The following is a 123689-nucleotide window of genomic DNA, read 5'->3' on the forward strand; positions in this document are numbered from 1 at the left end:
GGCCTTAGTCAGCATAAAAAAAACCTCCCGACAAGACTGGGCAAAGGCTGAGCCATGCCGCTCTTAAATTGAAACTCTCGGTCCTTGCCTCCAAGGTGCTCTCCAGCCAGGCTCAGTTGTCCACATCTGCCTAAGGCAATGATGCCAGGCTTGCAGAAGGACCACAAAACACACTGCACTCTAAGTGGGCAGTGGAGTTCCATTCCTTTCTCCGTGCTTCAACCCAGTGCATACATCTCATCATTTGGGAGGCTCCTGGGACTCACACAACACTCATAAAACCCATAAAACCAGGGGATAAGCTTTCTCCCCAGTGTACTAAAGTGTTGAAAGTTATGAACCAAGCTATGGCCAGCTAAAGGAAGTGCTGGGAAGGAAGGCCAAGCTGAAGGCAAAAGGATGCTAGAAAATGCACATAAGGACATACACCAGAAGTAGACCTTGGTTTCTATTGACTTGCAGCAACTGGGGAAGAGAGAGAGAACATGGAAATAAGAACAGAGGAAATAACACATATTTGTCTATAGAGATTGATATATGTATTTTAGGAACACAGCAAAGGTTTGGGGAAGTGAAGTATGATCCGATCACAGGGGTATATATGTAAAGACCTGTTGCCTCAATAGTCACTTTCAGTTGCTTTCAGCCAGATGTGCAGTTTACCTTCCTGAGAAAAATTGTTGCTCCTGATTGCAAACTACTGAATCTTATTCTGGCAATCTGTAAGCATAAATTAACAGCCAGTGATGCTGCAAAAACACTCCAAAAGTGTGCAAACCCCTACAGTGGGCACATCACAAACATGAAAAGCAATGTTTGCACCTATATACCATCCATAGGCAACCTGCTTAGGTAAATCACCCAAGCTCATACCAGAACCTTGTCACGAAGGTAGAAGTAAAGTACACCTATAAGGGCCAGAGAAGCAAATTGAACCAGTGGCTATTTCTCTTGGCTTTTACAATACAGATTACTATAACAACATAGAAATGTTGAATTTCTACTGAAAGACTGTAATTGCTTGAAATGTTAAATGCTCGCAAGGTGAAATCAAAGGAAAGGACAATTAAAGGTGAATGAAAGCCTGCTTTCTGAAAAAGTGTAAAACAATTCTGATTCTACCTCTGCTAACTCATAACATTTCTACACACCACCAGACACTTACCCTGTAGACTTCCCTAAGCACACCTTTTGGGTGTGGCTAGCCTAGATCTGTCATGAGCGAAGACTGCAGCATGTCATGCGTGTATCCAACCGGGCCCCTCTCTATTGGAAGGAAAACCGCAGCACACCACTCCTCCCCCTCTCTGTCCCATGCTGACCCCGGTACAGCCTGGGCTCTGGGACTCTGCTCTTGGGTGCTGAGCAGAGGATGGGACAGGATTCGGCTCAAGAGCACAGCTGCTGGCCGGTGACTTTCTCCTGTGCCTGCCCTTCTCCATCCCACGCCATCCCTCCAGGAGTCACCCCAACTCCTGCACAGCCAAGCACTCAGGGACAGCAGGAGCTCCAGGTCTTCACTTGGCACAGGACTTCTATTCAGACCCTCCACAAGGAGGATACAGCCCTTTCATGAATGCTGGCTCCCAGGAAAATCCTCCTGTCCTCACTCTGCACCAGCTTTGGCTAAACCTCCCAGATTTTACTCTCTCCATGTTGGCCAAGAATAAACACCTGCCTTTGTATCAGTCTTATTAACAGACCCATCATCAATTTGTTACATCAAAGTTTAATCCACGGCAACTCATCTGACGATTTCTATTGGAGAAATCTGCATTTCCCTTGTTGCTAGCACCATAATACAAGATACAAAAAAAAATTTATAAAAATCTGGGAAGTGGCTCTCCCTTCACAACTGCTGCTCACATTCAGAGAAGACAGGCAAAGGCAAAGCATCCATTCCTCAATCACCAACTACAACTCTTAGCATCTCAAAGATCATGCCCTCAGCTGCAAAGATTGCTGTGTCAAAGGTTTCTTTATTCATAAAGCCAAAGACACCATACAAGATTCAATCATGTAATAAGAATGGGCGAAGTTGTTGAGAAGAGGAGAAAATCCCAGGCACTCGGCGTTCAGGTAGAAGCACAGCATAATGGCTGGGGAGCAGTCCAGCTAAAAGCTTCCACTCATGAACCATGGGCATTAATTACAACTCTGCTGACTGACAGCAAGGCTCTAGTGTGCCTCCTGTGATACTGAAATTTGAAAGGTGGTCTCTGAGAAGTGTGAAGCAAGGCAGGTGTGCTGCTAATGCCACATGCAACCTGGTCTGAAAACTCTGAACATCCCACTCTGTAAGCCATGTGAACAACCAGGTGCTTTTGCATTTCACCCCCGAAAAACATTAGTGTTGCCTCGAGTCAATATATTTCTTTCAAACTCAAAAGAAACATTTCCTATTTCAGGATTTTTTATTTAAACTGAACTGAAAAAAGTTCTAAAAGAAATCTAATTCTGAATGTGAACAAAGTATCAGAGGTGGCAACAATCCACGTTTTCACTTTTTTGCAGTTTAGCTTTTTTGTTTCGCCAAAATTAAGCTGGATTAGAGCAACATTTGCTTCTTCATTTGCATTTCTCATAATAACAAAGATGTTCTCTTTTGTAAAAATTTGTAGCAGTGGCAATCCTGGCCTCCAAGGTAAAGCCTAAGAGGGAGTGATGATCTGTCTGCCTAAAAAGCTCTTCTGCAGTTTCACCTGAATACCATGCAAGTTTTGTTGCATCCTGATCTGAACACAATGGCTAAGGCCACTGTGCACCAGCACAGAGGTAGCAAGGCCATTTGCAAATGAAGCATGTAACTCTCCTATATTATTTTATTCGTATTATTTATAGTTCCATAACATTGAACATCTAAGGTGCTGCGGAAACAACACCAGTCAGTGTAAACTTGATTTAAATTAGCTTTGAGTGTGCCTACCTGAAGTTTCACTGTATTTACCAAATCACTGCAAAAGCAGGCCTTTTAAACTACTGCAGCTCTTCTGTGCTATGCAGACAAATAAACTGTCATGGTTCACCTGGTGAACTGCAGATCTGGGAGAGCATAGGATACCTCCTACTGGCCAAGCATCTCTTCCCTGGAGGGAAGTAGATCACACATACACAAGGAGCAGGGAGAAGTTGTGCCCACCTCCCTGTGAGCCCATGCCCTTGAAAGAAAAATAGGAGTTGCTGATGCTCTGTGTTGGAGGAAGAACAGAATAGTCAGACATTAACCGTCTGAGCCTGTACATTATGAGACCTAGTCATCTAAATTTCTGCTCTGAAGAGCCTCCTGTAAGCATGTAAATTAACTTCTTGGGAATAACATTTTTTACAAGGTGTACATCCATTCCTTCAGAGTAAAACCAAGTTTAAAGCACCACTCCTACTGAGAAACCACATAACCACACCATTATGTGTTATTTCATAGAATCATAGACTGGTTTGGGTTGGAAAGGACCTTTAAAGGTCATCTAGTCCAACCCACCTGCAGTGAGCAGGGACATTTCCACTGGACTGCTTGGCGTTGTCCCACAACATCTAGGAATATTTTATGCCAGGGAGCAGAACTCAATGTGGTTAAATCACCCAGAGTGCTTCTGGATTTGGCCTTGAAGAAAACCAGAAAAGAACTTGCTCTGTACCCTGGTCACTGTACCATGCATGTGAGACTCACCTTGCCCAATGTCTGTCAAACTAAGCATCTGAGGTCCCTCCACAGCTGCTAGAAAGATACAAAGAACGGCAAAGGACCATCAACTTGTCCCAGAGCATAGCCTGTGAGACGGGCTGGATGAAGCATCTCTAGGAAAGTCACTCCCCTAACAAACAGAAGCCAGGACAAGAGCTCAGCTTTTGTGCCAGCACTGCAAGCTCTCCCGGCTCTGCCTGCAATGGTGCAGCCTTGCTGCACCTCCAGTGTGAAGCGTTCTGGGGGCAGCAGCACTGCACCCAACCCTGATCCTCTGCCAGTAACACACCAGCAACTCTTCACCCCAGAGCAGCGCTCGGGAGCAATGGAGAAAAGCAAGCCTGGAAGCTGTGCTGGTCAGCACAAGCCTGAGCTGGCCCAGAGAACCAAGCTCCCATTCTGGCTGACCTCCAACAGCCTGTATCCACCAGGGTTACAGCAGCTTCAGCCCTTTTTGAGGCTGCCTCTCTCTAAAGGGTTAAGGGGGGATTCGAGCAATCCAGAGAAACAGACAGGTTCCCTTAAGCAGTTCAGAGAAACGGGCAGGCTTTGGGTTCACGCTGCCTCTCTGAAGGCATGTTTCCACTTCATTAAGACCTGACAGAGCCCAGGGCTTTACTGTTGCTCCTCACAGTATTATTTCTGCTGTTTCCATAAAGCCCATGTGCCTGGAGTAACAACAACTGCTAGTCTCTGCAAGTCAGTGATGCCAATGTCATTCCTGCACAGGAGGAGTCTGCAAGTCCCTTCACCTTGAGCAGGAACAAAATTACCAGCTCTCACATTCCTCATGCTCTGCACAGCAAGTCTCACTTGCAAGCCCCAGAGTCAACTGTCCCTCACATCCTGCATCAGCAGTACAAATCAGAGAATTTAAAACTGACTGCCTTGCAGTAGAAAGATAGCAGATCCACCTGGCACTGAATAAGCAGCTCCAGCCCCTCCAGAAGCCTCTGTTCCTATTTCGTCAACGACTCAACTATGGCTATTGGAAACAGCCTTCTTGGGAATAAAGCCGTTTCCAAAACGCTGTTTCTGTAAAGTAACATGCGTTTTTCAAGGTAAGTTTCTTAAACTCAAAAGCAGAGACCTGTGGGTATTTACATTTTAACATCTACTCTATTCTCCTTCTCCCCATCTGGCAAAAACTCCTGTGGAGCAAACTCAACCACAAAAAACAGTGAAGGTTCAGACAAGCTACTTTTGATAGAAATCAGCTGTAACTAAAAAGTACCCAATTAAGAGTTTGCTTTGACTAGTCCAAAACCAGCAAATGTGTCCTTGGCCTCATCAAAATCTGTGGTCTTCTTCCAACCTTTCCTATGCACTGCAGAGGTGTTCCCAGTTTGTCTGTATTCAGATCACTCTGATTTATTAACAGCTCATCGACCACTTTGTTTGAGACTACAAGGAATTTTGCAACTCCCCAGTACTTCATTCCTTTTCCTCATGGTGTCTTTTCTGCTCCACTAAACATGAGGACTTTCAGTGATTAAAGGCAGAACAGATGCTGCATGCAGGGCAGAGCTGTCATGAACCACCCGGGTCCATCACAGGAAGGCCAGAGCCTGGTGGGACGAAGATGCGCCAGAAGCCTTCCCACAGGCAGAAGGATGAAAATCCTGCTTTGAAGGTTGAGTTTTGTCCACGGTGGCTGGAGGGATCTCTGCTCAGAGCGGGCTGGCTCCATGGAGAGGGAAAGTCGCTCCAGACAGTGCTGAAAGCAACAGGTTCAGTAGCAGGACCCACAGGCAGGGCTACCTGAGGAAGCCTGTAACCTGTCTGCCTGCAACAACATCACAACTTTCCTGAGGAACAAAAAGTATGCATCAGCCCATGTCCACTGGCCCCCCTGAAGGACCTGTTCAGCAGGTAAGCAAAAGTCCAAGATCAACCACCAACTATGTTGAGCTACAGAAAAACAAAAGCCATGATCTCTCTTAACATGTAGCACTATCGAATTTATACTACCACTTTTCTACTTTAGCATTACCCATCAGAGGTCTGTGACTCCCTGCAGTTGGCTACAGATGCCACAAATGGTTTTTGGTGTCATGCCAGTTGGTGGAAACCACCTCTTTACCTGTTGTCACATCAACTTGGGAGTGGTTAACCCAGAGTATGGAGTGGTAAGATACATTGGCTGCTACCAGAAGAGGGATTCTTGGAAAATTCAGGCTTGAGTATGCAGTGCTCCCTCCTTGGTAGATCTGAAATACGTAGTACTCACTATGAATGCTGTCGTGGGGCAACTTGCTTTTGTGCTTGCCACAGAGCAAGAGTTAAGTGACAAAGTCTGAATGCAAGTCTGTGGAAGGAGAGGAAACGGAGAGCAGGAATGCTCCTGCCGACCACATTGTTCTCTCTCCCATGCTGAAGCCCTTCTGCTGATGCACAGCATGAACCAAGCTCCTTGCCTATCACTTAGGTTAAAAAAATAAAAAGGGAATGAGCGCTGAGTAGAAGTACCAGAACAGAGGTTGGGAAATGATGAAAGAGGAGAATGGAGAGAGGGATCAATGAGCATAATTGCTTTTCATGCAGGTGGCATTAACAATAACAATAAAACCAAACAGAGCAGCCGAACAGGTGCTCTCTCTCACTTGCTACTCCCTGTCCCTCAAAGGCATCTGAGGCAAAACCAGTGTCTACACTTTTCCTTAGAAACTTCTATCGAGTTTGTCTGGCTTTACACCCACTTTCCCTGCACTGGAGCCTCAGCCTATGCTCCTGTAACATAGTGGCACCCACTACCAGCTCACCCCCTTGTTTTGGCCTGCCTGATGTAATACTTAGATTTCCTCTAAACAACTGACAGCTAAAGAACTAAGTAACTACAATTACTTGCATGCTGCCTCATGGACTTCTAATTGCGAGACGTGGAAAAATACGCCACTACTTTTAGACCCAAGCCTAATTAAATGATAAGCCTGCCAATTTTAAGACCCTGAAGACTTAAAACAGCACAGCGCCCCAAGGAAAAACAACAACAAAAATCCAGAGTTTACCACAGCCTGGTTTGTGCTTCTGGAAGAGGAAAGACAGCGTCTTATCACATACATGGGAAACACAGGCCCAGCAAAGATTTGGCAGTTATGCATATCACATATGACTTTGTCCCAGTGCCAAACATGAAGGCTCCTCATTGCACAGGATACATAGATCTGTGTTTCCTAACACAACCTGCTGCGTTGTTTTGTTTGCCTGTCTGCTGCTCAGTTCTTTAGAAAATATTGGATGCTCTTTTCTAGTTGCCTGCAGTACATCAGTGATCCCCATAATTGGGATGATATCTAAAAAATATCTAACATTAAATCCTGCACGTACACGTCCCACGGGTATGTCAAGGAAAGGAAAGTCTGTGTCTCTGCTCTCTGGCCAGGAAAAGAGGCAGGAGACTTCTGCAGGGTCATGCAAGAAGACAGCAGCACAAGACAGAAGTGAACCTGCATCCCAAACTAATCCAATCTGCCTTACAATAACTTTTGACAGAAGCTGTTCAGGTGGAGGCCTGAAAAGAAAAATCTCTTGGCAAATCCCTCAGTACATCCCAAACTATTCTGTCCTGTCAGTCAGAGGATTCGCAGCCCTGTTAAAGCAAGGAAGTGTTTAGAAAGCCCAGGGACAGCTGGGTAAGGGAATTCTCAAGCCTGAATGCCTATACATATATGTTAAGTATTTAAAGTCTCTGACTGTAAGAGATGGGATGGTATCCATGTTTGCCAAGCACTTAATGTACCACAAAGGCAGTAGCCAAGGTATTTTTTTTTTAATTAATTAATTATTTAAAAAACCAGACCCACAAGCCCCAATAAAGAGTTTACTCACTTCTAATTCGGGACAATCTAGAGTTGAACAGCTTTGTTCCAACTCTTATGGGAGTTTAAAATAATACTACTACCACAGTGTAGAGAGGGTTAATGTTTACCTCCTAACTACCGCATAACATAAAAATCAGGCCCAGAGGGCCAGAACTTGTGTACATTGGCAAGAAGAAGCACCATAAAAGTGGGTGGAAGTTTCCTGCCAGACAGGGAGGCAGGAGAAACTGCACCACACTGCAGAAAAGCTCCCTTTAACAGCTCAAAATATTTCTCAATTTCCTTCACCCCTCCACCAAGCTGCTTGCAGACTCTTGTCTGTGAGACCCTGCTGTAAATCACCCCCTCCGAGCCAATTCCCCCCACATCAAAGCCCTCACCACCAAAGTCACAGCATGTTCGCATCAGCAAGATCACTTCAAGGAGAGCCACAGACCTACCTCCCGGACTTTGCTGTTGTCTCTTCCCCTTGTAGAGCTCTTCAGGATGCTCTGTCCCAGAAGATCGACACGGGCATGGCCAGCTTGGTGGCTGAACAAAGTCCTGGCGCCTGCTCCATCCTGCTGATGCCTGCAGCCTTCACCTTTATCGGTGTTTCAAGCACGTATGAAGGCAGATGTACAGAAATAGCAGGGATGACATTATTGCTTCCACAGATTATGAAGGTGTAAAATTTTAGCTGAAAAATAGAGAGTATGGAGTCTTTGTGTGATAAGCTGTGGAAGCCACTATCTATATAATAAGCATATATTTTTATTTACTTGCACAGCATTTCTAAGTGCCAAGAAGATAGGGGGAAAAAAACACAGTAAAAAGAATAGATCATATCAAAGCAACCTAATTTCCCTAAATGGCAGGGTAAAGAGGACTTGGGCAGAGGCAGGAAAGCATTCAGATGTGTGAGTCTGTCAAAAGCCTTACCAAGTTCAAGACTCACAGTACTTCAGGTACCAAGACTTCAGATCTTGCAGGCCTTACTCCCTCCACAGATAAAACACCTCTGCCACCAAGCCAAGGCCAAAAATTTGGGCTACTGGTACGATCCCCACAGTCCTGGTGATACTTTCTGAAAGTGTTTAGACACAATGATCTGCATTGCACGTTCACCTATACATTAAGTATATCATACAGTATACAATGTGTGTTATATGGCAAGAAATACATTTTTGTGCTATTATGCCTAAGCTTTGTGGGTGCAATGGTTACAAAGAAATTTAAGAAATTAAACATTGTATTATTTACATGCACCACAAACAGATACCACAGTATTTTCTCTCGAGGGAAGAACAGCAGCAGTACTCCTAAGGCACATAATAGCATTCTCCTCCTCTGCATCCACATTTTGACCAAAGTATTGTATACACCAGCCTCCTCTTCATCATCAGGCCTCCAGCTCATACGGATTTATAAACAACACATTTCTGTACTATGGAACTTATTATTCGTGCTCTGCTCTCCAGTGTGGCAGGAACAGGCTGAGTCTCATGAGCTCCAAAGAGAGATCTGGGTGCCGCAGATCCATGGGATCCTGCAGTCCTGCCTTAGCACGATGGGCCCAGCACATTGAATTCATACAGCTGGAACAGTTTCTGAATTCCTCGCTTAATATTTGGCACTCCTTGTATGCATCAGATGCAATGTGGCATGACAGTAGCTGGGTCAACTTCACCCCTTTTCAGTGGGGGGCTGTGTGTGTGTGTGTACACTGGGCAATGGTATCAAATATTATTAATTGATAAAAAAATTAAGGTCATAGAAATATAGAGATTATGGGAATTTCCTGGGAGACAAAAGCTCCCAGCACATACAATATCAGAAAAGGTCTGCAGACAGCTGTGCATCTTTCGCATAAGATTCAGGGTGCCAACCTGTCCTTGCCTGAAATGCAAGCATGCAGAAAGACACCCCACCCCACCCCCCCCATCAAACAACAATGTGCCACAAAACCACACACAGGCCAGCTGCACTCTGCAACGTCAATCCAAAAGGAAAAGGTCTTTGATCAGCACCAGGGAATTCTGCCCGGGCCAGCAGCTCGTTTCCTGATGCACTATGCAAGCCACATTGCAGTTAGACAATACAACAGACCATGATGATGCTTGGTCTCCAACAGGCTGGTGTGTACCCTGTCATCTGCTTAATGACACGTCTGTCTGCACGTGATGCAATTAAAGAACTCCTCTTTCTTCACAGTTGTCCCTCTTGTACTCAAAGCACAGGGATCTGCACGTCACACTTGGTCACATTGCAAATCCCATGAAGCCTTCTTCTTTTTTAAGTTTTTCAGCGAGAGGACTGACGAGGCTTGACTTGTTGACAGAGTTATGCAACACTTATCTCCCTTGCTGGATTCGGTGCCCTGCAGATTATGTTGCAGAAATTAGCGGTTTGTGACTCATCTGCTGTGCCTCTCAGTACCTTTATTGATATTTCCTTGGAGACTTCAAAAGCTGGAGTCACCATAGACTCCTGATGTCTTTCTGTAACTGTAACAGCTACGCAAATGCTATAAGCTCCTGCTAGAGTCCTCTTAAGCATCACCTGTAGTGAGACTGTAACGGGTCTGCATGGCAAGGTTTTGGTAATGGGGGGGTTACAGGAGTGGCTTCTGTATGAAGTTGCTACAAGTTTCCCCTATGTCGGATACAGCCAATGCCAGCCGGCTTTAAGACGGACCTGCCGCTGGCCAAGGCCGAGCCCATCAGCGACAGCGTTTTTCGCCTCTGTGATAACGTATTTAAGAGAGTGAAAAAAACCCTTGTTGTGCAGCAGTAATTGCAGCGAGTGAGAGGAGTGAGAATATGTGAGAGAAACGTCCTGCAGACACCCAGGTCAGTGCAGAAGGAGGGGGAGGAGATGCTCCAGGCGCCGGAGCAGCGATTCCCCTGTGGCCTGTGGTGAAGACCACGGTGAAGCAGGCTGTCCCCCTGCAGCCCATGGGCGGTGGAGCAGATGACTGCCTACACCCCGGGGAGGGCCCCCACGCCGGAGTAGGTGGATGCCTGAAGGAAGCTGTGACCCCATGGGAAGCCTGCACCGGAGCAGGCTCCTGGCAGGAGCTGTGGCCCGTGGAGAGAGAGAAGCCCACACTGGAGCAGGTTTGCTGCCAGAGACCCCGTGAGGGGGGCTCACGCTGGAGCAGTTGGTTCCTGAAGGACTGCACCCCATGGAGGAGACCCACGCTGGAGCAGTTCATGAAGAACTGAACCCGTGGGAAGACTCACGCTGAAGAAGTCATGGAGGACTTTCTCCCGTGAGGGGGACCCCACATTGGAGCAGAGGAAACGTGTGAGGAGTCCTCCCCCTGAGGAGGAAGAAGCGGCAGAAAACAACAGTGTGATGAACTGACTCCAACCCCCGTTCCCTGTTTTCCCCCTTGTGCCACTGGGGGGGAGGAGGGAGGAAAATCGGGATCAAAGTTAAGCCCAGGAAAAGGAGGGAGAGGTGGGGGGAAGGTGTTTTAAGATTTGGTTTTATTTCTCATTACTCCTCTCTGAGTTAATTGGCAATAAATTACCTTTTTCCTTTAATGGAGTCTGTTTTGCCCGTGACGGTAAATGCTGAGTGATCTCCCTGTCCTCATCTCAACCCCCCAAGCTGTTGTTATTTTTTTTTTCTCTCCTCTCTCCTGTCCAGTTAAGGAGGGGGAGTGACAGAGTGGCTTTGGTGGGCACCTGGCATTTCGGCCAGGGTCAACCCACCACAGAGACCAAACTCGCTTCATCAGCACATATCAGGACAGCCCATGCTTCTAACCCACTTGCTACCTGAAGTCACTTTGTCACATAGGTACACAGTAACCACCAAGACTAGTGGCCAAGCAGGTACATCAGCTCTGGTGCTCTTCTAGCTCTGACGAACAGCTAACATGTTTCCAAAATCCCTGCATTGCCCTTTCCTGAAATCTTTCTGCTGAAGCCTGAAAATGCTCTGTTTCTGTCCTGTTAGTGGACATAAAGCTTCTTGAAATCACACTGTACATTGTGGATGCCTGCTGAGGCCCTCAGCAAAATCTGGACAGGCTAAACAGTTGCCAGGCTGACAAGATCCATGCAATCAGCAATCTCTGGACTTACCTATTTGTTCTCAATGTTTCAACATTTTCCAGGCTTCCCTGAATCCCGAACATCAGCACTCACCAGTTTCTTTATACCTAATGATAGCACACAGATTCAACTCTGTGGCTTTTTATTTTTACCTTTGGTTAATTCTTCCCAGCTCACCTGGACTACTTCTGAAGAATTTCAGAGATCAAGTCTCTGCCATTAAGGCATTTTTAAGATGATCAAAGACAGCTTGTTGGCTGACTAGGATTATTTGCATATATTAGGCCAGAAAATAGCATGTACAGTATAGGTTATGATCCACAAACTCTGGAGAACCTGGTACACAAGCAGTTTTGAGTGTCTGGTCCCCTTTCATGCATCCCCAGTGTAATCCCAGCACAAGGGTTGGGCCAACAGAAGCAATTCAATCCTGAATGTATCCCTTATCATCAATACTGCTTTTTAAATAGTTGTAGTCCTTAAAAATTGCTCATTTATATGAATCATCTGTCAAAAAGCATTAGCCAGGGTTGTTAGTGATCTTTAAATGCCTTTACAGCTGGACAGCATATAGAAAGATGCACAAGAACTGGACCAAAACCCATCAGTATGAGATATGCAAGACCAAAAACCACAGGTGCACAAATACAGTAACATTTCACTTCCCTTTCTATGACCACCTCAGAAAAGCTACATGCATGGAAGAATAGGCACATCATATCACATCCATAGGGCCCATCCAGCCCAGGATGTTGTCTCAGAGTAACAAAAGCAGATGCTTGGAAAGAGGATGAAGAGCAGAAGGAGAACAAGTACTCTCCAACATGTTCTCTACGTTCCCTTGGTTTCCGTTCCCTTACAGCTCAGCAGTTTCCAAAGCCAGGGGTTACAACTTTCTGCTTCTCATGAAATTTCCATTTCTTCCATTCAGTTCCTTTTGAACCCACATAAGTTTTCTGACATCCAGTAGGCTGTGGGGGCAGGACATGACAGGGAATGGGACACACAAAACACTCTACAGCTGATCTGAGTATTGTGTAAAAATCCTCTGTGTCTTACTTGTTTTAAATCTTTTGCCTTCTAGTGTCACTCGACTGTTATAGTTCTGGGTCGGAAAGAGAGCAAGCAGCTCTTTCCTGTTCACCGCCTCCACTCCAGTCACAAGTTTAGCTACCATACCTACCCCTCAGCTATTTCTCTCCCAGGCTGTCAAAGACAAAAAAAAAAAAAAATATTATTAAGGAAGTTTATTTACTTTAAAAGGTTACTATTAAGGAAATTTGCCTACCTCAAAATGAAACAGGCTGGTTTATGGACTAGATCTTTTGGCACAAGTCAGAGGATGTTCCATGGAGCAGATCCGCAGGCGGTGAACAAGTTAACCTCAAGGGAAGTTCCCCTTAAAGTCTCCTTCCGCAAGCCTTACTCTGATTCAGTAAGTCTGATCGTTCTGTAAGAAGAGAGAAGCTGCTAGCATTTCTCCTCGAGGAAAAAAAAAAAAAACACCAAAAATTTTTCTGACAGATCCTTGCTGTTCTGTCACTTTTTGCTTCCTTGCAAGCAAAACCAGCATCTTTCTATACTAAGGAAAAGAGTACGTGCACTTGGCAAATTAAACACAGCCACGAACTGACACGTACATTTTCAGCAATTTACTGAGAGACAAAAAAAAAAAAAAAAAAAAAAACAAAACACGAGAGACTTCAGCCAACATCACAACAAGCCCGGTTCCTGTTACCAAACCACTCGTTCAGTCGGTGTAACTGTTGCTCCTCCAACAGCTCATGTGGCCGCAGCAGCTTGGGCACCCCTCCTGCCAGCCGGGCTGCGGGCGGGTGGGCGCCCCGACTTCAAACACCGGCAGCCTGCAACTGCAGCTTCTTGCTGTTGCCGAGGCGCAAAATCCCCCCGCAACAAACTTTTAAGACGCACGGCACCTTCTTACCGGAGCTCCCCGGCAGCCCGCCGGCACCGGCCCTCCGACTCTCTTCCTCCTCCCGCCACCAGCGCCGCGCCCGGCCTGGCCCGGCCCTCCCGCCCCCGCGCAGCGCCGCCCCGCCCCGATGCGCGCCCGCGGAGCCACGCAGCTGCCGCCCCTTCCCCTTCCTCCTCCTCCTCTCCTCCCTACCCGGCAAACTCCGCCGCCGCGCCGAGTCTCCAAGTTTGCGCCTATGGAGGAGCCGCCGGGAGTTGCCGCGGCCCCAGAGCGCCGCTCCGCGCAAAAAGTTAGGGCCCTGCTCCGCGGGCCAGGCCGGGCAGGGCCAAGACGAACCGAGCCGGGCCGGGATCCCCGGCTGCCGCCGTCCCGGGCCATGGCCGCCGGCAGCGCACTCACCGGAGCGGAGCGCGGCCGTTCTGCCCCGGCCGCTGCGGGCGGTGCGCGCTCCCCTGCTCGGAGGGGGGGGTGGGGGGGGTGGCAGGAGGAGGAGGGAGCAGGAGCGGGCGCGGCCGCCCCTTCCCCTCCCAGGAGCCGGCACCTGGGCTCGGCGGGAGCCCGTCGCCTCCCCGCTGCCCCCTGCACAGGCGGCGCGGACCTGCCCCGCCGCTGCCCCCGAGGAGGGGCCGCGGGCGAAGCAGAGGTCTACGCTGCGGCTTCACAAACGCTGCGGCCGGTAGGGAGCCCGCTCGGGGGGAGCGACAAGACGGGGCCGGGACGGGCCCCGGTGCCGCCGGACCGGGTGCGGGCGCGGCCGAGGCGCATCGGCCTGCGGGGCCGGGGTCCCCTGCGCCGGCCGGGGCTCCTCACCCTACCCCTCGGGACGGCGGCGGCCCTCGGTCGGCTGCCTTGGGGAAGCACAGGCCTGCAGCGGCTCCCCCGGGGTGAGCGGCGGTGGGGCAGAGGCTGCTGGTTTGGGCTGACAAGCTGCGGTCTGGCTTTAAACCTCTCGTAGTGAAAAAACCCGCCCTCGCACGGCGACCTTGCAGTTCCCCGATGACCTGCAGGCAAAGGGCGGCGTGTTAAGGTCCAGCCGGGCTGCTCGGCTCTGCCCTCAGAGGGCCTGCGCGCCCGGTGCGCGGGTTCGGTGGGAAATTCGGAAGGCGCCGCCAGAACGGAGGGCGTGTGCCCGCGGCCGCGGCGCAGAGCCCACGGCGGGGACAGCGCGGCTGGGGCCGGCGAATCGCTTAAGCCGCCGTAACGAGTTACCTGTAACCGTGCGGCTGAGCTCCTTCCGCAAGACGGACGCGGCTGCTGGGCGACTCACCTGCGGGCTACCCTGCTGTCACAGTATTGATGTAAGCGGTAAAACGTTCCTCCCAGGGAGGAAGCCAAAGCCTCAGCAACAACAACGCCCCAACAACAAAAAACAAACCCCAACCCAAAAAGCCATATATATGTACATGAAAAACTTCAGAGTTCTTTGAATATTGTTCCATCTTTGAAATGTCTTACTCCCGTCCTGTGTCATGTTTAAGCTATTTTCTTGAAATGGCCAGAAACTTCAAACTCCAGTTCATCTATACGATTTCCTACCTGACTGGTTACTTGACTACTGCTGACCAGAAAAAGGGCCCAGATCTCACATACACAGTTGTTCATTCTCCTGATAACTCGGAACAGGGTGTTTTTCTCTGGTTAACATTAAGGTTTGAAAACTAGAAAAAAGCGCCTTTGCCTCTGTGTCATAATGACAAAACACTTGCCAACCACAACTGCTCCAAAAATTTATCGAAATTCCTATGGCTGGAAACACTGTTCTGGTATCCCCCCCTCCTTAGCTGCATTTCCACCATCAAAACCCCAAGGTGTATTTGTGCCTTGCAGCAAACACCTTTCCGAAGCCGGCCTTCATCCCCACGTTTCTCTTACCTTAACTGCTCTTGCTGGTTATAGTTCAGCTTTGCCTGGCAGGAATGTGCAACGTTTTGTGCTGATCCTCTGCCTAAACTGTATTTAGCTCTAGCCACGTCTTCATTTCTTTTCCCTTTTCCTGTGCCTCCCTCGTTTATATACCTTTTCATAACCTCTGCCTTGTATTATTCAGGAGGTCAGCTTATCACATTGGTCCCTGCTGGCCTTAAAATCTATGAATCTTGTGTTGCATTGTCTGCCTTCCAGCTGCTTATTTTCCTCTCATTCTTTTGTTTTGTGCCTCACTTTCTTCCTCACTGGTATTAAGTCTTCCCATTGATTTTTTTAACTCTACCTTGGCAACAAACAAATAAATAAACCCGTGGAAATACAGATCTGAATTTGTGGCTTTTGTTCACTGCATCATCTCTTCCCCCTCTTATTTCCCATCTGAATATTAACAGCAGGCAGAATGCCATGGGTTTTGTATTCTTTGCATTTTATGTCCTTTTAACTTTAGCCTGCACCACACAAAATATGTGCTAACTCACCACCTAGGAGTGGAGAAGGGGTTTACTAAATGAAAGAACTGAATCATGAAAGGAGCAGCAGGGGCTGGGAGGACTAACCGTTGCTGTGTGCTGCTTCTGAGCGGAAGCTTTATTGCTCTGCTGTCATTAGGATCACTCATAGCTGCCTGTCTTCGAGCTGTGATAGCAGCTTACATTTTTATGCGGAAGTACACTTAGAAAGCATAAACAGAGAAAACAAAACACCCTGTTCTTAACGGTATAACTTTTTGCCATCTCTTAATGCATCTACATATTACCAAAAAGATTCCAGTAGGGATAACAGGGAAAATTCACAGTTGTAAGAGGATTTGGGAAGTGGAATCCTGTATCTGTTAAGTTATATTAGAATGTATGTTGTCAAGCTAATACCTTTCTCACAATGCTTATATACAGTATGAATACTGAAAAAAAACCCTGGTAGCTTATTTTTACATATAGTGTCAGTAAGAGGCACTGGTTTTCATGTAACACTTTGCATTTCTACCTCTTTGCCCAGCTTGAATCAATCAGATTTTTTGTCACTGTACCTTACGATTGCCTTAGGTCATCTAATCATGTTAATACGATGGACTAAAAGCATTACTGTCAAATCCTCCCAGTTTTTATACTTTATTAGACAACTTGTAACAAAGAAAAAATGTCAAATAAACATGTAATTCAGTAGTCATTTTAACAGTCAGAGGTCTTTCACTTTTCAGTGGAACTGTAGTATCTGAATGAACATTTCCTTTAAACCGATATGCCTTCAGGTTTGTTTTGCTGCTGCAGCTGTGAGACCACTCCATGTTCTTTCTGTGTGGAAAGTGACCTTTATGAAATACCTGTCACTCAGTAGCCTTGTAACTTTTTTTGGCTTCCAGGCAGTCTGCATTTCCTTATCCTTACAGCCAATCGGGCTATAATTGCTCATGCATCCTAGGGCACAGTATTAGCTCTCTGCACATCAGACCCACTCTCTCTTCCCTAAACCACCTTCTGTTTAATCAAATCTCTGCAGAACGGCTCTTCGCACTCCAAATAGCTAGCTGAGGTTGTTATGTATTGACAGGAGATATTTCTCATCCCATTCACTGGAGTTAGGAGTAGCAGGTGCTATTATTTCATCTCTTCTTATAATCCAGAGAACGAAAGAGCAAGAATGCCATTTGAATGCAGATAACTCTCATGACAGTCCAATGTGCTATAAATATGCTACCGAGGCAGATTCACACATTGTAAACTTAAAACAAACAGAAATCCTCCAGAGATCGGAGTGAATATCTAAGATGCTGTTAGGTGGGTAAAACTGCGTTCCACAAACAGGCTAACTGCATTTCCTGCCATATGCCACCACATTTTCTGCTTATCAGAAAGACTTGGCTGGAACATGAATGGAATTTCCCTGAGCACTTCCAACAGCCAAGATTCCTCTTTTAACCTCTCCCAGCAACCACCCCCTTCTCCAATGACTGTATATACCCATGCCACGTTAAGCAAAGCTGCTGGTGATTTTCAAAGCCGCTCATCTTGATTTCTCACCTCACCCAACAGCTTGTGTTATTACACAAACGTGGGCAGCCATTTCTGATAGCACATGCTCAGGCAGAGCAGTTCCAGGTTTAGATGTAGGAAGTGACTATTGGTGCTGACACCTATCTGGTTCTGTCCAGCACCATCAAGCGTGGGCAGCCACTGAAATCAGTGGAATTTCGTACAAAGTTATCAACCTGGAATATAATTCACAATGAGTACCAGTGTGTAACAGTCCTCGTCTACTTTGCCACTTCTTAATCTTACAGTGCAAAATTCAGTATTGACAGTTATCCTTACCTGCTACGAAGTACACCCCTGCTCCTTGTTCACCCAAACAAACTTTCAGTCCATTCCAAGTGCTGGGCAAATCATTTATCAAAATGACAGTAACAAAGCACCTAGTTCTAAAAGCTCAAATGTTTACTTTTAAGTGATGATGAAGAAAAAAATGTTAGCACTCAAGAGGTCTTCAGAATCCAAAATCTTTACATCCTTTGTAGAAACTCCAGTGCTTTTCCATTACAGGGCATGGTAGAAACTCCTCTTTACATACCATTACTATCTCACGGAACTGAAGAAACTGTGTCAGACTTTCCACTGAGTTGAACTGGACAGAAGAGCCTGTTGAAAATGAATGCGAATGATCACAGAGTGCACATTACAGCAATGGAAAGCAAATGCTGGCACTAACATCTAAAGAGGTGTTAACAGTTTGTAACAACCACGTAAGGCTGTCTGATCCCTAGGACTCTGTAATATGTCCTAGGAATCCTGTAGTGTAAGACCCCGTCCATCCTACCATTATCTTTCACTTGCACACAGACTTCAGTAAGACAAGGGCCGTACTACACTCTGTGGTGCTTAGGGTGAGAAGTCAACCCTGCTGGCCCTTTCCAGTTAGGTAACATGAACATGCAGTTGTCCTTCAGCATTGCTTGAATTTCACATATTATATCCACAAAGGGTTAAGTTCAGTGTATTTCCCCCAAATTAAGGAATCCTTCTCACAGGGAATGCCCCTCCTACAGTCCTGAAAGGACTACATAAAAAGAAAGGTGTCCACCTGTATACAAGAAATCGCAGGACTGACAACAGGTATTCACAGTATTAAAATATCTGCTGTACCGAAGCAACTATTGCAATGCATAAACTTAAGGCACTTGAATCAGCGCAAGAGAACTTAGAATACGCACTGTTAAAATCAGCAACAAAGTATCACCAGTAAAGATCCAGAAGTAAGAAATGTTACAAGACATTTTCTCCATAACAGCACAGACTCCAAAAGGCACTTGGAACTGTAGTTTTCAGAGCCATTTGCTTTCGTTCATCTTTCATCCACACTTTGTACCTTCAGTACCCTTACACAAAATACCACAGCTGCTGAGCTGCCACAACCAGCCCAACACAGTGAGAAACTGCCAGTGAGGGCAGAACTGCCATATATAGCAGATGTTATCGAGAGAGGGAGGGCTATCATAAAAGTAGGGATGGACTCTGTTTTTTTTTTTTACAAAAAAAAAAACAAAACAAAACAACAACAAAAACCAGTGTTTGGACATCATTCAAGTGTCTCGAGAAGCAAAATAGGATAGGCATTTCAGGATGATTAGATCAGTCAAGATAAATCTTTGTCAAAATGCAGAGAAAAAATGCTTGAAGTGACACCAGTTGGTCATTTAGCTTGTATTGATTTCTGGGCTGCCAAGTGCCATCCCAAGAGTTTGTGTTACCACAGTTCTCCAGTTGTGTCACCTACACTGATTCCAACATGCAGAATATATTCACGGAACCGACAACATCGATAACTCCCAATGCTAAAACAATTGGTGTATCTTGTAGATATTAGACCTTTTAATTCTGTGTCTTGGTGAGGATTTCCCTGTCATTTCCTGATTTCCAGGAGCTCACCACCCAAAGTACTGAAGTGGCAAATTGCTATTAGAAACAAGAGGTCCATGTTCAGAAACACAAATACAGAGTCTTGTGTGTGCGGATGTATGTTGTTCTACAGCCACGACATCCACAGCAAAACTTCCGACTCCAGCGAGAACAGGATTGCATTCGGTGTCTTACACCCTCAGTGCATCTTCAGAATACCACAGCACAGTGCGTAATGGAACAAAAAGCACGGTCTGATGTCTAGGGTATATTTAAGTATCTTGGGCCACGACAAAGGTGGGCAAGCTGAACCTAAGTCCCACCGAGAAGTTCCACACAATGCTCCTCACGCAGTCTTTTATCGCTTATGAAGCGCTGGTCAGTCACACCAGAATTCAACTTACACACTCACCTAGAAGTGATGTTTCGAAAGACATAAACAGGAATGCTTGGATGGGAAGTCACAAAAGAGTTTTAAGGACACCTTCAGGTAAAAATAATTTTAAAAGTAAGTCTGGGAACTTTTTTATAAAATAAACTTGCAGAAACTGAGCTGAAACATTAATACTGGGTCTGCACTGACATGGCAGGCATGACTTCAACCTGGTTTGATTTGTTGAAATAAGCTTTTTGTACTGAAATGTCCACATTTCCTATGTAAGTACAGGAAAATTTCTTGGCAAAGTCTGAAGTTCATTTAACATCCCATTTTAAGAGATCATAGTTGGAGAAAAAACATTCCTTTCTTACTTTGGAAATGCTCCTCTCAGCACTCTCACTGCAATATTCTACCTTATTTTAAAACAATTCTCAACTCAAATTTGAAAGTGTAATAAAGATAGGAATAAATAAATCTATTGAAATAACTTTTTTTCCAGCAGTTGACAGCTTTCTTTGTTGATTCCTTTGGGTCAAATTAATGTTTTATGTATTGGATTAAGATTTTTCAGATTAAATATCAGCATTCAGTAATTTAGATAACAGCCAACAGTTAGCAAAAGCACAGTGATTTATACATCCCAAAGCTGTCCTCCTCAGTTCTGACATCAGTGTTTGATACTAAAGTTCCCATATCCATAGACAACGATTTTTTTCCCCAGTAGGGATGGATCAGTATTTGATTAATTAGTCCCTGTGTTTCTTCCTCCATATTCTGTCCTTCCCGTTTCAATTTTTCTTTCTCAAATATTTTTCCCTTTTCTCTCTTCCTTTGCTTATTATTATTTTTAATCTTTTAATACCCATTTTGATGTTTCCTTTCTCCCTTTTTCTGTCTGTTAACTGTCATCCCCTTACAAAAGACCAGCAGCTTACAGGCGGTAAGCAGTGGAGAAAGGCTACCACACTGCTATCCAAAACTCATCTTAGTGCCTTGGCTGCAGAAGAAAGCTTATTCAGGTAAGACGCACACAGGCAGACTCTTTCTCTGCTTTCCTACCCTGCTGTTCTCTTAGGTGCTCTCAGTTTTCTGTCATCTTCATGAACTACAAGATAAAGCACCATTCAGTATCAATATCAGAATGAGTTTTCTTTCCATAAATCTGGGGAAAACACACTTCATCTCTTGGTACTTTTTCCATCCTGCTTGCTTTTCTGTCTCTGTTGGCATCTATTTTAGCCTTATAGTTTTGAAACCATTCTAAATGTGTTTCAACTCATGTTTCCGTTTTGTTACAGCTTTACAAGACTTTGTCTTTGTGGCTGCTAAGAACCTGAAAATTCTGTTTAAGGAGAATTCCCATTAGTGGTGCAACTATAGTTCTGGTCAGACCAGAATGTCCAGTTGCATAAAGGTTAGTTACCAAGGATTGCTACTTCTGTGCACAGTCACCATTCTGTGATCATTAAATAGCCCCTGAAAGATCAGTTTTAAAAAATGTCTATCCCACCAGTATCCTCCTCGTTTTTACCAAGCAAGGAAGTGCAGTAACTATCCAGAGATTCAGTTAAGAATTTTATAACTATTTTACTTGTGTAAATTATTTGTACAGGGAATTGAAATGCTCTTGCAGTTTAAGCAACATATTTGAGTCAATTTACAGGTATCAGTAAACCCAGTTTCAACACTTCTGTAAAACAAGTAAAGATTACTGATACATCTGGGAAAGACAAACCGATCTGCAGTATCTGTGGCAACGTCAAAGGAGATGTTATTCTTCTGACTCGAATGGATTTGTTTCACTGCAGCTAGTCTAGACGTGGGCTACAGATGTGTAAGCACAGAGAAGATCTAAGAACAACACACTTCAAGGTGAGAGCATTTGATCTAGAGTGCCACAAGGGACTATTTAGAACAAAAATCTGTGTTAAGAGCTTTCAAGTTTCTTGGGCCTTATCCACACTCCTCTCAAGAAATTAAGAGAAGACCAGTCACAATCCAGGAGTCCCAATAGGCATTTTCTGTTCAGCTCGAGTAAGGCCTTGGAAATGACAGCATTCTTGCATCCTCTGACTCTTTAAAAGGCTGCTATTGAATTGAGACACATGAATTCTGCCCATGCTAGTGGTAATTTTGAAAATAACTTTTCTTTCAGCTGATCAAGACCTGGTATCTTAGAAAAAGAGATGTCTGCAGACAGATCGGCATTGTAAGACTAGATCTTACTCTGATGAAATGTAAGGCTTTCCTGGTGATTTATTTTAATTTTTTTTCACCTCAAAATGCCTTTGCTTTTCTCCAGGTCTCTCCACAGCTCTTGATTCACTTCACGTGATAGAGATCTTAATTCTTTTTTCCTTCTGTGAATGCTGGAGTCCAATGTCTCTGCCTTGACAAACCAGTCAGTAAGGAGTGATCTTTTTCAAACAGACATACCATGCCAGTCAGACACCTGAATTTAAGGTGTCCATCTCCTAACAGATATAGGACAACAGGGATTTTTGCTAATTGCTTTGTGATCCTCTGTGTCTACCCCATCCCAACTGTGAAAGTAGTTTTCCCCAAGAATTAATTTATCGAGTAATCCTAAATTATGCATGCTGCCTTTTTTGCATTGGTAGTGAAAAAAAAAAATCAAAGGTTATTTATAACCTCTTATGAAATAAATAAATCATTTCAGTTTGGAAGCTACCTAATGGACAATAATGACCACATACTTCATAGCACAGCTGTAACAGTGCCAGAAGGACTTAGAGCACCTTCTGATAGTCCCTTAGCCTACAGTTCTTCCCTTCACATATCAGACATGACTCACCATGGATGATCTGTAGGTTCAGTTCATCATTTGCCTGTAACTAGAATTTGTATAGCAACAATGTGGAACTTAATTCATACTTTCACAATTCATTATTCTGTTGCTTCTAGACAAAACACTAGATTTGAGAAAGTAACATTTCTTCCTGCACTCAATAAAGAATAGTACTCCTCAGAAGTTCATTCCTTCTTTTTGTCCTCCAGTGAGATTGGCAAAAGCAATATCATAAAGCAGAAAAAATGACTAGGTATCTAGAATTATTCTTCTTTGAAAGTATTTCATAACAGTGGCCTTTCTTCTTACACTCTGTATCTGCATGGAAAAAGGACTTGCAGGTATGATTAAACATCAAGAATTCATGCCTTTTATTCTAAAGCATCAGCTTCAAGGTTTATGCTGATATCTCATTAATTATTTTATGTTTCATGTGGCAAAAAGTATTGTTCCCACAACACAGACCTGAGATGTTATACTTTTTCAAGAGAGAGAGTTAATAGTAAATCTTTCTGTTTCTACATGTCTGAAAAATGTACATTATTAATAATACTTTATAGCTTTCTTGCAAGCACTGCCTAGATAAGTGATACAAATACAATATATTATTCCTCATTAAAACTTTTGCCTACATCATAATCTTATACAGTAACTATTTTTTCACTTCTCCTAGATATGTGTGGATATATGCGTGTTAGCCAGTAACAAATACTTTATATAATATTAAACATTCTGAATTATTATTCTTCAGGGTCCTTAGACTGGCATATTAAGATATTGTAAGGTTTTTATTTAGCAATGTGGGGAACTAAAAACCTCCAATCTATTGCAGAAATCTGTCAATGTTACAATAAACAGGGAAACGAGAACAATTTACATCTCAGTGGCTCTTACCTTCTTTAGTATAGCTGTAACACGATTTTTTCTTCAAAAGTTGAGAGAGATAAGATTGACATACACACAAATACCAATTTGGAAATGTATACAGCCTCCCATAAAAGAATCTACATTCAAGATTGAATGTACAAAGAAATGAAATATAATAAAATAAGTACTTCTAAAATAAAACATAAAGGCTGATTCCATTTTTCTCCCACAAATATTTTTATACAGCTGTCCACATGGCCTTTCAATTTCTCAATAAAGTCAATCACTCTATTTAAATATCAAATTACCGAGCTGGAGTTTATTCTTTATTAAAAAGCACTAAGATTGCTTTAAAGTGGTTCATAGAAGACTATTTCCTGGTATGACTAGCAGGGTGCAGGCTCCCACCATATACTTCTTTATTTTTAAACTTATTATTCTGGGTTATTATTCTATACTTGATTATATAATGATTCAGTTGTACACATATTTGGAAGGAAAATAGATGGTTCTGTAAAATTATTTCTAACCATTTTAGAAAACCTGAATTTAATGTGCCAGGACAGTGGACAAGAAGCAGTTCCAGGGCCAACCTTGGATAATTAAAAACAGAACACTTTAAAATTCTTGCAGTCTATAGCACAGCGAGATGCAGACTGGAAGGAACAGAAGACAAAGTATAAATCAATTTTCAGCTCAGGTCAAAAAATCTATGTGATAGAAAAACCAATAGCTCATGTTTTTCACGCACTGGCAAAATCTACAGGAGCTGTGAGTCACTTGGTGGGTTTTAGGTACAGTCTCAAAACAACTCCTAGAGCCTGCTCACCATTGTCATGTGGTGACTTAAAGACTGAATTCTTTTGTTTAGAAGCTTTGTACCAACTTTCTTAAAAGTCACTCCTTAAAAGAAGTAAGATAGAAGTGTGATACAATCTGAATGCCCACCAAGGTAAGATCATCAGGTAGTCTCCTAAAGGCTTTCATTTGACATTACCAGAGTGCAGCGTCAAAAAAGTCTGTCTTCTCTGTTTCAAGCAAAGCAGTAGCTGAAGTCACTGCCTCTTGAAGCCTGCTGTTTGTCACACTGCCTTTCATTTATTACTTTCATAAATAAGGTAAGAAAAGATAGATGTGTTCTAGGAAGATTATCTACAATGGTTCTGCTTGTCTTAGTCTTTCTCTCAGTTTCCATGGGACCACCAAAGCAGATGACAATGTTATAGTGCAGCTGATGAATTAAGAAGATGGGCCAGTTATAAAAGGATTTCTTTTACAACTTGTTTCACCAAGTAAAAAGGCGAGAAAGCCAGTGTTTAAAGCTCTTGACTAGGAGTCAGTTTACTTTCTTTTTAGCCAGCATTCTTAAGGAAACAAGGTCTCTGTACACAACAAAAAGAGGCAATGGGTTACAAGTTTTAACAAGCCAGATTCCAACTAGATATATGGGGAAAAAAACTCACCATGAGCATGGTTAAGCACATGAATATGTTGTATAGACTCATTGTGGAATGTCCATCCTTGAACATACTCAGAATTTGACTGGACAAGGCACTGAGCAACCTTAGCTAACTTGGAAGCTAGTCCTACCTTGAACAGGAGGTTGGATTAAAGACCAGAGGCCTCACCTAACCTACATTACTCTATGGTTCTGTGCAATTACACTGTCACCAAGTTACTTTTGAAGTCATTTGCCAGTTTCAGAAAAACCTGACTGACAGATAAGAAATACAGACATTAAATTCTTAGAATTGGCTTCCATGGCACACAGTCTTTAAGAGCTGCTCCTTTTTTTTTTTCCTTTTTGACCTCCTAAAAAGTGAATTTTGTTTGGTTCTTGCTGGGCACATAGCTCAGCTCTGACTCAGTCATGCGACATTCTACTTTCTACCTTGTTGATAGTCAAGTAAGAGCAGGCAGACGATTTTGGAAAGGAAGAGCATGCAGATGAAGGAAGCCTACACTTCAGTCATGATATGCAAAGTTACTGGAAAATACAGCTTTGTAAATTCTGCTGACAGAACTATGTTGCACTTCTTTGTGACATAAGTACCTAAAGCAAATGGAAAATTACTGGAAAAGTACTGGAAAATACTTCTAAATATTTTGTCTGCAAGCCATAAAGAAGAGAAAACAGTGTAATAGCTGCACCTTGAGGTACCTCTGAGATGGAAAAAGATTACAGATGGAAGCATTTGTCTACAATCTCAATTTGCTCCCAAAGTACAAAATACAAAGAATATATAGTTCATCTCCCTGTCTTAATGCCACATAAATGGGGACATTGTGTGTTTGATGAACATTCTTCCATAGATAACAAGGAAAACACACATATTAGATGCTAGGGATTTGTTTTTGCGGGGTTTTTGGTTTTGGTTGGGTTTTTTTTTGTGGTTTGTTTGTGTTTGTTTTGGGTTTTTTTAAACACTTCCAAGTGCTTCTCTTCCATACTATTATCACCATTACTGATGGTGATGATAAGCCACTACTTCAGTAACACCCAGTCCAAAAAATTCAGATATACTGAACTAAGGTCCTTTAAGTCATGCCATTTTGTTAAAAAAATAAATAAAATTAAACTTGGGGTTTTCAGTTTACATCTTGACTTTTCAATCACTAAATGACATTCATCATCTTTTTCAGCTTTCCTCTAAAAACATGAAGGTAAGAACAGTAGAGTTTCCCAGCGAAAGTAGTTTCTGACATCATTGTTTGAGTCTAAGCAGAATCTGAGGCTCTGAACTGAAGTACTACACAGCACAAAATACATTGTAAGCTTTCAAGAATGGGTAACATTTCTTTGCATTATAGTTACATGGAGCTTTAAACATATTGCAGGAACAATGCACTACAATGGGGTAAACTTCTTGTTTGGCCTAATACCAAAGTACTATCTTCAACCCACTCAAAGACACATACAAGATCCCTCTTCTGAGGAGTGCACAATTTAAAGTCTTATGGAAAATTCTTGTAAATACACACATGCAGTGTTTACTAGTTGCCCAATTTCACATCTGTCTAGGAGGCACTGAAATACTTAACAGCTTGGTTTCATTCTACTGGAACAATTAATTTGGATTTAAATATTCTCCTGCCAAGTCAGCAGCTTAAGCATCACGACTTTGTACTGGTGCACAAGACAAAAAGAAAAGTTTGCCTAGCAAGAAAACTGAAATTAATTACTCTTCTATCATTTTCCAGGACTAGCAAAGCTCACAAAATAAACTAGTTAAAAGCTAGTTTATACAGCTGAGCTTTACATTCAGAATTTATTTAGCATGAAGTAAAGCAGCAATGGCACTGTGTATCTGACCAGTTCTTTGGAAACAAATGTAGAGGGCAAACAAATACAGCAAATCCATTTATGGGCTTTTCATGGTACTTCCAAAGCTTCACTGAACAGACTCAATGAAATACTCACCCTGAGACACTTGATTTTAAAGGAATTTCTTTCTGAAGTAGCAGTTTGCTTTTCATAGTTTGCTTTCAAAAACATTTTTGGTCAGACTATGAAACCTGAAAAGCTTCTCCTCAGAACTGTATACAAAGCCGTTTGGCTCTATAAGCTAGAGATGTGGAAGCTGGGCTGCTGGTTAAATTTTTCAAAGGTTACACTGCATGTTAAGCAGTTTCCTCCTTCAATTAACAGGGTAATTGAACAAAAATGTATATATGGAACAACATTTATGTAAATTTTCAACTTATTAATTTTTATTGTATTACGAATCTTTAATTTTTCATAATCCTCACTGTCTGTTAGCAGTTACCTTTGCTACAAAACAAGTCTACGCTCTTGCTATAACAGTTTCCACATAGGATTGAGCTCTCAGGTAACAGGGTGAACAAGGACCATACACACTACATGACCATTATCATGGTAAGCAGAACTATAACCAGTAACCATATTGGAGAAAACATGAATGTGGCTGTTCATGTGTTCAGGAGAGAAACATAAGTCTTATGAGCCATAATGTGTGTAACTTCCCAATTTATACCAAAGGACAGTTCAGCCTGAGTTTTTTAATACATAAATGTGAATACAATCTACCATGGAATCTATTTTTTGTAACTGTAAAGATCACTTCCCTCTAAATATTCTGCCCTGGCATTTAAGATATTAAGTCTTTTGACTTCTACTTAAAAAAAAAAAAAAAAAAAAAAAAAAAGAGGAAGTAGGATAACAAAGCATTTTCTGCACAGGATTCTCAGCTCCAGGCTTTACTTCATCCATTGCACTGTAGCTGCAGGGCCTGTATATAGACTTGCAGAAGCATAAAGAATTGCTTTATAATGTGGATACACTTTCAGTTTACAATGACTAACACTGATTAGGTACTTCACCTCTGATTTGCTTCTGCCTCCCACAGCAGATCTGACTCAGCACTATTACCCACTTCAGTGCAAAGCGTTACCTGACACTGGGCTCACTGGGGGTTTGTGCTGACCACTTGGACTTTGCACTATTGTCAATCAGGGTCATCCCTCTGCGGTGTAATCAAAGGTGGTAGAGGCAAAAATACTAGGCCAAAGTGCAGGAAGCACTGTTCAAATTGTATGAATATTACAGATAGGGTTTCATGTCCAATCAACATAAAAACGTAATAGTGAAAACACAAAGTTACAAGCTCAGCCAACTCCACAAAGATCAGAGCATCTTCAGGAACATTTCCACTTTTCCCTTAAAATTAGATTACATGAGATTATTCAGCAATGCTTTTGTATCATATTTCTCCACCTCAATCCAGAAGACATTTGTCTATGCTATTATTTTGTGGACACATTTAACTGAGTACGTAAAATGATACAAAGCTATTCTTTTAACTACATCAAAATATCAAAATGTTTCCAATTTGGACACAGGATAGTCGAACACACTGAGCTCTGAAAAACTTCATTATTGGGTCATTTACATCAATCCAACCCATCAGCAGAGTCATCATTTTTCCCCATCACTCTTTCCCTCTCCCACACAAATCCATTCCATGCCACCTACTTCCTTTTTCCTTTTGTATCTCTTGTATAGCCCTTGCACCCACCATCAGGTTTTTTAGGCAGGTAAAAAAAATCTTACTCTTAAATTCCCTGGTAGCAGTTGCTTCTCTTTCAGCACATAGCAATGTTTTCACAGCTTCTGTTTGTGGCAAGGACGGGGGGTTTGGCTGCATTTTGCTCAGGTCAAAGCTCCCAAGAGGCTGAGCAACGGAGACAGTACCAGGACACTGACGGTGCTTGTTGTGGTTGCTGGGGTCCCTCATGATAAAGTTATTTCCTGAGAGCATAAAGATCAAGACAACTTTGTTCTAAGGACAAACAGAATCATTTAACACTGGTGGTTTAATGAACAGAGCAGTTACACTTTTTATTTTTCTTAAAGATAAATGCTGAAATTTTCACTTAGCCTTACACCACTTAACACATCTAAGGGCAGACGTTCCTCTGCTCCTTTACCAGCCCAGCTGTAGCTGCTGTAAAATGACTGAGGCATTCTCTTTTTTTAAAATATATGTCTTCCTTGGCAATATTACACTAGATGCCACACAAATTTAACTTGAAAAGTAGCCTATTAAGTATGTGTGCTTCACTGCTTGTCTCAAGGAAAACAAAAACATATGACATCATATATAATCACAGCAAAACTACTCTCATTTTCATTTGCTTTCATGCAACTTTATTGAGCTCAGCTGCTCACTTCATGCTAGATACCCAAAGTAACACTAACATAAACCTTTTGAAACAGCTCCCATGGTTCAGCCATGAAGAACTCATCTGGATTCCCTTGAAAACACACTTTATTCCACACAACTTTGGGGTCTTTTATGAACTAAAGGCAAACAAAAGTTGTTCTAATCTTTCCAGGCAGCTAATGGTTATTAAAGGCAGAAATAACTGTGCCAGAGCACAAGACTTGCACTCATCATGCCATTTTCCAAAGACCATCTTCCTGAAACAGGAATCTGCAAAATGAATGTACACACCACGCTTACTGTAACAACTGGATATGCTTTTATTTTAAGCCACTTTGCTGGAATTTCAGTGTGAAATATCTAACACCAACATCTGCTCTGCAACTCACATCTGCTCTTCAGCTAATATCTGCTTCTGAATCCTTGTTATTCTTGGTCATTTTTAGCAAACATTATGTCATCATTACATGTATCAGAAAGCTCACAAGAATAAATTCCAAGCCATATAATCAACTGTTTCTTTTGCTTTCCTACATACAGATAGCCAAAAAGTACTGTTTATTTTCTTAATGTTTAGCTCTTACTCAGACTTGAATACAGTAATTCCTGCTTTCTGCTAGCACGGCCCTATAAGAGACTAAAGCACAAACTCAAAGAAAGGACATAAAGTGAAATTTAGTTAGGATTTAGATGACAAATTCCAAAACTACCATCTTTAAAGCTTCTGTCAAATACCTCCATTGGTCTGGGACTGCTTTACTTCACGTGCTCTTCCATTTTTTTTGCATTAACATTCTTCAGGTACCTAAAACTTTGAGGCTATACAAACCCTGAAGCATGTTAATCTCAACAAAGCTGAAAAGCTGCTGGCAGCCACAGAACAGCAACTCCTTCACCTGTCTTGCCTAGGGATCTGGATTTGGTAGAGGTTCTTAGGACATGCTTCCTAAACTGGCCTCTACACAAAGTTCAGTCGTAGCTGCTCCTTTCCGTTAAAAGATGGCTAGATCCAGCCACTGCCTGTACCATTTTTCCTCCCACTTCCCTATTCTCTTCATACAGTAGTAGCTCAATGAACACTGAGCTAAGATATAGGAAGCTGGAAGGAGTGTGGAGGAGAGGTATTTGAAATAATGGCATTGTCCTCCAAAAATGCTTAAATTATCAGGCCTCAGTCTTCTTTTTTAATGATGCTCTGGGATACACAGCAAAAAATTCAATTCATTAATACAGCAAGAAAAAAAAGAAGGTTGAGTCTTTACAAAAGCAGGATAAACTTCCACTATAAAATACACACAGGCTGTAAGTATATTAGAAAGATAAAAGAGTGCCTGGGAACATCCCCAGGCAAGCAGCACAGAACAGCTCACATCACATCCGAAAGCAAACTTTCCTATGCTTTCGAGCAGGCTGTCTGCAGGCAAAGTGCCCACTGGGAACAGTCCTTGCAACCAGCCAGCTCCTGAACCGGGCCTGGAAATTATTTGGGAGCTGTCCAGTGCCCACAACTCTTCTCACAACAGTGCAGGTTAATCCTTTTCTGGAACAATTTAAGGTACTGTTTAATTTCCTGCTATATGTCTGGCCATATAGTATCTGAAAAGGAACTGAAACCGAGAACACTTTGGCTTTCCCACCCTCAATTTCTCACCCAGGGCTAATGGTTAGGCTTTACCATGATCTTAAATTACACATGACAATAAAACTTTAAACACTCTTTCCCAGCTTACCCTGGGCTATTTGTGAAAAACAGTGGATAAAAACAACTTACTGTCTTTAGGCTGATTTTTGTTTGTTGAGAGTATTTTCTGAATAAATGGATTTCTCTATTATAGAAGTAACAATGTTTATCAAAAATTTTCCATAAGAGGAATAATTCGCTAGAACTAGTGAAATATTCAAAAGCCTATTAAAAAGTTAGGAGACAATCCATTTTTAAGTCACTTACACCTGGTATAAACTTAAGTTACTGAAGCAGGGTGATGTAAACTCATCATCTGGATGCTCTTAGCCTGAAGCAAATACCAGTAGAACGTGGTAGCCTGAATATCAGATTAGTTATTTTAAATTATTATCTTTTCATTTACTTTCAGTATGTTAAGAACAGGCCAAACCTGGTATCCCAGTTCGCATGAGGTGCAGCATCTCATCAAATTAACAGAACCGATCACAAAACCCCAAAAGCTTTTTGGACTCCAAGTGCAACTGGCTGTCAAAGGGACTTGGGTTTCCCTGGGAACCCATTACTTATCAAAATTAGGCTGAATTTCTTAAGTCTACTGGGTAGTTCTGAAAAAATTGTTCTATGTTGCATTTTGTCACATCAATGCACTCTGTTTCTAATGACTGTTTATCGTTAGAGAATAAAACATCCCCCTAGTTATTACTGTTGCTTGGGCAACAATCCCAGCATGGAATTTCTAACAACACAAATTATTTAATGTGATTTTAAGCTGTACGTGAGATTTAAAGTTATGCTAGTGTATCTGAGTTTCCAACAGAATAAAAAAGTATTAAATTAGCTTATTAAAAACTTCACTATGTATTAAATATTGTTAATGTAAAATCTTACATCAGTATTTTTTACATAGTAAACAAGTCATTAGTAATTATTCTCTTCACACAATCAATTTATATAAGAAACACACTTCTTTAGAGATCACGTGTAAGTTCTGGCACTAATCATTTTTCAGGCCCAAGATCTGTGATAAGCATGTAGCCCGGAAGAAAGTCAGAAAGCAATAGAGGAATTTTTTAATTTAAGCTCTTCAGAAATCTCTTTCTGCTGCTTTCACTCATAATTAATATTAGATTTGAAGTGGTACATACCCGAAGGCTCTCTTTCTTGTGATGGTAATTCCAGGTCACTAGAAACTGACTCTTCTTCAACAAGCAATTTTGACAACTGTGTCCCAAGGTATGTAACCTGTACAAACAAATTTAAATGGATAACTGGTCATTTTAATTAGTGTTTTTTTCTGATAGGTGTAAAAATTTCACTTTTCTTATAAAACTGAGTTTATGCACTTAACAGTCTAATCGTCTGTCAAGATCAAGCAGAATTTATGGTAATTTGAATTCTAAATGAAAAAAAGCATAATACAATCCATCTGAAAGGCCCTCTAAACTCTGCCAGCATTTTTGCAACATTTGTCCCTGACACTTCAATAAGCTTGCTCCTTTCCATTGTAACTATCTTTCAGCTCTTTCTGTTAGTCTCTTAATCATCTTTAAAACTACTATTTCAAAGCACTGTTAGCTTACAGAGTAGGCATTCCACATTCTCTCAACAGTTGTGACTAGTTCATCACTGTACAGCTACAGCTATGTAGCTCTTTCTTTGCTGCTTCTTCATTAAGAGTAAGAAGACTTTTTACAGTTTAGGCTTGTACCATCTTTTGCTTTAAGAACAGTAAGGAGATCCGGATTAGTGAAATTTGTTATTGCCATTTATTGTTGCTATTTTGGGGAGTAAAATCAGGCCTACCTTATTCCACACATACTTCCATGACACAGAAATATCACTTCCTAGTAGGTCTTTAACCCACTCAACTGGATTCTGTAGTATTTGTCTCTTACTAGTTCTGATCTTGCCATTGTTTAAGAGTGTGGCTTTATGACTAAATTCCTAAAAAAGAAAAATTAAGAAACAATTTTCAACTCATAAATTAACAAATCTGAATTAACATGCTTAAAACATTAAAAAATGCTAAAGAACAATACAGCTGAAAAGTTGCAGCTAATTCTGTCTTTCAGATTCAATGCCACCTTCATAAGCTGTGGTATGTAAAATAAGAGGATTTATTCCACCAGAGTAAGCTGGTTTGGCCACACAGACACCACTGTCAGAGGACAAATCTCCCTATGGGTGTTTATTGGAACTGTATTTGCATCTTAGTTCCTCTTAGACCAATAATAAGGCTGTGAACAAATTAATTTGCAACAGTGAATCCAGGAAGTCACAGGAGGCAAGTCTGTGCAACAAGACACTGTTACTCAAGTGCAATCTGCCTTACACGTGTGGAACAAATGCATGTCACAGTGAAACTCCAGCAATGATTCAAAGACGAAACGTATTTGCATAGAAACTTCACTTATGTCAAGGGACATCACTTACATGTTTTAGCAGGAATCTGACAGCCTTATTTTATGCAAAATTAAGCATAAAAAAAAATATTTTTACTGCCTCTTTGTTAATGCTAATACGGCCCAGTTCTGCAAACACATGCACCTCCAGAAGCATGGCTTTTAGTTGTTTATAGTTCAGTACATTATGATTTTGTTATATGGGTCTCAGGCTAACACAGCTAAACAATGCAAAAATTAGTTGATAAACTATGTTAGAACTCAGTAAAGTTGCTTAGGACACATAAGGTTAAAAAAAACTACAGCAAAGTTGATCCACCAGCAAATATTAAACCATCTCCTACCACACCCACTGGCTTGGGGTGTCTATAAGAATCTAAATTAAGATGTTTAACCCAAATATTTTGATGAACACTCAATCCAGTTCATGGTTTCATACCTTAGGTCTACAGCATTCAAAAACTGCATTCTGCCTGCCCAAAGCTAACCTTAAGTAAGGACTATGTACAAGCTGTATGTTGTTATTAAGTACATCTCTATAATGAAAAGGAAAGAGACTTTATTATCATCTCCTCTTTGCAACACAAGGGACACTGGCTTCTAAACTTCAGTCTCTATAGCACTATCTTCCAAGACATAAATGAGTGTCACTTTCATTCTAGTAAAAATCACGGACTTCTCTACATCAACATTTCAATACAGGGTTGTAATTCCTTAAGGTCCACATGCATCAAACTGGTATCACAGGTAACAGTCTTGAGAAATGACAGTAAGCATACTGAATTCTTCATCCTTCCATTTAGTCATCTTGAGGTTCAGAGGAATATTACACATCCTTTAAAGAACAGAAGCATGTGTACATATCTATGACATGGCCCAACATAGAGCCTTGTGACTTACTCACACTGCCTTATGTTATAAAACACAAGACGCCATGAAATGGCCGCTCTCAGCAGAAAGGCCTTCCTTAGCAGATTATAGATACGGAAAAAAGAATCTTTTCTACATTAACTACACCTGGTGAGTTGGCTGAAAAGAACCTTTCATGTTTTAATCAATATGTTGCCCTGGAATTAACCAGATCGCAGCTGGGAACTCAGTCAATAATTCCATCATTTGCTCAATACCAGTCCCCTGGCAGCTGCCTTGCAAATCTGCTCTGTATTTGGAGGCACCAGGACATGCTTTTGTATTAAAAGGTTTATTTTTCTTCTTTTCTTTTTTTTTTTTTTCCCAAATACGGTTTACACTAGGATGTCAACTATAGAACCAGCTGGCATGTAAGCAACTAATTTTGCATATATCCATGTCTATCACAGCACTATGAAATATTTGCTATCACATTTCTTTACTTGAGGGACTTGATAGTTGCTTCCAAGGATCACACTAACTCACAGAATCCTTAACGTTCCCTCTTCTTCCAATATGAAAATCAGGTACTACACAACGTAGGCCAACCGACAATTCCACTCTGGTTCTACCAATAGGAAACGTTAACAAACTGATAATGCAATGTGAAGCACAAATTTTACATATGCAACATTCTGGGTGTTAAAATAATGGGCTGACAGTAGACATCACCCATAGCATTTTCCTTTAAAACTCATAAAAGTCTATTTGTAACCAATGAGTAAAAATTTTCAACACCAAGCGCAGAAAACGCAGACTAAACCATGAGAACCGCTGTTTCCCCATTTTAGTTGTTTTTTTTTTCATTATATGCTAATACTAACATTATTATATCTCTAACAATTACCTGCAGTTTGAATTCTAAAACGTTTTCTCCTGGCTTAATCCTTCCCAATTCAAGTAGATCTATCAATTGACGCTTTTTCCTATTTCTTCTTCCATACCTTCTTTGGTTTTGTTCACATTCCTCATAGCTCTGGGAAGACTTCTCACTGAGGTTTACTGGATAATCTGCATTTGAGGTAAGATTTGTAAGCACCGAATTGGCGCTAAATGAGTTCTCGCTATTTTGAAAGATCATTTGCTGCAGAGGGAAGTTCTTTGTAGATGTTGACAAAACTACTTGCTGCTGCTGCTGCTGGAAAGCTTCTTTCTTATTTACATATCTGTGTAGATCTTCATCTGTAATAACCTGCTGGCAGTCACTGCCTGGCTGATGAACATTGTTATTGACAGCAGTGCTTCGGAGTTCTACAATATTTAATACGTTGGTCACTGAAGTGGGATTTAAACACTTGTTTCCTTGTTCCACAATTGCTACACAATCAACGCCTTTTTGCTGTGAGCACTTCGTTTTAGCAGTGGAAACAGCAGGTTCTGAAGGCAGTTCTACAGCGTTTGTCAGCTTTGACCTGCTGTCAAAGGGATAGCCTCTTACTCTGTTTTCAGATGCCAAAGCATGACCAGAAGCCTCTTTGCTTCTAATTGCTTCTTTATTCACTCCTGCGTCATCCAAGCAGATGTGTGGATGTTGGCTGCATTCCCGAGCTGAAAATCTGTTTTCTAAAGAGAGATGTGCTTCTACTCTGTTTCCATTAGGCATGCTGGCACCAAGCCCCATACTAAATGTAACTACCTCAGGACACGTGATTTCATCATCAGTTAAACTTTGTCTTTTATCATTTTCACAGGAAATAAGTAAGTTTGAGATATGCTTCTCTGAATACGATGCACTGCACACTTGCTTTGTTTTTCTGTAATTTTGTATTTTCCGGACTAATTCTTCCTGGTTTTGGGCAACAGTCAACAGACTTTTTTGCCTAGAAGCAAGGTTAACTAATTGTTTCCTCAGTGCTCCTTTTTTAAAAGATTCCACTGAAGCCCTATAGAAAAAAAAAAAAAAAAAATGACACCAGAGCTACTGTAATCACAAAATAAGAGCAGTTTAATAGCCATAACCCACTAAGAACAGGAACATGTTTCAAAGCACTGCCAACACCTAAAATTTGAACAATCTTTTTATCACGTATAAAGTTTATAGTTCAAATCCCAGGCTTATGTACAACAAACTGTAGAATCCTGTCTAGAAGTAGGATGCAAAGCATCAAAACTTCAGTGATAGCCTTGTCCTCCTATACTACCCTTAATCCATAGAATTGAAACTGGGTCTGTATTGTCAATGGCTGCTCTTTTATCACCACAAATCACAATAGTTCATTGAATTTGAATTGCAGCTCTAATTTGGAGCCTTTTAAAATTAGCTCATGATGAGCTACTGAAGGATGATACTATTAGAAATTTTTTGTGGCTGTACACAACAAAACATTTTGTGAAGCCACAAATGTAATAATACCACACGACCATTAAGAAAAGAGGACAGAGCAGTTTAGGATGTTGTGTGTTAGTATGGGACTGTCTCCCCTTTCATCAGACCCTGCTCCCTGAGAGACCACTTCCCTGGGGGACTTTATCTCCTTTCTGCTGGAAGGGTATTCTTTGTTTTGCCCATTTTGGCACAAGAGCCACCAGACCAGCATAATACCCTTTTCCCCTAATTCCCCTTTGTGGGACAATGGATTGCACCACCACTCTGGCACCACACTGGGAAGTCCACAATGTGTGGGAAAAGGAATAGAAGCATGGTTTGCTTTTAACTCCACCCACAGCAGAGGTGCCACGCAAGTAACACCATCCCAGTCTCAGAAGAGAGAGACTGTTGAGGGGATCAGGAAAGAGGTACAGCAAGACTAGTTGGTGCAGAACAAGGACAGCTAAACCACAGTGTGACAGTATTGCTGCCTGTACTGTGACATCCCTTTCTATCACGTTTTTAGAATCCATGATACAATCAACATCAGCATATAGTCGATCACTTATATGAGTAAGCCTTGACAACTACAAACTCCTACACAGGCCAGTGAGGCTCCACACACTTTTCTAGCAGTGTTTCTTCAGGGAAGTTCTGTTGCTTTGTTGCTATACAGGTACAAAAGAAGCTGCAACTGAAGAGGCAAAGACTGCTTGACTAAAATGACAAAGGCAAAGTAACTTACAGCCACTAACAAATATGATGCTTTTTTTGCACATTTTTCTTAGGTGAGAGATACATCTTAGTATCTTCAAAGGAACAGAGAGAAATGGAAAAGTGTTAGTACTATCTCTTCCTGGGCCAACTAAGTGAACAACAGAGAGATGGAAAATGTAGTAGTTCTGTCTCCTGACCTTTTGTACATTTATGCATTGTGTGACAAAACTTATATGCTAATTAGTTAAAAATAAAATGTTCACCATATAAATAATAAAAAGGAAATTTAATGTAATTTAGCGTGTATCTCATTACTGTTGATCGATAGCTGTTGTATTAGCTGTAGGGTATCTGAAATACCCAGAAATATTTATCACTTCACTCTGGAATCCAGTTTCACTCTCAATATTAGAAGGCAGGTAAGTTTCTGTAGATATTAATTTTACTGTTCTTGTTTCTTAACTCAGTCACTATTTTGTTCACAAGGATGATCTGGAACCCTAACTCCTCTTCACATAAAACACTCTTTTATTTTTTTTTTATTCTTTCTATAATCTATATCTCTCATATTTTATAGCTGGCAAAATGGTCTGTGACAGAAATGTTTCAGTTTCTTTGCTCAATTGGCCTATATGTTTTGCCATGGAACTACCTGAAAGCTGTACACTGTTGCTTTTACATGACCAAATGAATAATGCTTGCACAAAACGATATGTAGACATCCTCATCAGATGGCCTAGAAGAATCCATTGAACATGATGCTACATAGTTAGCTGAGCACTCACCATATGACCTTAGAAGAAAGTAATAAGAGTCCTTGTGACATCTAGCAGCAGGAAGCTGACAATTCACAGACCACATGCTCACACTGAGTTGAGCACTCCCGGCTCACATTTGAGGTGTTCTCACAAAAAAGGAACGTCTGCAAGCATGCTTCATGCCATTGCTCTGAATGGTTCTTGTGGGCTGTTTGTTGAACACTCCCAATGTAGGGGTGCTAAAGAAACAAAACCAGAGGCAGAGACACTGAAAGTAGTGCCTGAGTTGCCACTGCTTTCCTCCAAGATGCTGCAAAAGTAATCTAATTGCTTGGTACCTCCATCTCCTAATTTCTGCTTACATATTTTTCCACACCTTTTGTATGTTTACAACCTGATTTCACTGCTCCCTATGTGCACAGTAACTGATCGGTATGTGTTAGCTAAACCCTGAAATTATTTCTTGATGTAAATCCTTACTGGAGGTAACTGCACCCAATATGGATTATGCTTCCACAAAATCTGAATGAAAACCACACAGTTTTATTTTCACACTACTAACCTTCTAACAACCTCTATCATTACTGCTACAAAGAATAGCTCCCTATAAATACAATCACTGTATTCTACTTACCTGTATTTTTTAGCAAGGGTATCCCTTTCTGTTTTCTGTTTTGCAAGCATTTCATTCAACGTATTCTGCATCTGAGACAGTCTTTGGATATACACATCTGTCCAATATTTTGATACAATCAAAATGATGATGGCAATAAGCAGTAGAAAATAATTATAGTAATAACATTTTTAATGTAGCAAATACACAGCCAAAGTAAGAAAATATTGTTACAGCAGTGTCTTATACTGTCATGCATACTGATAGCTGTTTGCAATTAGAGTACTTCAAATAAAATTCGTCATAGAAAGAATTAAATATAAGTTTAACTTAAAAGGAAGTCGCCCAAGTAGTGGAAAATTTTGAAGTGTAAGTGCCTTGTCTAGGAAATTACTATGAGAACAGGACAGATTAAAGAACTGTCCATTGGATGATAAGCGCTAAAACTTTTGAAGCTCTTTGTGTTGCAAGGAGCTACACAACATGACAATTATATATGAGGCTACCTGCAGAAGTTACACAATCTTACAAAGCTGGCTAAAATCATTATGTTTGAAGTCTTATAAAACAGTTTAATGAGGCTAGACTGTTCAAAGTTACACATAATGGTAAAAACATATGTATCATAGCTTATAAAATAAAATAAATTGTAAGTTGTCCTTTTTTGTTACATTTCTCTAAAGTAAGAAAAGCAATTATAAATTCTTCTTTATATGCCCTGTTTCTTAGCCATATAAGGGAGAGCTCAGAAGACCAGCAGATACCACTGGGATAATACGCCAAACATGCAATCTAATTCCTAAAATACTAAAACAGGAAATAGGAGCTTTCCATAATCATGAAAAATGGGAAAGTAACAGGATTAAAAATGGTATTTACAAAATGTTTCCCCAAACATGTTCCATAGGATCTACCAGTATTTACTTATTTATTAAAACAGAAAAATACGAAAATACTGCTCTTATCAAGGCAGCTTAATAGGTAATTTGAATCTATTATTTACAGTAGGCTGTATTGCATGCAAATACCTTGAGGATTTTATTCTACATTATAAGCTTGTCAATGTACTTCCACATTTTTGTTCAGTCTTGTGCCTTTTCACAAGTAATAACTATGATTTAGTTTAAAAGGTGCTAGATTACTAACGCTTTTGTCAATAGTGGTAACAGATCACCATGTTCATTTCTCTCACACTCCTAAACACGAAAAGTTTGATAGTTTTATTTTGCTCATTTATGAAATTGCACCAATCTCTGTCTATAGGCTTCTGCCCATTGTATCATCTACCTGTTTGTTCAACATTTTTCAAGAAAACATTGATTTTAATTAACAGTTCATACATCATAAATTTGTGTTGGAAGCTATAAATCTACATATTTCACATGTATTTTTAAAGGGATAAATTGACTATTTTAAATATAATTTGAAAGCTCCACCCTATATTCAGGAAAATGAATTTTAAAAAATCCTCTCCATCAGGAAGCAAAACTTTCACAGGCATGAGCTGCTCCAGAGTAAACAGCCCTGCCTAGATGGCAAGGGCAGCTAGGGAAAGACTTTGGTCAAAGGCATTCCTGCAGCAAGCTTTGCCACTTGAAAAGTCACGGCACACTCACAATAGACTCAAACTGCTACACAGCACCAGCATCATGATCTCCTAGGAAGTGAGTGTCATTTAGCAGGCTCTTGAGATTAATCTGAACTGAGATTTGACAGCCTAAGACAAATTACACCTCTGGGCACCAGCATTACTGAAACTGCCCATCATCCACAGTGTCTGCCTTAAAGATTTCTCTTTTTTCCCTAATAAATGATTTTAGGCTCCTGAAAGTCCAGCTGCACTAGAACGAAAATGCTGCATCTGTTACTTTACCTGTTACTTTACATATAGACATAGCTGTTCTTGATCATGGACAGGCTCATGTACTTGTAACTGAATAATGTGACCAACAGTTTGCATTCTTATCTAATGATCCCTTTTTATATGATTAGGTTGACTTGAAACACATGCCTCCAAGCAGTATGCTTCCATCTTTTGTCATCACATTCATTCCTGTGTAAACTGGAAGTACTTCAGGAAGTGTACTTACCTGGGAGCTGTTATTAAAATCTTATTCTCTGAAGCTGTATTTTCCAGAGGAGATATTCAAATATATTACGTACAACACTTTTAAAAACAATTATATTACCAAAGATATTTAAAAAAAAATAGTGAAACAACTTTGATTTATGTCTACCTGCATCTTTGGAAGTTCTCAATTCAAATAGCAACAGTTCTTTTTGCTTATTTTCTGCATCTTGTATAGCAGCCACAGACTCCTGTTGACAAACACAGAAAGAAGTAGAGCCAAGTGCACCATACAAAACACAGGCCACGGTGCATGGCCTGCAGGATAAGTATGGGTGGACTCAAGTCATTCCAGGCATCGAATTACTGTGTAAAGGCAACAGGGGCACTGGTAAGATCGATATACATGGTGCCTAAAGGTATGCTCTGCAAGAGGCTGTCACAGCCTGGTTTTGCCCAGGCACTCAAACTATGCTCAGAGTCCCACCTCTGAGTGTACTGCAGAGATTCAACAGTGAATTTCACCATAACAGCATCACATAGACAATGTAGACAAAGCCTACAGATACCAGCAAGAGGTCGCCTAACATACAACTTGTGCAAAAGTCTTCCTGGCTAAATTAAGATTAAACAATTTCTAAATACTGTCATGATCATGAAGAAAAATCATTACTCTTTCAAAGAGCCATTTTAGAAATGTGATGAAAAGCCTCAGGATTTCTGACCTTTTTCTATTCATATAGGCAATAAGAAATTTATATAAGGATGTACTACTCTTTGCACAATAAATGTAAGCACACAAGAATCATGAACACAGAGACGTGATAATACATACAGTTACACACTGTAAACGACAGGTTATATACTCTAAGTCTCTGCATGATGCTGTTTTCTACACATATTCTAAAGGGTTAATTATTTAAATGATACTTTGATGTTATTCAGTCACTAAATGACACTATGCAGTACTACACTATGAAGCAGTTTAACAAAACTCTATCTATACTTACCATGCTGTATTGCTCATGTTGTGGCTCCAAAGCTGCATCATCATTCTTAAAGCAGTCGCAAAAATGATGTTTTGATCTTCTTGACCCAGAGGGATATTTCCTCTCTCCACAATTAAGAAAAAATTACCAGAATTTAAAATGAATTTGCAGGAGCATAGATTAGCTAACAAAGGTTACAAAGATGCAATGGCAGATCACACAATAAAAAAATATCTTGTATATGCAAATTAGATCAAATTCAGGTAGCATAAGGAACTAAGTCTTTAAAGCTACCATTTTCAAAAACACAAGACTTCTGTGAAGGGAAATATGGATAATAACAAAAATCTCAAGAGCCAAATATGTTCTTATACCTCATTCCCAAAACTCATGCATCCTATTTTCTGTAAATAAATACATGAAATTCAATGGTTAATAGAGTTAAAATATCAGTGCCAGGCAATATGCAGCTCTGCATATCAGCAGCACTCTAACATATAGCTTTTCCTTACAGTCTAATCCCATGATTCACATTACAAAACCAACATACCTGTAACCGCACTAGTCTCAACAGGAAGTACAGAGTCCATGGCACTGTAAGACTTCAGCAGTTCTTTCATTTCATCATCACAAGCTTTATCCACAGCACTCTTCCCTGAATCATCCCTCTCACAGGGGTTCGCTCCATGCTGTAGTAGAATCCTGGCTGCCTATTGTATATTATTTGTATTGTGATAATTCTTGTTGTGGACTTTTATAACTACAAGTGTTGTATCTATCATAAATTACAAATAAAGGTACAAATAAGATACTCTAAAACCTGTCATTGCAATCCCAATTAAACTAACAAGTTTAATTGGTTATTATCAACACATATGTGTATCTTACAGTTCTAATTTTTCTATTAAAATACACAAATAATTCACAACTTGTCATTAATTTTACCATCTTTATGCTATTGTTACAGAAACCAATTACAAAGCTTCATGTATCTAAATTAAAAGGAATTAGTCAATTTTATTACAAACAAAGGCATAAAAGTGGCCTTTTTTCTTTAAGTATTTAATAGTGGTTTTCGTCTTTTTATTATATGCACTGACGATTTTTTTCCTAATTCCAAATCACTTGCAAGTTAATTTAATTGTAAAATATGGAAATGAGATTAGTGGCATCAGAGGAATCATCCACCCCCTAAAATTCAGATCATATGGAAGTGCTGATGAGGTGAGAGCTTGGATGTTAAAGAATTTTCATATGTATGATTTCTCATCTTTAGCATTTCTTCTTCTTTCTTACATTCAGAGTGCTGTTAGTACCAGAAAGTATCAGAAAGAGAATACTCTCCAGAAGTTCAGAATCTTCACCATTGGTTTTCCCCCACAAAACTGAAAAATAGCTTATATATTTTCAAGAACCCTACTGATAGTTTGGTACCAGGCCTGTGAAATCATCCCCTTCATTTTATCTTTGCTCACAGAAAACATAAATGTGATGAGATATCAGCTCTTCTGACAGGAATAGAAGTGGTATGTTTGAGACAATCTGGCATCACCTTTTTATGCTCAGTTCCCTGGAACTCACTGTGCCAAACCAACTTTTTTTATTTGTCTGCAGCTCTGGGCCCCACAATTTAAGAAGGATGTTAAGGTCCTTGACTGCATCCAGAGGAGGGCAACAAAGCTGGTGGAAGGGCTAGAAGGCATGTCCTGTGAGGAGCGGCTGAGGACTCTGGGTTTGGAGAAAAGGAGGCTGAGGGGCAACCTTGATGCTCTCTGCAGCTCTCTGAGGAAGGAATGTGGAGAGGGAGCTTCTGATCTCTTCTCCCTGGGATGCAGTCATAGGACACGTGGGAATGATTCAAAGCTGAACCCAGGGAAGTTCAGACTGGACATTAGGAAGCATTTGTTTACCAAGAGGGTGGTCAAACACTGGAATGGGCTTCCTAGAGAGGTGGTCGATGGCACAAGCCCATCAGTGCTTAAGAGGCATTTGGGCCAAGCCCTTAACAACATGCTGTAACTTTTGGTCAGCCTGAAGTGGTCAGGCAGTTGGACTAGATGATTGTTGTAGGTCCCCTCCAACTGTAATAGTTTATTCTATTCTATAGAACCATAGAATGGTTTGGGTTGGAACAGACCAGCTATTGACAAAAAAATGGCTGATTTAAACAGCAGGCTTAGGGTTTCTTCCTTTATAAAAAATATTTTTTTTACAATAATGGTAGTGAGACAGTGGAACTGGTTGCTCAGAGAAGTTGTGGATACCCCATCACTGGAAGGGTTCAAAGTCAAGTTTGATAGCGCTTTGGGCAAGCTCATTAGTGAAAGATAGCCCTGCCCATGGCAAGGGAGTTGGACTAGATGATTAAAGTCAGAATGCTCCATTTCAGCATTATTTTCAAAAAGCCCAGTATGTGGGAGAGAACCACGGTGAGCTTCTGAATTTTTCTGATTTGTCCGCTAGACTGAAACAGTCAACTAGCTGTACAATTTCAATTGTCACTAATGAAAAGTATTTCTTTCTCTAATTTTGTTCACTTTAGAGAATATTGTTCTATTTCCTAAACGCAAATCTACACTTAAAATTGTATTAGTAACTTTGACTTCCCTTATTTAAACCAGGATTTTGCTTTGCTGACCCTCTGCTGGAAATCAGGCTCAGGAAATCTAATCTAAAAGAAAAACGTACCTCTAAATAATTGCCAGCAACAGCATCATGTATCGGCAAAATACCACCCAGACCTCTGCTGTTAACATTAGCACCGGCTTTCAGTAATTCTAAGATCACTTCAGTAAATCCCCCAGCCGAAGCCTCATGAATTGCAGTCCAACCTATTAAAAGCAAGAAGACACATACAGCATGCATCTGATTTGGAAAGATCCACGCAGATCACTCATGAGCAACTATACATTTTGCTGCTTTTGCTGTACTATAAGCAACACACTACTCTCTTTAAGATAAACAAACAATCATCTTGAAATGCCACGGTAAATTATTTCCAGTGTAATTCAGTTTACTTAGAGAAAAATGTATCCAATTTTAAGCAGAAAAACACTGTTATTTTTCTACTACACTACTAAAAATAAGAAAAGAAAACAATAGAGCAGAAATACTCTAAAAACTCAGAAGCATAACATTAATACAGTCTGATTTCTAATCCCAGTGGCATTTTAAAATATCAAGTCTGCCAGGCATCCAGAATAGAATACCATCCATTCTAAGACTATAAAACCAGAAATGTGTTACACATTTAGGTAGAAAAAAGAAAAAATAATCTTGTCATCTGATTTTTGTCGTTATTTACTAAGGAAATAAGATTTGTGTGAATGTGCTTCACACATGTACATATTCACGTGTGCAAGCATTAGTTCTCCTGCTAGAACTTTCAAGCCCATGTTCTGTACATATCTCTGAAAATGTGCTCTTCAGCAGAGTAAGACCCGATTAATGAACCTGCTGAGGAAAACGCTGCATTAGCTCCATGCTGAGACACAAAATCCATGGATTCAGTGGTTGTGCTTGCACTTGTTGAATGACTTCCTTTCCTCCTCACAATTATATCATAAATCCAGAATGCACAATTATATTAAAATTACACAAATTATATATAACCATATATACTATAAATTGTATAGAACTGTATCATAATACAAGTCCATAAAAGAGTAACTTTCAAACCTGCATAGTCCTGTTCATTGACACAAATTCCAGATGATATTAGAGTTTTCACCAAAGACAAATCTCCTCTCCTAGCTGCAATATGCAGCTGCGTTTCTCCTTTTGCATTTCTCTTCTTTTTCGCCTTTCTCCCAGCTGTTGTATTACAGGCCCCACGTAAAATTACAGCTTCTTTTCTGGTAGACAGGGAGGATTCTAAATGCATATTGGTTGTTCATTAGGAACCATAAAAAATGTTTCATTATAAACAAAGAATTAAGCTTCCTTAACTCATTTGAATTAATGCAAATGTGTGCAACACTGTTGCTGTAATTATTCAATAACATTAATTGACTACATCAAAAGGTTAGAAGGTACTGCATAACAGCTCAGATAACAAACAGAGCCTATGCAAAGAATTTACAGTTCAAATTTAGATGACTTAACAATGGTACAACGAATTAGGGATCAACAAAAAAGGCAAGAAGGTTGAAGTTTTATATTGTATAGAGGTAGAGAGTATGGTACATTTCTCCATGGACTGCTTTGAAGTTACCAGGCATACCTGCTAAATATATAAAGTATGCACCTAGAGATATTTAAGAAACTATATAAAAGTGAATAATCTATTTTCCGTTCCTAATTCTGTATCAGAGAAGAGATAGGCTTCTACATAAGGTATTTTTACAGCTGTGATGTGAAAAAGTCCTGTAGACTGATTACAAATCTTTGATTAATGTCTCGTGACATAGCTGAACTGCCTTTTAATTAAACCTGTGCAGGATTGGACCCATAATTGTAAACAAACTTGATTCAATCCTTCTCTTATTGGTTCACAAAGCAAACAACATCCATTTTAAATTTTATCATGTGATCATCAGACAGGTCCTAATTCTGAGGCTTCAGGTAACAGACATACCAAATCGCCAAAGACACAAAGCAAAAATGTAATAAAGAAGTACTGAGTCTGCATATAGAGTAAGGACAACCCCCTCCCCCAAACTGATACCAAAAAGACAGGATGTATAAATCTTCAAAAGCTCTACCATGCGTGTTGGCTTTTTTTTAAACTCTTGTTCCTGCTGTTACAATACCATGCTACCAGATTTTTTTAAAGTTTACTGTGTCCTTTCTCTGATTTCTTGAAAATCTGTAATTTGTCCAAAAAAAGGAAAGTATAAGGTTTTGAATAAGCATTTTGCAACTCTTATCCATGGTTTTTTTTAACTATTCCTATGAACAATTAGTTGCTACATCCCAAACACTTCCTCCTCTCATCAGGCAAACTGTCTTCTCAAATATTTTCAGTTATCAGTATCCACTTCTATCAAACATCTTCCATGACTTGACAGCTGCTGTTCTTCAGGCTCCTCCTGCCTTCTGGGAAATCTGCTTTTCCAAGGTTTCCTTAAAAGTAAACTACTGAGCTTGTCATCCAAGACTGTTTGGAAGAACATGAAAGACATACTGCAACTACATTAAAGACAGATATATAGTGAGGATATATCCCTATTAATTTTAAACTAGCTTGTTCAGGCACTGCTGCAGCCAGACTATGGCAGCACGGAGCCCACTGTAGGCTATTCTAACCTGTCATAAAGCATTCAGGCAGTCCTCTTTGCATTAGGGGTGATTGGCCCACAATATACTGGCAATCAAAAGAGCTAAAACTTTCTTTTTTAAATAAAACCTGAGATTCTAGAGCACACAGAAGCGTCATGTTACTGAAATAGTCCTCCAGTCTAAAACCTACTTTTCTGTAAGACAATGTTCTGTGTTTTGTCTAAAAGCTTCTGGGTCTGAACTCCCAAAGCAATCATCTTCTCTCTGGTTCTTCCTTTTCTTCCCCTTTGATTCATGGCAGAATGTCCTAGGGACTCTTTAGAAACACAGGAGGAAAAAAAGGCACACAACAGCCCATTAACCTAGTGACCCTTAGCGATACTGGCTGCAAGCGAACAGAAATAATTGGAAAGTTTTCCAGTTAAGTTATCATGCACCAAAGTTTTCTTCATGGTTGTTAAGAAACATTTGCAAAAGCATAATGGGACATTGGTATGTGAATCACAAAATACCGGTTCGCTGTGGAATGCATCACCAGGTGGGTCATAAGCAGGAAAGATCAGGAACTTGGCAAACCCAAAATCCAGTCAGCACACGTACAAAGATAAGATGGAGAGATTACAGTAACCAGCAATCAGACTAGATTAGGTTGCCATAGCTCAACAACTTCAAGGATAGCCTCCTTCAAAAAGACATTTAAATACTTCAACACTGGTCTATGAGTAACTCTTTCCACAGACTGAACTGTAAGAAAAGCAGCAAGCTGTTTGCACCTCCCTTCTGTATACACAGAATAGGAAAGTTGAGAGCCTAGTAAGTGACCGACTGAAGATGAGAGTGGCACTGCATCATTTAGGAAGAGAAGACTTTTATTCAAGAATAGAATAATATAAGGAAGACCACTGGGACACAGGAATGATCAGATGAGATACAAAAGCCAGTTAATGAAGAAAAGGCATGAGACAGTAAAAAATCTGAAAACCCCACAAGTCAGAAAACATTATCCTATCTTCCACTTTTTTTCTGCTACAATCTCAATGCCATTGTCCCAGTCTCCAAAGCAATTAATGCCTTCAACTATACGAAGGGTTATACTTTCCCACATCACCTCTCAAACAGCAATATTTTCCTGGGATGAACAAAATAATTAAATTTTAGCTGAATAAAATATTACCTGAGGAATCTCTTTTTGGGTAAAGAGTAAGGTGTGAAAAGCTATTTCAGAGGAGACCAAAATGTAAGACACATATTTGAGATAAAGCTTTTTTAAAATCATAACTGTATACTAGAAGGCAAAAAATATAGAGAAAAAAATAAAAAAGTACATTAAGGCACAAAGGTTTTATTATAAAGATTGAGCAGGAATACAGGTGCTACAAAAAAGAATAACTGCAGGGAAAGGAAGCCTTTTCACATTCAATGTTTATTCTTCCAATAATTAGCAGTGGATGATGCCATATATCAGATACGCCATGGATTTTTTTCCAGAACGAAGTAAAAAAGCGTTCCTACAACAGGAGGAACCAATCTGGAGACAGGAAAGCTAAGTACTGACACTGCCAAAGAGTGGAGAGCAGTAAGTAACAAGAAGTACCTACTCCTTTCCCTCTCCCTTCAACTTCCAAAACAAAACATGAGCTTGCAGTCCAGAAACTCAACAATTTAAGATGGGTTGAAAACTAGCAACTATCTGAGATGGGACAGGGAAAGAGTATTCTGTACAGCTGAAAGCAGAAGAGGATAAGAAGACTGTGACTATCAAAGAGAAAAGGATTAGCAGGAACTTCACACAGTTTCCTGAATGTTTTTTGTCATGCATTACAGGACATCGTGGAAATTGGGTGATGACTCCTTAATTCAACTTATAAGACTAGTAAGCATCCAGAGAAAGTCGACAAAGAGAAGAAGGGTACTAAGCAAACAACAAAAAGAGGTAAATGAGTATGTTGATCACCTGTATGCAGATGTATTTGTCCATATTTTGTGGGCGTGTATGAATGGGCGTGTATATTTGTTATACGTATTAAGTATATACATTGTTACATACACTGGCATTAAAAGCATTTAATGGATGTATGAGCATGAATCCCACCGAATTTTGAAGTACGTATGATATAATTAATGCTAGCATTCATTTACATCCCACACAAAGGCAATCAAAGTTTTACCAACAGACCCCAGAAACATATAACTGCAGATCAAGAAATTAAATTTTTTTGCTGCACACACTTTGAAAAAATAAATCAAACGTTATATCCACACATAAATCCACATGCATTCACATTCACTTTTATAAAACTATACATACAAAAAACACCTTTTCCTATGCATTTATATACAAAGGACACATTTATACTGACACAGCAGTTATTTGAAAGGGAAAGTTTCACAGAGCTGGAAACAACTATAAATAAGACACAGTCTGAAGAAAAAATGTCAGCAGAAAAACATGAATAATAGCTAGAAGTATTTCACAACGTATCACACACTCAAGATGAAAAGCTGCACCAATTCAAAAAGTAACCTGGCTTAGGAAGGGAATTAGAGAGCAACAGTAAATGAGAAGTGAAAAAATGAGAAGTGAATGGTAGCAAACATAAATAAGGAGTTGTAGAAAAGTGCTGTGGAAAACAAAAGAACACAAAGACATAGTCACAGACAGTTAAGGTCCTAAGAAGGTGGTTTTCAAAATCTATCAAAACCAGAAAAAATAATTCCCAGACTCCTAATTACTAGAGAGAAGTGTCAGAATTATCTAAGATAATCAGAAAAGACAAATGCTCTATTCCATATCAAGGCAAAGCTACACAAGAAGCTAATGACACAGTTCTTTTCATTTCAATATAAATTAAGGAGAATGACAGATGATACAAGGATAAATATTTTTGTATCAGTGGTCCAGATATATTACATTTAAAAGTTTTAAAAGAGGAAGGATTCCACCTGAACTACGTTTCGCTTTCAGTAAGTCTTGAATGCTACGATTCTCTGGTGCCAGAAAGAACCAATGTACACAAGATGACTGCTAGATTTACCAAAAAAAGCAGTAAGGGAAAAATCCTTGAGGGTTATAATGAGTAATCAGTTGGACCAGGGCTCTATTTTGACGGTAAGGCTACAACATTAATGCAAGTCTTGGACATGGGATGAAACTGCTAAATAGAAAGCTGTACATGCAGGCAGAAGAGAATGCAACTACTGGAGGACACTAGATTCTATCCTCATATGAAAGAGCTAAACTCTGACAATCCCTGGCTTAGGCCTCACTGTGATCTGTTTAGTTTTGCTTGCATCTTTATTTTCCTGAGTTTTTCTTCCCCCATAAGGATGGTTTTAGCGATTTGCTGAGCAAAGTTGGTAAACAGATAACATCTTGCCTGACACCAAGGAGACAAAGCTATCTACAGGTGCCAGACGTTAAGGAAATGTCCAGCAAACATCTACACGCTGCTTGTTACAAGAGGAGGCTGCATCAGAAAAGGGGCCCTGGCTTGTGCTCAAGAAGGAAGATTCAACTAGCGTGAGGAAGACGATGAGCAACCACCGGAAGATGAAAAGACCCTAACCCTAAATTTACTGCGCATGCTTGGACCATGTAAATGAATTCTGGGAACTCATCACCACAAGGCTGCCCTTCTCAGGAAATCTGATGAATATGTATGATTTTTGTGTATATGAACCGGTGGAACATCCCCAATGCTGCCCAGCGCTGCAATAAAGGATGCCTGCTTAATAACACTCTGTTGTTATTGAGTTTTCATCTCTGAATCCTTCCCCAGCCGCACCTAGGCTCCCACCTCGGTGAGGAGTGTTAGAAAGCAAAGGGGTTTGGAAGCTCTGAATTTTGTATCACATATAAGTTGGTTTGTTTCTGTACCACAGCTAAAACCAAATGCACCATTACAATCAGAGCCTATGCTGATTTCTGCCTGGTGAGGATACAGTCTATAAAATACAAGTGGATGCATGTGTGCCAAATATATGGAAAGCAAGGTTTTCTTCTCGTATCTGTGACACATAAAATAGTTAACTGAGGACCAATTTAGTGTTACTTCAAACTATCATTTGTGTAACACAGTTAACTAAGTACAATTTAATGTTTTTTTTAAGCTCTCGGTTATGATCCTGCATAACATAAAACAGAGTACGTGCATGTTGTAAAACAGAGTACAAAAGTTCTGGAAATATTTCAAGTATTTGGAACTCACTAGAGTATTGGCTCAACACGCTATACATATTTTTCCAAACTTTCCCTCATGTGTTATAAAAAGCCTTCTTCATGTATGTCTGGAAAAAAACTCCACTGTTTTTATAAAATATTATTAACTTTTCACCTGATTTCTTGGATGTTTGCTGTTCTGATGCTTGACTGAACTGTGGCTGATTAAATGAAAGCTCATTTTTGCTGCTACTGGAATAGGAGGCTGCCTTTTGGCTTGTCTCCTGAAGGTGTAATCTTACTCTTTTAGTTTGGACTTCTTCTGTTTGAGTAAACTGCGAAAGCACATTGGTTTTTGCTTTTCTTTCTTCTCCATTTTTTTCAGTGCCTTCTGTTCCACTTACTCCAGCAAACAGTCTTTCATCTGTTGGTTTAACAAAAGAACTTAAGAGTATCTATGGCATAATACTCAGTAATTTCAGAAATCATAACTGACATTAAAATGAAAGTCAAAATGACCACCTAGTCTGGGTTAAAAAATGCCTGCAGTAATTCAATTTTTGAAAATACTTCAACATAATAAAACCTTTATCCACTATTCACCACATATTAATGTACTAAGATTGAATCCAAAACAATTAAAATACTCTTTTGTGAAAACATGGCCTTTATTGATTCTGAGGTATTACAAAAAATAAGGTCCTTAAGGATTTCATTTTAATTACTGTAATGACCATTGTGGTCACATTTTGGTAAATAAAAAAACAACCCCCAAAACATAAAGCAAAAATTACTAACTAGTAATCTGGCATAGTGGACGTTACCACAACACATCCCATGTGTCTGCTATTTATTTATGGCAAAATACATTCTCTGGAGACCAACAGCTGGGTTTTTTAAATAACATAGACAGAACGCTTAGAACAAACTCATAAAATAATTATTTTAAAACAAAAAATGGCACCTGTTTTCTGGGAGGTTTCTTTCTGCTTATTTTCCACAATTTGAAATGAATAAGGAGACTTGTCTGCAGTAACACCAAAAGGCAAATCTGCTTTTGAGTTCGCCTCCTGAAGATCCTCTCTCTTTTGTTTAATCTGAAGTCTGTCCTTTTCATGGAGTTGTAAAGCTATAGGCTCAATCTCTAAACTATGAGCATTTTCAGTTTCAATGTGACATCCTTCAACACCTTCTTCTGTGTTAAGCAGGATTCTCCCTCTTTCCTCTGGTTGTGGAGCCTTTTGTTCAATGGTGCTTAGTACACCACCGGTAGAATCATAAGAACTCGCAGAAACACTTTCTCCATTAGTAGCTGCTAAAAGCTCATGTGTTAACAGTGTTTCTGCATTGACCTGAAGTGTCTGTTGAGTGCAGCTGGGTCCATCTTCAGATATATTAGTACAAATGTTTTGCACTTCATTCACAATAGTCTGTTGCAGTATGTCTGTGCTACCTGAATCCGTGAGATCTGCACACGCTAGTTCTGACTCATCTGTCTGTAAGAAAATCTGTTCGAACAAAGGCAGAGAGCTTTAAACTTAGAACCGATCTATTAATTTTGTTTCCATCAACATCAGATTTAACTTGATCTGTCAAGTTTTGCAAAGAACTAATTCATTCCGAAGGTATCTCGTATCGGTATTTAGATTCCTGTCACTCAAGCTGCTATGTTATTCTGCTTGAGACTATGTTGATAACTGTCATAACGCTTCACTTCCTGTTGTAACGTTAAAACATTGTGAGAGGAAGTCAAAGCAAGTAAGTATTGACCAAGAATCAAGTTCTTTTAAAGTAGTAGTCTGAGAATGCTGCACAGACACTTTTTCTCCAGAAACCACCACTGATGTGGGGCAATGCAAACTGGTGATCTCCTCCCCTGTTACAAGAGAATTTGCTAGGCTTCCACCAGTTCTGCCCTTTTCTTCTGCAAATGGATTTTCACTGTTGAATTTATGTTTCTGTTGCAATTCTCTCTCACTTAGCTCAGTTTTCCTACAACATTAACTGTGATGCAACAACTATGATTAGAAACAGCAACAGTGTGCCCCACTTCCTTAGTTCCAGCATCAGGGAAACACGTTTTCTGTAATTTAACTGTTGCTTAGTTTTAAGTGGACTTAAACGTGAGGTCCATCTAACATGAGACATTATTTGTGAAAAGTGTTACTCTTGGCTGTAGCCTCTGCTATAAGAATAGCAGATCTATTTGTCTTTTTTGATCTTGTGGGTTTTTTTCATTTGGTTTTCTGCCTTCAGAATCCTGCAGAAATTTATTTTTTTATATTTCACCATATTTGTTTTTCTGGTTTGCTCATTTTTAGCAAAACTTCCCTTGATGCTTTAGTATTATCATGTTGAACTGTGCCATCTGCATCTAATTCTATCTACAAAACAGGCCGTATACGTAATATAATTTTCTGATAAATTGCTTTTTATCTATATATATAAATATATATTATATATATATTTAGAGAGAGAGAGAGAAATGTGCTATTATATAATTAACTGATTTCCTCTGCGCGTGCAGCTTTTTAAGACAGCAGGACAAAGAAATTAAGGAACTAAGAAATAACCGTATAAAAGTGTAAAAGCTGATGCATGAAATCCAATGATAAATCTTACTGAAGCGCTTTACAGTTTTATTTATTTCTAAAATAGAACCGGTTTCGAATTAATGCTCTGCCTTTAAAAAATAAAAGCTACATTACTTCTGTGGTCGTGTACCACAGCTACAGTTACACATTTCTGGCAAATTTGCCTGCAACAGTTCTAGGAAACTATAAAGAAAGGGAAATAACACAGCAAAACCACACAGAATTAACTCATGGCAATCTCATCACAAAACTGCTACAAAGGCCGACAACTAACTAGAATTATCCTGTTGATTACTTCGTATCTGGAGATAGATCGAGAACACAAACACTGCAACAACTCAGACAACTACTGAGACCATCAGTTACACAGCCACAGTAATAGGTTTTCCCAATTAAATGCTTACAACAACTTCTACTTGGACAATATCCTTCATCAATCAACTAATGTTTTAAAGTGTAACCTAAGACTGTAAACCACAGATGCTGCCATAGCATAACATTTCTAGGGACACCATAGACTGCACTACTGCGAGTAACAAGGACAGTTACCACAATCACAGAAAACTTTAGGAAGCAAGAACAAAGTGTCTGTGCATGCCACATTGTATGTTTCAGATTTTACCAGTTATTATCTTGCAAAGGGGAGAAAACGAGAGGGGGAAGAGTAGAGCTCTCAATGCCAAAAGCTGTTGTGCTATATGCAAACAAACTAGAACCCAAGTGACTCATCATGGTGTCTTGTCTTCATGTGAGGCACTGGCTCCTGCTTCTTACTGAGGTCTCACAGCATAACTGTGCAACCCCTGTGCAAGACAGTGGCTCCCTAACCCTTTCCTATCAAAACCCAACACAACCTACTACACAGAGGCAAGAAGCAGCTATCCTACTGCTACAACCAGGCAACATCTTGCAATTTCAGTCAGGTTTCTGCAAGTACAAAAAGGCACTGATGTACCATCCTTGTAGTAAATTACCTCCACAGCACTTGCAAAAACTCATCAAGAACCACTGTCCATGAAAGGCAGCTGACTGCCTCGTCTTACATCTTCATGAGGCTGCAGCTTATCGTAAGTACCATTAAGGATCAGCAACTGCTTGCCAAAGAACTGGTGTAACATTGAGTATCACTCTGTTTCAGTCCCTGCTGGCTATGAAGCACCTAGAACATTTTGTGCTGGTTTTGAAACCCATTTCAGAAAGCTGTCACTGAAGACTGCCAGCAAGCCCTTAACAGTTCAGCATCAAATTAGCATCAGCATTCTTTGTAAAGATGTACCTGGTTCAGGTTTGTAGCATCTAGACTTCGAGTATTTAACATATTTTTTGAATCATCTCTACCTGAAATGAAAATGAAAGACAGAAAGAAACCAGAATTGAAAAGAGATCATAATTCTTTGCTTTACACATATACCATCTTGAGATGACAATCCTGTGTGTAACAGTACTTACCACATTTAGCTATCCAGAAAAATTATCAAGCCACAAGGGTTTTATTAGAATCTAAAACATTTCAATATATAAAATATATATTAAAATCTTGGAGTCTGATCTTCGCTGCAGATGGCATCTTGTGCAAACCAGGACAGGTGAGAGTGAAGTATGACTTTATGCTTCCAAATTTCTTTAAAGATTAGTGAACTGAGCAATTCTTTTTGAAACCTAGAGAAGCTACTACATTTCCCTCACTTCTAACAGGCTCGCCCAATCCCTGAGAGATTTCTCTGAAGTCTGGTGCGATGACAGCCTAGCTCACATCTTTCCCTATATAGCATATTTGGACAGGGAAAGGGATGGACTAGCTAAAGCCAAGTCATTGGTGTAAAAATAGGCAGGATATTCCCCAGCATAAATTCAGTGCCTTATTGGTGGTTTGCTTTAGCTTTCCAGCTACCCCCTGTGCTGACAAAATGGCATAAAAATTGTACAGCAGCTACCAAGACCTTAATCTATATATTCATATACTTAATCCATACAACTCTATGCATTTACTTCTGGCCAACATGTTCTTAAACCTAGACTAGCCAAACCACGTTGAAAAAAATGTAGCTCACCACCCTTTGTTATTTTGTACTGCAATATGAAACCCAACATAAGCCCTAAGATTCACCCAACAATTCACACTGGAACCAGCCTTAAATTTAACGAGCATTTCACAGCATGGCAACTCTTTCTCCACCCCTTCAGGGAATCTGGCATGCCAGATGTTAACCCTAGCCTTCAGATCACTGTTAGTCCACTGGATCCTGCCAGTCTTAGACCTAAATTAAGACCAACAGCCCAGCTATTAAGCACTAATTAAGCCAAACCCTAATCCAAACCATAATTTTGAACATAGTTTTAGGCCACCAATCTTTGTAAAGCTAGGTGACCTCTGGTGGCTGCAGCTCTAACCTCTGATCACAGGGCCTCCCAAATGCAACAGCTCCTGTTACGGTCATCTCTTACAATAGCATTAACCTTGGTTTCACTCACGTTTGAAGCCAGCAGCTCCTGCCTACTCCTACTGCCCTGACTCTAAACTTACAGAATTGTAGAACAGTTTGGGTTGGAAGGGACCTTTAAAGGTCATCTAGTCCATCCCCCCTGCAGTAAGCAGGGACATCTCTAATTAGATCAGGTTGCTCAGAGACCCGTCCAACCCGGCCTTGAATGTTTCCAGGTATGGGGCTTCTACCACCACTCTGGGCATCCTGTGCCAGTGTTTCACCACCCTCATTGTAAAAAATTTCTTCCTTACATCTAGTCTGAATCTACTCTCTTTTAGCTTAAAACCATTACTCCTTGTCCTGTCACAACAGGCCCTGCTAAAAGTTTTGTTTGCCCCCATCTTGGACTTGACGATCTTAGAGGTCTTTTCCAACCTAATGATTCTATGATGCTATGATCTTTCTTATAGGCCCCCCTTAAGTACTGAAAGGCCGCAATAAGGTCTCCCCAGAGCCTTCTCTTCTCCAGGCTGAACAACCCCAGCTCTCTCAGCCTGTCCTCACAGGGGAGGTGCTCCAGCCCCCTGATCATCTTTGTGACCCTCCTCTGGACCCATCGAGCAGGTCCATGCCTTTCCTGTGAGGAGGACTCCAGAGCTGCACAGAGTACTGCAGGTGGGGTCTCGCTGGAGCAGAGCAGAAGGGAAGAATCACCTCCCTCGACCTGCTGGCCATGCTTCCTTTGATGCAGCCCAGGATGCGATTGGCTTTCTCGGCTGCAAGTGCACACTGCTGGCTCATGTCAAGCTTTTCAACCACCAACACCCCCAGATTCTTCTCAGCAGGGCTGCTTTCAATCATTCATCCCCCAGCCTGTATTGATACCAGGGGTTGTCCCAGCCGAGGTGCAGGACCTTGCATCTGGCCTTGTTGAACCTCATGAGATTCGCATGTGCCCACTTCTCGAGCTTGTCCAGGTCCCTCTGCGTGACATCCTGTCCCTCAGGCATGTCAACCACACCACTCAGCTCAGTGTCATCTGCAAATCTGCTGAGGGTTCCCTGGATCCCCCTATGTCATTGATGAAGATACTAAACAGCACTGGTCCCAATACAAACCCCTGAGGGACACCACTTGTCATTGATCTCCATCTGGACATTGACTCGTTGACCACTACCCTGTGAATGTGACCATCCAACCAATTCCTCATCTCCATGCATCAAATCCACATCACTCCAATATAGAGGGAAGAATGTTGTGGGGGACCATGTCAAAGGACTTACAGAAGTTCAAACAGACATCACCCATAGCTCCTCCATTGTCCACTGCTGTAGTCACTCCACCATAGAAGGCCACTAAGTTGGTCAGGCAGTACTTGTCACTGGTGAAGCCATGCTGGCTGTCTCAAACCACCTCCCTGTCCCCCATGTGCCTTAGCATAGCTTCTAGGAGGATCTGTTCCACAATCTTCTCAGACCCAGAGGTGTAGCTGACAGGTCGGTAGATCCCAGGGTCCTCCTTTCTATCCTTTTTAAAGACAGGTGCAATGTTTCCCTTTTTCCAGTCACTGGGGACTTCACCTGACTGCCATGACTTTTCAAATATCATGGAGCGTGGCTTGGCAACTACATCAGCCAATTCCCCCAGGACTCATCGATGCATCTCCTCAGGTCTCATAGACTTAAGTATGTTCAGGTGGTCACGAATCTGATCTTCTCTTACAGCGGGAGGCACTTTGCTCCCCCAGTCCCTGTCTTGCAGTCCACCCACTCAAGTGGTGTGGGAAGAGAGACTGACAGTGCACTGAGGCAAAAAATGTTGTTAAGTATCTTAGCCTTCCCCTCGTCCACTGTTGCTAGTTTGCCATGTTCATCAGTGGGGGTACACTTTCTTTGACCTTCCTTTTCTGGTTGACGTACCTGCAGAAGCCCTTCTTATTACTCTTTGTGTCCCTGGCCAGGTTCAGCTCCAGTCATCCCTTGGCCTTCCTGACTCCATCCCCACACAATCAGGCAGCATCCCTGTACTCTTCCCAGGATACCTGTCCCTGCTTCCACTGCCTGTGCACTTCCTTCTTGCCCTTTAGTTTGACCAGCAGGTCTTGACTCAGCCATGCCCGTCTCCTGCCTGCCTTCCCTAATTTCTTACACCTGGGGATTGAGAGCTCTTGCACCATATGGAAAGTGCCCTGAAAGATCTGCCAGCTCTGTTCCGTGCCCTTGTCCCTGAGGGTGGTTTCCCAGGGGTCCTATTGACTAACTCCTTGAAGAGCTGGAATTTCCTAAAATTCAGGGTCCTGACTTTACTCTTTGCCTGATCCATATCCTTCAGGACTGTAAACTCCACCAGTGCATGATCACTGCAGCCCAGGCTGCCTCCAATCTTGATGTCTGTAATTAGCTCACTTGTGTTGGTGACCATCAGGTCCAGTATCGCATCCCGTCTGGTAGGGCTGTCATTACGTGACTTAAGAAGTTATCCTCAATGCATTCCAGGAATCTCCTGGATTGCCTACAGCTCACTGTGCTACTTTTCCAGCAGATGTCAGGTCGGCTGAAGTCCCCCAGCACGACAAGAGCTTGCAAGTGTGAAGTCTCCTGCAGCCAGAGTAAGGTGGCTTCATCAATATGCACCCCTTGATCAGATGGCCTGTAGTAGACACCAACCAGAAGGTTCCCTTTGTGCCTTGGTCTGTAATTCTTACCCACAAGCCTTCAACTCACTCGTGGCTGTTCTTCAGAGACAGCTCTTCACACTCTATCGACTCCTTCATGCAGAGGGCAACCCCTCCACCCACCCTTCCTCGCCAGTCCCTTCTGAAGAGCCTGTAGCCGTCAATGGCTGCACTCCAGTCACAGGATTCATCCCACCAAGTTTCAGTAATGGCACCTAGGTCGCAGCTTTCTAGCAGCACAGCGGCTTCCAGCTCCTCCTGTTTGTTGCCCATGCTGTGTGCATTGGCATAGAGGCACTTCAGCTGGGCTGTTGGCCATGTCACATTTTTAGAAGAACAGACCTTAATCCCTTTGAGGTATTTCCCTGGTGTTTCCCTGTAGGCTCCTCAGGAACCCCTGGCTCATCTCCATGAGACTTCAAGTGTTCTCCAGTGTACCCATCACATCTCAGAGCAACAGGCCAAGGGCCCTCGCTAGCACTCCGACCCTCTAACCTTGGTGTATCATCCCAAAGCTCATCACGGGCAAGCTTGGTATTATCACCTTCCCCTTTCAATTTTAGTTTAAAACTCTGTCAATAAGCCCTGCTAGCTCATGAGCGAAGACCCTCTTCCCCCTTTGAGATAGGTGAATCTCATCTGACACTGGCAGGCCTGGTGCCAGGTAGACCATCCCATTAATGAAAGCCCAAAATTGTGGTGGACACCAGCCATGAAGCCAGGTATTAACAGACCGGGTCTGTCTGTTTCTTCTAATGTCACTGCCCACAACTGGAAGGACAGAGGAAAAAATTACTTGTGCGCCAGATTCCCTTACCAAGTGTTCCAAGGCCCTGAAGTCTTTTTTGATTGTCCTTGGACTATGCATTGTGGCTTCATCGCCACCCACATGGAAGAGCAATAATGGAGAATAGTTTGAGGGCTGGGGTCTCCTTCCAGACACTAAACATGCCACAACCCACACTGGCCCACTGGTGTCCAACAGTCCTAATTCTAACTAATCAAGTCTTGTGGCACTTCTTTGTACCTGCCCCTGACCAAGCAGCCTCTTCTGAACCTTCTTCTCAACTTACTTCCTAAGAGTGCACAATATCCAACTCTTACCTTAGTCAAACTGTTCACCTACCAAACCCTTGCAAACTTATTGGCTGTCATCTACAGTAATATCACCGTAGTCCCAGTCCTAACACTGGCAGTTAAGGATAAGCAGTTAAGGCTTGGCAACCCCTAAGGTCTAGATCTAATCCTAGATCCTCCAATTTCTATCCTATGGATTCTTCAAAATTCAGCCTCTCTAACAGTTTAGAACTAAATTTTATCCTTAGCTCTAAGTCATCCCTTAACCATCAGCAAGTCCAGCCGTGCCCCATCTTACGTTTAGATAGGCAACAACTACTGTGCTTCCCATCTTCATTTCAAATTTAAAGGTAGCTCCAGCCCAAGAAAAAGACTGACATAATTATCTTTTATACTTTGCCAATTTACAGCAACTGTGCTGTATAAGGAGTGCTCACTGGTACTCAGGCATCAGACATCAAAGCCCATGGAATTACTAGCAGTAATCAAGGAAATACAATGCAACAGATGTTCTGAATTTCTCCATTTAGTGGTGATATGTCAGAATAATTCTCTCCTACCTGATACTGAATCTCTTCTGGATTTTGCTACATAGCGATTAAGCAGTTTCCTCATAGACTGGTCAGAAGCTTCTTCTAACGCACACCTTCCCATCTCATTTTTTAATAAGGGATCAGCTCCATACCAAAGTAATAACTCTGCCATCTACAAAAATAAGTTTTTCAGTTTGTTTATTTTCTGACAATATTTTCTATATTCCTTCCTTATACGGGCTTCTCTCTCTTGCACTTGACAACATGAGCCAAATCAAATCTAAGGCCTATGACAAATAATCCCTCTCTGTTGTAGTTATTATAGCCCAAGCATTCCCTTAGATGCATCATTATCCTATAGTCTTATTATTTTATTTTTGTAACTTCATTCTAGTCATTAACCTGATGACCTTAAGCCAAGGTCTCCAAAATGTAGAGTAGGATTCATCCCCCCATAGCTCTTAACTGGTGGAAAATAACAGGTGATTTTAGGGTATGAGTCAGCTTATCTATTTAGGATATCTATTTTAGGAGAAAATAAATTGTGTTCTGGGTATGTCTGCTGTGACTCCGGTGACTGCAAAAGGAAGCTTTGACAGCTATTTCAGATGTACAGCATACATCTGTTAAATGAAACCCACTCAGATGGTCTCACCAACATCATGATTTCTGTACAAATATAAAGCCTGATTCTGCTTATTCAAGAAATTATCACTTTTGCAAAATGTTCCATCTACCTTTGCAAACTACTTTTTTAAGCCATGGGAAATTCACAGTCCAATTATTTCCTTTCTGGGAGTAACCCTGCAATCTTACTCCAGCACTAGTGTGGTTTTACTTGCACCTCCACTCTACTCTCTTCAGCATCTGTTATTGTTTCAGACTGAGCTTGACTCACAGCCTTCACATGGGCGTGTAACGTCTCTCATTACTTGTAACCAGATTGCTACTGAGAAAATTGCTAGTGAAATTTTCTCAATTCATACATTCTCCTAACAATGGGAGTAAATAAAAAAGGGTTCAGTCCGCAGGCTCTCTTGGGTTTCACAAGTTGTCCCAAATCTATTGATTTTTTCAATGAGTAATGCTAAGAACTATTCCTCCTTAATGAGAACTTTAGCTGCACATCACACTTGTATACTCTACACCTTAACTGTACTATTAGAATGTCTTTCATAGACTTCGCATTTTTCTGAATTAAGAAACTAATTTTGCCATACTGCAGGTGCAGAGGGCTAAAGCAGTCAAAAGATGTGTTTCCCACCTACAACACACCTTAATGCTGAGAAGGCAGCTTTGAAAGAACCAGCTCCAAACACCATGTTACCAAAAGTCTTCTTACTGAATCACTATAACGATCTTGTTGCTGATGAGAAGCAACAGAAATTAAGTCTTACAAACCACTGAAGTGATACAACTATTCTGCTCCTAAGTAACAGCGCCACCAGGTAGTACCATGCCCTGTGGATATACCAGCTCACATAACTCTACCACTGCTTTGTGTTGAATGTGTTGGTGTGCCCTTAGTGACCTAGCTGAGATCTGTGTTCTTCCAGTATCATTCAAGTGCCTGACCCCTAAATGTTACTTGCGGAGATGCAGAGTCCTTCATCCATAACCATGGACATGGTGTCTTAGGTACCTTCACAAAACTCAGAAATATTTCATGTACCTGTGAGAGTCTGCGTTCCATAAGCTGAAAACCAAGCCTGGGACTCAAGTCTCAGAGAAAATTATTAATCAAAATTCCACCCTTCCTCTTTGCTCCAGGGAGACTTGGGGAGAAACAGATTAAGACTTACCTCAGTTGTGAAACAGAAAGAGAACAAATATTTAGGGACAAAACTTACTACACTCCACAAATTTTTTTTTTTAAATCTTGGTAATTAATAAATACTAGGTAGCATATGTGCACTTCTAGAGAAAGAAACAGCAAGCAGACAAAAGCGACATGCAGAACTCCTACATAAATCTGGGCCACCTTAGGAACATGCACAAACAGACAGGCAGAGGCAACGACTGCCAGACTGAAAGAGGATCTAAGTTCAGACACAGGCTTACGAAACCACAGCATTTGGCAACAAAACTTATAATTAATTCACATTGACTATTCAGCTGACTTTCTGTTTAAGATCATATGTCGTGGTTTAACCCCAGCCAGCAACTAAACACCATGCAGCCACTCGCTCACTCCTCCCCCTTTCCTGTGGGATGGAAAACTGAAAAAAACTCATGGGTTGAGATAAGAACAGCTTAGTAACTAGACTAAAATAAAATAACAACAACAATAATAAAATATTACAATAATAACAACCGTAATGAAAAGGAGTATTACAAAAGAGAGAGAAATCAAACCCAAGAAAAGACAAGTGATGCACAATGCAATCGCTCACCACCCGCTGACCAATACCCGAGCAGCAATCCACCCACCACAGCCAACTCCTCCCAGTTTATATACTGAGACTGATGTCCTATGGTATGCAATATCCCTTTGGCTAGTTCAGGTCAGCTGTCCTGGCCTTTCTCCCTCCCAGCTTCTTGTACACCCGCTTGCTGGCAGAGCATGGGAGACTGAAAAATCCTCAACTTAGGATAAGAACTACTCAGTAACAACTAAAACATCAGTGTGTTACCAACATTATTCTCACCCTAAAACAACAACACAGCACTGTATCAGCTACTAAAAAGAAAATTAACTCTGTTCCAGCCAAAACCAGGACACCATACAAAATACAAAGCTGTGTCTGTGTAAGTCTCCATGCTATGCATTAATACACAAAAAATGTCTGTGCATGGCTGTGGCTGCACACGATACACACATTTACTAAACCATGAAAAAAAGTCATTAAAACTCCAGAAGACTGCTCACATCATAAATTATTCTGAAAGGTGATTATAAAACAAGTGAAACAAGTAGCACTAAACTGTAGCAACCTGTTCCTCAGTACTTCAGCCATTGTCGCAAGCTGTTAGAAAATTCAATTAATTTCTGCTTTTGGACAAATCTTGTAAAGCACGGAATGGTTTGAACAGAAATTGGGCAGAATGGACTTGCAAGCTCCTGAATTTACCCATAATCTGAAAAAAACAGCCACATGTAAAAAGATTATGTGACCTTCTGGACCCAACAACAATAACTTCTATTCCTAGACCGTAATTTGTGTTCAATTTGGAATATACCTCATAATGGCCTCCTTCAACTGCAAATTGCAATGGTGTTATTTGTTCATTTCCTCTAGCATTAACATCACCTCCTGCTTTCAAAAGCTCATTTGCTATCCCATAAAAGCCTTCCACACTTGCTGTATGTAGTGCAGTCCAGCCTATGAAAAAGGAAAACCTGTATTTCACATTTGGGTAAAATAATATATAAAATTTTATGTCAGTTTTAAGTTGTCTATTTGATAAATATTTCAGAGAGTATACTAAAAATGTAAAAAATGATGCATTTTACAATAAATTCTATGAAGAAATATTTATGAAAGAGTCATAAGTGTTGGGAGACCTCATTTTTCTGTCAAAATTTGCACCTACTGAAGAACCAGGTGCTGCTGTAATGATATTAGTTTTACATTTGATAGTTCTGTTACGAAAGAAAAGAATAAGTTATTCCATCCATATCTTAGTAATTTCTCCCCAAATAAAACTATATGGTATTTTAAGAACAAGATAATTTTTCATGATAATTTACACAGCCATACTGAAGAACATAAGTAAGAAAGAAGAGAAAAATTAAAGACCTGGAGTCTTTACTGCCAAACAAAAATGTTTTCTAAGATCATCCAAGAACAGTTTGAGTGTTCAAACAAAGGAATGAAAAATTCTTACTGAAAATCCATGCCCATTCCCAGCTATATGGAATAAACCAAGATATGAGCTTCATGACCCACAAAGCAATTCTACTCCATGAAGGCAGTGTGGAGGAAAAATAAAAGATGGAATATAAGTCTTTGAACTGGATTTAGCATATCCTTGCATCAGTTTCTTAAACATTCATGATGTGATTGTTTTTCACAGGCTGAGAAAACTAAGGGAAAAAGACAGAGGATCTTCCACTGCCTATCTTCCACCTCTCAAACCAGCATGCCCTCCAGAAGACCATTTTGATGGACAGCCTTACTCTTCAACCATCTCCCATTATCAGAAGGTTGTCTGGGCCTAATTCACACCCTAAATATGTGAATTAATATGTGAATTAGGCTTATTAAGACTGTTCTGCTACCATTAAGCAAAATTATCTTAATTTCATTGGAAAAAGAACGCTTGAGGCTCTCTTATACACCACCTAACCCAGAATATCGTATATTTTTATAGAATTGTGTTTATCATGGGCACAGGATCTTGCATCAGGTTGTGCAAAAAAATTTTGTGCTATTAGTCTTTGTTCCCAAATGCTTGAAAGTCAACTAGGTTTTAACTCCATTGTCTAATGTTGACAGTGCTTCAAGACGAATGGTTTCTAACAGTATCATCTGTGAAACATTTTACTTGCATTTTATAGAGCCTATTTCATTAAGAAACTCTAGTAACTCCATACTCTGGAGCAAAAGCTTGAAATCCATTAAGGGGAGGATAAAAAAGGTTCACTCAGGGGAAAGTACCTATTTCTCTCTCAGTAAAAAGGATGCTCTATCTGATATACCAACAAGCTCCTGAAAAATTGAACCTGCAACATGGTCAACTGATAATCATGAGAGTTTAGCAACTGTGGATGGACACTGTGCATGCTCCAGACCAAGGAGAAACACAAGTTTCATTGCAACAGTTTTTCAGCGCCCTCAAGGCACTGTGAATCAAAACTCAAACTGATAGCACAGACAGTATCTCTACCATGTTGTCCATATCCTATCTGCTGACATCCAGGAAATAAAAAGGAGAAAAAAAAAAAAAACACAAAAGAATTCAAGAATTCAGCAAGGTACTGAAGCAAAGTACTGTAGCACAGGAATAAGGAATAATACTGGACTAAGATATGGAGGGCTTAAAGGAGGACAAAAGGCACAGAGACAGAATATAATAACCAGAAAAATTACTCCCAAAAAGCGTGAGATGAAAGTGCATTTAAAAATGGCACAGGTCTGGCAACTCTACTTTCTGATTACACCTCCCTCCCTAAAAAAGAAAGAAGTTGGGCTAGGTCACCCTCTCATCTCTTCAAGGAGTTCAACTAAAACACGTTTTGTGCAGTTGTGCTCCTTTCACACCAAGAAACAGCAGTGAGAGTCTGGGGGATGAAAAACAATAGCCTGGCAAAACATGCAAAGGCAAAAAAAGGAAGCAGCTGTGAGGCCAAAAACTGGAACCAGTTCACTTTAGTACACTTGCCCACAGAGGCTGCAGCTGAATCCCCACTATCAACGTTCCTCTGTTGTCAGCAGGTGGCTTTGAAACCCACCAACAAAATCTTTCCTCATCTACCTCTAGCACAAGTTCATCATGAGCCACTTTGTTAGCTCAAATGCTAGAGTCCTATGTTGTAAAGTCTTAAATTTGCTGCCCACCAAATCTATCTGTCAATATATTCCAGAAGACAGAGACTTTCTACCTTAATTTTGGTCTGTTATACGCCTGTATTATGCAATAGCCTTTAACTGCTGAAGACAGTTCCCACAGAAGAGTTGTGAAATCCTAGCCACTGCACAGGACGGAAACACTCTAAGAACGAATCAAAGTTTTCTACCAAATGAGCCAGCTGTCTGTGAAACCATTTTCTGTTATGGAAGTTTATCAGAGTGTAATGGATGAGACGGGGAACTGCAAAATAAGGAACAACAGTCTTACATTTGAAACAACCAATTGATACTTTAGGGTGCCGCAACGTCTTTTGCCACAGAGTATCACACATGAAGCTGGATAAGGTGAATTGCTTCAGTCAAAATATTCACAGCTGGCCACTATTTGTCATTCTTCCTTTTTTTGTGCCCAAGATGAAGTAAAAATGCAAAATATCAAGTACTCGCAACTTCACAAAATCAAAGCAGTGCTAAATTATGAAGCTACGACTTCCTCTAAGATGCAAGGTGCAAATCAGACTCACTGAAAAATTAAACTGGAAAATCTAAACTTTGGCATCTCAAATTGGCCACTGAAATGGACCAAAAAAATTCTTTACACATTACATTGATTATTTAATCAAGGGGCTGTTTTGTGATAAGCATGCACAGGATTGCTGAATAATGGCTAAGTAAACTTAATTGTATCACTTTGTAATTTTTAAGTGCTTACTTTTTCCACAAAATTTTCTTTTTTAAGATACTTTTATACATAGGTCTGTATATTTTCTCATGAACAATTACAAAGTTAAAAAAATAAAAATTTAATAATCTACTGACTAGTCACAAACTTACAGTCTGGCCCACTGCAGAAACTCAAAATATGCACTTTTATTAGTTATAGGTAGATACTTGTTTTGAAAATAGTTATTTAATACAACTGCAACTTACCAGCATAATCCTGAACATTTATATTTCCACCGGCTTTTATTATTTTACGTACAAGGTCCACAGCGTGATGAGCAACAGCTCTATGCAGCAAGGTCTCACCATAAATATTCCTCCTATTGATTGTTGAAAGTGAAATGGGGCCAACACGATATACAGAATTCCTACCAAAGGCTTCTTGCCCTGAAAAATAATGTAAAAGATCTGATCTGTTGAACAGAAAAGTATCTTTCCTCTCTTATTTTGGCTTCACTTTGCATTAGTTCTAGTAATAAAGTTTCTGGATAAAAAATGCTCAATACACAATCTAATAGAAACAAGTATCTCAAAAAACACATTACCAATTTAATAATAATATCATTCAATAAAAGATGCCATAGTCAATTCCATAACAAAGCTCAACTGAAACTGAATACACAAGAATATGACTTTGTAAAAGTGTGTTTAGAATTTTTCCTTTTTAATCACATTTTTGCAAAGTGCATTGTTTCCTGCTGGATAATAAAACTGCTAATCTAGGTTGCAATTCATTACAAGATGAACACTTCAATAGCTAGTCAGTTATTCAATAATTTCTCTTTTCTTAAAGGTAAAATTTATCAGCAGTTCTTTTTTACTCATTTATGTTTTAAAACGTCTGCTTTGTGAGCAAAGCGTATTCACACTAGGATAGTGATTGGGACTGTTAGCTCCCTGCTGATTACTTTTCTCCATTACTTCAAACCAGCTCAGCTATTTCTGCAATGAGTGAAAGGTGAACAGTTGCTTGGGAATGTGAGGCCTAAATGTAAAACTTAAAATGTAAAAGGTACTATTTTAAAATTTTTAGTTCATTATTTTAGTGGACAAAGGAAAGGCTGCAGATGTTGTGTACCTAGACTCTAGTGAAGTCTTTGACACTGTTTCCCACAGCATCCTCCTGGAGAAACTGGCTGCTCATGGCTTGGATGGGTGTGTTCCTCACTGGGTAAAAAACTGGCTGGATGGCCAGGCCCAAAGTGTTGTGGTGAATGGAGGTAAATCCAGTTGGCGGCCGGTCACAGGTGGTGTCTCCCAGGGCTCAGCACTGGGGTCAGTTCTGTTTAATATCTTTATTGATGATCTAGATGAGGGGATTGAGTGCTCCCTCAGTAAGTTTGCAGTTGACACTAAATTGGGAGTGTTGATCTGCTCAAGGGTAGGAAGGCTCTGCAGAGGGACCTGGACAGGCTGGATCGATGGGTGGAGGCCAGTTGGGTCACAACAACCCCATGCAGCACTACAGGCTTGGGGAGGAGTGGCTGGAAAGCTGCCCGGCAGAAAAGGACCTGGGGGTGCTGGTTGACAGGCGGCTGAACGTGAGCCGGCAGTGTGCCCAGGTGGCCAAGAAGGCAAATAGCATCCTGGCCTGTATCAGCAATAGTGTGGCCAGCAGGAGCAGGGAGGTGATCGTGCCCCTGTACTGGGCACTGGTGAGGCTGCACCCCGAATACTGTGTGCAGTTTTGGGCCCCTCACTACAAGAAGGACATTGAGGTGCTGGAGCGTGTCCAGAGAAGGGCAATGAAGCTGGTGAGGGGTCTGGAGAAGGAGGATTGCCTGCATGAAAGCACAATGCATGGCCTAGGCCAATAATTGATTTACTAATGAAAAACCTTAGGATAGCAGGCTATATACACTGCTCCTCTCCACAAGCTGTAGCAGATGTGGCTCACTGGCGCTAAAACTCCACTTGGGTGTCAAAAATAGACATTTTAAGTATGACCTTAAACCACATACATCTCCTAGAGCTGTAACTCACAAAGCCTGATGTCTCTGCTGTTTCGTTCACAGTGATATACCGTGAGCTCAGACTAAGTTCCAATCTTCTTAAGTTCTGGAGTCTGTGTAGGTTTTTAGAATCTAATAGATACGGGTTAACTCAGGACCTTCGCTCAGCTGAGCACATGGATAGTGTTCAGCCTTGAGCCTCTCCTCTATCTGTCCAGCCTTGCAAGACCTTAATCATTTAAGATATTGCAGCTCCCAGTCAAAGTTGGTCTAAACTATGCAAGCAGTTAGGAGGGATTAAACTGCATAGACATACACGGAACAAGGCGCAGTTTTATGTTACACTTAACCCAATTTAACTTCTTACTCAGGAGGACATATTTCCCATCACTTCTACCTTGCCTTCCCTAGCACATTCCTGGTGTCTGACCTTGTGCAAAACAAGCGATGCTTTCTGATCCAAACAGAAACTTTTCATGCGGCTATTTTTTCAGTGAATTACCAAACTCACAGACTCTTGATTGCCAAGTCTGATGCACAAGGGAGACAAACTTGCTAGACTAGATTAACAAAAAGCTACCTCTACAGGCAGTGCAACTCTTTCTGCAGAAATCATGCTAAAAAAACAACAGCTTGTTTTTTTGAGTGGAAACTAGTAAGTCAATTTGAAATAGATAAGCAGTTAGTCATACAACTTTAAGCCTCACAAAAACGGTGCTTCCACTGGGAATAATTAAAAGCCTGCAAAAGAGAAGGTTTGTTAATTGAGGGTAGAATTATTCACATTGGTAAGATCTATAATGTAGATGTTACACTTCAAATACTTCCAAACTTTGTAACCTGTTTAAATAATTGTAAGTGCACAGATAAATCCAGACTGAGTGGGTTTAAACAAACAAACAACAAAAAAAAGTGCAACTTTTAAGACCCCAATCCTAAAGGTGCTAGAGTGAGAACTTGTGACGAAATTCTGTATTCTACACACTTCTGCACGGCAAAGAATTTCTCTGCATGCATCTTCAAAGGATGTAAAATAGAAAACTAGTAATCTTTCTGACAAAGCACACTGCAAGGAAAAATATTCAGAGTGCTCTGTGACTGTGGTAGTGAAGGCACTATAATCCTATAATCCTATATTTAAAAAAGACAGGATAACAACAGCAGGCATTCAAAACAGAATAAACTGTTTTGTATAGGTCAATTCTTGGGGATGGCACTGCCCTCAGAATGATGTTGCACACAGAATAGTAGATTACAGAAGGATATAGAAATGCATATTAGGATCTACATTTTCACTCTGCATGAAAACATTCTTCTTCTGCATTTCAGAATACACCATATCTTTTTCATCTGTAACACTGTGATAAAAATTGCATCCTGAAAGAAGTCCCATGATTCTTAAGGAGTTTATGCACACAAGTCAACTGTTAGGTTGCTAATATATTGGATTAAACAAGTAAGGGAAATGATCAATAATTTTAATTATTAAAATTAATGTTTATACCAACTTTTTAAAATAAATCCACACCACAATATATTGGAAAGGTTATGAATTATACGAGATTCAGTATAGTTGTTAAAACAAAAAAAAAAAGTATGATAAACATCAGATAGTATCTTACTCAGTTTGTTTTCAATTCTCTTGCTCCTTCTTCTCTGCTTAGCTTTTGTATTCTCATTCAGAGCTACATCTTGGCACACGCTGGTTTCTAGATCCTGCTTGTCTTTAGAAGTAGATTTCTGAATTTTACTGACAAGAGATTGGTTTAGAATCAGCAAAAATATTCTCTTCTCTATACAAATCAATATTAGGGCTAAGAATGTGAACATACTTTATTTTAAAAGGAAGTCTGTAATAGCACACAAGTATCTTGGATAGCTTAGGTAGTACTGAATAAAGAGTAAATCAGGAGAGAAACTAACTTCCAGATCTTTAAAAAAAGGTAAAACCTTTACCTTTTGATCACTTAAAGTCAGTCACATGAGGAATGAGTCCTCTATAGGCATTGTATTTGTAACATTAATTTAAAGAAAGAATTTAAGAATATTATGCATGATTTTGTCATACTCAAAATCCTTAGCTTTGTTTCTTGATGTATTGTCTCTGTGAGACATCCTCTGCTGTGTCTCTTCTAGTATTTGGTGATGACTGGAAACATGATCTCTGCACTTCCTTGGGGAGGTCCCCCTTAACTGCATCGCTTTCCTTGATGTTGTCTGAGCTGTTTCTGCACATGCTGCAGCCTCCACTGAATGCGAACTTCCCTCTCCAGTTTGATTTTCTCTAGAGGCAGCACCACAGTAATCTGAAATTACTTCTTCCTCTCTCTGCTGACCATCCACAGGCTGTGACAAAAAAAAGAAATATTACAAGCAACTGGTAAGGATGTCGTTAAAACAAGGGCTGTATATGTAAGAGCTCCAAGAACATTGTCTTACAAATTATATGTGTGCTTACAGACAATGGAGGCATTGCTGAAGTGACTGGAAATCTACAAATATGAAAGACAGAGGTTGCCATAGGAGACTAAAGTAGCATGCTACACCATGTGTCCCTGGCAGAATTAGCCAAGGGAATTAGGATACTCAGAATCATAACTTAAACAATAAATCTAAGCTCGCTGACAGCAAACAAAAGTGGTTACAACATTAAAGTTGTTTGTTTGGTTGGACATATGAAATGACTTAACAGACTCATCTCTGTTTCCTATGGACATGAGCTCCTGTCCTAAAAATAAAGTGATGTTAAAGATGTCCTAAGCTAGCCCATCTTACCTCACTCTTGCACAAGCCTAGAAATGTGCGAAAGATCAAGAACCATGTTTCACCTGAGGTTCTCCCAGCTGAGAAGTTATTTCTGAAGACATACCACCCCTGAGTTACAGCCACGACAGATGAGATTCACTTCACTTAACTTCAGCCTTCTAAAAGCCAGGCAACTAGATGACATTAGGTATCCTCACTACCCCTACCATTGGTGAAGAGCAAGAGCTACTTTCAGAGGTGACAGTGATTCACCTCGTCCTAAGCTGTGCAAAGGGAAGCCTAAATGATCGGTCTATATTATCTCTAACAGTAAGGGAGAGAAATGCCACTCTAAATATATGTCACCACATGGCAGTTAATTTGAGTTACTTGAGTTTATTCACTGTTTTAGTCAAGCGAGTGTGACACGCTGCTGAGTATCACTCAAGTTGCTCACATTAGCTTACTACACACTTGAGTAATGCTGAAAGCTCTTAGGACACACCCTCAGCACACACGCACAGATGTTCTTTCACAGTGGTGTGGGAGAACTTGTTAGTCTTTTCTTGGGACACAGATTGAAATGGAGGATTCGCCAATTACTTTTTTTAATTGACACATTCAGCAGAGAGGCTACTGAAGAGGTGAACTGCATTTCTAGCAGCGGTCCCTCCAGGTGAAGACATGATGCATGTTAACACAGCAGCTGGGGAAAACCAAGTACTTCAGTTCACGAAACTATCAATGCAATGGAAACATGGCATCACATCTGCTATGGGAAGAGGGTTAGAGAAGAAGAAGAAGAAAACATTTCAAAGAGAAAAAAAGCCACTTGCACTATAATGGACTATATATTAAAATAAATGGGCTACCCAGCATCCTGACTGCATCTACAGGACAGTACAGGCTCTCCTCTTTCAGGTACTTATCTCACGACAACAAGGATACTCTCTGAAGAAACAAGGATGAGAAAAGACCAAGGTGAACAACATACTGTTAGAACACAACAGTTACTAAAAAATTAACTGGGATTTTTTCCTCATTAAATTGCATCCCTACTTTCTGCCTTCAAGTACAGCAGATAGAGGCACAAAAAAAAAAAAGCTAAAATCAATTATTAATCAACAAGAGGTTATAGATCCCCATTCCCACAGGACCCTGCTTCATAATCTTAACTGCAATATTGAGTAAATCTACAGACTAAGCTTCACACAGCTGTCCTACAAATTTCAGAAATCAACACTTCACTGAAATAGCTTTGTAAGTCAGCAAAGTTCTGAGACAATTAGCCTAGAGACCTTTCAGCACCTTGAAATTAGCCATCTTTGTGACACATTTTATTACTTAGTTATATTGAGTTAATACTACCACCAAAAGACAAAATTAACTCGTAGTCTTAGGATGCTTTATGCCATTGTGGGGAAGCAAACTGGCCGTAAAATCACCTTAAATAGCTACTTATACCTGGATGATCACTGATTTGCAGCACCAGATTATTCAAAGACAACACAGAGTACAAAATCTGATCCCAGGTTTTACAAGGGATGTCTACTATACTCTACAGCCCAAACACGGGTCTCCTACGTGTCCTCCTCTTTCCCTTACTATAACCTAAATAGGAAGAGATTATAGTGTTGCTTTCCCTTCATGCTCCTCTCCAGATTTTTGCCTTTCTGTTATTGAATCCAAATTCCAGATAAACTTTACAGCACAGGACACAACACTGTGGACAGAACAGCACAGGGTAATAGAAGGAAGCAGAGAGAAGGATCACATGCTGTGTCTATACATACTGCCTTCTTCTAGGGAAGACATGAACACAAAATCATGCTTCAGTTTTTTCAGTAAGTCTTTCATAGGCAGAACTGAACAAAATAAATGAATTTCTAAACATACATGTAAAAAAACCCCGTAAGTAATCTCTCTAGTCTACAGGGAAGACATAGCTATAATTTCTTTCTAATATTTGCAAAGCATCCGTATGCTACAGTGGTGAGAACTATGATAGCAGAAAACAGCATACTACAGTCGGAGAAAAACCAGAACCAGAGCGGGTAGGAACCTAGAGTTGAAATTGGCTGCTATATGCCAGTGTGCTACAATGAAATAACAGAACAGTGTTTTGGAACTTCCTTGGAGAATGCAAGCCACAGAAGATGTATAGGGGGACCAGGAGTTTTTGAAACTTCCATACTGATTATATATTTCCACATCAGTCAGCAAATTAACTCTATTAGGCTTTCCCATCCCAGCAAGCTAAGTCATTTTCATAACATGGATATATCAACACAGAAAAACACTACTGGACTCTTAAAAATAATTGAAATGTATTCAATATGTAAGTTATTGATGGCAGTTTATTCTTTACTAAGATTCAAGTAATTTGGCCATTCTAGAAAATATTTTATGCTAAACATTATTTTTCAAATATTGATTAAATAAACTGTGTATATACTTGCTCATTTGTTGTCCTCTGCAAGTTAGATCCTATCAAGCCTTTTATTTCTTCCACCTGAATTGTAGCAAGTTGAGGCTCAATCATGTTTGTTATTTGTGTACAGTCATCATCTAACTGGAGAATACTGGGTTCTGAATTTAACTGCTCTCCCTTGGTGTTAAGCTGTGTTTCATTTCGCACTACAGAAGTGACAGTTTTTACTACAGATCCTGACAAGGCATTCAGAGCTGTCACAAGCTGTACTGGCAGGGCATCACTGCTCTCATCTGCTGATGGATCAATGCAAACAGCACGACCCTGACACCCTAACTTGTCAGGCAATGGGTTTATCATTTTAATACTCTCAGAATCACTGAGGGATCTCAACAAATCACTGCTGTCAAATTCACCAGTCTCTATACCCTTTTCAGTGAATGTTTCCATTAAAATCTTCCCTGGGGGTGTTGATGAAAGATCTGTATCATTATTAGGGGAACATTCTTTTACTCTGTCATCTGTGACAGTAATGGTCATGCAGGTTCTCTGGCAATCTTCTAGAACATGCAGAAATGTATCTTGTGCTGTCTGTTCCTTCGGAACCACTACTATATCCTTCAGAAGGGCATCTAGACAGAGGCTTATTTCTGGGAACACATCTTCATTACTTAATTTCTGTGAAATCTAAGCATAAAAAAAAAATTATTTACAAAAAGGAATGGAACAACTCTTTCTAAAAAGCATGTAACTAACATTCACTTTAGAAGTCATCCATATATATACATACATTTTATTTCCAATTTTTTCATAAACTACAAGACTTAAAGCCTTCCCTGAGAAATCATACCATTTCTTAACAAAGGTTAGACTGAAGTCTGTTTCAAAAGCAGCTTCAGCTTCAGCTGTTGACTTCCCTAGCAGTGATAATCCAGAGTAAGAGAGACTAAATCTGTTATGAAGTCAAAGATATTAAGCCATTGCCAAAGACCTGAGGGTGTTAAAGGACTTGAAAAGAAAGGCATTAAAAATTTCTGTCACCCAGAAATAATGAAAGTGAACATATTCACAATAACATAAAAAGCATAGTTAGTAAAACAGAATATATGAGGGTTTGGTTATACTTATGTGGATCCCACACAGGTATGGAGCTTTTGTGCCTCACAAACCTGTTTGGAGGCTGTACATTTGAGTTTCCACACTGAGTACAGAACCACAAAACCGAAACTGTTCTTGGAACAGCAATACTGCTACTGTTTTTCTAATCACTTTGAGCTGCTTTCAACAGGTGCACCCATTCTTACACCACTTAAAACCGCTTTCACTTATTTTCCTATCCCTGTTTCAAACGCTTCTGTGGGAGAAAATCAGATTCCTCAGCAAACCTAAAACACATATTTCCTGTACTTGTATACAGTAGTGCTGTTCCTTGGCAATACTGGATCTTAATGTCTTTCAGTACATTTTTAGACTCTTGCTGCCAGCAAGCGGCAATACCAGGCAGTGCAGGAATCCTCTAACCACTGGTAACATAATTTTGATAAAGCTCACACATGATAAAACTGAAAGGGCAGAAATCTTGACAGCACTGACTCATGTTCAGTTTGTAAGCCATTATAAACCCCTCATTCTTTGTTGAAAAATTATTCCCCACTCTGCTGTTTCCTATCTTGTACCTGTGCAGCTAATCGCTCCTTTTTAAGAACTGACTACTTCTTACTTTGATGTAATGAATTGCAGTTTCTTTTTAGATGGCTTCCCTAATTTGTGCAGACTTTAAACAATCGGTAAAAAACCCCACTGGCACTACTTTCCGTGTGAAGAACTGTGGTTTAACCAGCGTGTATGTATATTTCTGAGGAAAGGAAGACTGCCCCTTGGTTAAGGAGGATTGGGTTAGGGATCTTGTACCCTGACTGGACACTCACAAATCCATGGGCCTTGATGGGATGCACTGTGAGTGCTGAGGGAGCTGGCAGATGCTGTTGCTAGGAGGAAAGCCAATGTCACTCCAGTCTTCAAAAAGGGCAAGAAGGAGGGCCTAGGAAACTACAGGCCAGTCAGCCTCACCTCTATCCCTGGAAAGGCGATGGAACAGCTCATTCTGGCTGTTATCTCTTAGCATGTGGAGGAAAAGAGGATTATCAGGATTAGTCAGCATGGATTCACCAAGGGGAAATCAAGCTTGACCGAGCTGATAGCTTTCTATGGTGGCATGACTGGCTGGGTGGATGAGGGGAGAGCAGTGGATGTTGTCTACCTCGACTTCAGCAAGGCTTTTGCAACTGTCTCCCACCACATCCTCACAGGTAAGCTTAGGAAGTGTGGGACAGACAAGTGGACAGTGAAGTGGATTGAGAACTGGCTGAAGGACAGAGCTCAGAGGGTTATGATCAGTGGTGCTGAGTGTGGCTGGAGGCCTGTGGCTAGTGGTGTTCCCCAGGGGTCATTACTGGGTCCAGTCTTATTCAGCATATTCATCAGTGACCTGGATGAGGGGACAGAGTGCACCCTCACAAGTTTGCTGACGATACAAAACTGGGAGGAGCGGCTGACCCGCCAGCAGGCCGTGCTGCCATTCAGCAAGACCTGGACAGGCTGGAGAGCTGGGCAGGAAGGAATCTAATGAGGTTCAATAAGGGCGAGTGTAGGGTCCTGCACCAGGTGAGGAACAACCCCATGCACCCGTACAGGCTGGAGGTCGACCTGCTGGAGAGCAGCTCTGCAGGGAAGGACCTGGGAGTCCTGGTAGACAGCAAGTTAGCCATCAGCCAGCCATGTGCCCTTGTGGCCAAGAAGGCCAACAGCGTCCTGGGGTGCATTAAGAAGAGTGCGGCCAGCAGGTCGAGGGAAGTTATCCTCCCCCTCTGCTCTGCCCTGGTGAGGCCACATCTGCAGTACTGTGTCCAGTTCTGGGCTCCCCAGTTCAAGAGGGACAGGGAACTATTGGAGAGAGTCCAGACGAGGGCTACCAAGATGATTAGGGGACTGGAGCATCTCTCCTACAAGCAAAGGCTGAGAGACCCAGGGCTGTTTAGCCTGGACAAGAGAAGACTGAGAGGGGACCTTATCAATGCTTATAAATATCTAAAGGCTGGGTGTCACACAGAATCACAGAATGTTAGGAGTTGGAAGGGACCTCGAAAGATCACCTAGTCCAACCCCCCTGCCAGAGCAGGACCACCTAGAATAGGTCACACAAGAACGTGTCCAGGCGGGTTTTGAATGTCTCCAGAGAATAAGACTCCACAGCCTCTCTGGGCAGCCTATTGTGTCAAGAGGATGGGGCCAGGCTCTTTTCAGTGATGCCCAGAGACAGGACAAGGGGTAATGGGTACAAATTGGAGCACAGGATGTTCTGCCTCAACATGAGGAAAACGTTACTCTGAGGATGGCAGAGCACTGGAACAGGCTGCCCAGAGAGGCTGTGGAGTCTCCTTTTCCGGAGATATTCAAAATCCACCTGGATGCAGTTGAAGGGCAGGTGAAACTTACATTTGTATTAATGTAAAAGTATCAGGCAAGCATAAATGACTGATTTTGCAAGATCCTAAAAACCCAAATGCCAAATAAAATCCAACACTTAAATGTGACTGCTGTTCACAAAACCCCCATCCAACTACAGGCGCCTAAATTTCTTTAGCATTCATTTCTCTTGGCAAAATCCTGTGAGACTTGCTCTACAAGTAATTAAAATCTGCAAAACATAGTAAAAGTCAAAACTTTCTCTCCCTGAAACCCTTTCTCAGCTGCCACTTATCCATAAAAACACTTAAAGCCCCAGTGCCCAAGTTTCCTGTACCTTCAATTGTCTGTTGAAAAGGAATAGAGGAGCTGCTGAAGGAGTAAGGCTAACCCAACTGGGAACTTATCCAAAACAGGGACTTCTCTCTCCTGTGGACCCTAGTCTGGTAAATATGGCCTGAATACACAGAATTTTCATTTGAAGGAGTAGCAGGATCCTCAGTCAGAAGCTCAGCAGTAAAATACCAACATTGTGGTAAACGCAGGTTGGTCCATCCTGCACCAGAAGAGCTATGCTTCAAGAAACTCATTTAAAAAAGGAGTTCCTATGTAAGAATGCCAAAGAGAAAAAGGTATCTCTTCGGCATAAGGCTGTTAATGCTTTTTAGGGTTTGAATGCCAACTGTCTCATGGCATCTGTGAATCTCTTCCACTGAGCATGAACACAGTACTTTGAAAGCCTCGATTTAAAACCCACTATCCTCATATCTCAATTATTCCTAGTACAAACCCAAATCAAGGTACTCTTTAATCCAGGTGCAAAATCTGCTGACCTTCTAGCATCAGCCCAGAAACTCATCTCCCCATTTTACCCAGTAAGCACACACTGGGTAACAGCTAAGCATGGCCACAGACAACTCCAGACTCAGCTGATTCAGAACCCTGCACCAGAGGAAGCAGGTGGAAAGCGAAGTCAAGCAGAGGTCTCATGTAAAAAAAAAATCAACTTACGTGGACATAAAAACCGTGTGTTAATAAACTCACTGCACCAAAGGCCAGTCAGTGAGCCAGGCTTAGCCAAGCCTACATGCCTACCTCTCCCTGTCCACTACATGAGCAAGCTTAAATCTGGCCTGTCAGTTCCACCAGATGGCAGTGCATTCATATCACCCTGGTGAATCTCGACATGCAAGAATTTTTTTTGCATGCGTTTGAGAACAATTAAAAAGTTATCAAGAAATTGGTAGCTATTTGGTGTCACAGACTGTGTGGCTTGCAAGTGTTACAAGATAAAACTGGACTGACTAATACTGAAGCATAAATAGTAAGAGTGGAGTGGAAGTGTTAAGCGGACTCCTGTATCTGCTAGCTCTGAGTCAAAAAACAGCAGAAAGTTCAGCCTTTCAATACATACATATAAGAGAATCACTGCAAAAGAGTTAAGGCTTCAGAATGATCGACATAGCTTTTGTGAGAATGCTGAGCTGAAGATTACTTTAATATACTGGAACATGAGGGATGCACAGAGAATCACTGTACGGCTGAGGTTGAAGGAACCTCTCGAGATCATCTAGTCCAACCTTACTGCTCAAGCAGTGTCAGCTGCAGTAAGTTGCCCAGGAACATGTACCGTCAGATTCTGAGTATTTCCACAGGTGCAGAATGCACAATCTCTCTGAGCAACCTGTTCCAGTGTCTGACTAGCCTCACAGTTAAAAAGTGGGGTTTCGTGTTCAAATGGGATTTCTTTCTTTTTAATTTGTGTCCATTGCCTCTCATCTTATCAGTGGGCACTACTGAGAAGTCTGGCTCCCTCATCTTCCTGTCAGGTGTTCGTGTACATTGGTAAGAACACCTCGAGCCTTGTCTTTTCCAGGTTGAACACTCTAGCTCTCTTGGCCTGCCCTCAGACAAAAGATATTAGAATCATAGAATGGTCTGGGTTGGAAGGGAATTTTAAAGGTCATCTAGTCCAGGCCCGCTGCAGTGAGCAGGGACATCTCTAATTACATCAGGTTGCTGTGAGCCCCGTCCAACCTGGCCTTGAATGTTTCCAAGAATGGGGCTTCTACCACCTCCCTGGGCAACCTGTGCCAGTGTTTTACCATCCTCATTGTAAAAAACATTCTTCCTTATACCTAGTCTGAATCTATTCTCCTTTAGTTTAAAACCGTTATTCCTTGTCCTGTCACAACAGGCCCTGCTAAAAAGTTTGTCCCCATCTTTCTTATAGGCCTCCTTTAAGTATTGAAAGGCCATAATAAGGTCTCCCCAGAGCCTTCTCTTCTCCAGGCTGAACAACCCCAACTCTCTCAGCCTGTCCTCACAGGGGAGGTGCTCCAACTGATCATTTTTGTGGCCCTCCTATGGACCCGCTCGAGCAGGTCCATGTCTTTCCTGAGCTGAGGACTCCAGAGCCGGATGCAGTACTCCAAGTAGGATCCATGACATTGCAATAAGAGTTGGTAACAGCAGTTACTTTTTTGCTGCAGAAACAGAGCAAATTTCAATCACAGTTTCTTTGTCCAGCATACATAGACCTGAAAGTGATGAATCAGTCAGGGATGAACTGAGACTAGAAATCAAAAACCACAAAGAGGGCATTGTACCTCAGACGGGCAACAGAAGGAAATAACAACGCAGAGGTAGCAGAGCAGACACAAGTAACATCACATTCACAGATGATAGCATATGGACAGACAATAGAGAGGCAAAGACCAAGAGCCTCTTCATGAAATGCTGTCAGCACTTCCTCTGGAGAGAAATCTGTTCAAGTCCTTCGCTGCTGCTTGGACTTACGCTGATGGCAAACTAAGACTGGAGGGAGTGCTGGAAGGAAAAAGGGGAGAGGGGAAGCTGAGAGGAATCAAAGGAACATTTGACCACTGCGTGTTTACGTCAGTGGTTGCAGAACCTTCAACACTTGCCCAAGATATTTCTGGGTTGGATGGTTCACATGGATACATTGTTGAATTTTTGCTACTGTGTTTTCTGGAAGCTGTCAGGGAATTCCTTCTTCCCTCCAAGGTTTTCTTTCTTTTACATGCAAAAACAGGGCTTACAAGCACGTAATTACCAAAATAATCGGTATTATTTGTGAGCTACACTCGTAACATTCAGATTGCATTAAGCTTATCTAAATTAGTGTTGGTACAGTCCCTGTCCTTCCACTTGTCTTCAGCTGTGCATTTCCACATCCTTTCTTGTGCTGCGCTAGCACTTGCTTAATCTTCTGGGGAGCCAGACTGAAAAGATAACCTGACTGAAAACTAAGCCAACTAGAAAAAGACTGAACGGCATCTAACAGTTGCTCCCCAAATCTTACTTCATGCTTGGGGTCAAACAAGCACTAGTGTTGGCCAAAAGGAAGTAGCAGAAATGCATGGCAAAGAAAAGAGGCAGTACCTTGCAACACCCAAGTAGATAGGCTCACACTCGAGTGGAATCATCCTTGATTCAGTATTGCTGAGAAAGAAGACGATAAATAGGGGAAAAGGCAGCTCCAAAGCTATTCCCTCACTTTTACCTCATCATCAGTGAAACCTGTCACTCATGAGGAGCTTTAGGATTACCAATGAGATGTATCAAACAGACTGGTACTACCTACTTTTGGCTACAAGTCAGTTATTACTCCCAAATAGGGCAGTTACAGATACTCTGTTCCTCCTCAAAGACCTTCTTAATGCCTCTCCCATAATTTTCACTGGTGGGAAACACGTTTTAAGCTACTAAAAGTCTTCATTACTGGAGCTTAAGTAACAGCTCTTGTAGATTCTGTGTCACGATGACACCTTTCCTACTTCACTTTTATTGCTATGCTTCTACTCTTGTGCCCTGCAAGTCTAGTAACTGCAGTTCCTACCCAAAACGCAGAAAATAAAGGTTAGCTTTTAAGTTCTTTTCACTTAATGCACCCAGTGTCAATTTCGACAGCTATGTGCCTGCTTTTTAAAATGAAAGAACCAGGTATTTTTCGGTAAAATACTCTCTAATGCTAATTAAATTAAATCACATTTTATATACAATCAGTTATAAAAATACACTAACCTCTTCTTCCGAATCTTTCTGAAATCCATTCATTTTGTTATCTAAATTTAGGAGAGTAAACAAATATTTCAGTTGTACTATCACTGAATCCCACTTCTGAAAGTTCTCATCATCTCTAATAAAACGGCCTCACTGCCTGATTAAGGCTAAAGTTTCAAACATTCTTAAAAACTACTACAGTCATTTTCCCTAAGTGGAATTGACAAGGTCTCTAGTTAGGCTCTGCTAGGGCTGTTTTGTCCCATCTCTTCACTATAGTTTAGAAGCCTGGGCTTCCAAAGTCTATCAGCAGATGGAACTGCCACCCACTCCACAGGATGAGCACTATCCTCTGACCTCTGTAATTACAATACAATTACACAATACAGCTAAAACAATCCAATAATTTACTGCCGCTGAAAAGGGCTGGTCCCACCACCCCTGCTCCCATCAGCGTGTTTCAACATTCATGTGACTCCCTGGGCATTTCCTAATCAGAAATAAAGTGAATGGTTTTCTATTGAGTTAGCAAAAATTAGCTCAAACAGAGAGACAAAACAGATAGGGCAGTTCTGCACTGCTGGGGGTACAGAGGAATGGAAGTTCAACTGAAGTAGCAGCAGGTGACAGACAGATCTGAGGAATGACTGGTAGCATTTTTGTTTCCTCTGTCTTACAGATGTCTTTTGACATCCGAGTGCTATGTGGCCTTTTATTTTTGTCAGAAAATTCCAAAGCAATTAAATAGTTTTAAGCTGGAAATATGCCACTGGCTTGGGAAAACAGTTATTTCTTCAAACAATCCTAACAGAATAATTACAGAAACATGACTTGTAATCCAAGGCAACTACGAAAACTAACTAACTGTTTTAAAGGCCGCAGATTTAAAGTCAGACTCTAAATAAACCTACATGGATACTCATCTTCAGCTTCTCAAATGATTCTGCCACTGCTAAAGCAACTTTCAGTTTTGTACAAAATACAACATACCTTCAGAATTATTTTGCTGTTCCTCTACTGCAGCATTTAGTGAAAAAAAAGGTTTAGAAATTATTTCAGTAAGTGATGGACAGTTTATCCAATCCCTAGAACGAAATAATACAGTAAAAAGTTCTTAGTCAGAAAGAATTGTGATCTGCTCTTCTTAAAAAAAATTCTACAGTACTTCGAATTTATGCAGTTTTGTACTTACAATTATTTGTGGAAACAACTGCAGTAACTGAGGCTTCCAGATTTCCTAAGTTGAGCTAGCTATGTTTGTACATTCATTCTCTAAATGAAAAAATGGCCCTTCCTATTTTTTTGTTACTTCTTTCTGTATTTCTATTATAAATCCATCTTCTACTGAAATCCTTCCATAACTTCTAAGAACAAAAGGTCTAATACTACTTATTACACATTTTTGTTTATTTGCCTGATGGTTTTCCTTGAGTGGTTTACTGTCAATTCATGTTGCTTATGCCCTTATACCATTAAAAGTACTATCAATAAAAGCAAATACTGATACAGTTTGACACCTAATGGACACAGAATTACCTCTGACATAAGTATGAATCTTTCACTGTGCCAACAAGAAAACATTAACAACAGAACACTAGAATAAAATAACATACAAATGGAGGTATAATTGAATTGTTTAACTACAGTATGCCCGACTGAAATTCCTGTGTGATGTATTATACTCACTGCAGTAGGGACTGAGACTGGTCAGATGTGTATGCCTCTTGAGATATCTGAATGGAAAAAAAAAGTAACAAGTTAGTAAACAAAGTACTTCATTATTTATTTTCTCTGCTTTACTACATGCTTAACTTCTTCCTTCTGTAATTGAGTTTTGAAATGGAATTTCTAGTTCCAATCTTTACATACATTACTAATAAGATACAAAAGCCATTCCACTTAAATCTTTTTATTTGTGCTATTCGAAAAAACATTGAAAAACAAATCAAGACTATGAAAGACAACACTCATCCAGAAGGAAAACGCATCTATGCAAGCAAGATATGATTGCTTTAAACCATAGGTGTTTTATACATCAAAAGATCAAAACACAAGGTATTTTTATTTTAACTCCCAGTTTTAATCTTTTTCGTAACAATTCCCTCTTAATTAAATAAGACAGGGTGCTGCTCCAAAGACTGCGGAGTTTAGTATAAACTCTCAATATCCCTGGAAAAGGCAGAATTAGGGAACTTAGGTGACATATCAGCAAGCTCTAAGTGGCAGGGCCGCCACATGCAGACACTGGAAAGGGCACGTGGGTAAGGAGACAGCTAATGTCAAGAGCAAGAGCTGAACTCAAACTCTTCAGTAAAAGGAGCCTGGATCCGCTTTTTGTACCTCTGACTGTACTTAAGGGGGAGATCTTCTCTAGTGTGGGCAAAGAAGCCTCTATGTAAAGTCTAAGGCAACCTAGGAATGATTAAGATAGGCAGTGAACTGTAGAACAGTTCTCTTCCAGATGAGCTGAAGATTGGGGATTACTAGTAGACTATCACCGTACTGTCTGCAATTTTAAACAAATCATTGACATACAGTAGAGAACCTTCACAGCACTAGGAAAACTCTGGGAAAGAGTATCTCAGTGTGGACACCAAATGATGACTTATTTGACTTGCACAAGGTATTAGCAAATCAATAAGAACAACCATTTTAGCAACGACCTGAAGAGCAACAGGTGGAGATCACCCAGTAGGAAGGACTGCTAAAATGTTCCCTGGAACAGAATAGATTCTTTAGAAACAGTTTGTGCAACAATTATTAAGTGATGTAGTTCCAAAAGATGGCAATGGGATAGCCGGCAGAAAGTTACTGACCTTGCTACACACACCTTTTGTACGAATCAGCCTGGATATTTACACAGAGACAAAGTGAGGTCAGGAGAACAGCAGAACAACTACTAAAGCCCTCTGACTGGCTAACATTGCTCAGATAGATGCTTAAAGCTCAGTGAACTACCATTACATCTCAGAAGAAGGAAGAGCTATTTTGTTAAAAAAACAGATTGTAAGCAAAATCAGTGTACCACTGATTGGTTGAGAGGTCTTCTCAAATCATAAAAGCAACACAAATAGTATTTGTGGCCACTGACTGCAAGTACTGAGAACAGCCTTCTGTCCTGCTCTCTTGCTTTTGGTACAGAAACTCCTGCAAAACTCAACCAATTTTTCTCATTTGAGCACTTACACAGCCAACAATCTGAGGGGACTCCAGATGCATTCCAAAACAAGACAAATACTTAAAAGCTGTAAATGCCATCTAACAACTTCAGCTGCCAAACTGTGCAAGGAAAAAAAAGTCTGAAAAAGGTGAAAGCACAAACTTACAATCACGAGGCCTGCCTGAACATGACATGGAACAAGGCATTAATAGATAATGGCAACAACTTAACTTGTCAGTTGGAAAGAACCTGAGTCCTACAAAACCTGTCTGTTTATCTGCTGCATCTCTGGTGGAAGAAAAGACTTACTTGCATCTCTTACACAGTAGAATCAAAGATAGGACTGCATATCCTAAGCCTCCTCCAACTACATGAAGTACAAAGAAAGCCAAGACTCTTTGGAACAACTGCAACAGATATTACATTTCCTGAAAAAAATTCACAGCCACTCTGGGCTGCACGACCTTTGTATCACACCGCATTAAGATGCTGTATTCACAGATTATTTCTGAGGATGCAGTAGAAGGCAAGCTTCTATGTAACCATGTTCTGTGTTGGCTCTCAGAGTGGTTGAAGAGCCACACTGGTGCAATCTACACATGCAAGTATCAAGGATGACAGACAGCATCCTTAGAGCATTCAGTAAAGACTTAAATTCTATACTGTCCTCATGCTATGCATGACCAAGCTGCCAGCAGCATGCTGTATAGGTGTCAAAAAAAAAAAAGTGAGAGTTACCCAAACTATTTGGTTTCTTTGCTTTTCTGACTTTTCCTTTTACAGACAGGGGATTTGTCCTTAGACTTGGAAGAATCCCTTACTGGGACTGCAGACTGGCTACTCTGATGAGAGCCGTGAAGTCAAAGACTTATGTTAGACAGCAGATAGTCAGATTGGCTCCCAGAGGAGAAAGGGAAGGAGTAAATGGATACTTCCTGCATTCCCTCTGTCCTCAGAAACTGTGGCAAACTTCAGCCAAGACAACCCTGGGACATGCAAGCAGCAAAATAAACTTATAGAGAAAAGCCTTTAAAATAACAGTATCTTTCAGATTTTGTTCAGTTTCCCGCGCTGCCAGTTGAGACAAATTTATTTGCAATCCTGTAATGCTCTGTAAAAATATTAACTTCAGTAGAAGGAGTGTCTTTTTTTCTTTGTCATCCAGGAAGCGGTTTAGTTCTTTTAAAAGACCCTGTTATACTGGAATAAGGAGACATAGATATGTATGTATATGACAAGATTATGTCTTTGGACAGGTGAAGCCACCATGCTAAAGACAGTGTAAGATTCACAGGTTTTAAAACAATCTCAGTTAAAGGGTAGAAACCTGTTTGTTTCTAATTGTTTCATGAGCGTGTGATATGCAGGTGGAAAACTGATTGCTCAACTGAACAGAAGTTTATGGGCTAGCTACCAACTGTGGCAAATGTGTTAAAAGACAGGCTAATTAGCAGATTAGGGAATGCAGAATTATCCACGGAGCAGAATAATTACCCCATCATCATGCAAGCAGATATTTTATTCCACATTTCAGATTATTATCTCTTTCTTTTTTAAAGAAACAATTGTCCAATCATTGGATCACAGCTAATCTCATAATGAGTAACCAAGGGTGTATTCTGGCATGATTAACCCAGATTGTTCTCTTTTAGCTCCTGAAGGGAACACACTAAAAAGTCTGTGCTCTATGACTTCTTCATCTTTGTTACAGGCTTTTTGTTTAGATTTGAAGGGTTATATCCTCATGAAATAGAAGGGAAGAGACTCTGAAACATTCCTGGAGAGAACGTGCTACACACACGACAGCTGTCTTGCTGCAAAATTCATTTCAGCTGCAAGCCACCAGGCTCTTTTGCATATAAAGAATGGGAGGCCCAGTGAGTTTATTAATAATTAATAGTTAGATATGCGTAGCAGAAGATGTATCATTTCTATACCTACTGAATTTACCTGGTTTTTCCTCTGATTGTATGTGTGGTCATAAAATTTCTGTATGTAACAGATTTCTGGAGAGGGAGCTCCTAGGGGAGGGAGGGGTAGAAGAAAAATTCAGTTATTAAAGGAAGTTTTCATTGCCTTACTTTCTACGTAACTTCCCATAACTCCGTAAGTTTCTACGTAACTCAGTAATTGAGGTTTACGTACCAAAGCTTCTGGCATGCAATGGACTTAAGTGGTTAAAGAGTCTATCTAACTAGATTTTGAAACTACAATATAGGAAAGGAATACAACGAGCTGGGGCGAAAATTTATTTCACTTAGCATTCTGGAACCCTCTCTGGAGTTCCTGTTGGAGATTAACTCTTTCCTCTTATTTTTTAAACTAACAACTGCAATTTTGGTAAGCTGCCTGATCCATTTGACTAAAAACATTTGTACTCATATATGGAATACTTTCTTTAATGACTTATGCAAAGGAAGAACTCCTCTCTGAGAAAAAAAGAGAAACCCTAAAGGCTGGACCCTTAGGTTTCAAAACTAAAATGTTGTTGCTAACATTAATAAAATACTCATCAAATTAACCTTTATGTTATGTATCTCATCACCAAATTGCTACTACACATGTAAGCACAAATACACGAATAACGAAATACTAATTCCAACTTGGAGAATATAAAATGCCACAGACAGAATGCTAAAAAATGTCATAATCTATTACATTTACAGAGACAAGAAAACCCCACCCAACCCTCAGACAGATCCTCACTCCACAAACTGAACAATGAGTTAAATAAACATGGCTTAAACCATCTATGTAGAATGTTGCCACATTTTAATTCCAGTGGATAACCACAGGTAAGTTCAAAACAGGATGATGCTTCCTTCCTTAGCCAAAACTATGGAGCAACTATGAAAGGTTCCGCATCAGCCACGCGAAAAGTTTCTGCAGATTTCAACAGGCTGTAGATAAGATTTAGATTAACTCAAGAGTAGGTTGATAAAAAAAGAATAGTCCACTCAGGTCAAAGTAGCAGAAAGACAAAAAAAAAAGTCAGGAACAGAATACCTTGTGCCACTTGAAGAACAGGTAGTCTCTGTATTGCTGGAGTAAAACATACAGGATACAAGTTAAATGGATGACATAAAAATGCCAAGGAGGTGCCAGTAAAAAAACCTATTATGTAACTACAACATGCTTGCTCGCACAACCTGCTCTAAGGGAATTATTAAGGAAGATTTTAAGGCTTTAGATGAGCGTGCATGCATTTACGTTTAAAGTAACTTAATAATACACTTAATATAATACATTTAAATATCCCTACCCAAATTTTGCATGTTAGATTTAAAGGGAATGGATATATTAACAATATTAAAGTTTTTTAAAAATACTATATGCAACTATAGTTACATATGACTATTACATATACAGATCCCACTTACATGATTATTATTTGTTTAGATTCCATTTATTTTATTCTGCTCAAACACCACACACATATCTAAATAAAAGGATATCCCTATCTATATATAGTTCAAACACTCTCCAAGCCAGGCATTCTCAGTTATCGTACATAGGAAGAATGGAGAAACTAAGCGCAATCCTAGTTTTCAAATATTAAAAAATATGCTGAACATTCTAATAAAATATGAGCTAGAACAATGGACATAACAAGAGAGCACTTACAGTTTGTAAGAATGAACTTCATGCAACACTTAAGTTTAAATAACATTGACTCAGGCAACATCCACAGCAACAGTTCACAGAAAAAAAACAACACAGACTGAAAAAACAATCAGTCCTACCTTCATTAATTCTTATTTCAGTTGTTAAAGCCATGTCCTCATTAAGAAAAGCCAACCTTTGCAAAACCAAACAAACAAAAAGGCCATTAAACAGTTGTACCCTCTGCTTTTCTGCCCTGTAAACTCAAAGGGCAGTTGCAGGCAGCCAAGGCACCCATTGTAGCCTCCGCTGTCAGGGCACTGCTAACTGCACGCTGGGCAAGCACACCTCCAACATCTACACCACCATTAAAGGACAACCAAACTGTGAAGATATACCCGATACTCTGTGTAGAAAACCTTAGGTAGAGAGGTACATCACCGCTTTACGTCTTTCCAAGCACCAGTGGGCCACAAAGCCAGTACAAAGAAGTGCAGCTGCATGGTCGTTTCAATTCTTTGCCATTTCTTAAAATATTCAAGAGAAAAATGAATAGAAATGGTATCAAGTTAGAGTTGGGGAGAAATAACATGAGCAACAATAACATTTAATAGGGTTTTCTTTATTTTCTCTGAGTTGGGTTCTGATATGTTTTGCTTCCCAGTGACTAAAATGCTATTCAGCAGGGTCTGGAGGCACAAACTTGGAGGCCCACAATGTGTGTGTAAAACAAGTGGGGTCATTTGCAGAGCTGAAAACTGAAGAGAGGGAAAACAAAAAAAAAAAAAAAAAAAGAAAAAAAAAGAAAAACCCTAAAAATACACATTTATTAAATAATCGAGAAGAGCTGTTTTGCACACGTCTGACGCAGGAGGCGATGGCTCCTCTGTGCGGCTGCTGTTTCCCCAGCTCAACGCCAGGGCCGGGCCGGCGGGGGGTAGCGGCCCGCCTCTCCTCAGGGGAGCCCGGGAGCGGCGCCCTCAGCCCGCCGCCGCCGCCGCGGGCCCTCCCCGCCCCACACCTGCCGCCGCGCTCGCCTCACAGCAAGACCGCGTTACCACCTCCTCTTACGGAGCTCCTCTTCCCCCGCATCACTCTCCGTCACAGAGCCCTCCACCAAGCTCTCGTCGCTATCGTCGTGCCCGCCGCCACCCCGCTCCTCCATGGCTCCGCTCCCCCTCCGCTCCCGCGGGCGCCGCCGGCGGCCGCCCCTCCCCCCAGCGTGCGCGCGGCTCCCCCCGGTGGCGGCGGCCATCTTGTGGAGGCCTGAGTCCAGCGGCCACTCGTTCCCGCTCGGGTGGCACCGGCCAGACGGGTCAAGCTTGGGGAGCAGGTGAGCAGGAGAGGAGAGCCAGTCGTTAGCAAGCACAGCCCCTCGATCACGGCTAAGATTGGAGTGGCTGCTGGTAGAAGTTAAAGGCAGCTTTCCCTTCAGCACCATTGGGATGAGGCTCCCTCAGCACGACCAGCCTTGGCCTGCTTGGGGCAGCAATGCCATCCTTCGGCGGGGGTTAGTGCCTCCTCGCTGGCGTTGGCCTCCTGGTTCTGGCCCTGTCACGCACATCCTTCAGCAGAGCCATGAATCACTTAACATACGCTAACCCGCGTGTTATCTACAACCGCTCTCTTTGCCTGATTTGTGTACTTCCATGGCCGCGTTTAAGCAGCTATCTCACTCTGCTGTCCTGAGCACAATGAATGGTTCACGTGTTCAAGAGTGGGAACGTGTTCAAGATAACCAAATTATTAGTTGCCAGTATTTTCACAGCGTTCGCAGTGGTGCTCTTGTACATAACCCAGTGAGCATGGTGATCACAGTCACGTTTTCCTCGGGCAGACCCTCTCTGCCTCGGCTTGGCCTTCTGCCTCTGCAGCAGTGGGCCCAGCGCTGCTCCCATGGCCTCTGTCAGCAGGAAGCCAGGCTGCAGGCAGGCCACCACGGGAGCTACAGATAGGGAAAACTGATTCCAGAAAGCCTGATGTCATATGCTTGCACAGACTGCAAATTCCCAATCTTCACAGCGGCTCCTGCTTCCAGTGAACTTGGTGATAAAACTAGAGGTTTTACTACTTGCCACATCATACTGATCACCCACTGCTATGGAAAAAGTGTGGACAGCAGAGCAAGATACTAAAGGTCATCTTAAATTATGTATCAATTATACCTGTGCAACTGTGCGCAAGTTGCTGTTTGGCTTTGGCTTACTCATATCCATATGCAGTTATAGCAATTTCTGCACATATTATCAAATTACTCCAGAAATCTCACTGGTAATACTTTACTCTCTTCAGGTAATAAAGGTGAGATACTCAAGAAAACGTAAGTTAAAAAAGAAGCTGGCAGGGAAGATGGATACACAGTAGTACATTATTAGGATTTGTAAGCATCACATTGAAGGTGAGAATGAAAGGCGTATTTACATGTTAAAAGACTGAGCTGGCACGAACTATTTCATCACTGACAACAACTACTTTGTGTGGAGTTCTTAGGAAACCTTTCCATCAGTGTACCCTTTTTTGAGAATCACATTAACGCTTCACAGCACAGTACCATGTGGAGCTACCAGGAGTTTTTATAAATGAAATGACACATGTAAGGAGCAGTTTTGGAAAAGCCGGAGGATAGATAATCCACAACGAAATCCTTGCAGATTCTATTTTGTTTGTATTTAAACATGTCAGCACGCCGTTGCTCAGACCCAGTAGCATGAGACAGCCGTGCAGAACTGCAGCCCTGTGTCACAACCACGAACAGCGTCGTGCTCGACTCAGCGCCCGAAGAGACTAAAGAGCCTCCCGTGCTTCAGGAGCAAAAAACAGTTATTTCCTCTTTGGCCGAAAGCCACGAATGTAAATACGGCGCGTGCTTTTCTGAATGTCGGGGGCACCGCTGCTTCGCCCAAACGGGAGAGCTGCGCATTACCACGCTGTTAACGCCTCGGTAACGGGCACCCAGGCAGTCGGTCAGCGTTAGCAAGAGCCGCACAGGTACCACGACTCTAAGCGCCTGACAGGGGCGCCTGACAGGGCCGCCCGCCCCGGCCCGCCAACAGGAGCGGAGGCAGCGCGGGATTCCCTGTGGCCGGCTGCGCGGCTCGGGGCGGCCGGCACCGCTCTGGGCGCCGGGGGCGCGGCGGGCCTGTCGGTCGATCAGCATATGCAAACGAGCAGCATCCTGCTGCCCAATCAGGAAATACGGAGAGGGGAGCGCTGCGGCCCATTGGCGGGCAGCCCATGGCGAGATGGCGTGTTCCCCGCTCCTGATCGAGACTCGAGCTGTACGGCGTTCGCCCCGGCGACGCAGCGAGTGACGCGTCGCGGGCTGGGCGTGCCGGGCCTTCGCCATTGGCTGCGCGATCGGGCGATGGCGGCGGCTGGCGTGTCGTGCCCCGGGTGTCCTTGCTCGGAGCGGAGCGGTCGGTTCAGTCCGCGGCGCGGCGGGAAGGTAGAGGGTGTCACCTGCGTGCGGTGGTGCAGCGCCGGGGCGGTGAGTGGGGGCCGGCGGGGCCGGGCAGGGCAAGGCAGGGCAGGGCAGGGGGGCCGCGCCTCGGTCAGGCGCGGGGCGGGCAGCGTGCCTTTGCGACACGGATCCTCCCTGGCCGGGGGACGGGCGGTGGCTCCGGGCCCCGAGCGGCTTCTCTAGAGATCGGCCGGATAACGGCGGCGCTGGGGAGGGCCCTGTCGCTGTCGTTGCCCTCGGGGAGCGGCGGCCGCCCCGCGTTCCGGCCCACCTTACCCGCCGCCTTGGCCGGCCGGCGGGCGGATCGGGTCGGAGCCGCTGTTCCGGTGTTGTTTGACGTCGGAGGGCGCAGCCCCGCGGGGTTGGCGGCGGAGAGCCGCCCGCCGCACCTGCCGCGCCCCTGGCTGCAGGCGGAAGCGGCCTTCCCCGTGCCGGCTTCCAGCGGCTGCGGGCGGCCCGGCCCGTGTGGCGCCGGCGGGCTCTGCCCGCCGCCTTCGGCACGGGGCCTGAGGCGCTACGGTGGTGGGCCTGCGCGGAGGTGGCTTCCCTTCCTAAAAACGCTGAGCGCTCCCGGGCAGTTCGACAGGGTCTGTGCGGTGGCATGTGCTTTTCAGGTGAGCTCGGCACAGGTTTTCGGTCAGCTGTTTCTGCCACTGGGTCCTTTATAATGCTGTAGCTATTGCTGAGTCAGCCAGCAAGAGATGGGGAATCGGTGCTGATCTCATAGATGGTGTTGCAGATGGCTGCTTTGAGGTTAGTGAGAGCTATATGACAAACATTCGGTGTTTAAGTGAATAGTCATGTAGTTGCATGGCAGGTTAATGCTCTGAAGCATTACATACAACCAGTCTGGTTCGCTTTTTACAGTCTGGTTGAGATTTTGAAGGGGTTGTGGTTGTTTTTGTTTGTATTTTGTTTCGATTTCCAGAATAGATTGCTGTACTTAATACTCTCCTGGAAATTTTTGATTGAAAACAAAGGCAAGCAGGAAATGGATAGGATTTATAAAGCATCCCTTTTGAACCACCATTTTGATATTTAGCAAAATTATATTTATGATAAACTTCAGCTTTATATTTAACATATGTCTTGCCGATTTCAAGCTGTAAGTCAATCTAGCTATACAAGTATTTTAAACAGAATTAGAAATATGAGCTGATCACATGCACTGAATTTTTTTTTACAGCACTCAGTAATGCAGAATGAGTGTATGAAATGTTCATTAATATTTTCTAGAAATGTAAACTGCATAGCAAACCCCCCCATGCACTTCAGGGAGGTTAAATAAACATGAATGCTTTAAAGACTCCTTTTAGGTAAGATGTTACTGCCACTCAGTTAACCCCAAGACCAGCAGTGAGGCATCCTGTGTTTTATAGCAGCAGTTAATTATAAAGCATTGTCTAATAATAGATATTATGGGTAATTATTTTCATAGTGATATTAATGTGTTTTTCCCTAATTGGTTTGGGCAAAGCCATTTTACACTTACTAGTTTTGTTTAGAAATGTGAAAAATAATATCTGAAGAAATATTTTGAAATCTTTCTAGCCCTACTAACAGTTAATTGCCTAGATAATAATTCCAACTGTCAGAATTTAGGAGTTGTATTACTAGATTTAGGACTGGTAGGAGTCTATATAGTCATGGAGTAAGTAATCTGATTTTCTTGAAACAGTGTGGTATTAAACAGTATTCGTATTTTCATATGACATTGCTATGGCTTTTCTCGTGGTTTTTTTTTTTTGCGTTGTTTCAAAATCTTTGGCACTAAGATATTCCTCTGGCTATGTCTTATTTTAGTTTTCTTAATTAAAAGATCTTCCATTCTGTTGTAGAAGAACTGTAGTAATGCTTTGGAACAGTTTTGCAGGAATATAATTTTACAAAACAGAATGTAGATTATATTACACAGGGAGAAACAAAGGATGATGTTGACTGGAAAAGGAGTGATTTTGTTGGTTTGGGTTTGTTTTGTTTGGGAAAAAAAAAAGCTTTCTATCAGGAAATGAAATAATTTGTTTTTACGGAAGGCAGTCCTCTCAGTGATTTTCCCCATTTGGTTCCATGAGCCACGAAAATCCTGCCACACCTTCACTGTGGAAGGATAAAGAAAATTATATTGGTGCTGTTGGTGCTTATATGATCAAGATCGGCATTGATAGGAAACCAAGATGATTTTGGTGTCTCCAGGAACACTAAGCAGATAGACTTGCCCTGTCTATTCTTTTCTCCATTGAATGACAGCTTAATTTTTGATGTCAAAGCAAAAGAAATAATGTTAGAAAGATCTTTTTTTCAATCCACTTTGAAGTGACGGTGTGTAGAGCCCCCAGTCCTCTATGGAAACCTTTACAGTGCTAGGTTTGTACATGTAAATACTGAATTATATAGATTGTCTCTGTTAGCCAGGCTATTATTTAAGCATCTTTTGAACTTTATGATACAGGTATATAGTTAACATTCATCACAGAGTTTTATAAGATGCTAGGTTTGTGCAATGAGAAAAGCAAAGTCCCAGTACTAATGCATTTAAGAATTTTATGGCATTTTGTTTCTATGCTATAAAATGTAAGCCAATCTCCTTGATGAACTTGTCTAAAGGTACAACACAGAGCAAACAGACTAGGTGTTTGTAACTGAAGAACATACAGAACGTCCACATTCTCAGTTATGTGAAAGAGAGAGGTGAGAGTTTCTGTTGAATGTTTGTTATCTATTGAAAGCAAAGGGGATGATGAAATGTATCAGTAACCTGGGAATTAGTTATAGGTACAGAATAACTGTCACAGAATACTATATGTGAGAAGGATGTGTGCTTGAGATGAAGAAGGAACTGTTTTGAATGTGATTCACTTGAATCACTGAAGAATATTGAGCATAAAGTAGAGAAGACACAGTCAGAGGAAGACAACATTGCAATTCCTGCTGTTGAGTTTAAGCATTGCCACAATGGTTAGTTGGTAATTTATTTAGTTAAAATAAAGCTAATGAATATTTTTGAGAGGAAGAGTGAGTAGAAAGAAGTAATCAAATTTAGTGAGTGCTTACATAGGTGGTAAAAACAGGAAGTTGGAGTCAAAGTGGTATCAAAATTGTGTGACAGGATGATACTAAGAGATGTTGTGAGAGTGGTGGAGACTTACTAGTCTTGAAGAAACAAGGGAGATGTGTATTAAAAAAAAAAAGATTGAGAAGGCAGGAGCACATCATATTTTATTTCAGAAGATTAGAAAGAATTCTGTTTTACATGGAAGGTTGAAACGAAACTAATCTTCGCCTTACTCTTCTGTTACTTAACTGGTTTTGTTTTCTTTTTCTGAGGGATGACTTGCAGAAATTTATAGAGCTCTATCTTTTTTCCCTCGTTTACATGAAAAACTTTTTTTTGTTGCAGGTTCATTCAGAATAGAAAAGCGGTCTTGAAAATGTTGTCCAGACTCTTTCGAATGCATGGCCTTTTTGTAGCTTCTCATCCGTGGGAAGTCATTGTGGGGACAGTGACTCTCACCATCTGTATGATGTCCATGAAGATGTTCACTGGGAATGATAAAATCTGTGGCTGGAATTATGAGTGCCCTAAACTTGAAGAAGTAAGGATTTAAATTCATGTTATAGTATAGTATATTCATGTTAATCAGTAGATCTGGAGTTTTCTGTAGAGTAAGATCAGTTTGTGATGACTTGGGAGGAAAGTAGCTATGCAGAAACTTCTTTATTGCCTTCTTTTCCCATTGTGGTTATTAAAGCTGTGTGCAAGCAGTGATGCGCTACAGGTGGTTTTCATTAAATCCAGTTTCAGTGGCACAGTATCTAGTGATCAAGGATTGTACATTAATACTGTTTCCAATATTTTAATTTTTTAAGACAGACTAGCAGTGATACTTAGTATATGCTGAAACTTCATCTTTAGTGCAGCTTCACAATGGATTTTTTTATTCCTGAAACTTAACAACAAATTACTGCTTAATGTAAGAGCTAACTAAATCGCTTTGTATTTCAAACAGGATGTTCTGAGCAGTGATATCATCATCCTGACAATCACGCGCTGTATAGCAATCCTTTATATATATTTCCAGTTTCAAAACCTAAGGCAGCTTGGATCCAAATACATTTTAGGTACTGTATTTGATTTTTGTATTTGCTGTAAGCATTTTAATTGTGTTTTTTTTAACATGAATTGGTACTAAATATTAGCCTTTTAATACTTACATATAGAACAGCATTATATTATTTGCTAAATAGCAGAATGTATGTTCTGCATAGATCAAAGTGCAATTTTTTAGCCAGTTTTCATTTTTGCTGATAATGAATGGGAAGATGTATGGCTTTTATTTCTTAGAGTCTTACTTTGAATGCAGTCCAAATTTTAGATTTAAATATCTATATAAAAATAGCATCTACTTCATTTTGTATCTCAACTGCTGTTAATACAGTCTGAGAGATGAGAATTTTAATTTGTTTGCTTCAGGATTGATCTAAAAGTATAGTTTTTCTTTTTTCACTTTTTTCCCTCCCAATATAGGTAAAACAAATTTCAAATTTTTTTTAATTTTTTTTTTTAAAAAGGTATTGCTGGCCTCTTCACAATCTTCTCAAGTTTTGTTTTTAGTACAGTGGTAATTCACTTCTTGGATAAAGAACTGACAGGTTTAAAGTAAGTAATGAATTGTTATTCTGGATTTCCTGCTTGATTTTTCGGGGTTTTTTTGTCTGTACAATAAACCTTTAATTTTAACGTATGCCTTTTTTTTTTCAGTGAAGCTTTACCATTCTTCCTGCTTCTGATTGATCTGTCAAGAGCAAGTGCATTAGCCAAATTTGCACTCAGTTCCAACTCACAGGTCAGGGTGTTTGGGTTTTTTTGGTTGGTTGTTTGGGGTTTGTTTGTTTGATTGTTTTGGTTGTTTTTTTTTAAATGGAGCTTTGGAATTTAATATTCAAAGAGGGACATTATTCCATGGCAGGGGGGTTAGAACTAGATGATCTTCAAGGTCCTTTCCAACCCAAACCATTCTATGATTCTATGAATAATTCAGGTGGAGAGACATAAAGGTGAATACTGTATTGGTGATGTATAAAAAGGGTCAGTTTTATCCAGATTCTGTGTTCTGTTGTCTCCAACCCAGATCAGTGTTCCAAGTGAATAATAACACTGTAAAATTAGTGTGCCTAATCATGTGAGCTAAGTTAATTGCGTGTATGAGTGCTTCATAGGTTCAGAACTTTAAACCAGCAATGCTTATAGCTCTATTAAGGAGGCTAGAGTTCCGCGACCAAAGTCTTCCCTAGAACAGTTATTGATAGAAAGAAGTTAATTTCAAGGGCTCAGGAACAGTATATAAAGAGACATCTAATGTTACAATGCTGATACTGGAAAAAGTGTATTTTTAGGCAAAAATCTTAGCAGAACAAACATAGCATATGTGTAGACATAGACATTCATGCTCTAATGCAGTTAGCACAACAGGCAGGATCGACAGGACATCTTGCTTGTCATACACTGTAATGGTTTTTTCCCAGTATTCTAAGTTCTGAAGTAAAAGCATATTTAGTGAAATCAATTTATACCTACAAAATGCTGTGCACGGTAATTGAGCATACTAATTGTGACAAAAATACTGTATATTATATTTTAATATGTTGTATATTAGAGTATATTGCACAGTCTCTCTATACACAATATTATTACGGCGTATTATATATTATTTTATAATAAATGCGAGTACAGAATTTTTTTTATTCATTTTCAAGAAAGTATTTCACAAATAGGTTTTCCCTAAAGTTTCTCTCCCCCTCCCCGAAAAACCAGCGGCAGACCCTTTAGAGTTTGCCATGCCTGGCTTCTGGAGAAAATCACTTTCACCCCAGGGAAAGGTTTTGGTCTCTTTTATGTCCTCTTTTCTGTCAGCTGAGTCTAGAGAGTTAAACATTAAAATAATAAAAGTTAGGGTACAGATGCGTGGTTGCAAGAACACGTAAGTGGCTTCTATTTTATGTCTTAAGGTGTCGAAATCATGTACTTCTGAATGTACTGTAATTAAAGTCTGTGCCCATCGGTGTTGTAGGAGCTTGGAACACTGATGAGCTGAAGGTAGAGAAATTAATCAAAATTAAATAATCTTGTGTAAATAAAGACCGTCAAAGTATAGTAACTTATGGGAAATAAAGCAATTAAAGAATGTATTCTCTCATAGTTAATTTTCAATATATGTTTTAGAAGGCCTTATCACCATAATACTACTCAATTTACTAATCATGTAAGAATCATGTTATATGTACTCCCTTAATTTTATTTGTGTCTTTATGTTAATGTGCAGAAGTTTTTATTTTTAGGATGAAGTCAGAGAAAATATTTCACGTGGAATGGCAATTCTAGGCCCTACTTTTACACTGGATGCACTTGTGGAGTGTCTCGTGATTGGTGTTGGTACTATGTCAGGTGAGTGACACAGTCTAAGGGTCCAAATCTTTCCAGTTAAAAAAGACTTTGAAAGACGTTGAGATATTGAGAGTTTCAAATCGTAGCTGTTACCCATGAGAGTGCAGTGACTTAATCTATTTATTTAGCTATTTATTTACTGTCCTAATTAGCCTATATTACTAGTTTCCTGCAGTGTATTAATTTCCTGTAAATGAATATTATGTACGTGTTGAAGAGAAGTTTGAAATACAGATAACTGCTTTCCTTGAGCATTGTGCAGTAGGAACGGACTTCTGTGCAGCTGCTTTTAGAGAACTAAGACCTTCTGTAATTCCCATCATTCCTGTTAACATCTTAAAGTAGCTGCTAAAATTTTCTCTTGGGCATTCTTAAAAAGGAGTTAACACTTTCAGTACATGCACACTTATTTCATATTCTTGCAAAAAATGTGTTTCTAAAAGTTACTCCAGGCGAGGAAAGTTTTTTCTCGTTCAGTTAAAAAGAACCAATCTTTTCCTGTGTGGGTTTTTTTTTTCCCACCCTATCTGTTGATCTTCATCAGTTCTGTGTGGAGTAGCAGTTGTCTTTCCTTAAAAAGAGCAAAGGATTTTCACAAGTAAATAACTAATTTCTTTGTAAAATAAATCGAAGTTCCATAGTTAGGACTAAAGTAGGGTTTTGTTTGCATGTTGTTTTGGTATGTTGGGTTTTGTGTGTGCATGGTTTTTTGTTTGTTTATTTTTTAAACTGTCTTGCATACCTTAAAGGCATCTCTCAGAGCACTTGCTTTTCAAATTGTTTTGGATCTTTACAGGGTATTGTCTATTAATAAGCTGTTTTCCTGTTTACATCTAGGAAAAAACCCACTTGTGTTGGTGTAGTATAGTTGATTTTTTTAATATTTTAAATTATTTATATTGTTAGCTCTTTCATTTTTACTAGGGCAGTTCTGCAATGCATGTGCAACGTGGCTAATTAACTTCTGGATACCAGGCTTATGAAAGAGTAGGTGAGGTGTATGCTGTTTCTTATTGCCTGAATACTTGTTTCAAGCTTTCATTGTGAAGCTTTAAAATCTTGGAGAAGTGTAATTACTTGTATTTATTTAGGATTACACTTTAGAAGTTTTCTGTAAATACCATACCATATATATGTACTGTGCTTAGAATAAGCTAATACACAATGGCTAGGCCTTAACAAGCTTGTTTTTTATTAATCTAGACACTTCTCTATAATCTGTTTCTGCAACACTTCTTCAAGGATATAGAAAGCCCACTGCATACTGAAACATAAAAAAAGTCTTCTCTTTTATGTAGGTGTACGACAGCTTGAAATTATGTGCTGCTTTGGATGTATGTCTGTTCTTGCCAACTACTTTGTCTTCATGACCTTCTTTCCAGCTTGTGTGTCCTTGGTATTAGAGGTAAGACTGACTTCAATACAGGATCAAGCTTAGTATTCAGACCTTGCGCTTCTTGTAGGCTATACATTTCTTCATGCAGTTATACACCAGCATGTTTGTCTTCCTTTCAAAGTGAACAGAGGGAATGCGCCAAAAGAGTTATGGCTTGGCTGATAACAGTAATACTTTAATGCCACTATAAATGTGTCACACTCAATAGTATGAGTTCTGGTCTAAAGCAGAGTAAACAAATTATATTGTAAATTACTGGCTGTCAAGGGGTTTTCACTAGTTAAAGTCTTAATGGAGGCTAAACAGTAGCTTGGAGGCTAACTGTTTTGTTGGTAATTTCTTAATGATCAAATAAAAAATGTTGAAGCTCACTTGCTGGTTCTTCTATTATGTAGTAAATGAGACCTATTTTCAAATTTTGGTATTTTTGCAGCTTTCGAGAGAGTCTCGTGAAGGGCGCCCTATATGGCAGCTTAGCCATTTTGCTCGTGTTCTGGAAGAAGAAGAAAATAAACCAAATCCTGTAACACAGCGGGTCAAAATGATTATGGTTTGTGGCTGCTTTTCACCTGTGGTTATGCAATCAGTAAGGTGTCTTGGTGCAATGTATCAAGCTGTGTTTTCTACAGACTTGTATTTGCATCCCATTAATCTAGTCTACCGTGGTAATTTTTAATAACATCCCTTGTATCTACACCTAAAGTCTTCCTGCTTATGCCACTTCTGTGCCAAACGCTCAGGACTTCTTCATGTGTACTAATTCCCTCCCTCTTTCCCCTGCAGTATCCTTTGCTTATTACTTGAGCAAGAGGAAGGATAGTTTTGTGCAGTGCAAATGGTTGGACTCAAATGACGTTAAAGGTCTTTTCCAACCTAAACGATTCTGTGATTCTCTGTGGTGGGACAGATTTGAAGCTAGGAGTGTTAGGATAGGCCAAAAAGGGTGTTGATGAGAGGTGTGGAAAATCAGCTTTTAGCTTTAGACTTTTGAGGTGTGGAAAACGAACAAAAATAAACAAATGCAGAAACCAAACAAAGAAAAAAAGAAAATGTTTAATCTGGTAGGTTAGATACCTAGTTACAGTTGAAAAAATAATATTTGTTTTGTGTTTTTAATACAGTCACTGGGTTTGGTTCTTGTTCATGCCCACAGTCGTTGGATAGCGGAACCAGCTGCTCAGAACAGTACTGTAGAAAATTCACTGGGATTGGATGAGAATGCACCGAAGAGAATCGAACCTAATGTTTCATTATGGCAGTTCTACCTTTCTCGGTAAGCAACTCCACAGAAGAGAAGTGTGTTTCCTTGATTTTAGGATGTATTCTCCAGTGCTGCCAAGCTATGGTACTCGGGTACAATGCTTGTAAACTTGCAGATCTGACCAGTGTAGGATTTCTTGGAACCAGAGATGACATTTCATTAGAAATAATTCACTGTTACGCTGTTCGTCTAGTCTCCTTGAAGGAATCAAGAATGGGATCAGGAGCTAGCTGTCCTTTATGCAACAAAACACTACCTTTTCCCACTAGCACTGACACCTTTCAGAGCACACTGGAAAATAAATTTTTTACTGCATTAAAGTGATGATCTATGCGGAGCTTCTGACCATTCACACACAAGTGCAAAAGCCATGTCACTATGGCTTTTCCTTCAGCTCAGGTGAAGTTAGTGGCACCTGTGGCTCCATATTACTTCTGGGAACCCATAACTGTCTGATTTTAGGTTTTTTTTTTTTTTTTTTCTCCACTCAGTTCAGCTTGCTCGTAGTAGTCATTACTGGTAAAGGTTGATAACTGAAACTTTCTACTTTATCATTGGAAGATAGATGTTAAATCAATTTGATGTAGCGTTAGATAGTGAATATTTTACTGTCATTTCTCTTACTGGGACTGCTTTTTAGCTAAGATTTAGTAACTATGTAATGGCAACTGAAAATTCTTATGTTGTTAATAATACAAAGAATAATTTCTCTACCCTAACCTAGCATACTTGAATGACCTGGCAGAAAATGTCTTTTGACTGGAATTTCTATAACTGTACAAATTATGATGAAACTATTAAAAGAAAGGGATGTCAGAATGGTGTTATAAGCAGCAAATTTTATATGTGTATTTACTTTTTGATTTGTCTGTTTTAGAATGGCCAGTATGGATATTGAACAAGTAATCACTCTTGGATTAGCCCTTCTCCTTGCTGTCAAATACATTTTCTTTGAGCAAGCAGAGACTGAATCCACACTCTCACTGAAGAATCCCATAACATCTCCAGTGATGGTCCAGAAAAAGGTCCCCGAGAATTGTTGCAGGAAGCAATCTGGACATCTGAAAAATAATCAGAAATCTAACACAGTAGAAGAAGGTTTAGTTCCCAAAGATGGAAATGGTAATTTTAGCATTTTAAAGTTTGAACCTATTATTGAATAGTCACATTTGACAAATAGTGAAATCTCTGTTAACGTGTTTTATGTGGAATCAAAACTTAAGAATTTTGTAAACTGAAGTTCATTTTAATTGTCTTTATGCAGACGAAGTCATAAAACCTGTATTATCAGAGTCATCAACCAAGGCTACATTTGTAGTTGGCAGTTGCAACCCTGTGGAAACCTCTTCATTTCGTAATGGAAAAGAGGAAGAAATAGAGTTACCTAGAGAACCACGTTCTATTGAGGAATGTGTTCGTATACTTGGAAATGCAGAGGTATGGAAGAACAACTTGATCTTTTTTTTTTTTTTTTAACTTCTACTGCAACATCTGATTTAAGAATTCTTAACAGTTAATTTTCCAGCTTTTAAATGATCCTGTTGATTATAATGTCATTCTTAAGAAAATTACATGGCTTTAATAACTTGGGTGTGGGGTCACGACTAAACAAAAACACTTTCAGAAGTCACTTCTCCAGTCAGGGGAGGGGGGAGGAAGGAGCAGCTCTACCATTCGTGATGTACCAAGTCATTCATTGAAGCTTCATCATGTACGTGTATTAAGTGCATTTCTGAGTAAAAAGTTTTTGATCGTATCCTGGCCTACTATAAAAGTTGACGCTAGCAGTTGTTTCCTTTAGACGTACTCTGATAATGACAAAGTAAAGTTGTTAGCCTTTCTTGTTTGGAAACATTGAAAAGGATTTTCACCAAGAAATCTGTACTTTCTCTCCCCACCCTTTACACTTCCAGAAAGGAGCAAAATTCCTTACTGATGCTGAGGTTATCAGCTTAGTTAATGCTAAGCATATTCCTGCATACAAACTGGAAACCCTGATGGAAACTCAGGAGCGAGGCGTGTCCATTCGCAGACAGATGTTATCTAAGAAACTCCCTGAACCTTCATCTTTGCAATATCTTCCTTATAGGAATTATAATTATTCTTTGGTAAGTAAAAAGCAGACAAGCAAAACTCACGGTAAAATCATTCTCAGGAAATACATAATCAAAGTGGTGTATATGAATTATCAATGAGTTTGGTCAAAACTGATGTAGAAGGAGGAAAAAAAAGTTGTTTTTTTTTTTAAAAAAAAAGCAAATGTAAGGCACTATCTTTTATTGCTGTTGATGTTCTTAAACTTTGTAACTTACCGAAAAAGTATTTCCAACCAAAGAATGCTGCTGCTTTAACTCAAAAATGCAGAATTCTACTAATACTCAGCCTGAGTTCAGCTGAATGATAATATTACCTTGAGCCCAAGTTAAAATGGAAGTTTATTTAAAATTCATTTAACAGTATTAGGTTTTTTAAAATAGTGTTTAAAACTTAGTAAGATCCAATACATCTGCCAAATAGTAGACTTTTAGCAGTATTAGCTGTTGATAGCTGTAGCTGTTAACTTTTTGAGGTGGGAATTGGTTGCTTTATGGGTAGGGTTGTGGGTTTGTGGCTAAGATACTTTGTTGTAGTGACAGGCGTAGTATGTAACATGCTGTACCTTACCACTGTAGTGTAACCTTAATGATACCTTTTGTATTGTTTTCTTAAGGTTATGGGAGCTTGCTGTGAAAATGTGATTGGATATATGCCTATTCCTGTAGGCGTAGCAGGACCACTGTTTTTGGATAACAAAGAGTTTCAGGTGCCAATGGCAACAACTGAAGGATGTCTTGTAGCAAGCACAAACAGAGGATGTAGAGCAATATGTGTAAGTATTGTTTGACCAGCTTGAAAAAATTTTTCTATTAGAAAACATATTTGGGGTGATACAAGGCATGGTTTTGACTTCCTAAAAACTAGAATTCAGTTTCACTAATCTTACTGAACTTTGATTTTTAGCTTGGTGGAGGAGCAAGTAGCCGCATTCTAGCAGACGGGATGACTCGAGGACCTGTTGTAAGGCTGCCCACTGCTTGCCAGGCTGCAGAAGTGAAAGGTTGGCTTGAAAGCCCTGAAGGCTTTAAAATAATGAAGGAAGCTTTTGACAGCACAAGCAGGTTAGTACAATGGCTATTCCAGCCTTATTTCCTGACATAAGACTTGTATGGATGGTAGAAAGCTCCTAAGTGGTGGGGTTTTTTGCGTACCGCAATACAGGAAGTCACATTCTTAAATTGTCTGTCCCATGTACTGTGACTCTTAACAAAAGTCACTCTCTGGACCAAGGCTAGTAATAAATATTTTCTAATGATAAGTGGTAAACAACTGTATCTTAGCAACAAATACATTTCCATTGCATAATACTTGATACATCATTTATTTTATCTAAGCTTTTAAAAATAAACATAAAAGCTTATTTGGATTTTTAGTAGTACTATGCAAAACTGAAAGTTCAGAATCTAGCCTTTCACATGGTATTGCTAACGTTAGTAATCAATTTGTGAGGTTGCAGAGAATACAGGATAAACTAATGCTAGAACTGAAATGCTAAAAAATATAAAACAGTGTTAAGAATAAGTCTATTTCAAGCCCTAGATTTTTTTCTAAGACTAACAATTACCTGCTTTCTTTAGGAAGATACAGAGAGAGATTCCCTTATCAGTTTTGTTTCTTACCTATCATACAAGTGTCAGGCAAGGACATACCTGATCAACTCGTGCTGCTGTTTAAATGCAGTATTTCCCAGTTTTTGTTTAACTTGTGGAGCTTGTGCTGTTGTTGAATATAGCATGGGTTTTGCCTTGCTGTAAAAGAACTTCGAAAGGCTTCATTTTTAGTTTATACCTGGTAGTCAGGTGTTTTAGGGAATACAAATGAATTAAATTTATGTTAGCATTTCAGGATATTTTATTTCATCAAGTCCAGGGATAGAAAACAAGGCAATGAACACTTTTACAGTGAACGTTTTAAAAGTATTTACTCGAGAGAACTATGCGCATGGTACTGAAGGTCTTTTCCTGTGCTGAGGGAGGAGGAACACTGTAGTTAACAGCACTATCTGCAATGATTTACTGTCTTTTTGCCACTTAAAACTGATTTAATCTTTTCCCTTGAGGATTGTAAGTAATAGTTAAATTTTCTTGCAGGTTTGCCCGCCTGCAAAAACTTCTCATCAGTTTGGCTGGTCGTAACCTTTATATCCGTTTTCAGTCTGGAACAGGGGATGCAATGGGAATGAATATGATTTCAAAAGTAAGGACTAATCCCTCAAGACTTTTTAATAAATGTTTATTTCTTTTAAAAATAAATAAATTGTAGCCTGCTGATCTGTGACCACCCGGCATGTGAAGACAGAAAGATATGGAATAGCACTGTTTGCAGAGCTACAAAATAATAAAAGTGTTTGACCTTGCAAGTGTAAACAAGAATAGGATGAGAATGATGAAGGAAAAAAAGTAACTTTCAACAATAATTAAAAAATTAATTAAAATATAAAGAAAGTATTAATGATAATATGGAAGTTAAGATCGTTACTCTGTTGCTTTGGGCCAAAGATTTTATCTAGCAGTAATTAATCAGTTACTGTATTTGTTACTTCCTTGTAAAGGCAGCAGAGAGGTGTTCTCTAGTTTTGTTTGTTTTTATGCAAATGTGTGGAAGAACTTGAGATGTGACCCATAGATTGTTGAGATGCCTTGTGCTGTTTGAGATTGATATTCTTTGCCTATGCTATTTAAAACTTAAGTCTATCAGAACCATTACGTAAATGGGTCTGGTCATAGACAGGTACTAAATATAGCAGACCTTTTGTCCGATTTCCTGGTGTAGAGAAGCTCTTTCTGCTACATCCCAAGTGAGTTCATTTCATGCCTGTAGTGTTTGACTTGGTTCATGTTGCATCTTCAGTACGGTAACCATATGCCTGTGCACCTAGAGTGTATCCAGAGAGTCCGTATGTACAGGGAAGAACCAGTTATTCCCCGTATAATTCCCAAAGTGGTTAGAAAAAGAGTGATAATCGTTTTGGTTTTTTTTTTCCTGTTTCAGGTTCCTTCCTGAAATTATGTTTTCTTCAGCTGTAAATTATGATCTGATTAGACTTAATCTAATCTTGCTGTTCCACTGTCCTCAAGTAGCTTGTTTTGCAACCATAATGATATACTAGCCTTCTGTTTCTTTTGTAACAGGGTACTGAAAAAGCACTGGCAAAGTTGAATGAAGAGTTTCCTGATCTTCAGGTTATAGCTATTAGTGGTAACTATTGTACAGACAAAAAACCTGCTGCTATAAACTGGATAGAAGGAAGAGGGAAGTCTGTTGTCTGTGAAGCAGTCATTCCAGCCAAGGTTGTTAGAGAAGTAAGGGTCTGTTTTCTTTTACTTGTTTATAATGAAGTGCATACATTGTACAAAACTGATACCTATCTTGCATCACAAATACTAACTGTAAGATATTTTCCAGGTAAGGATAATTCCCACCTGTATTTTCAAATACTGCTGTAGGATAAGCTGTTTTTCCTGAGACACTAGATATTTTTTCCTTTCATTGTCTCTTCTGACATAATATGCATATATTTAATGATACATGTCTAGTTGAAGGCATTAGGATTTTCACTTCTTATCTTTGAAAAATTATGCCACAGTTTGACAGATTTTTACACATGGGGTTTTGCCAGTCATTAAGCCCAGTCATTTTGATCATTTCACTTATTTGTTGTCTCTCGCACAAACATGGCATTCTCTTCAAGGTCTGTATGCCTCCTACTACAATGAAAACAGATTATCGGGTCCTTCACTTAATTCCAAAGATGTTCTAGTGTCTTGCATGATGAAGGGTAACCTTTATAAGCAGTGCCAGAGCTAACCCCTGGCAAACTTGTCCTGCAGCCTAAGAGCCATCTCGGATTCTCTTCCATGTGAGCTCAGAAGACTGGCTGTGTGTGTCAGTCCAAATCCATTGCCTGCTGCTTGGTTGCCACCACGAGAGGCAATATTCAGGGAGGAATTTACTAGACCGTACTCAGCATAGTCTTCCATCAGCTTGTTCAGGATTTTCTAAACTGGTGCTTTTGTGTTTCATGAATTCATTGGTCAGTTTGCTTGTTCTCCCCCAGTAATCTGGCCAGTCCCTTTTGTGAAGCTATGTAACTTTTAGCACTAGTATTCCTGGCAGAATTCCTTATTTTCAGAGTGAAAAGTACTAGTTTTTCTATGAGGAATGAGTAAAAAGACTATTCTAGCATGTCTTTGAACATCCTTATCTAGATCTTTTTCAGTTCTAAAATTTCTAAAATTCTGGGTACAGAGTTGGACGGTATTCACAGTGTGTGTGCAGGCTGGATTTAAACATTGACATAATTCATGTCTTTTGGGTTTGCTTCCTAGCAGTTTCCTAATTTTCAGATTGTTGACATCTTTACAGCTGGTTCAGTGGCAGTATCTATTATAACCTCAAGATTTCATTCCAAAATAGTAATGGGGAGCCAATCTTTTGGTAATGGGCATGGATAGTTTTTAGGTAAATTTGGGATGTTTTTCCCCGACTATGTACATCACTACATCTGCTTATATTTAACTCCCAATAAATAAATTTTATATTTCTGTCAGTTGTAGACTTTGTGCAGATCTCTGCTGTTAGTAGCTACATTGGAATATCTTAAATTTTGCTCACAGCACTATCTTTTTTTTTTTCTGTTCTCTTTGATCATTTTTATGCTAAATTCAGTGTAAATCTCTTATCTGAATGTTCCAAAATACAGTTGGTATAGTATAAACGTGCCACTTACTGTGATATTACTGTACACAATGTTTATTTACCAATGTAGCACAGTGGTTTGGTGTTTGAAGTCTTTGGTTTAGCTCTGTATTCTTATCCAGAGCAAAACTGGGGAGGGTTTAGTGTCTGGAGCAACGTGGGAGGAATGTTGCTAGTTGCTATCGTGTCAAGGTGAATTAATGAGGTATTTCTGCCAAGTTGATTTTGTTTGTTTCATTGTGAAGACAAGTAAGAATTTGAAAAGGAGAGGGTAGCTGGTGAGCTTTTCTTAAAGGCCTGTGCAAGTCCAAGCCCTTTGCCCTGACTTTCCATTGCTACTTGGACAACGCAGCCTGCATTTGAAAGGGCTCCTTTTGAACAAAGATCAAGTAGGTATCTAGGACGATGATGGAGTCAAATTCCGTTCGGAAGCAAACAACAGGCCAGGGCTTATTAACCATAAATAGAGTATTTATTTTTCTGCCTGAGAACTGGTGTAGTAAAAGTGTACCACTTTGTCTAGGTACTGAAGACAACTACAGAAGACCTAGTTGAAGTCAATATAAACAAAAATTTGGTGGGTTCTGCGATGGCTGGTAGCATAGGTGGCTATAATGCACATGCAGCAAACATTGTGACAGCTATCTACATTGCCTGCGGCCAGGTAGGTTTGTTTTACACCAATTCAGGTTTTCTTTAGTTCGGAAATTCTTAACCAAGCACTTAGTTGAGCGGGTTTTTTTGTGGTTTGTTTCTCCTTCCTGATCTGAAGGATGCTGCGCAGAACGTGGGCAGCTCTAATTGCATCACTTTGATGGAGCGAACTGGTTCCACCAATGAAGACCTGTACATCAGCTGCACAATGCCTTCTATAGAAATAGGAACTGTTGGCGGAGGCACCAACTTGCTCCCACAGCAGGCCTGTTTGCAGGTATAAATCAGAGAGTTTAAAGCAACTTATCTTCTTAAATCAAAGCTCACTTTCATGTTGTTTATATTGTATCCGAGTAATGTTGTGGGAATGGGGGTTCTTGAAACTCAGTGGATTTGACTTGGATTTTAGGATTATCTAATTCATTGTTTTTATGTATCTAGTTTCTAAAGCTTCAGGTCTTTAATATTAAAGAGACTTAAGGCTAGTTGATTTGATATCATTTGGAAAAACTTAATTCAGTACTGAATTTAGCGCACATTTACTTAGATTTCATAGCATAATACTGCATATTTTTCTTTCCAGATGTTAGGAGTTCAAGGTGCAAGCCAAGATAACCCTGGTGAAAATGCCCGTCAGCTTGCTAAAATTGTTTGCGCTACAGTGATGGCAGGGGAATTATCACTAATGGCAGCTCTTGCAGCTGGGCATTTAGTCAAAAGCCACATGATCCATAACAGGTAAGAAATGGGTAACTTCTTGTCTTTCTCTGCTGTTTTGCCCTTCTTCCAAGTACAGGAGATCCAATAATTACATGAATAATTGCAACATATAATACCAGTGTAACATTTTAACTATCTAATGTAGTTATCTTGATGGTTTTATCAGGTCAAAAATAAATCTACAAGATCTTCAAGGAACCTGCACGAAGAAGGCAGCTTGAATACTGAAACAGCTTTGACATGAAGAATTGTTCTGGCAACTGACCAGGTACACAGGGGAAAAAAACCAAAATCTGTGAAGTTTAGAATGAAAATCACCTTCAACTCTGTAAGATGTCTGTGTAAGATAAACTGAGAGATCAACGGACTTGTGAGACTACTTAGGCCTTTGACCTTCCTCAGTGGTTGGAGAGGACTTCGGAAGTCCTGTTAGATGTCTTGAACATGGCTTTGGAATTCTTACTCTTACACATTATTTTTCACAGGTTGAGATTATTTTAACTGGTAAGCTCCTGGTAACTACCAAGCTGAAAAGTGATGTAATGTACTTCATACATTTAAAAAAAAAAAAAAGTTGGTCTAAACTTGGCTTGAATGCACTGGTCCTTGCCATCTTTATTTTCTGGTTAGACAAGCATGTTTTTTAAAGTGATGGCAAGCCTAATCACTTTCCATGAACTCCCAGTTTTAATTTTGTTCACATGTAAAAACTTAGGTCTTAGGCTATAAGAAAATGTTATTGAATCATACTAGTTTTATAGAAACATCTGTCTATTATATATTACTTAATTTGCTGCTGCTTCAGCTAAGCAGCACTCAATGTTTTAACTCCACAATTTAGGTTACTGCTTTATGGAAAAATTGTGACCTATAAAGTTTTGAATTGCTAAATATAATCTCTACTGAAGTAGGGAAAAATGGTGTCTTCAGCTGTTTTGTTACTTTGTTCTGGTAGCAAAATTACATTTTGAAACTGGTGACTCCAAAAACTGCTGTATGTCAGACAGGTTATAATTTAAGCAAATGCAGTTTATCAAACTTTTTTTGATAGGAGTGCATTCAAACAACAGGAGTGAAGAACAGATGTTTACACTTCTTTTAAAAGATGTCTCTTAAGGTACAGTGTGTTTGTATATTCCTAATTATTATTTTATTTTTGTAAGTGTTTGATACTTATTCCCCAGGAATAGGTGTGTATCCACTACTTAAGCTGAGATAAAATGAAGCCAGAAGATCACACTGTTCTTTAACACTAGGGCTGTTTATGTTGTAATTGCTTTTAAACTTGTCTTTTTCAGGGGGGGAGTATTTATTTTAAGAAGAAATCTTGCCCTTTTTTCAGTGAAAAGTACTAATTAAGGTAATTCAGTGAGATGACATGTCATTGCAACAAGCAGTTTTTGTATTAAAATACTGTACTTGGACCAGTGAAGCAGTCTCAGGTGTTCTTCATGTAATACTGAAAACCCAGGTATATTCTGGTTTGATTCACCTTTGGGAATATTGCAAAACTCATCGCCCTGCGTAGCTAATCACAGGAGAAAAACTGTTAATACGCTTGATGATGGGGTTTTTTTTGGTTCGGGTTGGGTTGGTTGGTTTGGTTTTTGGGGGGGGCAGTCAGTAGATTGGACTGGGTTTCCTGCAGGAACGCAGTGGCATTCCTAAAGGGGTGACTAGCAGAGGTGCTCTTCTAATGTGCAAATTTGGTATCAATCATGATGGGCTGTTTTGTAGTACATCAACACATTAATGTTGTAATGAGTTCATAAAGCTAATGTGCAAGCATGAAGACATACTACATGCCAGATATGTTACAATAGCATATAAATATCGTGAATGTTTATCTTCCTGCAGTATTGTTGCTAATTGCTGCCCTTTTATTTAAGGAGAGTTGGAACTACCTTGTTTCTATGTTCATTAAGTGATCTTATTTAAAGTAACACTATTCTGGCAATAAATGGTGGTTCAGCGTTCGTTTTGGTGGATTTAACTGACATTCTGTCTTGCAGAATTAACATTTTGTATTATTACTAAATTGTGTACATTTTGGTACAGAACGACTTTTTCAGTTTCAGTAAAACAATGGAAAAAGTATTGGCTTAATTGTGGTATTTTAAACTTACTTAGCAGCAACATAAAATAAGAGGGTTAAGGAAAACATGACTGGTGTACAGTACTAAACACAGTGGGGCTATGACACCAGAACGTTTCACCTTGTTTGCAGAAGCCTGTGCTCACTTATTCTCCTCGATTACGCAGCTTGCCCAAGTGAGAGAACGCACTCACTGCGGCGTTAGCAATACCTTCTGCTGGGGCCTATTTGGGCATTTCTCCTATCTTCCAGAAAACTGCTGAATTACGCTTGTGGCAGTTTCTCACATGTCCACCAAAACCAAAGTTTCAAAGGTGCTTTTTAATTTGTTAACTTGCTACCTGAACTTTAAACACTGCTTTCACCAGGAAAATGTAATTTTATTAAAGTACACAGTACTGTATATTCTTTCAGGACAGGTTAAGCTGGAACAGTAAAAAACCCCATCAGTACCACATCAAGAACTAGTTGAAATTCTTATCAGGTCTTTTAATATCACAGTGCATGTTAACAGCAAAGTGGCTAAGCTTTTAGTCATTACCCCACTACAGATCCTGGGAACTCACGGAAATTTCCCCCTCTTTTCCTCACCTGTATTCCAACTCCCACGCTTGGTCTTGGTAATGTCCATGAGTCTATGATCAGATACGCACTGCAGTCTGCATTCTTCCTCAGCATTTTCCACAGCTACAGGTTTTATACCAGAAGCAGAGGTCACTATTTCACATGTGTTTTGTTACGACGGTTTAGGGAATTGAAGAACTCTTGTTTCCCTGCATACGCTACTGCAGTTTCAACATCACCACCAAATTTGTGTAGCAAGAACTGTTCCAGTACAGCCTTGTCTGGAATCAAGCTTCTAGAGCTGCTCTGACTTAAATGCTATACTATTACACTTGGTAACAGTTTTCCAAATATTTTAAAACCCTAGGAAAAAAAATAGCAAAAAGAGCATATTTGATTCTGATAACTAGTTTGCTTCTCTCTGTATCTCTTATTACCTCCTTTCTTTTCTGTGTCCTGAATTTACCTCCACTATGCACCAGTCCCCTTCCCACTGTCTGGCATGAAATTTTCAGAGCTGTGAGGCCTGGAAGCTCTGCTGCCCCAGCTGTCTCCAAGTACATCCACAGCTGTCATCCACTTTACCCCCAGTTTATGATTTCCCTCCACCAGGGTGAGACCTTGCCAGGTGAAGCGTGCCTTACCTAACCTTCCTGACAGGAGGAGCAGCTTCTGCGCATGCAGCACAGGGGTGCAGACCGCCTTTGTGCCGATCGGAGCTGTGCTACCAGGAGCCTGTAGCGGACGCAGCCTTGGAGGTGCGGGGGGGGGGTATCCAGCAAGGGCCTCCGTGCAGGTGCAGCTGAGCAGGCACAGCAGTTCCCTGAATAGAGCACAGCTGAGAGCTCGCTTGCTTTCTCAGTGGAGAAAGCAGGTATGTCTGGGCTCCAGGAGTGTCGATGTACAGCAGTGTTTGGACACTCTTTATCCTTGTCATGAACTCTGCTCGTAAGGCGAGTACAGCTTGACAAAAGCTGTGGTAGATGGTCCGTTCTCCTGCTCCTTTCAGCTGCCTTTTGGGGCGGAGTGAGAGCTCTTACTACTTGGTGCTTTTAAGATACATTATCACCTCCATCTCTTTTGGGACATGGCTTACCATTTTTGAGGTTGTGTCCTCATCCCTCTCTCCCTTTGGCTTGGGAAGGTTTACACTGCAGCATGACATCTGCTGAAACAGGGAAGACAGTGTGGTTTGGGCTTCAGGCGGTGTCTGTGTTACAGCAACAATTTCTCTGCTCCACAGATCCTCTCTGTTGCCTCATGGGAAGCTTGCATTCCTAGCAGAGGCATCTTGCCTTTCACCCAAGGCAGTTACAGTGCTGTGCATCCCGTGAAGCTCCCGGCGCTGACAGTTCTGTACCTTGTCTGCCTGCTCCCAGGCTCACTGGCTGGCCCCAGGCTCAGGGGTGGTCTGCCTCTGAAGCCAACCTTCTCTCTACAGTGCTCTAGGGCTTTTGGAGTCCACTACACAAGGCAAAATGACTTAGTGTCCGATCTTCACCAGCGGTTTATGTTCAGTCTGCTTTTTAATCTACCCAGTGGATACCAGGGGCTTTAGCCCCAGCTTTCTTAGGTTCTTCCCAGTTACGGAACCCAGCAGCATTCCTGCTAGGAGTCAGGCTACCGCGGTCCCAGCTGCTTGCTCACTCCCACCCCATCAGGGCAGGGGAGAGAATCGGAAGGGTAAAAGCAAGAAAACACACATGACTGAGATAAAGGCTGTTTAATAGGTAAAATGAAGCTGCAGACGCAAAGCAAAATAAGGAATTTATTCATTACTTCCCATCGGTAGCCAGAGCCTCGGCACTCTAAACGGTTACTTGGAAAGACAAATGCCATAACCACCGATATCCCCCCTTTCTGATTCTCTCCCTGAGCTTTTAGGGCTGGGCATGATGCCATATGGTAAAGAATATCCCTTTGGTCAGTCGTCGTCAACTTTCCTAGCTCTGTCCCCTCCCAGCCTCTCACCCACCCCCAGCCTGTTCACTTGCAGGGGGTGCAGGGGAGAAAGAGGCACAAAAATAAAACCTTGATGCTGGCAAATGCTGCTCAGCAGTAGCCAAAACACTCGTGCGTTACCAGCACTGTTAATCACAAACCCAAAACACAGCCCGATACAGGCTGCCATGAAGACAATTGATTCCACCCCAGCCAGAGCCTGTACAAAGAGGAAAATCTGGATCTTGGCATCCGTATCTGCTGAGATCCAACAGCCAAGTAAAGACTAGCTAGTAGAACCATAGAATGGTTTGGGTTGGAAGGGACCTTAAACATCACCTAGTTCCAACCCCCCTGCCATGGGCAGGGACACCTCCCACCAGACCAGGTTGCTCAAAGCCCCATCCAGCCTGGCCTTGAACACTGCCAGGGAGGGGGCAGCCACAGCTTCTCTGGGCAACCTGTGCCAGTGCCTCACCACCCTCACAGTGAAGAATTTCTTCCTTACCTACTTCATTCTCCTGGAGAAGAATTGCACAAGGTCCGTCCACTTTCACCTGCTAGAACACCAGGATGAAAGAACCGTGCTGTAAAAATTACGCCAATGACCAGTCTCTCCTAGGACCACTGGGTGAAAGACCAGACTTAGGCAAGTTTACCAAGCTCAGAGCAAGACTAGTCACATAGGTCTGTAGCTTCCAGCTCTGCGCCTCGTGCCACAACATGGTTTGCCAAATTGCTTCTCGCTTCCCCTGTAATGAAACGCTGGTCTCCAAGAACAAATGGAAAGCAATCCTACAGTACGTGTACGCCACAGGCTGCATCATCATCAACCCACCATCATCTCAGACACACGGTCTTCCAAGAGGCAGTCACCATCTAAAGTTGCCCTGAAAACCTTACTTCACCCTGGAACCAAGTGGGTAATGTTGCTACCTTCTTTTGCCCAGCACTGATTGCTCCATCAGCGTTCCGCCCATAGCCCGAACCCAATCAAGCCTGCTTTCTACACTGTGCTTGGGTGGAACCATGCTGCCAAGGATAAAACTTTTTTTAAAAAGGTACTTGAAACAAGCCAAGTACTGGTGTAATAGTACACACAGCAGTGCAGCTCATTCCCCTTCTCTCGTATGTGAGAGCTGGCATAGCTCTCCGTGAGCTGGCCCAGCTTAACAACACTAAACCAGCTAAAAGTAGTTCAACTTTTGGGAATATTTGCTCTAAAAGAATGCTTCATTAGTGAAAAAAATGGGCAGGTCTATCAGGCATACGGAGAGAGACCACTGTTGGCAGTTTCTGGCTAAACAGAATTGCACTTTTTGATGAATAATCTTGGCTTTACCATTTGAAAATTGTTTCTGGGTAAGCAAGTCTAAAGAGTTGGACACTTACTAAAGAAATGTTCTCACAGTAATGTCTTTTAGTATTTAACAAAGCACCTTAAATCTGTCATTTAAAACCAGGGAACAGAGTCACATAACAGAAAACCACACAACTTTAGTTTTTGCTTTGGTGATACCAGTTTAGGAGCAGGGCCAAGTCTAGAAGCCACCAGGCTGGCCAGCTCACTGAACTCTCTCACTTGAAAAATCTTCCTGCTTCACAAGGTGGAGAAGAATAAATCATAATGTGTATTATCCTGAGACTGGTAATAATTCATCAATTACCTGATGTTTGTTGTCTTCTCTCTCTGTCTTTGTGCTGTAAGCTTATGTTGTCCCATTATTTAAGATAGTCCCTCAGCTGTTGACACATCATTGCTTGCAGTGAAATGGCTAAGAACAACGCAACATCTTTGAGTTACCTGTTAAGACAGAAAATCACTTAATGAGTAATCCTAGCCTTGAAAGTCTGTCAACAACTTTAAAAAATGTAAATTATGCAGTGAACCGATTATATAAATTGCCTATTACATAACTGGCATAATTAATTTCAACAAGCTTGCACACAGGTTGTGGGGTGGAAGGCTTTTTGCTATTAATTCACCACCACTGAATGGAGAGTGCTGCTCGCTTAGCCTGAAAGCAATTTTGATTAATAACAGTGACAAAATGGGGATATGGACCCAAAGCCTGTAAGATGAGTGAGAAAAATAATAATGTTTTAGTAACAGGGAAGAAAAAACCCTTTACCTCCAGTTTATGTCTAACTGACCCTCCCTACTGTTTCTTTTGTTATTTCCATGTGCAATTGTGGCTGGATCACGCATTTCACCAGACGCTTCCCTACAGGAGCTCTGCAGGCAGGGCTCTGCTCTGTGCACGTGAAAGGTGGTGGCACAGGGCTGAGAGAAAGGCCTGGCCCTGCACGGGCATCTTGTTTCCCCGACACAGCCGGATGTAGAAGAAAGGTTTTAAAGGGCGTTGAACAGAGCTTAGGCAGGTGGCGGGGAATAACATGTTTACCCTCCATTTCTATCTCTTGTGTCTCTCCACCTCCTCCATCTGCCTGACAAACTGTCTTTTGTGTCTGCTGCGTCTTGTCTTCAACAACTGCTGAAAAATGTTCTTCTTCAGATAACCTTTAAGGTATGGAGGTGCACTATAGAGCCTCCAAGCCCACAGGGACAAGCAGCTCAGCAGCTTCAGAACTGGGTCGTTGCTGTCTTTTACATGACTGGTGAGGGGATTTGGAGATGTTTTGGGGGCAGGGGAAGCCACTTTTGCTCACCTATTTTGTGCATGTCTACAAGGGGTTTGCCCAGTTTGGGGTGATGTTTGTTTTCTGTGTTGCACTATTGCACAGCTCCTCAGACTACGGGCAGAGCTACTTGAGGTGGCTGTAACTGGGGAATTTAAAAGAATTTGATTTCAAACCAGAAAAGCAGTCATCCTCTTAGGCATTCATACTAACTATGTGCTACCATGCACCTCAGCTAGGCAGAAGAGATAATCTGTATCACCATAGAAGGAAGTGAACCTCAGAAACTATTCCTGGTGAAACACTGAGGTGCATTTTTTACTTGTTTTCACTTTTCCTAGGTATCTTTCTCAATATATATTATTTCATTCTAACCGCATTACAACCACATTAAGTAAAGCCGATCTGTATGCAAGACAAAACCTAGGTGCTACTCTTAGAAGCGTAAAGAACCTTTTAAACCATTAACAAAACCTTCTGCAGACTATTTTCTTCCTTTATTTCAGGCCTCGCCCACAAGCAGGGAAGTACACGCAGTGTGTAGGCCCTGTGGCAGCTCCAGCAACAGTCTCCTAGGTTGCACTGTGACCCTGAAGTCATGCCAGTTCAGCTGCGTGGCTGTACTCCAAGCTAGCTCTGATACATCATGGCTGAAAGAAATTATTACTGCCCTGGGAAAGTACACCTATGCCACTGCTCATCTGCAGGTGTCTGGCTCATGCTAATATTTATATAATTTATTTGGGGGAGATGGGGACACCTCTACACAGGTAGGGATACCGATAAAGGAAAGACAGACATACTGTTTAGAATCATAGAATCATTAGGTTGGAATAAACCTCTGAGGTCAATTCCAACCGTCAACCCAACACCCCCATGCCCACTAAACCATGTCTACACCTGCCACATCTACATGTTTTTCTTAACACCTCCAGGGATGGTGACTCCACCACTTCCCTGGGCGGCCTGTTCCAATGTTTGACCACTCTTTCAGTACAGAAATTTTTCGTAATGTCCAGTCTAAACCTCCCCTGACACAGCTTGAGGCCATTTCTTCTCGTCCTATCACTAGTTAATTGGGAGAAAAGACGGACCCCCACCTCACTACAGCCTCCTTTCAGGCAGTTGTAGAGAGCGATAAGGTCTCCCCTCAGCCTCCTCTAGGAAAAAGCCCCAGTTCCCTCAGGTGCTCCTGGTAAGACCTGTTCTTACTTTCCACACGGCATGAGCGCTTGTTATAAAAACAGCTCAGGAAAAAAACGAATTTGTAACTCTAGTTTTGGGGTCTGCAGGACCAAATTTAACAGATACATACCAGGCATTTCTGCTGCTTCTTGAAAACGGAGGCTTTTCTGCCTAGACACAGTGCAAAACCTGCCGGCCCGGAGGAGGAACACGACAGGCTGGATTCCAGCCTCTCCGATCCGACGTGCCCTTCCCCTTGCACCCCCGACAGCGCTTTCTTACCCGAACGGCCGCAGGTGCCCGAAAACCGGCCATTTCGGCGCCCTGCCCCCTCCGCCCCTGCACCCTTTCGCAGACCAGCGGACCGACGCGGACCGACCGACCGGCAGTCAGCAAAGGGACAAAACGCGGTGTTTCTGAAGGTTTTACACAAAATTTCACTGCGCAAGAAAACAGAGGGGAGGCGCTGCAGGGACGACTACGGCGGGGGCGGCTCCCGCTGCCCCGATAGCCCGTCCGCTGCCCACAGCTCGGCTGAGGCGGCGGTGACCCCACAGGGCCGGCCCCGCCCGCCGGCCTCCCTCCCGCTCCCGCCGCCGAGGCCACCCCCGCTGAGGCGAGGCGTCCCCGCGGGCCCCCCGCCCGCAGCCTCGCGTAACCCGCCGGCCCCGGGGCGGCCCGCGGCGGGAGGCCCGGCCGAGACCTCCGGGCCTCAGCGGGCGGGGCCAGCGCGGCGCCGCCAGGCCGCCAGGGGGCGCTGCCGCCCCCATCGCCTTCGCGCCGCTCCCGCCGCCGCCGCCGCTCGCCCTCAGCCCCCCGCCCGTCTCCGAGCGCCGCGGCCTGCGCCATGGAGGCGCCCCCCGTTACCATGATGCCCGTCACGGGCGGCACCATCAACATGATGGAGTACCTGCTGCAAGGTAAGGGGCAGGTGGGCTCCCTCCTGCCGCCGCGGAGAGCGCCCGGCGGGCCGCGGGCCTGCCGGCTGCTGGCGCCTGGGCCGAGGGGCGGCCCCCGGGGAGCTGGGCCTGAGGGGGGTCGGGGCGGGAGGCAGACGCAAAGCGGGCTGAGGGGGGGCCTGCGGTGGGCCGCGCTGTGAGGAAGGCCCCGCTGACCGGGGAGGGGAAGGGTGACTGAGGCGCTGTCTCCGCCCGCCGCAGGAAGCGTTTTGGACCAGAGCCTGGAGAGCCTGCTGCACCGCCTGCGCGGCCTGTGCGACAACATGGAGCCGGAGACCTTTCTGGACCACGAGATGGTGTTCCTGCTGAAGGGGCAGCAGGCCAGCCCCTTCGTGCTGCGGGCGCGGCGGTCGATGGACAAGAGCGGGATGCCCTGGCATTTGCGCTACCTGGGCCAGCCAGAAATAGGCGACAAGAACCGCCACGCGCTGGTGCGCAACTGCGTGGACATTGCTACTTCGGACAACCTGACGGACTTTCTGGTGGAGATGGGCTTCCGCATGGACCACGAGTTTGTGGCCAAAGGGCACGTGTTCCGCAAGGGCATCATGAAAATCGTGGTGTACAAGATCTTCCGCATCCTAATGCCAGGAAACACAGAGAGCATTGAGCCACTCTCCCTCTCCTACCTGGTGGAGCTCAATGTGGTAGCGCCGGCAGGACAGGACGTCGTTTCTGATGACATGAGGAACTTTGCTGAGCAACTGAAGCCTCTAGTGCACCTGGAAAAAATTGACCCTAAAAGGCTAATGTGATTGAAAAGCTGGGCACTTAAGGTGTTGGTTCAGTTAGTGGTGCTGAAGAGGGTGTTTTTCTAAAATGCCTTTTGAGGGCAAATCAAAGCTGGGAAAGGGCAATAAAGGACTATGTACCGGTGTTTTGGCAATTCCAGTTACAGAGTGTTTTTTCCTTCACTTGGGGATGTGAGCAAAACTGGGTACTTCTTAAATTAATACTATTCAAAACATCAGTAAATGCTAACATTGGTAGTTTTCCTTCTCCTGTTGGGGAGATACCTGTTAGAAAGCATATTGCCATGCCATCCAAAAATATCAGACTTGAATTTGTTCTTGTTGTGTACACATATCCCGGTGCTGCTTGCTTGGTTTTTGGTTTTTTTTTTTAAAAGCACCATTCATGTATTGTACTCTGTCATCCTTTTTTAAGTAATGCATGAAGTTAATACCCTTTAACGCAGGAGGTGCTGTTTAACGGTATACAAGCATACACCTATTTACAACAGAATGCTGAAGTAATAGCTTATGTAATGGAAACAGCCAGGACCCAAGATACTTTTGTGAACCTGTTTCTGATATAACCAATGTTAAATTGGAAAACAATTTAGCGGTATTACAATTGCAATATGTCTTCAGATCTTTTAATTCTATTCCATCTTTTTCACTTAAGTTGGGCACAGCAGTCTTGAGTTAATGAGAAAGCAGTAACTTGCGTGGCATTTTTTACTATTAGACCTGACAGCAATTTTGAAAACAGACACATTAAACAATTAAGAGCATCGTACAGATGCTAACTGAACTAGTGATAATTTTGTTTAGCACCTCTCTTGATAGTAGGATGGTTACTTACGCTCCCTATGTTTCAATATTTGAATTAGGTTTGAGAATTAGGTTGAAACAAAAAAAAAGGTTGGAAAAACAACCAGGGTAAAGCAGCTTACTTACTTACATTTCTCAGATTCCTTACAGAAGCTAAGCATTTTACCCATTACTGAAATACACTGACCTCCATTGGAGATACTGCCACCCTTTGGCACCACACAACCCTAATAACTGCAGGCAAAGACCACTCCCACAAAAACCTTCAAAAAAAGCCTTGTAAGTTAACAGCTACATTTTCCAACACTGGAGTTTGGACAGGATAAGCCCGGAGAACTGGGGCCGTGCTCACTGAGGGCAGCATCTCAAGTGTTCCACTGATGCAGGCTCTGTGCAGGGGGTGTGGGGACAGCTGAGCACTGAAACAGCAGCTGGGAAACGCCATGAGACGCTGAACACACAGCAGTGATTTCCAACAGGGGATGAGCAACGAGGTGACCTGTGCAGTCACCTAGACTGGGAGTGTTTTCTGGAGGGTAGGGACACACCTACAATTCTTTTGTTTGTACTCGGGCATGACTCACCCTCACCGGACAGCACATATCCCAAGAGACTGGAATTCTTTAGGATGCTGTCAAGAGGGTGTAACTTCCCAGGGGGTGAGGGGTAGGTAGGTCCCATGCTCTGCCTGTACCCGGGAGCTGAACTTGCTGGGCTGCTCTGTGATTCGGTTGCTGTCACACCTTGGCAGGTGGGAATCCTCAGGGCTGTTGTCATACCCTGCCATGGTAACACTGGCGAGGAATCGCTTGCTACAGACTTCCGGAATTTTAGAACCAAAGTCCAATGGGTCAGAGAAGTTTAGAGCTGTAAGCCAGCTGTTCAAGGGGTAGGTACTCCTAAGTACAGACACACAGAAAACAGTACGCAGGTCCTTCCTGGTGCATCTGAAAGGAACTCCCTGGGTAACTGCCCTCCATGTTTAAGTGGAGGGGCAAACAAATCACAGAGTGTTGATGTTAAGGTAATTGTGATAGACAGGAAAATCCCACTTGAAATTTCAGGCAGACCAGCTCAAGCAAGTGGAGACTGAATGGAGAGTTCCTAATTGAAAAGAAGTTTTTACACTTTAGATGCCAACAGGTCTGACTATTGCTTGGTCAAAGTTCTCAAAAATAAAAATGATCACTTAAAATAGTTCTTTTTAAGGAGAATGAGTTTAAACCTTAAAAATTACAGCAATCCACATTACCAGCCTTCCTTATTCTAGCTGTAGTCTATGCATAGAAGAGGCAGGTGTACAGAGAAAAAAAGCTTACTGTACCACGGGTTACAGCTGAAGAAAAATCACAGAATGTTAGGGGTTGGAAGGGACCTCAAGATCATCTAGTCCAACCCCCCTGCCAGAGCAGGACCACCTAGAGTAGATCACACAGGAACAAGTCCAGGCAGGTTTTGAATGTCTCCAGAGAAGGAGCCTCCACAGCCTCTCTGGGCAGCCTCTTCCAGTGTTCTGTCACCCTCACAGTGAAAAAGTTTTTCCTTATGTTAATGTGGAACATAAAAACTTAAAATGGACACTTTCAGCATCTAATGCTCAGAGTATCCCTTTCTTTTATCTAATGAAATACATTTTTCTCCTCCTATGAAACTGCTTTTGTAGCTGAAGACTAAGGATAATAGCAATACTATTAGTAAGGGTAATCAACAATACTGGTAAATTGCATGGCATAACCCTAACTAATTATCATTCATTTTATCTAAGGTCAAATTATATTGTAGTTATACAGACAGCTACAGAAATGCTCAACCTCTCCTCACTGGAAAGTACGTATTTTTTAAATTACAGGCATAACTTATGGGACCAAGAACGTGACTGTATTTTTTAAATTTTATTTTAGGGGGATTTCTTTTTGCCAGCTACAATAGCTGTGTTTTTCAAGGGCAGGGTTTACCTCAGGACTCTGTTGCCGTGTATTACCCAAGGCCTGAGGCAGCTGAGCTTAAGGAAAGTTTTCTTCTGTAAGTTTGCTCTACAGAACTTGATCTCAGTTCTTAAAAATTCTTCATACTTTAGGAGAAGCCACACGTTTGCCCTGTGGCACTTTTCAGTCCCGTATCTCTATTCTTCCCATGGAAACTCCTGTAATGATGTTGGTTCTGTGCTAACAAAGACAAGAGCTGAAATACTTTGGAGGTGCTCTATATTAAGACTATGTTCTATGATTGTATGCCTCTGATATGCTAGCACAAAATGAGCTTTTCGATATGTAAACTGATGTGGCTTTCAAGTTTTCATCTCAGTAGCCTCAGTAACACAAGCAAACTGCTCCCCTGTTAAATGTTTTCCATACATTTATAATACTGTATATAACTTTATCCATGATCCAAAGGTTGGTTAATAGGTAAAATGTTTTAAATAGGTTTCTTTAAAAGACTGAAAGTTAAAAATAACTACAAACCAGGGTTTTTCTTCATATTTTTTAATACTTTTCACTTTTAAATACTGGGTTTAAATTTGTGATTGTAACATGGAAGAGCTAACTTCTTTTAATTTTTAAAACTTATCATTAGGATCATAAAGCTATTATAGAACAAACAGTTACACTCTACACACTCAGAAGTACTCAAAAATATGATTCATGTTTTAAGTCTGTAGATGAACAGTGGGAATTCAAATACAGCGTTATCTGTACAACTTGACAAAAATACAGGTGGACAATCTGGTTAAAGAGAATCTGCACAACTTCAGATAAGCCAGCTCAGCCCAATTAAGTAATTTTTATTATTTTATTTTCCAAAGTGCATCAGATTTTTCACAGATAAATTTGTCAAAGTAAGATGCTTAGGTTCTCACACAGCATAACAATGACCACCTCATCCTCATTCCCAATACAAGTTCTATCAAGTCATTTACTTCAGATCTGGTTTGGCAATGTCCAAATTCTCCAAACGGACACAGATATACAGAAACAATATCTGATGGAGAAGATAGCTGTGTTCTCAGCCCTTCAAATTGGCTCAGCTTGTAAAAACACCCATTCTAGAGTCAGGAGCTGCTTCTGCAAAGACGACCACTGCTGTGTAAGTAAGTACTACCAACCTACGAACGGGAAGAAGTGAACTCTGAGCGCACAGACAGGTGGCAGTGACTGAGAACAGAGACAGGCTCAAGAGACAGGGCAAGTTTTGTAAAACCATAGAAGCAAGATCCCTTCTAGAAGAAAGGATCTAATGGCTACTTGCACAAGGACAATCTGACAGGGCTACAGAGAACTGCCTTTTTTTTAAATTTGTTTTTAAAGAGGTCAATTAATACCAATTCCTCAATCTTGCAACTCTTTCCATATTCTTTAAGAAGCCTCTTACAACTCTGATTGGGCAGGGCTAGCTGTAGTGAAGTACCAGTGCCTTTATCTAAAAGTAAAATGTATTCTTTACAAATAGTATCTGTAGTGTAATTTTATTTACAGAATAAATCGCAAAAGTACATCACATTTAGTGCAAATGCAACTAATGATATAAGTTTATATACTGCTTTGTAAACTTTCCATACCTTTGTAAAATAAAGCTATCCAATTAAATTAATAAACTCGCCTGTGTTCCAACAATTACCAGAAACGGCAAATAAGGAGTTAAATTCTTTATATTCTGGATTTTTTTTTTTTTTTTTTTAAAGTTCCCATCAGTGGCTATGGTGGAATGAACCATTGCTTGGTTGACTGTAAAAAGATGAAATACATTTGAGGTATAAGATTTTTTTTTTAACATCACTATATAAAATGCTCACTGGTGATGTAGTAAACATGTACAAATTTTCATCTTATTTGCCTTACTAGCACTACCATATAGGCACTTTTCTACATATTCAAATTAACAGAGTAACTCTGTAATAAGGCATATTCCATGCACACCATTAGAGAAAGGCAAATAAAAAGGGAAGAGTTATGGAGCATGAAATCTGCATGCATGTGTAATCACGTGTTATGTATGATTTCATCTCTACAGAGAAGACGAACAGTTGAAGTTTTTCAACACTGTGCAGGTAACATTTAATCATTTACCAAATCTCCATTAAGTTACTGTATTATATTTATTTTCAGGCACCTACCACACTATATCAAATAAGACTTTCAGCTTTCTTTTGAAAAATTAGATCTGAAACCTTTTTCTCAAGATACACAGGTTAGTGAGTCACCAAGCAGCCTCTGAAGAGTTTCCAACTACAGGAC

The 123689-nt window shown here is 41.0% G+C and overlaps 3 protein-coding genes across 6 annotated transcripts; 2 read left to right on the top strand and 1 right to left on the bottom strand.

Moving 5' to 3' along the window:
* Positions 1-17892: 17892 nt before the first annotated feature.
* On the bottom strand, positions 17893-89230 carry ANKRD31 (ankyrin repeat domain 31). Its single transcript, XM_086480116.1, has 25 exons — positions 88851-89230; positions 87930-87985; positions 86128-86207; positions 82713-82759; positions 82017-82111; positions 81048-81088; positions 73560-74222; positions 70554-70705; positions 69982-70109; positions 66615-66794; positions 63352-63494; positions 60199-60343; positions 54738-54799; positions 52336-52363; positions 51043-51159; positions 45171-45361; positions 44177-44353; positions 42035-42198; positions 41510-41588; positions 40669-40750; positions 38453-38549; positions 34883-35918; positions 32528-32668; positions 31870-31966; positions 17893-18044 (listed from the first exon to the last, which is right to left on the bottom strand). The coding sequence occupies exons 1-25, from the start codon at positions 89228-89230 to the stop codon at positions 17893-17895; spliced, it is 4533 nt and encodes a 1510-aa protein (XP_086336242.1).
* Positions 89231-91153: 1923 nt separating this feature from the next.
* HMGCR (3-hydroxy-3-methylglutaryl-CoA reductase) lies at positions 91154-110612 on the top strand. 4 transcript variants are annotated; one of them, XM_086478936.1, is made up of 21 exons: positions 91154-91344; positions 94647-94842; positions 95257-95368; positions 95819-95906; positions 96009-96093; positions 97586-97691; positions 98990-99096; positions 99521-99637; positions 100209-100360; positions 101226-101470; positions 101613-101785; positions 102262-102456; positions 103059-103217; positions 103349-103506; positions 104536-104641; positions 105577-105747; positions 107667-107807; positions 107916-108074; positions 108381-108535; positions 108684-108785; positions 109569-109582. In XM_086478936.1, exons 1-20 carry the CDS (start codon positions 91154-91156, stop codon positions 108736-108738), a joined length of 2871 nt encoding a protein of 956 aa, XP_086335062.1. In that variant the 3' UTR covers positions 108739-108785; positions 109569-109582. The 4 variants fall into 4 exon arrangements, with proteins under 4 accessions (XP_086335062.1, XP_086335061.1, XP_009959094.1 ...); XM_086478935.1 differs by having other exon boundaries at positions 108684-110612; XM_009960792.2 differs by lacking the exon at positions 91154-91344 and adding an exon at positions 91977-92002 and having other exon boundaries at positions 108684-110612.
* Positions 110613-117781: 7169 nt separating this feature from the next.
* MED18 (mediator complex subunit 18) lies at positions 117782-118770 on the top strand. The gene is made up of 2 exons (XM_086479986.1): positions 117782-117862; positions 118103-118770. Exons 1-2 carry the CDS (start codon positions 117790-117792, stop codon positions 118654-118656), a joined length of 627 nt encoding a protein of 208 aa, XP_086336112.1. The 5' UTR covers positions 117782-117789; the 3' UTR covers positions 118657-118770.
* Positions 118771-123689: the final 4919 nt, after the last annotated feature.

This window comes from Leptosomus discolor, chromosome Z (assembly GCF_034619465.1).
Source record: "Leptosomus discolor isolate bLepDis1 chromosome Z, bLepDis1.hap2, whole genome shotgun sequence".
In the NCBI taxonomy this organism is placed as follows: domain Eukaryota; kingdom Metazoa; phylum Chordata; class Aves; order Leptosomiformes; family Leptosomidae; genus Leptosomus; species Leptosomus discolor.

Excerpts from the sequence above, each read along its gene's own strand:
- ANKRD31 (XM_086480116.1), bottom strand. The coding sequence starts at position 89,230 with ATGGTGCTGAAGGGAAAGCTGCCTTTAACTTCTACCAGCAGCCACTCC. Across the intron at positions 54,800-60,198 it reads CAGAAGAGATTCAGTATCAG|GTAGAGATGATTCAAAAAAT; the intron begins GTAGGAGAGAAT and ends TTTTCATTTCAG. Across the intron at positions 35,919-38,452 it reads ACCCTTGCTAAAAAATACAG|GGCTTCAGTGGAATCTTTTA; the intron begins GTAAGTAGAATA and ends TTTTTTCTATAG.
- MED18 (XM_086479986.1), top strand. The coding sequence starts at position 117,790 with ATGGAGGCGCCCCCCGTTACCATGATGCCCGTCACGGGCGGCACCATC. Across the intron at positions 117,863-118,102 it reads GATGGAGTACCTGCTGCAAG|GAAGCGTTTTGGACCAGAGC; the intron begins GTAAGGGGCAGG and ends CGCCCGCCGCAG.
- HMGCR (XM_086478935.1), top strand. The coding sequence starts at position 91,154 with ATGGCGGCGGCTGGCGTGTCGTGCCCCGGGTGTCCTTGCTCGGAGCGG. Across the intron at positions 91,345-94,646 it reads GGGGGCCGCGCCTCGGTCAG|GTTCATTCAGAATAGAAAAG; the intron begins GCGCGGGGCGGG and ends TTTTTGTTGCAG. Across the intron at positions 96,094-97,585 it reads CACTCAGTTCCAACTCACAG|GATGAAGTCAGAGAAAATAT; the intron begins GTCAGGGTGTTT and ends TTTTATTTTTAG.